This window comes from Venturia canescens, chromosome 9 (assembly GCF_019457755.1).
Source record: "Venturia canescens isolate UGA chromosome 9, ASM1945775v1, whole genome shotgun sequence".
NCBI lineage: Eukaryota > Metazoa > Arthropoda > Insecta > Hymenoptera > Ichneumonidae > Venturia > Venturia canescens.
The window spans coordinates 16,332,321-16,446,956 of record NC_057429.1 but is presented as its reverse complement, the minus strand read 5'-3'; the positions used below and the strand labels follow the sequence as shown (position 1 = coordinate 16,446,956).

The following is a 114,636-nucleotide window of genomic DNA, read 5'->3' as shown; positions in this document are numbered from 1 at the left end:
TACCCATACACTTAATTCCCGCTCCCCTCTTTTCCTTTTTCATGGTTTCGGTATTCATTATTATCATAATTATCCTTGAGTTTATGCATGATTTGCGTGCATTTTCATTTTGTGCTTTTATTATTTGCGCGATTTCATTTCGTCCTTTTGTTCCGCCGCGTCTAATGTCACTTTCTGGTTTTAGGCTATATATTATTTTGAATGTTTATTTTGTATCCTTGTCAATCCGTTTCGAATTCAAACACGTTCATATATCACCGACCTTGCGATCACGATTCTCAGTGTAAAGTTTCCATTCCGTTTGAACGTTTTTTATAATTTTTCATTAGAAATATATCGCTTTTTATTTCGTATTATCACGATTCGTTATATATTTGGAGGTTATCCTGCTTTTCCCATGATTCGATTACTATTCTTGCTCCTGTATATTTTATTTATATTTTATAGTTCGATGAATTATTTTTTTTGTTCGGTAATATTTTGAATTTGGTTATATTCGAGAGTGTTTGTTGAAAATACATTATTTTCCTACATTATTGCTTTGAATTTTAGGGTACTTTGAAAATTCGTGATAAAAAACTGCAGAGTCGATCGAGTAAAAATTATATTCGCCAGCACGGCCGCCAGCACCAAAAAGCGCCGCCACGTTGAAAGTTCTCGTCGCAATTTCCAATCTCCATGAAATCTCACATTTCGTGCTGGCAATGTTATTATTCTCTTCTCAGTGCTACTCACTGTGCGAGTGCGAGGACAAAGTTGTGGCGAAAGAAATGAACAAAGTGTTGTAGGGAAAGAGTAAAAAAAAACGGAGTGCAAAAGAGAAGCGTTCGAAAGTCTCTTTGAAGGATAAAAACTGTTTTGTTTCTCGAGTGTCCTTGAATCGAAGCATGAAACAATCTTTGAATTTTTTCCACCACCTTGTATCTTTGGACCTCTCATGAATCCATTTTATTCGCCTGTTCTTCCAAAAACGATAACGTACGAAATATCAATTCCTCTATAAACTTGTATCATCAAACACTCGTACATTGATTAAATATTCTCGATGAGAGGTTATGTTTTCCATTTTTTCGAGTCCAGTCAATTTTCACCAGGAACCCGATGAAATTTCTAATATGGTAAGTGCAGCACAACTCTTCGGTGTAACACCCGCTATTACGACCACCCGTATCACATCATTACTAAAGTGTGCAAATTTCATAGAAATAACGATAAAATTACGTTTTAGCTTTTTTCATCAGTCTCGTCTAACGTAAGAATCATCAATTTCTATTTTGGTTATATTGAAAATCAATACTATTTTTATCCGTTCTAGAATATTCCGATTATTTTCGTAAAAAATGATTAATGCGAGCAACAATTTTTCAGTGATACAAGAATTTTCATACATAAATTAATAGGAAAACAGCCATAATAATTCTTGTTAACGTTACCAAAGCTTCGGCCCAAATACGAACATGTGGTCTTTCAATAGACGATCTTCGTGCATTCATTTTTTTTATTAATGTATCAATATTTTTCTTTATTTATCAATGGTTTATATAATCTGAGATCAAATGTGTAAAGAAGCAAGGAAAACAAAACAATTTGAGCTTCGTTCTCAATCTTGTGTAACTTATCGTTTTAGGAGAAGAAATACAGCAGACGAAAGATATTAGGGTGAAAAACAAGGGCCAAAACGGATGGATGCTCTATCTTCGAGCAGTCAGGTTATGGTAACGACGCGTTCGAATGAACTAAGTCTCTGCAGTGTTATAGAGGGAACAAATGTTTAACAAGGGATTTTATGAATTTAAAGGATGAAAACATTATCGGGGTGGAGCTTAAGGAAGGAACGGATGAGAGATTCGGTCAGACCTATATCGAGGATATCTGTCCTGGAACTTTCGGCAAGGTTTTCCTACCAATCGACAGCCATGAAGTTGATTTCCCGGATGAAATGGTGATTGAACATTCAAACAATAAACATTAGGCAAAAATACAAGAAAAACAGAAGAAATTTGTCAGAGTAGAAGAGAATTTTTCAAAGATTCATAAGTTTTCTTCTAGGTCAAACTGGAGCTAGAGAGCCAATCGGGAGAACATCATATCTGGGCAGCTCAGTTGGCAACGACGACTCTGTGCGAACAGGACGACTGTGGTATTCATAGAAATTCAGACGAGAACGCAGACGAGTCGGAAGACAAATCCATTGAACTCGAAGACACTGAGAAAGAAGACGAGGACCAAAATACCAGAGAAGAGGAACTCGAGGAAGTGACTAATCGTCGAGGTGAACTAGAAATCAATAAACCAAACGACGAGCCTTGCGTCAACTCCAAATTCTACAAGATTCAATGTACTGTTTGTAAAAAGTGGTTTTTGAATAACGATTCGATGATTACACATTTGCGAAGCCACTGCGGTGAGGGGAATTTCCAAAACGGTGGTGAACAATGCCAAGTTTGCGAGCAAAACTTTAGCGACGGTACGAGTTTGCACGCTCACATGTTAACTCACGTAGGCATGAATCCGGTCGAATGTAACGTTTGTCAGAAGAGATTTGCATACAAGTGGTGTCTGAGGAATCACGTGCAAAGCCACGTCGTAACAAAATCTTTTGAAAATTTTTCTCCGACCGGAAGTAATCTTGTGCTCGTTAATACCGAACCGACAGGTCTCGGTTTACCAATTTCCGGGGCTAGTTATACTTTTGAAAGCGTTACCAATCATAGAAAACTCTTCGAGGAACGCACAAGCTCCGAGGAGGAGAGGCGCAAAGAGTCCAAGTCGGAGAGCGAAACTTCGAAAAACGGGCTTCGTTGCGACGTGTGCAAATTGCGTTTCAAAGACAGAGAAAGCTTTAACCGACACTCTCTGTCGCACATGGGCGAAGAAACAACCTACAAGTACGATATTTTCAGTGGGACTCTTCGAGAAAGCCCGAAGCCGGAAATCGCCGATCCGCGGACAGCTCATACGAGCTCGATCACTAAACAATTCAAGTGTACACTTTGCGAAAGATCATTCGGACAACGTACAGCTCTCAACAATCACATGCTTGCTCACAGCGGTGAAAAACCACACGCGTGCAATATTTGCGAGAAAACGTACAAGCGAAAGTCCGAATTGATAAGACACACGATGGTACACACGGGCGAACGTCCCTACGAGTGTAAAGAGTGCCTCATGACATTTCGAGAAAAAGCTAAATTGAATTCCCACATGCTCGTACACACCGGCGAAAAGCCTCACGAGTGTTACATTTGTCACAAAGCTTGCGCTCGAAAATCCGACCTCAATAGCCACATGCTTTCTCACACCGGTGGACAATACGACTGTAAAGTTTGCGACAAAATATTCACTCGTAAATCCGATCTCAACAGACACACTCTCATCCACACCGGGGAAAAACCCTTCGCTTGCGAACACTGCGACATGGCATTTCGCGAGAGAACTCGCTTGAATTCCCACATGCTCGTTCACACCGGTGACAAAAGACACGCGTGTCACATATGCGGTAAAAACTTCAGGGAAAAATCCTCCCTGAAAAAACACATGCTCGCTCACACCGGTGATCGACCATACGAATGCTTCATCTGTAAAAAAACATTCACTCTAAAAACCACTCTCAACAGCCACGTTCTCATTCACTCCGGCGAACGACCCTACGAATGCGACAATTGTCCAAAATCTTTTCGCGAAAAATCTTCTCTCAGAAAACACTCAGTTTTTCATAATAACGAACGCGATCACGAGGCCAATGTTTGCTTCAAAAAATTCGCTCACAAAACTGACCTCAACTCGCATGCGGCCATCGACCATCCAACATCTTAAACTACATTTTCCCCACATTTATTTAATGCTCCTATACACTTGTTTCCATATGGAAATTCCAAAACACTTTAATTCTGCTATTAACTTCATTTCGCTCTAAACCAATTATTGAACAATTTTTTTATTCATTAACTATATACTTTTCGGATCTCATTATTGCCATTGAATTTTTCAAAACCATCAAACACTCTTGAATTCTTTGACATTCTCATGACATCGCTATTTCAAATAACAAAAATATAACCGTAAACGAAACGGAAATTTTTTCCGTTACGATGTTAAATCATTAAAAGCTTTTGTATCACATCGTTACGGAATTAGCGCAATTTTGAGATAATTACAGTTGGAATATGTGTGAGAGTACAAGGAGGGAGAAATAATTAAACGATATTTAAGAATTATTGTTTTGCGACTGAGCAATGTAAATAATCAGACAAAATATGCATATAGTATAAATAATGAATAATATACTAAAATAATAATACTGTTAAATGATACGCGAAGAGGATTAAAAGATTATTCCGTGAATCGCATTATCGCTGTTTTATTGTAGCCACCGAGTGACAACATCTTCCCTCGTGGATGCCAACGTCCTGAAAGAACTGTTATTCCTCGGGGGCTCGAATGACCAGTTGCTTTACGACTTGCTGACCATTCGAAAAATTGAGGGCTTTCGTTAAAAATCATTAATCTTGGAGAGTTCGGACTCCAACAGATTCCTGCAGAAACAAAAGTATTTTTCTATTTGTATTGACATTTTTATTTGTTTTTTTTTTAAATTCACTTTTATTCTTATTACTCTCACCGGAAATTGGCCTTTTCAACATCACATAATCGACACTGTCTTCGGCAATGTCCCAAATCCACAAAGTAGAGGAATAAACCTGGTGTCTGAAAGCCAAATAACGGCCACAGCAACTAAACTCGAAAATGTCAATCCTTGCAATGAACGGCCCATCGCCACTCCCTTTGAAATTTGTTCCTATTGGGATATTTATCGGTCGTTCCATCACTTCTTCCACTGGAATACAGAGAATCATGAAAAAACAAAGAATCGATCAATCTTTTTGGATCAGAGCGCAAGCTTCCAACGGTCATTAAACAAATTACTTTTGTGCGTTTCTCCCTGGGCGAGATTTACATTTGAATCTCGTTTCTCCAATTCCCGATAAATTCTTCCCAAATAATCACATTCGGTTATCACTGGATTGCAACGTAAATCCAGTATTGGTTTCCATGTCACGTAATTCAGAAGTACAATCTGGTGGACGAAAAAAAATTGTGTTAAAAAATGAGAATATTGAAATATTAAATGCGATAATATATATATTGCAATTTTGTAAAAATGAGAAAAATTCTGACCGTCTCGTTGAAAGCAGCGATTGCCAGAAGCTGTCCACTCGGATTCCACGACACTCTGTCAATGCCTCGAGGCCCTTGATAATTGTCCCTTATTGCACCGTCGATTTTCGTTTTCGAAACTTCGGGACAAAAAACACCCACGTGACTTTCAGTTGTTGTCGAATAAACGAGTAATTTCGTTTGACCGCTGATCGAACACCACATGCATAATAGTTCGCTATTGGGGGACCAGCACAAACCGTCGATCGCACTCAATTTTTCACACAAGAGTTTCTGTAAACAATTATAAATTCAAAGTTAGAAAATAAAATAACAATTCCACTCAATTTACTCGCCTCTGTTCTAAGAACAAGCTGTTTTACTTTATCGACCGAGTTTGAATGTCCTGATTCGTTCAAATTTCGTCGCGAGTGGGGCTATAATCGTATTTTCGTATAAGCAAACGTGGGTTTTTATAATCTTTTTATTTTCCGACCGGTTCACACGTTGTGTCTTCGAGAGGTTAATTTACCAGGAATCGGAACCAAATACATAATATTAAAATAAATTCGATATGAATCATTGATAGTTTGAACAATTGACGAGTTGCAAAGCGTATTTGTTTTTTAAAATGAAGGAAGTGAGTTACATATGCAGCGCTTGTAATCGTGTCCCAAATTCAGCGGACTGGGGTCAAAACGGATTGATTTGTTATGGCTCGTGTAATTCCATATCGATTTACGATCCGGATTATCGTAAAATTGGAAAAGTAACGAATACGCTTCACAAGCATACAGGACGAGTGAATATTGTAAAATGGTTGAGAAAAAATGACTTGACAGCAGAGACAGAATTGTTGTCAGGTTCGACAGATGGTACAGCAGCAGTTTGGAGCAGAAATGGAAATTCTTGGGATTGCATGTCATTTGAAGATGGAAATCCCTTGACTATCGCTGACGGAATTTATTTGCGAGGAATTGTGAAAAATGACGAACTGTTACTCTGCACTGGAAGTACAGAAGGGACCTTTGTCCTCTGGCACAGGGATGCTGAAAGATCGATTAAAAAAGTTCAAAATTTGTCCTTTGGAAGAAGAATTCCGACCGCTGCTCGTTTCTCCTTTGTGCCACGCTCCGATATTCCACTTGTTGCAATTGCCATAGACGATTGCAGTATTCAGATTTTTTGCAGGGACGAGGAGGAAGAAGGAATTTGTTTCATTCACGTACAGACAGTTCAAAATCATGAAGATTGGATTACATGCATGGATTTCATGCGGGACGCCCTCGGAGATTGTCACCTTGTAACAGGTTCCCAGGACACTTCTATACGCCTTTGGAAAATCTTTTTGGACGAAGAAGACACGGAGAGTGAACGAAAAAACGAATGCCAGAGAAGAATCAAAAGATTTCAGTTGGGAAATCTTGAATTTGGTGTCACACTAGAATCCATTCTCAGCGGCCATGAAAATTGGGTTTATGGAGTCCACTGGCATCCCTGTGGCTCCGATGATTTAAAAAGTCCTTCCACACCTCTTGCTCTCCTTTCTTGTGCCATGGACAAATCTATGATAGTTTGGCAAGCGGACTCTAAGGACGGCGGTGTTTGGCGTGAAGCTCTCCGTGTCGGAGAAGTCGGTGGTAATTCTCTCGGGTTTTATGGATGCAAATACGCCCCTGATGGACTTAGCATCATGGCGCATGGTTTCCAAGGATCTTTTCACATTTGGAGTTATAACCAGAAAGAACGGACGTGTGTTCCCAGACCAGGACCAACTGGACACTTTTCAGGAGTTGTTGACCTTTGTTGGGACCCTAAGGGCAGGTGGGGATTCTTACCAATTCAATTTCAACCCTAAACTGTTTATAGACTCAAAACTCTTAAACTTATTACGAAATTCTACAGTTATTTTCAATGTTCTCCATATTGCAGATTTCTTATCAGCGCGAGTACCGACCAAACAACGAGAATCCACGCGCCCTGGAAAACCGAATCCGGCGACGTTTGGCACGAGATAAGTCGACCTCAAGTGCACGGTTACGACCTTAGCTGCCTAGCGATTCTCGACTCTTATACTTTCGCCTCCGGGGCCGAGGAAAAAGTCGTGCGAGTGTTTACAGCTCCAAAAACTTTTGAGAAATATTTATCGACGATCGCCTCAACGGAGGATTGGCAGGGAAAAACAACAGAAGAAGCTTCTGTGCCTGCACTCGGTCTCACAAACAAGGCAGTTTTTGAGGAAAATTCGACGGACGAGGATCTCGATTACGGCCGAGCACCAACGGAAGAAGAGCTAATAAGACATACTCTCTGGCCAGAATTGCAAAAGCTTTACGGTCACGGTTACGAGATATTTTCCATCGCGAGCAGAAGCGATGGAAAACTTTTCGCCACTGCTTGCAAATCAGCGAATGCTGAACATTCCGCAATTATCATTTGGTCCACCGAAACGTGGTCGCAAGTACAAAAATTGTCGTCTCATCGCCTGACCGTAACACAAATGGCATTTTCACCGGACAATAAACATCTCGTCTCTGTTTCTCGTGATCGACGTTTCACTCTCCATCGTTGTGACGAAAGTTACCATTACGAAATAGTCGCCACAAGCTCCAAAAACAATCCCCTTCATGCCAGGATTATTTGGTGCTGCGCATGGACTCACGATTCTAAATTTTTTGCCACAGGCTCTAGAGACGGTAGAATCGGAGTGTGGAACGTTGAACCAAAAAATATAGATAGTGGAAATTTTGTAGCTATGTTAGAGATTGAAGATTCATCGATCACGACTCTCGCTTTTGCACCTTCAGCATTTGCTCGTGATTCGTATATACTCGCTATAGGCTTCGATGACGGTCGCATTGACGTACGAAAAGTCATCCTCAATAACGATGCCACCGAATGGCAAATTTGTGCTTTGTATGATTCTTCTGAGGCCCATCACTCCACGGTCAGAAAAATCGCCTTTCGACCTCATTCAACGAATGCCGATAAGATTTTACAGTTTGCTAGTTGCGGCATGGATCACACTGTAAAAATTCATGATCTTCATGTCGAAGATCTCAATATTCTGTAAATTTGTAACTTTGGATTATATTAATCTTTTTCTTACTTTACAAAGTTGTATTTTGAATTTTTTTCCTCAGATCCAAGATATGAATTTACAAAAAAGAATATTCAACAATATTTTTCAGCAGATTGCTAGAATAATTTCCATGCAGATTATCAATAGACGGATCATGCTTTGAAAGAATGTCAAAAAATGTAACTCACCCGACTTATTTTCCATCCCTTGGTCTTGTAAATTTCTATACTATCAGTTCCATTGTCAGTGGTAATAACAGCTAAATTTTTTCCATTTGGACTAAACAAGACATTTGTATCCGTTAGAGATTTCAAATTTTGAATGTTCGTTATACTTTGATTTTCAAGAGACCAAATAGAAATTTGGATCTGAAAAATTAGTTGCAGAATATAGAAATATTTTTAACTTCAGATTGAGAATAATTCAATAAGAAATTCGAAGACACGAAATTCTCACCTTTAATTCTGCAAATGAAATTATATGGTTGCCATCCGGGGACCACATTACTTTTTCCATTCCTGCGCTACCTTCCACAAATTTGCATTTCCATTCTGGATAAAATATCGAGAAAACTCGAATAACACATTTCTTTATATTCGCACATAAAATATATTGCGAATTTGGTGACCATTCAATGTACTAAAAACATAAATCTTATTATTTTATACAAAAAAAAAAAATCACAAAATATATCACGAGAGCCGAGCTTAACCTCAATTACGTCATCAAGCTCGTAAGAGTTCGTCGTATCGAAAATTCCACTTCTTTTTATTATCAAATTTGACTGATAAGCTATTGCGAAAAAATCACCGCACGGCGAAAATTCACATAAATTATTGTTAACTCGGAATATTGAACTCTCGGACTCGGACCCTTCCATTATGTCCATTTGTTTTGACATTTTGCGCGGTTTTTCGTACATTATTGACAATATTTAAATGCCACACACGAGCGTGGATTGGTCGAACAGCTTTTCCCACTCCACTCGGAGCTTGGAGCACGTAAAGTGGCGGTCTTCGCGGTGTAAAATAAAAACACTGTATGTCAAGTTTGAGTGAGTGATTCTTCGACGTGATCGATCATCAATTCATCAGCGATCAATTTATTTTTTTAGTCATATTGACATTCTTCGATTTGTCAATTTGGAATTTCTCAAACGTACAAAAAATTATACGATAATGGAGAAGGCAAAACCGAGGTATGGTTTTAGGTTAGGAGGTTATCAATTTTATCTGTATTTAATAGTGACGAAGTATTTTTGTTCTTTTTCATATGTTTATCATGTTTTCACTACATGAGACAGTAAGAAAAAAGCGTATTATAAAAAGGCAGATCAAGGAACTGCACAGAGCGGAAAAAATACTTCAAACTTGAAATCAGGCTCAAACAGCGGTGCCAACAATTCACGTCATTTCGATCCACACGTTTTGGACGATAAAACAAGCTTCGTCAAAAGATCTCTTCAACAACCAACATCACGTTTAGCTGATCTCGATGAGATATGGCAGGATACACACGTTGGTCAGGACTTCGAAACTCTCGTCAATGCTCCTCTCTCAGCTGATGGACATTTCATTTTTAAATCCGAAAAAAATTGGACCTTGGATTCCTCTAAATATGATGATTTTTTCACGGTCGACATAAAGGACTTGGCTACCATAATTCAATGTATTCCATACAATCAATATGTTCAAGTTGACAATAAGTATTTCACCGTAAGTAAATAGAATTACGTTGCCACATAACTCCATTTTTGACTGAACTGCGACAAATTTTTTCATTTTGTTCTTTAATGAGTACTCCAAAAATTTCTCTTTTAGTAAAAATGCTCAAATCAAATGTTGTATTTTCTCTCAAAAAATGATGACTGTTAATATTAAAAATACAATAAATTGAACTGAGATTTTAGAAAGATGAGCTCACAGACATAAATAACACAGCAGAAAAAGGGAAAAAAGCCTACTACCTGATGTTGGAGGAGACAAAACAGAAAATTGTTGAGAGAGCCAATGAGGCTTATAATTCACAAAGAAACAGCAGTCGTGAAGATTACAAGAATGTTGTCACAGAGGAAGAATACCCCAGAGAAGAGGCTGCAAATTCTCTCGACATGGAAGAAGATCTTGAATTCTTATTGTCTCTGAAAGAGCCTGTGAGGACTCATCCTGTCAGCCTAGGCTCGACCACCAAAAACACAGAAGGTAAAGATTCAAACACTCGACTCATTCAACTCAAACTAATAAGAGTTCATATTTCAGAAACAAAACCAAAAAATCTCCCTGTTGCAACAAAGTCCATAGATCTTGAAAAATGGCTGGATTTGGTTCTGGACGATTGATGTGTAAAAAAATCGTTGTATTTTACATAGTTAATAAATAGTCTATTTTTATTCTTATATATTTTTAAAATATTTTCTTAGTCTTCATGAGAAAAGACGCTGACAGTATAAAATTTGGTCAAAAATACAACAGTCCTCTATTTTATTATCAAAGAAATTTGTTTTCTAATCCCTAAATTTATTAGTCAAATAGGCATGCATATAATCATAAACGACTAGCATGATTGCTCCTCCTGGGCCAAGACGCAAAACTTTGGGTAAAAGTCCTTTGTAAAGAGCTGTGAATCTGGAGTATAAGAGAATTTGTATTTTTAGTTATTGAATGCAAAAAAACTTACTATAAAATTTTGCATGGATAAAAATGAATTTTGTCCAGTAGAATATTAGAGGAAAAATAATTCTTCGTACCCTTCCCTTTGGTAAACAATGGACAAAGTCGTTATTGTTCCATTATAATGGATTGTTCCTTGGGGCCCTTGGATTCGACTTTTTGCTACGTCAAAAGGAATATTCAAGCATGAGGCAGCTGTTCCTGCTGTAAAACCTATGGCCACCTGGAAATTTTTCATTTTCACAAAACAAAAGTAAAAGTTAGTGCAAAATGTTACCTCCTTTGAATCATACCATTAAAAATGATAAAATTGACATAATTCTGATTTGCATTTTATATAAAATACAAAACGAAACGGATCAGATTTTCATTCAAAACAAATTCGATCATTCGTAAACAAAGTTTTAGTATTTTTTAATTTTAACCTTGGTAAAAAATTCCAGCCAGGGATCCTTGTTGGCAGGTATGAAACCTTTGACAGAATGATAGAAACCAAAGTAAAAACAGTTGAAAACTCCGTTCCTCATAACAGTCGCAGAAAGTCCTTTGTTGAGGCCATTCAAACCTAAACCTTTGTTTCTCACAATTTCTCTTGTAACTGCCAAAGTCGACGGACTCTCTTTAACTTGTTTACGATTCGACTGCAACTGGACTTTTATAACTTCAAAAGGATTCACCAAAATTCCTTCTGTCACACCGGCACAAAATCCAGCCAACGCAAAAGTCTAGACCAAAAACATGCCATTTTTTTATATTCAACGAGTGATGCATTCCCATTTTCACGTGCTGGTTTTTCATTTTATTGCTAGTTTTTCTCACCAGAGGTGTTGGAGAATCGGCACCAAACAAGAAAAATTGTTTGTATTGCTCGAAGGTGAAAAACTAGAAAAAGATTTGCTCAATTATCCATTCGTATTAAAAATCACAATCATTCCATCCCAAGCCTTAAAAAACGTGTTTTTCTCACTTTGACTGCACGCTTGGGTGTTTCAACAATGATAGGTGGCACTATTCCTTTCCAAAATGCTCCTAGACCTTCGCTTCTGTACATTTTCATCATGCAATCGCGAATTCCTTAAAAGTAAAGTGACCAAATGAAGCAAAAAAAAATCAATAACTTCTAAATGAGCAGCTGCATTAGTGTTGAATACAAATCTATAGAAAAACAAAACATATCGAGAATGAACTGGGAAATAATTCAAATTGAACCATCAACGATGTGAAACCGAAATGAATCAACAACAGTTCAATTGACCTTATTTTACAGTTCATCAATAATTACTGAAATTTTGAAAATAAAAAACTTAATGAATTGTCACCTGTATAATAATGAGGATCAAAACCCATGCTAGGTTTGACTTGCAATTGAAATCGTGTTTTGACGAGATCCATTGGATGCATAATGCAAACCTCAACAAAGCCAGCTGAGCCACCGGCACCAATTTGTATGGCCGCTTGCTTCAGCAAGTTATTATTTGTTTGATGAGCCATTTTTTAAATGGAGAATTTTCAATCGTCGGTTATGACCTTCTATAAAAATTTATCATGACACAAAACATTCAAAAAATTGATGAAACAAATAATTGCACATTGTTTTGTTGTGTATTTGTAATCATTTGACATAAACACCACCTAATACAGTTTTTATTCATATTCTTCGATGTCCAACTCCATTTCGAAAAGGCGATTTTATTTCAAAAATCCAATTGTCACGGCGTTCATTTTCAACTAATAATTCTGCCACTTGTCACACTATTTCAAATATATCACGAATATGTATTATACTCATCTTAAATATAAAGAAGTTGAGTATTATCGTTGTGAAAGCATTATCGAATATATTTATGCAGTATAGCATAAATAAGTTTTAAAAACGGGACGAATATCAAATAATGTACGTATGGCCTCCTGACATCGGCCTCCTTTGTTGTGTGTTACTTCGAGCTCTACTTCCAGATGACGAGTCAAAATCTATTTTTGAAACCTTAAAAATTCTAACCTCCAGTGGTCGCATCCCGACTCAACGAGATTCGGCAAAGAGGGCGAAAACTCGGTGTCGCCCGAGAGAGTCATTAAATAACATTTGCCGGACTTCAACTTACTTGAATTTTCGATACACCAGAATGATATTTTGAAACTATTTTTGTAATACACTGACAATTGTGAATAAAATTCTTTACACGATCTCGTCGCTTTTAACCGATCTTTCATGCCCATTAATTTAAATCAAAAAACAGTTATGCGATCTTTGACAGCTCTCCGATTCTCCACAATCGCTTGCCATTTGTGATATGAGTTATTTTTTATCATTTTTTCCACGCTTCGTTTATCTCAACCTCGAATTCTACATCTCTAAGCTTGATACCACACGCTTGCACGATGTGTAAAGCGCGAACGATAAAAACGATCAATTAAACCAAGTCATTAATTTTTTCGACAGTTGCATGTCAAGGACTCTTCATCATACCAATTTTTTTTACTCGCATTTCCGAAATTTTTGCAATATCTTGCCATCCCCCATTTCCTATATTTATAGTGCTTAATAAGTATTTTCCTTCCTTGCTCGCTTCTGTGTATTTACAAAAAACAATATAATTATGTGACATCATCGTTCGGTCGAACAACCAGCAAGGCATCCTCAATCAAGCAAAAAGTTCAAATGCGTCATCATCAAAATATGCTGCAATTATGAAGCGACATTTGTTATCTTAATTAATGGCACAGACCATTACCCGAAATTGATGAATTACGGAAAAAATAATTGACCGTACTGAATTGACCGCACAGTTTGTTTCAATTATATTTTATATCTCAGTCACAAATAGTTTGTGGAATCAAAGAATCTCTTCAACGATTTTTTTAACCGATTTTTTAAAAATCAGTTAAAAAGTTTTACCGCTGATTTTGCGTTCCCATAATATGTAGCGTTCCATTATGCATCAACGTTTGATAATTAAAAAAAAACTTCATGAATTATTATCTATCGCATGAACGATACATCAGAAAGTCCATGACGTCATAATGCCAGAGAACAAGGATGAGCTGATCGAGTAACGTAAGTACTGAGAGAATAAGGAGTAGGTACCAAAGTGTGCTTTCATCGCATAAAGAGTATGCAGTTTTTAGTAATGTTGACCTTGAACCGTTATCTTTATTCAACCGAGTCACGATGACTGAACACAAAAATCGTAACTGATAGTTGAGACTACCGTCTGCTTTGAAAAGAAACGAGAGCGTCCGGTTGGACGCGTGGTTGAAAGGATCGTTTGTTTCGATGATTTTTTCCTCTTCGCATTTGCTGGTTCCCGCGAGTTTAATTGACAGTATTGCTTTAGTCTAAATCAGTCTAAAACAACTTCGTGAGGGTCAAACATGGAAGTCAGACAACGAAAGGTACGTTATTTTTATTGTTATTCACGTAATCAAAATAATTCGGACGTAGAAGAATCCACGTGTTGCGTAGGTGATACATACAAAAAAATTGATGATAAAAGTATCAAAAGTTCTGGTCAATATCTGTAGAAAAACAAAAATTATCCGGTTACAATAGCGAATACAATAATTATCTTTATGTATAAAAATCGTTTGTCGAGCAAACATCCCAACGCATTCGAGTAATTCTCACGATCTAGTAACGAGTTTTCATATTCTTCACAACGTAACTTGTACCAGAGCACCAAAGCTTATACGTGTTCTCTCTCCCTCTCTCTCTCTCTCTCTCTCTCTCTCTCTCTCTCTCTCGCTCTCCCTAGCAATAAGTTGAATTTTGCTCGTCGCGAAATTCTTGCCTCGTATATGCAATTCCGTCAATTGTGTTTTTTTTTCCCCAATAAATATTCGCTTGCAATCATCTACATTTGTTAGATGAAATATACCGTGCTCGTGAGTATTCCATGTTTACGTGCGACACTTTAATTAGCTCTTGTGTGACAGTTTATCTCGAAGAGGTTATTTGACGTATGGAAAAAATAATGAATCGTATTTTATGTGAGATGTCGCAAAATCTCGTTAATAAGATCAACGAAATGAATTTGCTACATCATTCCAATAAATGGAATCATTTGAAAAATGATAATATTAAATACACTCTCGCACCAAGATAGCAATCAAAATTTTTTGCAACATCAACAAGTAGAATAATGAAGGATAACAGAAATAATTCTCATTGTCACGTAATAATAATTTTAAAAATGATAGAAATCAGTAATAATTACGCAAAAATCTTTCAACAGCACATTAAAATGGAAAATACTATCGAATGATCAATAAAATAATTCACAGAATCAATTTGAATTTTTGAGCGATCAAAGCTTTTTGTATTGATAGCCCAAAACAGAAGATGAAGCAAAGCAACAGCGAAAAGTGGCACCCCGTGCGAAAGAAACAAGCAAGAAGTACGTTTTAGTAATAACTCTATTGGGAGCATTATTCCTGGGTTACATAGCCATAGCAAATGATTTGAAGCCAGTGAGGATGGGAACATCGGCACTGGACAGTTTGGTATATTCGTTCAATCTGCACAAACCGTTCTATGTTGTGATCGTTGATGCAGGATCGACAGGGAGTCGATTATTGGCATTCACTTTTCACTCTGGTTTGATAGACGGCAATTTGATACTAGACCACGAATTTTATACCCAGACAAAGCCTGGGCTGAGCGCTTTTGCGGATGAACCCAAAAAAGCTACTGAAAGCTTAGCTGGATTGTTGGAAAAGGCAAAAGCGGTAATTCCAAAATCTGAATGGCAAAATACACCCTTAACAATGAGAGCAACCGCAGGCTTAAGATTATTGCAGAAGGATAAGGCGGATGGAATTTTAGAAGAGTGCAAGAAACTTTTTGACGAGTCAGGATTTTTAATCACTAAGAATTCTGTCTCCATAATGGAAGGAGCCGACGAAGGAATTTTTGCCTGGTTTACTCTGAATTTCTTGTTCAATCGGTTTTCATCTCACTCTGCGGAAAATACTTTTGCCGCCTTGGACCTTGGCGGCGGCTCTACTCAAGTTACTTTTGCTCCAAAAGAATTGGATTTTCCACTTCTTGAAAAACATATGTATGCCATTAATGCTTTTGGTCAGAACATGAGCATTTACACTCACAGCTATCTGGGTATGGGCCTCATGGCAGCTCGCAAAGAAATTCTCACTTATGGCATGGACAGTGAGAAATTGAAGAATGAAAATACAATTGAAATCCATTCAGAATGCATCAACCCTATTATTTCTAAGGAGTGGAATTACGCCGGACAAAATTATCTTGTTAAGGGCTCCCTGAAGCCTTCGCATATCATCGTCAAGACTCAAAATTATGCTGGAGCTGATGAAGACAGACCAATCGTTCGTTTCGCCGAATGTGAAAAAATCATAGGCGATTATGTATCTAAAATTGATGATAAACCGATTGGTCTTCAGGAACACGAAGTTTGCGCGTTTTCATACTATTTCGACAGAGCAACTGAGGTAATATTTGCTGAATCGAACAATTATTTAATCAACATTTCTTATGTCATTTTCAACCCCGAACAGGCAGGATTAATCGACCCGAATAAAGGAGGAGTGACGACAGTCGGTGCATTTCAAGAGGCGGCAAAAACGACCTGTGCATATCCCAACACGGAGCAGCCTTTCATGTGCCTGGACTTGACATTCATATCAGTTTTACTTCAAAAAGGTTTCGGTTTAGAACCGAGCACGAAATTATTCGTAAGTATAATATTCTCTGATCTTAATTTTTCTCAAAAAATCTCCGTTAGCTAACAAATGATTTTATTTTTAGCTCTACAAAAAGCTGAATGGCCACGAACTCAGTTGGGCTCTTGGCGCAGCGTTCGGTCTGTTGTCAAAAGATTATTGATCAACGATTCTTCAATACCTAGGAAAAAATTTAGTTTCAAATTTTGCCATCTGAACTGCTCAGAGGAACTTGAAAAGTTGGTTGATGAAGACACGATTAGAGAATTCAAAGAATACAAGAAAACATATGAATTTTAATCATGATTTTAAGAACGAATTTCAATCGTGAATTTACACAAACTCATTTTTTTCACGATATTCTTTCGAGATATTTTGCAGTTTTATTACAACTTTTTACCAATCAGTTTCTTGACGTAACACATAAGATTTCAGAAAATAAAATAGTCGTTACCGCGTCAATAATTTACAAGCTGTTTTATTATGCAACGAAACGTCAAGTCGAGAATTACAATTGTCAACAAAGTATCACAATAACAGATACCGTACAAAGTCACGCTACTCCTGTGGCGAAAGGCCATTTCCAGAATTTTACGAATTTTGTATCATCCACAAAGTGACATCAACATTCATGTAGTATAAAACAATTATTTATAGTCAATAATATTTTTTATGTAAATAGCAGCTTATTGTAAATTTTACATTTTTTAAGTGATTTTATTAACGATTTTTTTGTAATAGGCCGAAAATTTAAAAACGAATAAATTAACGTCGCGGATTTTAACGGTTTTAAATATGATTAGTACTCAACGAAAAATATTTTTTGACTAGTGAATTTCAGTGCCTTTTGAGAAAACGAGTGCTTTTTATTTATAATAAAAAACGCAGAAAATAACAACGAAAATAACGAAAAATTATTCATTGTGTATATAGGACAAAATAATACTAAAGAAAAAATGATTTTCAATGATCTTTGGGTTAGCTCCTTATTTTCGAGCAATCACAAAAAATGATGCGTTTATTGCAAAGCATACATGTTTCTGAACTATCATTAAACTAGAATGAATGGATCGGTAACTGCATTGCTTATCACCATGCAGAGGTTCGCGAAACAGTCGTTGAGTGGAACCTACTGATCTTATGACCATTTTCTTCAACGTGGTTCAAGCTTAGGCCTAACATTTTTATTTAAAGTCTAGCATGAACTGAGTTTAAATTTAGTAGTTGCTCAGAGTTTTTTTTATAGTGGATCTCGCAGAAAAATCGAATAAATAAGAAAAATAACGATTCATCAATCACTACGCTACTACAAAGCAATAATTTCCTGACAAATATGTTTATTGAAATTCATAGGAAGATAAAGGATTTTCAGTTTTTTCTAGTACTCCCAAAATTCATTCTCATATCTTTAAATTGTTTACCATATAATTTCGTGAAACGCAGTCCAAAGGAATTGAAAGAAGAAAAATCGACGTTGAGATGTGTATCATCATCAGAGAGGTTAAAAGAAGGTTAAAGGGGAGACGAAAGAAAAGAACTGCGGGACCTCATGTAAATCGTCTGTAGTAATAATATTTCGGTACACAAGGGATACAATAACGAGGATAAAAAATAAAAAAAAAAAGAATGGCACTATGTGGCAGGATGTGCCAAAAGCGAGGGGAAAATGTTTTAAGCAAATATCACCATTTTCAACCTTTAACTTCTAGAACGCATTTCATTATTTTTTTTTTTATTATCTGGAAATGGAAGGATGACAAAGGAAATAACGTATTGCGGGCTCGTGGGTTCGTCCCAGTCGTTCCAAACACAGGAATCGCAAAGAAGATGAAACATTCGTTGATTAGTCGTTGGAGACGCAACTCGACACGCCACGAGTTGCGTTCGTCTCTTTGCCTCGTATAGCGGCGGCGCGCGTGACGATTTTACATCGTGTGATGGAAAAAAAATAAGAAAAAAAAAGGCTAAGAAATATAGATGGTCTTCGAAATGCAAGTGTGTGCGTACTCATGAAAGAGAGAGAATGAAATAGTGCGAAAAATCGCGCGGTAAAAATCATACGAGTGGTACATATATAAGTATAAACCGCCGTGTATTACGTGGCGGCGAAAACAGTGTGTTTTTTGCGAACGACCTTTGAGTAGCACGGTCGTAACTCGTAACCTAACTCGGTCCGAGTATGCTGCGGACAAGAAGGCGCAATTTAGCTTCACTGTTTATTACTTAAATTCATATATATATATATGGATGTATATGTATATGTACATATATTTATATATGCATGTATGTAAAATCATCATTTTTTCTTTCTTCATGCTTCCCCGCGCATGAATTTATACCTTTCGAACCAACTTGACACGAAATTCGATCGAATATAAATGAGCGTAACTACCAGACTATTGACAACTTGCTCCGTACTTAGTCCGGTTGTCTCTCGTAATATTTACATCGCCCCTGTCTTTCAACAACAATTCAAGGTAATTCTCATTCTCTCATTTCCCTTTACTTGTCTTGCTTCTATCCTTTTTTTTTTATCACCTTCGCTTGACAATCTGTGCGGGTATGCTCATTACGCTGCAATAATAGACGTTCGAAAATCAAAATGGCTATATTTCTGGACTTTCAATAGGTGAAAAAAATTGAATAGGATACTGTCGAGACGAAAAATACACAGAAAAGCGAATAATCTTGAAGCAAATAAATATTGTTTGAAATTAATAAGTCTATTGAATGAGAGATTCATATTTTTATCGATATTGTTGATTCCTTATCTTATCGTAAGTTACCACAAATAATCACGTTTTGATGGCGTGCAATTTTTTCATTGTACGCTTTATCAAATCAATCTTTTTTTCTTACTTAGCATTCGCAGATCACTAAAACAAAGGATGTGCTGGCGAGACGCTCCACTCTGAGAAAACAGCCAATTTCTTCTTTGACAGATTTGACAAATTACAAAAATTGTCCAATTTTTATGCCAAACCTGGGCACTCCTGACAATTTGAAGACGGTCTTCATGGAGTCGTCCACTGATGTTGCTGAACTGGAAAAAGATTTGGAGTTTGCTCAAATTTCGAAAGTTTTAGCTGAATTTTTGGTGGATGATAGAGACAACGAGTACCAGTTTGAATCCGACCACACCATGGGCAAAAGTCGGCGCATAAGTCGCAAGAGATCTATGAATAAACAAAAATACAAAGCCATGAGGCCATGGAGACCCGTAGGCACTGGTGAGATTCAAGAATATCATTTTTCCAATTTGGTTCATTTATCGTTGGATCCTTTCGATAGAATGAAATTTTTGTAACAAGAAAAAATATTTAGTTTATTAAAAATTAAACATTTGTAAGAAGTTTTTCGTTTTCACGTGACATTCGCATCAATATTATTCAGTGGTTTACACCCTTGTTTAATCGCATCCAAAGCATATGTTCGTTCCACTGAAAAATTATTGTTATCCAAAAATAATATGAACTGAAAAAAATATTTATTGCAGGGACAACAAGCACAAACTTGGAGACACATTTTGTCATTAAAATATTGTCTTACAATATATTAGCCCAAAACTTATTGGAGATGCACAAGTACTTGTACATGGAACATGACAAGACTGCGTTAGTTTGGGAAAAAAGGATGATCCTGGTGCAGGAAGAGATATTGAAAGCGGAGGCGAATGTTGGTTGAAATTGTAACTATGAGAGAGCATAAAGTGTTTACAATTTGCCTATAGGGAATAATATTGGTTCAATTCGCAGGTGATATGTCTTCAAGAGGTCCTATGCGATCATTTGGAAGAATTTTTGGTTGTCTTTAAAAAATCGGGTTACGATTATATTTACAAACAGCGCACAAACGACAAAAGAGACGGTTTGCTGCTGTTGTATCGAGCTAATCAGTTGAAACTCGTTGAGCACGTCCAGGTTGAACTTTATCAGCCGGACATTGACATTTTGAATCGTGACAATGTCGCAATCGTCGCTAAATTCTCGTTGGTCGAAAGCCCTGAAACAAATTTCATTATTTCGACCACTCACTTGCTGTACAACCCGCGAAGAAATGACGTCAGGCTCGCGCAAACCCAACTGCTGTTCGCTGAGCTCGAGAGGCTTGCTTTTGTCAAATGTACCAAGTGAGAAATTTGCTTTTGTAACGACAATTTCGAAATGAAAATTTTGAATTCGTACAAAGAACCTGCCATTCATTTACAGTTCGAATAACGAATAAACATTGATTTTCTATTCTGCGTTTGTTTTATCAATTGAATTATATAGATTCAAAGAACTGCAGGTATCCAAATATTAATTATCGTAACAACAATTCGGACCATTGAGTTTTTTGTTTTTGGATTCAAATCAGGAAAGGATCGTCCTATCTCCCCATCATATTATGCGGCGATTTCAATCTACAACCCCATACCGGAGTCTACAGATTCATAACCGAAGGCACGTTTGAGTTTAAAGGGAGAAATCGTAATTTAGAGCCAGCATTGCTCTGTGGCCTTGGAAATTCCTTGATTCCACCCAGTTTGCTAATCACGGACAACTGTGAACACTATAACGTACTGATGGATCGAATGCGTGGTCGAGCCGAGACATCCGAAGATGTAAGTCAACTCCTATCGAAATTTCTGTTTTGTTTTTTTTTAGTCAATAATCATTTTGATTTTTGTTTTTTTACTTACATTTATTTCGTTGTTGTTATTGCTATTCAGGTCGAATTGATCGATGAAGACAATGATCACTCAAAATCACACGTCAAAAGTACGGAGTCAATGGAAAACAAGGTCAATCCGAAAACGTTCGAATGTCAAAAAGTAAAAGTAGTCGAAGGACGATACGCAAAATTCTCGTCCGGGTCGTTGACGCATCCCTTCAGATTGAACAGCATTTACAAACACGTGAACAACGACAACGAATCGGAAGCGACGACTCATCAGGGAGAATGGGTCACCGTCGATTACATATTTTACAGCGGCGTTGAACCTCTGACCAAATATAATTTGCCAACGATCGCAGAGTGCCTGACTCTCCCGACGATACCGAATCACGTCGTCGGAAGCGATCACCTTTGTCTCGGTGCTAGTTTCCGATTGAAAAAAAGAAAACGATAAAAATATTTCAAATGCCAGTCAGAAACTCTTCGACCTTGTACATAAACGAGCGGAAAATTCATTTATTCAATAAACAAACCTAAATTTTATTTAACTAAATCAAATTTTTATATTTTTTATCTAATATTGGCTCGGTTCATTGAATCAATGAAAAACAAACGGAAATATATTTAAAATGATTGTTTTAAAAAAGCAATACAAAAATTGAAAATGTAAATCAATGGTCAAATTGAAAGTTTACCAAAAGAAGCCTCTTGACGTAAATGTACAGGATTTAGATTAATTCTGGGAACTGGATTTTTATTGAAAAATTGACACATTCAGAAATGAAAAAAAGAAAACAAATTATTTTGGATGAAAAATATTCCTTCACCTTTATTTACAAACATATAAAAACTCGCTTTTGTCAATTATGGACAATACAATTTTTACAAAGGGATTACTGGAATGAAGAGAAAATTAACGATGCTATGTAAATTCAAGTGGGTTAATTTGGGCGCTACCGATTCCAACATTCGATGATTTTTCATATTCAACAACGCACGTTTTGCCGACAGAGTTGCGAGGTTTCCGAAGCTCACAATGATTTTGACAGAAGGCTGCGTAATTTTGAAAATCTACTTGCAATTCGGTTTTCCCACCATTAGGTCCGACAGCGAATTCACATTTGAGATTTTTTTTAACGCCTTCAATGCAACAATGTAAAAATCTATAGTCGGTTGCGTAGAAATGTCGAAAATCTATGAGAGGAATATTCAATTCATGACGAAGGATTCCCGTGATGAAAACATCATCGATCCAAAAATATTTTTTGCACGTGTTGCTATGTTGCACTAAAATGGCGGCAATTCGGCGACTTATGAAATAGAGCCAACCGGACAAAAAATCGGGATACGTATCACCCTCGTATTCATCTTTTTCAACGTACCACTTGTTGGCTGGTTCGCGTACCGCCTTCATACCTCGTAAAACATAACCTCCAAAAACATCTGTTTCATTCGCAAAGCTTTTTAATTTATTCAAGATTTCATACAAATTAACAACGATGTCATCATCCTGTTTAACTATGTATCGCGCATTCGCACAATTATCCGAAGCCCATTTCAGACCCATTAAATGTTTATACGTCAAATTTCGATAAGCCTCGTTAAAATTACCCTGCACTATGTCATCAAAACGTTCCGCCTCGTTTCGTATCGCAGACTCTGTTACACCCGATTTTTTTGACCCCGATTCGTCCAACATACCGAGCAAAAATACTCTGGTTATTCCTAATTCTCGAAGCTCATCGCTTCCATAGGCTCGTCGTAACGCACTACGAGGGCCTACGTCCCCTGCGAACGATGTTACGATCCATGCCAGCAACGTTCCATTACAGTGGGAAGGAACAATCGTGTATTCAAAATTTTCTAGAGTCAACAATTTTTTGCTCGACAATGACTTTGGTTTCAGCGATGAATAGCGGTCTTCACTGACGATTTTACTCTTCTCAACGACCCTCACGAATATTAGAAAAGTCACTATGCACAACACAAGAATTGAAAAAAACTTGATAAATCGGCTCATGCTTATTCATTGTTATCTCTTAATATTTATGGCTATGGAAACACGCTCAGCTTCTCAGAAACCAAGCCCAATGAACTCAATTACTGGAACTATCCCGCTTGACACCTGCGGAAAAAGATATGTATATATATACACATCGAATGTACACTCAAGTTCAAAACTTATAACCTTTTTAATAGGATCGAGGTTGGATCTTCAGCATCTAATATATTATCACAGTTCCCTATTAATTTTTGAGAAATTTTTTCTTCAAGAACTATCAGAAGTGGAAGTTTTCGTAGTATTTTTCCGAAATGATGGATGAAAAATAACGATGTTCGGTAATTCTAAACTCATAAAATGACTAACGTTAATATAAAATAAAAACAACAGAACCCGGGTGATTCGGGAATCATGAGAAAATTTGAAACTCAAATACATTCGTCTGACCATGATTGTACGATGCGCCACTGATATAGAAATCGGTGGGAGGGCGAGTGCACGCAAGAGGACCGTCTTTTGTTGTGGATTTTAAATACGCGTTGACAGTTGACAATGTTTTTTATATTTCATAATCGAGCTTGCAACCGAGAATAGTGTTTCAATAATTTTTGTAAACCTAAAGGTTGCATTGTTCCAACGAGCAAATAAAAAACCTCACCTCTTAATTCCACTATAACCTAGCGTGCTTTTTTGTTGTTATCAATATGAAATTTTGACAGCGTGAGACCGGGCTCCGCCTGTCGATAAACTCGTAGAAACTCAAAATGAAAGTTTGTTAATATCAAAAGTGTGATTAGTGAATAAAAAATTTTTTATAACAGGATATATAAAGTTTTAAAACAGAAGTGAAGCAATGCAAGATATTTGCGAAGATATTCGAACGGCGATAGAGCACGGTCGGACCGATATAATAAGATCGCTTTTAGGAGCATGTACGTATACAAATACACATAACCTCACTTTTTATAATAACAATCGAATCTTACCAGTGTTTTATCGATATCGCGTACAAAATAATTGCACACGTACATTCTGTCGTTCTTAACTTTTAACAGTTGCATCTACGTTAAGTTCAACACACTATCATTCCACAGATTGAAAATTGATTTTTTGCTTTTTGAATACTTTGTTGCATGACATTATTCATGCATTTGGATATCTGGTTTTCTATCGTTTTCGGAATCCCATTGCGCTTCGTCAATAATCAATTTTGTCCTGTAAAGGTGAAAATGGAAACAACGGAGATGGAGTGACCAAGGATGAAATTCTTAATCAACCATTCCTCGAAGAGGGAACTTTTTTATCCTATGCTTCGAAGGTATGTGGCATTTAGATCGTGTAAAAATTATTAGGTTTTAGGACACTTATTGAACTTAGCATCGAAATTTGAGTTATTGAAATATTTTATTTTTTTTCCAATTTATTATGCATTATTGAAAACTGTTTTGTTCTTTTTTAAATTGATAATTAGATTAATCAAGTAGACGTTGTAAGAACATTGCTGAGTTGCGGAGCAGATCCAACAATAAAAAATGCACATGGACATAATGCAGTGGATTTAGCAGCAAGTGAAGTTATTCGTTTGATTTATGTAGAAGAATTATTGCGAGCCACTGCTGCTTCCGAGTAAGTTTTTTTTTTTTAATGCAATCAAACTTCCTAATTGCATGAATTGGAAAATTTATTCTGGTTTATTTGTGATAAATTTTCAGAGTCGAAAGAGTTGAGCAATTATTAGCAGCAGGAATCAACGTTAATTCTTGGGACTCTGAAGGAAGCAAAAATACGCCTTTGCATTGGGCAGCTTGTTATGGCAATAAAGAAATAGTCGGATGTCTTATAGGTAAAAATGTAGAATACAAATTACAATTTTTCAAGATAAATTATGAACCCATCGAACGACAAAAATGTTGCATCATTTTTGTGTACTTGAACTATTGAAAAAAACTTATCCATTTCTTGCAGATAGCGGAGCTGATGTTAATTCGGAAAACGGATGTGGAGCTACGCCATTACACGATGCAGTAAATCGTGGTGATGTTGCTATTTGTCAAGGATTGTTGCAGGCTGGAGCTGATCCTCATATCAGAGCTTTACAAGGGTTTGTAACATTTTAATGTTTTCAGATGTTTAAACAAAATGTCTAACTGCAATTTTATTGTAAAATGTATAGAAAATACGGTTTTTCCAACGTGCGAACATTTTTTACAATAGTAGTGGTTTGTTTGACTTCTTTTTCAAATTTTTTATTACAGAACTTTTGCTGGAAAAAGCCCATACGATTTGGCACGCAATAAACCAGGGCTCCAACCGCTGATGCAACGTTTTATATCGAATTCGACCTCGAAAGAGAACGATACGATACACAGCGCAACTATGGCATTTACAGATACAAATTTTTGCCAAAAAAATATTTCTGCAAATATGAGCCAGTTGTCTATAGACTCGACCAAATCGACCGACCCGTTGTACGACGTATCGATACGTGAATCGAGTGTCGAAAGCCCAGTGAGGTCTGTTCTCGATAAGACAGGAATTTACAATCTCATATGGCCTGAGCCAAAAACGGTCCTCGAATTGGGTCATATTTCACCACCATTTATAGCTGGCAAAGAACTATTTATATCCATTATACAGGTACCAGTTTTTCTATCATATGCACTTAGTTTTGTTTCAATTTATCAACAAGTATTTGTTCAATCCTTTTTTTTTAGGGTAGCGAATCTATACACGGAATTTTGGATGTATGGGAAATAAGCAGAACGCATTTACTGGAGCTTGGTCACAACGTGAAAATCGGTGAAGTACAACCAGGTTCGGGTCGAGCAATAGGAGACAATAGAATCGAGTGCATAGTGAATAAAAAATTATTCAACATATCGGACGGTTACCAGCTTCACATATCGCAAAATTCGATAAAAGTCAGCGCCGGAAGTCTCGCTGGTTTGCACTACGCTGTTTGTACGTTCGTGCAAATATTGCGACTCAGCAAAAATCCAGATGCACCGGAAGTCTGCGAAATCGAAGCTGTGATGATCAAAGATGAACCACGTTTCATGCATCGGGCCGTACTTTTGGATATTTCACCAAGGGGCAGAATCCCCACTTTGGAATATTTATTACATACCATCGACCTTTGGTCTTCGTTCAAAATATCACATTTACATCTTTATTCGCGGTTAACACCGAGTTGTGACTGGCAGCTTTGTTATTCGAGATCGGAAATGGTTACGCTTGATCGATATTGCAGGTACGTGTTTCGTCATTAAATTTAAATCGAATACGTAAGCCTTACTTTATTCTTTTTATTAATTTTCGTGTTTACTATCAATTTCTAATCACAGGGATCGTCATTTAGACCTTGTGCCAGCCTTAGACGTAGATTCGAATGTGAGTCAACGTCACCTCGCCCAAATGTGGCCATTGTTTCAAGAATTACTCGCAACATTTCCCAGCCTGAGTTACGTCCACGTGGGCCCACGATTAGCGAGCTTGCTCGTTCAACCTGACAACCTCGATTTGAGTATGAGCATCAACGAGACTGTAGAGACGGACATGTCCGAAGTTTTTAAATCATACTCGTGCTTGCAAGAATTGTGGCATATTTTGAATTTGAGCTCGGATACAACGCTTTTACTTTGTTCCAATGGTTTACATTCCAAACCGGAATTTCGTAGTGTTCCCAGCAACGTTATACTGGTTGAGTACGGGTTTCAGGTAATTTCGTCTCACCATGATCATCATTTTGCAAAATATGAAAAAATAAGAATTGACGAAAAAGAATTCAAATTTTACTATTTTCCCTTCGAACTGTTTAATTACTCAAATCATCGTTTATAGGCGGATTATGATTTTTCCGAATGGACAGAAGCGTTCAAAGTCGCGGGTGGAAATGTTCTTCCAAGTTCGGGTACAGCGAGTTACAATAGTTTGGCCGGGTGTCCGGCATCAACATTCGCAAATACGAAAAATGCAGTTAAAACAGCATTGGAGCAAGACTCCATTGGAATAGTTGTAGCTCATTGGTCGGGAAGTCACCATTTAACACCACATCCGTTTTCTTGGGTCGGTTATCTTATCGGCGCTGGTTTAGCCTGGAATCCCTCCACTGAAATCGATCTCGATTTGTCTGAGAATTACGACCTGTCGGAAGCTGCGTTAGCGACAAAACAGCAGTAAGTATCGAATACGTTTAGTATTAAGTGTTTTTTCCACCTTCGTCAATTTCCATTCATTTTCGATTTTTTCAACCAGCCAACGATCCATAACGAACATTCTCAACATTCACGTGTTCCAAGATCCTGAATATAAAATTGGAGCCGCAATTCTGGAGCTTGGACGAGTCGATACTCTCGTTTTGACATTGAGTAAAAATCAGGATATTAAGGATTTGCAACAAATACCTGATAATCGGGGATCGACGCTTTACAGATTACTTACCGATTCGGATAACGTTAATCTCGAGTATTTGTCTGCGGATCTGTTTGCGGTACGTAAAATCGGTTTCAGAATAATAATATTGCTATTTATTATAACATGAAAAGGGCACAATGAGCTACTAGTGAATGAACAACGTCTATTATAACGCTAAAACCGGTTTAAAATTCAGTAAGTAAAATGAATTTTTTTATTTTTGTACAGAAAATGACGAAGCAAATAAAACGCGTATCACACTCGTTGTACGAGTGCAACGTGACTTCAAAATTCGGTTCAATGGAAATCCAGGAACTGCAACTGACGGCTGATTTAATGTTGACAGCGTGTAGAATTGGACGAACGTTGATTGGTGTCGGTGTTAATCCAAATAGCAATATGGGACTGGCGGTTATTAATTTAGGGGTTTGCAATTTACCACCAACGTTTAGAACGGACATAGCCAATAAAATGTTAGCTCATATCGAGCAGTACAAAGGCGCGTGGTTACAGAGACATTTGCCTCAAGGTCTACAAAGCTCGCTGCTTGTATTGACCGGTGCTTTGCATCGATTCGTTCCCGAGCAGTGAACTCTTTTCTTATAAGACACAAAAAAAAAGACTAATCTTCGAATTCGCACGTACAGCTCTGACAAGTTCCTTGAGTGTGAAAAGATTCGTTTTTTTCTTGAACATTTTTTTTCCAACGCTAACAATCTCGATATACGAATTTTAATGAATCGAATGAAATTGTTCGATCGTTGATTCGCCATTGTATACAATCCCCAATCTCAAGCCGATTCAATCGGTTTTTGAAACTTCGAGTTAAATCATTCGAATAATGTTCATAATTGCAGGTATTAATTGTCAAAGACTGTTGCATTATATTTAGTAATAAATACAGATTATTGTACCATTAATAATACAAATTTATATACAAATTTCACTTTCCTTATCAATGACAGCTTCATACTGCAGTATTCTTTGTCAGAGTTTGTGAGGTTGATCCTTTGAGCTAGCGTAATTTACATTTTTTAATTACATTTAAATAATTCATAATTACTGTTTTTGTGCAAGGAATTGTCAACAAAGCACATTCGTTGATGGTTAGCGTAGCAATGAATAAATATTCAAAATTTCTTTAACAAAATTGGAAGAACATTCATTATGGAAGAAAATTTAAAATTGCACGAAAACCATACAATTGTGAATATTTTTTGCTTATTCAGGCACTTTGGGCAAAGCTGATTATGCATAACGTTTTTTCAATCGATTATTCCACCGGATTTGTTGCTTTGTCATTTGTTATAACATTGTTCTGGTGATTTTCACTCCAGCCACCCATTTCCACATCCTGCCTGTGTGCTCTCTCTGCTTCGGCTGCGTGCATTCTATGATACTCGTCAATTTCAAATTGGTATTTTGGCGATGTTATACCCAAAAAATCCGCTAAAGCCTCGCCGACGTAATCACATCCGTTCAAAAGTTTTGTTCCAACCCACGTCGTTTGGTACCAAGCCCACGGGCCCCAATTGAGAGATTTCTGAAAAAATAAAAGCTTATTTCAATTGTGAGAATCAGTTGGTTATGACTCAATCAATTGATCATATCGTTCCATAAACGTCTAAACACTATAATTGTAGGTTATATATTTTTACGTACGGGATCTACGGCGGAAATTTGAGGTTGGGTTTTTGGGGCATCGGCTTCATCTTCCGAAGAGTATTCGACCATTTCGCCATCAGAAAATTGCAAAATTCTCTTCGGCTTTCTTTCTCTTTTGCACGAGTTCTAAATGAGAACATTATCCAAGGTCATGCATGGAGTTCTTGTTTACTTAGACTTCGTCGATTGTATTCAATAACTTACCTGTTCTGCAGATAGAAAATCTTCGGATAACGTTGGAGCTGAACTTTCAGGTGCACATTCGATGTTATCTTCCGATGGATTTTGGGATTCCATGTTGTTGATAAAATCCTGAACGGGAGAATAACAAAGCTGCTGCACGTTGTTTTGACAGTTCACTATACTATGGGAGGCGGGAGGGGTATGACATACATGAACATGAAAAGAAAGTGACGTATTTTGATGCGTCAGTAAAAAATTATTCTTGAAGCTACGAAAAATTTCCGTAGGTAGCGCAATTGAAGCGCGCAGACGCGTGGCGTGAAGGACAGGCATCATTCTGGCGTCGAATGCGCATGCGCGACCACGTACACTGCTACGTTAATTTTTCTTCGTGGTTTTCAGTGGGGGTAAAGAGAGTCAGTGAGGTTTTCGATTTTTTCAGGGGACTGTCCCGAGTCTCTACCAAGAACTGTTTCTTCCACTACACCGAGCAATTTCGGGAGTGCCTTTGTCCTATTTTTATTTTTTATTTATTATCATTCTCATTCTATGAACAATACAATTACCTAAGAAAAACAATACTAAAAATTATCGTGTTTTGTAATTTTCTAACGTCGCCTCATTTCATTTTTTCTTATTTAAACGTGAAAAAAAACAATATTGCCGCGTTATGTCGTCCGGTGGTTGGGAAATTGTTGGAAAAAAAAACAAGGATAAAAACAATGGAAAAGCCACGAAACTTACGAAGGCCGAGAAAAAAAATTTCATTATGAATTCACCTAAACTCGAAGATTTTCGTGAGTATTGCTCCATAAATCTTTTTCACAGTTTAATTTCTAACCTCTCTACCATACGTTTTCATTCTTATTGTACACTTACTTATATATGTACATATTGTTGTCACTTTACATACTTCCAAATTCGATACTGACGCCTCAATTATTTTGACACTTTTTTTTCGTATACTTTTCATTTTTTTTTTGTATTTCGAACTTATTTATTGATCCTTACTATTTTTAGCATATCAACATAATTACCATCACTATCATCCATATGTCCATCGGGCTTTTTTTTTCATTTTGAGTCTTCCCATGTTATCATTTTTTTTTTCATTGTTATATTTTAATTTTTCATCCAGGATTTTTTAGCTTTTTACAAAACTTATGTAATTTTTAAATTTCGCTATTTTGACTATTATTAATTGAATCGTTATGGTTTACAGTATTAAGTTTATTGCTGTTGTTATTATAAATGTTATTTATTACTTCCATATTTCAGTTCCTTTGAATGAAGTTAAGTCGCTTTATGATAGTCTTGATGGCAATAAAGAGAACAAGAGACCGTCTAAGGAAAAGGACAATAAATCCAAGGAGAATGAGGAAAAAAAGAAACAACAAAAATTGAAGCAACAGCAGCAACAACAAGCAGAGAAAAATAAAAAACAGCAGCAACAGAAAACTAAAGAAAAATCACCAAAGGAGAAAAGTAGCAACGGGGTAATTTTCATAAATTTTATATTCCTATTCGTTTCTGAGATTACTGTAGAAAAATTTATTTCCAAAAATACTCCAATGTTCTTTGAATGTCAAAAAAGTCAACTTTCTGAATCTCTTAATTAGAGCTAGAGTGTCAAATTAAACAATTTAAATGATACTGTTTGAGTTTTCATCTTTTGCATTATAAAATCCATCAATTCTAAAAACAACTGATCTTTTTCAATTTTGGAGATCTTGGGCAAGAAATTTTGTGAAAGAAAATATGTTAAAAATTTCAGATAAACGTGGACGAATTGAACGAATTATTGGAGAATGACAAATTGAAATTTCCGGATGCTCCGTTGATATGGTTAAAAGATATGGTATCCTATTTGGATGCTAAAATTCCAGCAGAGAAAGACGAGTTAGGATTCCTGAAACAACCAGAAACCTATCCGTTAAGCTTTATCTCAAAAGCGGTGCGCACGAGTTTAGAAAAAACAATAAAAGTAGCAGGTGCTGAAAATGCTCAATTATGCTGGGAAGGAACGCTCGCAACGATGGTGAAAAATATTTCAAATGGAAGTTCCGATCTCGGTTGTAAAATATTTTTACAGTTATTAGCACAGACCAACCCGGAAATGACTGCTGCTAATTTGCCCAAATTGGCGAGTCTACGAAATTCTTATCAAAATAAAAAATCCATTGGAATGTCCCTGCTCTGGGCTTTTGCGCAGAGTGGGAAAAAGCATCTAGCCATCGGTTTAACCGTATGGCACGAAATTATGGCGCCCATGCTTGAATCGCGAACTTACGCCTCTTACGTCCTCAAGATTCTTCGCGATTTCTTGAGCGCATCAAAAAATTCGAACCACCTCACTGCCGATCGATTCTTCGATCTAGTCGACGATCTGTATGCCGGAAAAATTCACCTTCCCGCCCATCTCGATAATGATGTCACCAGCTGCATGGAACTGTTAAGGGTATGTTTTTTAGCTTTTGATGAAAAATCTTGAATTCTGGATCTTTGGAAATTTAATTTGGAATTTAGGATTTATCGTGAAATATTTTTGTACAAAATATTTGCATTTATTTCAGTTACAAATGGTCAAGAGCGAATCGATAAATCTGCCAAAGATTTTTGAAACACTCATGGGAAAAGTAAGTCCAAAAGTAAACTCAAAATATAGAGAAGAAATTATCAAATCTCTCGTGGCTTGTGTAACAGCAGATTCTCGGTGCTTGTCCGTTTGGACAAGCTTGTATCCAAAGAATCTTTATCAATCTGATCTTCTGCTCAAACAACTTCGTAAGTAAACAAATTTACTCTAACAAAATATAGAATGCGCTTTCCTTTTTATTTAATTGTCACTCTTATAACTCATATTGTTATCATTCTGCAAGTTGCTGATTGGAACACGTTACGTGCTGGAGTTGAAACTAAGCCCTTCAAAGAGACCTTGGAAACCTTCCGCACAATGGTCGTTACCTCTAAAAAGGGAAAAGAAGAGAATCTTGTGCTTTCGTGCTCGAGAACATCCGAGGTAAATAATAAATTGTATTATTTCTCCCTATTTTTTATTTTTTCGATTTTAAAGACACTGTTGCATACCAGGCTGATCCTGCATTCATACTAGAATATAAGAACTGTATTATTAAATCATTCCTCGAATTATCTAACCTTTTCGTATATTAGCCAGAGAACCGATAATAAAACAACTGTAAAGATTCGTTTTCACGCAACATAACCTCAATTTACAATGTAATGCGAGTTTTCGAACATGGTCCTTCCGGAATTTCAACGGTCCCGAAACAGTAGCGTTTAGAAGTTAAATCTTCGGTCGATGTCTGAAAACATGACTGACGGGAAAACGTAATGAAACGTCAGTCAAATTTTACAGCAATTTGGAAACAAATAACTTTAGAGAAGATCTAACACTGAGTTTGGAATTCCTGAAAAACCACGTTTTTCTGTGAAATTCTGAAATCTATAGTATCTTAAAATAATCAAGTCCTTTTGTAAAATCTGTAGTAATGCGCTTCGGCGAAATGATTTTTTTGAAGAGATGAAATAATTCATACGTTATGAAAAATTTGCTGCACAATCCGGGCTCAATAAACTCTGAGGTGACGTGAAAACAACGTTCATGTATCTATATAGATATCTTGATATCCTGGCCTTTTGAACTTTGGCACCAGACCTCTTGGCAATGGGCGACACAAACCAATGAGTTTTGCACTCGGCAACCAATCACACGGTATCTCGATCTCTCTGTCGCGGCAAAGAGAAAAAAAAATCATTGCTCACCTCATCGTAAAGCGAGTCTCTGTATTTTTTGCGTGCCTCGCATTTTTGCCGGTGTTATTTTTGACTCGAACATATTTTTGTGCTTCGCTATATAGAAGTTCTCGTGTGTTCATCAATTTCTACTTTTTTATTACACCGGGTTTTGATCTAACGATTCGTAGTAACAGCGAAAAGGGCGTAAGTGTTTTGTGCAGCACAGTTTCCAGTTTTGCCGACGCGTGTATGTTGGAAACCCGAAAAAATTTCGTCTTTGCTGGCTTTTATAGGACTCGATTCAGATCTAACATGGGCGAAAAATCTATTTCATACGAGAGTAGAGTGATCCACGAGTGATAAAATATGTTTTGAGCACCTCTTTGACTCTGAGCTCCACGCTGTGCTGTACCCGCTGCGAGATTTTTTCACGATATACAATCCAGTGAAGAGCCATCGCCCGGATCAATCCGGTTGAGAATTTTAATTAACAGTGCTGTGAGAGACGATTGAAAGTCCAACAGCTTGAGAAAACGCTTCATTTTTGGCGTTATATATATTGTATTTGAATAATTTTTCCGACTTACCGTGAGTCGGTAAAACAGACGTTCCAGTTGGAAAACACGAAGCGCGTAGTTTTTTCTTGCTTGCCCATGTACTCTGAGGTTCGGTCAGGAAATTTAAACAACAGAGATGAAAAGCGAGACGGAGTTAGACCAGAAAGAGGGAGAGGGACCGGAAAAAATCAAGGAAAAAGGAAAGAATCACAGATGGTTAAAGAAAGGGGAAAAGAGAAGCGAAATGGAGGGAAAAAATACAATTATAAAAGCAGAAATAGATAGAAAGAGAAAGAGAAAGTGGGAGAAACTGGAATGAGAGAAACTATCGATCGCGAGTTCCCCTTGCTCTCCTGCCTTCGCGCTATGGTCCCCCTCCTATTTCCCCACCCCATCTCGCGGAAATCTCTCTAAGGTTTCGACATTCAGTAGTTTCGGTATCGAGACGAAAGAGACACATCGTATCGACGTTACCTTTTTTTCGATCTCCTTCGTTGGGACTTTATACACATTTATATTTCAATATTTGTAAGTTCCAATGTAATGGATATAAATACACGTGTACGGGCTCGTATTTCTTTGCACGTAGATGTCAATACATAGACATCCATGTGTTTCATAAGTACCGGAAAGTTGTCTTGTTCTTCTCTGTCACGAACAAATATTTAATGAAAAAAAACCAAGTGACGTATCGAGCACGAAGTTGATGAAAATTCCAACGCATTTTTGCGTCTTGTGACAGCTTTTCCTCTCTCTTTCGGCACATGCCGAAAACTCGATTCCGGACTCGGCACGATATCGCGGCGAAAAAAGAAAATATATACTAATATCAATATTCGTTATTACGTCGTCTCCTGCGGAGGAGGGCAAAAAATTACACGCAGTTTGTCAACGATTTTTTTTTATCCACATTTTTCCTCGTTCTCCAGGCTCTAGTCGAGAAAATGTCCGCGTCGAAGAAGAAACGGAGCTCTTTCCCATTTAAAACGGGGATTATTGTTCTGCTCGTACTCATCGGTGCTGTCGTCACATACGACTGTCAGAAACACGGCTCTTACGAAGGTGAGTTCAATTTTCATCTTTTTTTCCTTCGTCTCATCTCTCGTTTTCCAGTATTTTCATAATCACAAATTTTTTTAACAATACAATTCTTATGTTTATCGTGACTATCATTACCATTATTAGTGCTCATAATTCTTCACTTTTATTATCATTTTTATTATTTCGCTATTATTTTTATCCTCATTGAGTATAGAAAAATTAACAGAAAGTTTCGAGATGCTGAAATACGCGGTGTTCTGAATTCATTCGTTTCTCATTTCCTATAGCAGCCTCATTTATTCTTAAAAAAAATTTCTTGTCCTGGAAAATCCATCCTAAGCTTCTAACAAACACTATTTTTTAGCAAACTTTCCCATTGTTTTTTCCGATGAATCATGATTATTGTTGTTCTTGTTGTCATGATATTAATACTTATAGAATATTTATAAACAGGAAACGGGAATACGAAAAAACTTTAATAAAAAATATAATTTAATTGTACAAATTGAAGGTATGAATTTCATTTGAAATTCAATCTTTTATGTCGTGTCCCGTCCGTATCGCGGATTATTTATTCACAATTTTAGTTTTTATTGTACAAATTTGTCATTTTTTAAACTCTGTCATACCGTTGATATGCGGAATTTTTACCTTTTTCGCATAGTTACGATTCTGTGCCCGTCACCGCCCTTAGCTTTACCTCGCTACACGAAAATTTCGCAGTACTCTCTCAGGCTCGGGGAAACTAAAAAAGTGATTTCTAATTCGACCTCAAACGAATTTTGAAAAAAAATTGGATTCCCCATGATTTCCTCAATTTTCAAACTTTCAACGAGTCTCTCGTTACTTTGCCTCCTGTAAAATTCATTTTGACTTGTAATTTTACTCAAATGCAAGTTTTTTTATTTTCAAACGATCGATTTTGTGGCTTAAGAAATTTCGTGAGATCACACATGATGCGACAGGAAATGAAAAATAATTTTTCTCATCGTTTACGCCTGATGGTAAACGGAGCATACGATCGCGTACATTGTCAATATACCGTAAGCACGCAATCGTACGGAGTGCTCTGATCGTGATAATTTCATACCCGTGATTAGTTTTGACTGTATCGTATTTGCAAGATACAAGGGCCGAGTGAAACTGTGGAAAAGCCGGTCGACACAGGCGACCGTGTTTCAACTGAATTTCTACTGTTTAGCATGTTCAAGGACTCAGAAAAACTGGTCTCAGCGATTGCTGTTGGTTGTTTGATTAAATACTCTATTTCTTTACTAATTATTCATTATTATAATATTATTTAAGTGAGGAAAATTGTTGGAATTGCAAAATTAATCATGATTTTTGACTTTTTAAAGCTTCGAGCACTGGAACGTTTTTGAAGAACAGTGGCTTGGCTAATTATGGACATAATGCAGCGAAAGCGGTAGTCCATTGCAAGGACACGAGTTTGACTTATCTGAAGACGAATTATCCGGACTATTATAAAATTAGCGCGGAATTTGGTGAAAAATATTCCCGACTCTTTGGCGATTTGTACCTCATAACTAAAAATCTTATCGTCAAGGCTTCGCTCAATTTAGCCAAATTCGTAACTGAGAAAAAACCATTGGTCACGGAAAATGTAAGTTTTTTTTTTGTTGGCAAATTTTTTCTCGCCATTTTTTTCCTGGTGAATTTCGTCATTTTTCAATGTGGCAATTCGCATAAAATTTTAATGAATATTCGTTTTTTTTTTTTTTTTTTTTCATTTCTGCTTTTAATTTACTTTCAAAGAGCTTTGAAAATTTCATTGTTTGTTCTTCTCTTCATTTCCAGATCGAATATTATTTCCCAGGATTGCTAGACAATCTGCATAAAAGAAGTCTCATCGAGATCGAACGTGTGAAAACTTATTCAGCAATAATTCAGGAACACGTGACCGTACAAACGATCGGGTTTGTTCGGTGGTTGGAAACCAATGTTTTTGTGTAAGTAATCGTCATTCGCTATTTAATAAACTGTCAGTTTATCAAGATGATTTGAGATCACTCAATAAAAATAGATAAAAAGTTACTTTTTTTATGATTTCGTGAAAAAAAATGAATGTCATTTTTATAGATTGAATATCAATATAAAATCCTTATGCTATTTGCATTGCAACATTTGCAGGGGTAACTTGAGTCCACAAAATATGCGAGGCTATGCGACGCAAGCCGTCGAAAAGACGCAGAATTTAGCAAGTCAGACGTACGATTGGGTTTACGAAAAAGTCCAGACGCTCTCCAAAGTTCATTGATGAAGAAAAAAAAGAACAAAAAAAACAATTAACAATTTTCAAAAACTAATAAAAACGCTAAAAAAACAATACAAAATGGCGGAACGACGTTTGAAACGATCCCGTTAATTTCATCGACGTCGACGAAATAACATCTTGACAAATGAATAAATGAATGAATTTTTTCATAAATATTTATTTCGAAAAATGAATATTTATCAATTTATTTATTCACTTATTTATTTGTTATTGTTATATTTATACTTTGGCATTTATTTTGTTAAACCGGATTCGGGTTTTTTTTTTGTTTTTCTATTGCTGCAACAATAATCGATGGACTATTTATTTTTCACACCAACCATTCACCACGGCCATTTTTGCACCTGTGATACTTCGAAAAAATTCCAGTTTATCGAGAAACGAAAATCCAGCCGCCAGAAATTGATAATCAGTTGTAATCATGTTTCTTCAAGTCCATAGAAATTTCGATGAAGATCTTTTCCATAACAAGCCATAAATGAATATTTTTCAATTCACAGGGAGAAATACTTGCAACATTTTCTTCCCACAATACAAAAAAGAAAATCAATTTATGAATACTCTTACGAAAAGATGTAATGAGGAACATTTGTCCATGAAAATTAATATTCTGGTTTGTTCTTGCAAACAAATTCTCGAATATATTTGTTTCTTTTTATATATATAGATGAAAAGATTATTTCAATATTTTTTCCATACAAGACTCTTTTTTTTTGTAAAAATGATATCAATACGTTTGTTTTCGGTGTCCAAAAAATTTAAGCCACGAGAAAAAGCGTCCGCGAATTTCGTGATGAGCAGCTCCGAAACCCGCCCCGGACATATTATTTTGTACATTCTTCGATGTATTATGTTTCGAGGGTTTTAGTAAATATTGATCGAATTTGAACGACAACCAAAAAATGTATAAATAAAATGACACATTTTTTCATAAATAATTGCAATCATTGAAATTATTTTTCGATAAAATGAATTTCATCAACCTTCCCAATGAACATTAACAAAATATTTACTCAAAAAAACAATAAGCTATTTCAAAATACCAAAAATATATTACAATAAGACAATTATATTAAAATAAAATTGAAATCGATTGTTATTCAGGATTTTAAAGTCAAATGTTCACATTTGATAACGATATAAAATAATCAACGGTACAGTCATTATGTGATGAGAAATTCTTGAATAATTGCTAAAAAGCAAAGTCCTAAATTAGAAAAATGTTGAGAGTTCCATTGTCAGTGTATTTTTGCAAAATTCGTTGCAAAAAGGAATGAAAATCAAGACACTTATTTATCGAAGCAATATGAGAATAATATTATTAATTAAATACAATTGTTATCGCTACAATGATTGTGATGATGATTACACGGCGGGATGAAGGTGAGTAACAAGAATATATTAAGTAATTTGTTCTCATTTTTTTTTCTCATGCGCATTGTATGGGGAAATGTAAAAAAAACCACCCGTAAAAACGAATTGTCCGTTTGCGCAATTCTACCGGTAAAAAAGCAGCTGCGACGAGTTAACCGATCGACTTTTAGCAGTCGTCAACAAGGTCGTTATCGAGTTTTTATCAATGAAACTCAGCGACTCGAATTCCATCGGCATCTGACGAACAACTGGTCTCGCATTTTTCACAAGCAATCGAAAAAACCGATTCAGAGCTCGTACGGGAAAAACACTTTCATCGTATTCTTGTATATTTGGTTACAAAGATATTCTTCCTCCTCGTCCCTCACTCGTGCCAAAACTTCTAGTATTTGACTGCAAGTGTAAAAATTATGGCGTTACTAGAATAGATTTATAGTGAAGCACAAGTAGGTTTTTTATATTGAAAGCAAATGAGATGGACTTTTATCACCATGATCCAACAGTACAAGACAATACTCACACTATGGTGCAAGGCTCGTTGCGTCCTTTCACCATTTTGTCGGGTTGCCATTTTTCCTTTTTCACTGATGGAAAAACAGTGATAACGTCTTTCGCCGATGCGTGAGTTGGTCGTATTTCGCACCATGGGCAATCAGTCTCAATCATCAGTCTGTCCGACGGTATGCTTGTCACAGCAAATAAATTATCCTCAGATCTCAATGAGCTGCAAAAAAAATTGACGCTTTAAACTTTATTTCTATCAGAGTTCAATCTTAGGTGGCACACAATTCAATTCAGATCAAAGACCAACAAAGCTCCTCCAGATCAATCAAACATTAGAGGCTGCAGCTCACTTTTTTCCATTCTCATTCCTGCTTACTGTACTTGCCCAGCATTATCATGAAAAATTATTATTATGAGAAAAAAAAGGTTCAGAAGATTAACTAACCAGCCATTTATGCCTATGTACAATCCAAGTTGTAGGATGTTATTGGCTTCCTCTGGGTTTCCATCAAATGAGTGTACAACACCTTCGGTTAATTTATCCTTGTGCTCGCGCAGAATTGCAACAAAATCGTCAGCGGCGTTGCGACAATGCAGGAACATGGGCAATTTCAAACTTGAGCATAAGGACAGTTGCATTTCAAAATATTTTTTTTGGGTTTCTTTGTTGCAGAAGTTCAAACGATCGTAGTCCAATCCCATTTCACCGATCGCTATTATTTTATCCCTGTTGTTTAATGCCAAGTCTGTCATACTCTTTAAATATTCTTCAGGGTCACCCGAATCCTCAAAAGCGTTGCAACGGGTTGGATGACAACCCACGGTTGTGAATAATCTCACTATTGTTGGGTAGAATCTTAGTTATAATATTGTGACTCCATTTTTGTACACTTTAAAATTATCCTCAATTATAGTTTGTCGTTCAAGCTTAGAATTGAATTATTCTTTATGAAACGTCAATCAAATTCTAATTGACTAACTTCCATACACAAAATAAAACAAAGAAATGACACTTGAAATTTTTGGAGAAAAAAATGTAAATAAATTTTTTTTTGTAAAAAATTTTTTAAGTTATTCACCATCGGTTCTCGCCAATTCTAGAGCTTTTATCGTTTCCTCGACGCTTCCAGCAGTTATAATAATTCGGGACAAGTTGTTGTCCCAGCTTCGTTCCAAAACCATTTCCAAATCACTTTGATGTTTTTGCGTACCATGATAAATACCTTGATACATTGGATCCAATAAATTAGCTCCGATATCTGTCAAAAAATCCATTTTTCTTATTTTTATCCACTTTTTTTTCTTCATTGTTCATGAACATAACCTTTCATTTCCGTAATCATAAAATACTCATTCATCATTACAAATTTTTGGCATGACATTTTAAGCTTTTATAGGCACAGTAATTTTTTATTGTCTTTTTTTACCTATGAATTTTCGTAAATTCGTCATTCTCGTTAAGAGCATGGAGATCCTAAAAGTTGAGCAGGTGTCCGTTGTTAGTGACCGGGCGGCCCTTCTGACACATGGATAACACACTGCTGATATAATTCGAAACGTCGCCATCTTGAATTTCCACTAATTTATAAAATGCTACAATATTTTATGGTTTTTTTTTAAATAAAAAATTTCATCAATTTTCATCATCCTTAAAAATCTACTCAGTTCGTGAAAATAATCGTGAAATTAAATTAATCTTGTAACTCGTTAGTTTAAGCATGGGAATAGGCGCCATTTTGAATGTTCATTAATTGTTTTTGTTTATTCTCAATTGAATTTTTCGATTACCTTTAGTTCAATTGATGAGTAGAATAAAATGTGTTTTTTAATCTAATCGTGGCCAATATATTCACTAAACAATTTGAATTGTTTAAAGATGAGTTATAAAATAATTTTTAAAAACTTATTTTCGCAGTGGAGTAACTTCTTACAAATTGTTTTATTAACACAGCTCAAGACAGTGTTACAATCGTGGTCTTAAGTTCTAATCGTACGTAAAATCTGCAGACTTTGCCAGTTGTCCTGTTAGTTTTCATAGATTTGCAGTTCTTGTTTTCTGTGCTCCCTTGATCTGGGTTTAGAATATTAAAGTCTCAAAAACAAATGCACTGATGTTCGAAAAGTGGCCCATTCTCAGAGGACCGAATGGAATGAGGAAATAGTCCAGTTATGAAAAACGAGTGGTTCATCAGTGAAAGGAACGTTGTCGTTCCAGGAAATTGCGTGCTTCTCCAATATGGCCAACTTCCTGCAGTCATGGAACTTGTTCAAATTATTGTAGCGATTTAACGATAGAATTGATTTTTTCAACACATTCTTCCTTCTTCTTGGCGATGGCGGCTTCGGCGTATACGAATTCCGGTCTACCGATTTTGCCAGGCACGAGCTTTTCGACGTAGAGATTTTGCTGTTGATTGTAAAGTTCCTTAAGATTTCTATCGTACTTTTGAAGCTCCTGAACTTTGTCGTAAACATCGGGCGAATCGGATTTCAATTTAGTAGCGAATTCGTTCACGGAATTAGTAGCGTTTTTGTATTCGGCGTTGATGCTCTTGACAGCAGTGAGGAAAGCATTGGCGTCTTTATTGGCTTTGAGATAAGCAAGTTGATCATCGAGCTCGTTGTAAGAGGTGACTCGGCGATCTTGGGCAGCAAGGATTTTTTCGCAAACTCCAGCGATTCTCAATTTGCTTTCGGAAGCTTCATCCTTGTCGATAGAGAAATCCATGCGCACGTAAACGATGACCGTGAGGAAGAGCAAGTAAAGAGCGATGGCGATAAGTAGTGGTTCTTGAAGCATGAGAATCCTTGAGAAATGATATTTAAGTTGGAAATTGCTTATGTGATTTTCGACAAGATTTTTCTTTGTTATTGAGATTACAGGACGACCAGCAACATCGAGATAAGCGTAGTGATAGGAGTCGGGGAGCCGAGTTGCCGGATAGGGCAGAACAAGCTCTACATCACGTGCACTTTCAGGCAGAATAACTCTGAGAATTAGCTCATCAACAACCATGTCGTCGAACACGTGATCCAGAAGCCTCATTTCCAGAACAAACTCGTCATTGTTATGATACAGATATTCGTAGCTGGGAACATTGTATCCAAGGATATAGTGAGTTTTCCAGCCACCAAATAAGGGAAACCTGGGTCTGAGGTTAACCTCAACAGAATCCTTCTTTACCCTTGTGTGCGATGTGGAAATATTACCAATTTCATCACGATAGTAAATATCGGAAGCAGCTGCTGGTAGGACAGTGTCAAAACTGTGTACGCTGGGTTGGCCAACCTTAGAAGACCTGGAGTACTCATATCTGGAGAATGAGCCTTTCAGAAGAGCTCCTGTATGAACGACATTGAGAGTTTCTTCAACGGCAATATTTCCCCAGTGAGAAACCTCGATAACTCGCTCCAACCTTTTCACCGTCAAGAATTTGTTGTTGTTCTCAAAGTGAACTGTCAACTCTTGTTCTGTTAGCGGTAGTTTCTTGTCGTACGGGCCATACATCAACGTCGCATCATTTTGGCTGACTGGCTTGACTCGAGTATAACTTTCTATGCTTCTCGATGGTAAATTAACAACAGTCGTTTGTTTGTTGACAGTATACGGGGAATACAGATAAAGATTGCCTCTGTAGCGAACCAACTGTTTGTCCTTTTGTGTAATTTGATGGGGGTATGGCTCGAGGTCATGCGTCATTACAGTCTCTACTTCGACAGCAGTTGTGCGTCCTGGTTGCAAAGCATCCCGCAATTCAACTTCATAGAATACTCCGGGCTTGTCGACTTTACGGAGCTTCACCTTTAATTCACCTCGCGAAGCATCCCTCGTATGTGCAGATATCCAGCTCAACACGTCCTTCTTGCTTTCTTCCACGGCAAAGAGAACGCTTCTTATAGGCGTTTTCCCACTATTTTCGATCACCATTTTAGTCGTTATTTTCGCCAATTGGGACTGGAGGTCGATCGTACGATCGACATTTTTCAAAGATATGTCTTCTGACACGAGGGTACCATAACTCACGTGAATTTGAAGCAAAAACGCCATCAACAAACACGAACATCTCACAAAACCCCACATTTTTGAGACCTTTTTGGTACGTTTCGTCTAAACCGCTTTTTTCGCGGATTTATCAATTATTTTTCCAAGCTGGATTTTCCCTGATTTTTTTGAGTATTTTTGAGATTTCCTATTAATATTCTCAGCGCGGCTCGTGTCGACCGGCTTTTTGTTGGGAAAACATGGACGTGGCGCACAGTTATTGTGGGACGTGGCCGATTTCATTTTTAGACGGTACTGTACCGCATTGCTTGCTTCGCGGAACCTTCTGACACTTCTGATTCGTCCTTGCAATTGTAATTTGACTTTTTTTGAATTTCATAGATTTTTATTGGTTAATGTTCGAATTTACCGACTGACAAATTGAAGGCAGCGATTATAAAATTTATAATTTTTGTGGTGAATGTAGCCGCGCGACTGAGTTTGAATTTCTATGTTTTGTGGCACATTTATAATCATCTCTACCAGAAAACATTTCTACACAAAAACAAATGACTACAAATGCATTTTCTATCGTACTACGTCACTACCTCACTTTCGCTGGTAAGATAGGTTTTCTAGGTTAACATTGTATCAAATAATAATGATTATTAAAATAATAATGATTATTATAATAATTATATGTACGCATTGATATAAAATTATAGTGCTCGGTCGGTAAATGTTTTGGAATAGATTTGGGATAATTCTTTCGGTTTGTTTAAATATAAAAAAATTGGACAAAAATACTGTTAGACCTGTCAGTAAAAACATTGGTTTGGAAAATTGAGATCGCCTAACGATGAAAATCATTGGTTGAAAAATAGTTACGTAATAATTTTACGGTGTTGAAATGTTTTTGGGAATTTGGAATACCAACAACGCATGTGGTGGGCATGCGCAAACGAACAGAATAGTTCTTGAATAATTTTTTCGAGCATGATGAAAACTCTGAACGATTGGGAGGTTATGTATCACCTTTGTGCAAGGCCGGTATCGGAGGAACTTTAAATTGTTTAAATACCCTTTAAAGGCAAATATAGATCGAATCTATTGTTTCATAACAATAAGTAATCTATTCGGGCTCCCAATTCTGTCTTTTAAACAAGTTGACAATTAATTATTACTTGAAACGGCTGTTTATCGACCAATCAATTACTTCCGTTGCAAACTTAAAGGACAAACTTGAAAAATTTCACACGAGGTTCAAACCCTTGAATCGATAACAATTTTTATTAAATTTATTTTCTGCTAATTATCGTAACCACTGATATCGTCGATGAAAGAAATGTCAATAGCTTTACAGTAGTTTATAAACAACGTCGATTAAAAATGCTTAGCTGCAGTGCAATTATTAGCCGAACGGGCCATTTCAATACAGGGTAAGTCGCGTGCGATCTTTTAATTCATAATTTATGTAACGAGCACGTGAGAATATATTTTATTTTAGTTTTAAGTTTTTATATTTTCAGAAAACTGTTTTTAATTTTTTCGATTATTATCAGTGTATAGTATTGGACACAATCCTATTATTATCATCAGTTATGATAAAGATCAATCATTGATAATTTTTCACATTGCTAATTATGTTTTAATAATGATAATCATGGTATTTCTAGCAATAGTTTAGTCATCGCCAGCAAAGCAATGAATATCCGCAGACAAATATCGAATATTTCAAGGAACAAATTCCTAGGACCTCGATTATGGGATTTGCCAATAAAACAGATTGGTCAAGTTCATAACATTCATACTACAGTTTTGACATGTCGTGTTATTCTCAAGTCTGTTGACTTTTTCCATTCAAAAACGTTGTGCGTAAGAAATATCAATGCTTATCTCAAAGCACAATGCTCAACTTGTACAACCAATGTTAAAGAACCAGTAACAACTCCTCAAATATCTGAGGTAAATTGATATATTTTATTTTTATAAATTTTGAATAATTTGCAATAAATATTTTACAGATTGTAAAAAAAAAATAAAAAATTGCTAAATATAATATTTAAAAAATTATATAAATGTATGTGCTATTACAGGATGATTTTGGTCCACAAGCGTTCAAAAAGAAAACTGAATTCAAGGCTGAAAAAATTTTTGAGGATGAACCTGATGAACACAGTTTTGGAGGACATCGACATCATTTACGAAAAGAGCATGAAATTAAAATTTCAGGTAAATCAAACAGAAAAAAAGCATTCAAAATTCAACATTGCTCACTTATTTTAACTTATTAATCTAACAGCTAATTATTTTAGTCGCTTCGTGAGCCGAATTAGGATTATGCCTGAACCAAGAATTACCTAAGCATTTTCCTATTTTTATGTCACTTTGGAGATACATAGATTTTTCTTATTTTTTTTTTCATATTCCAGAAATTGAAGGGCTGTATCCGAACCCAAAAGACAAATGTAACAGTATTTTTATGTCCGTGGGAGGTCAATTGAAAACTGATAAACCACTCGATGTGGAGTTTGAAGCAACAAAACGGGGTATGTGGACTTGTCATTATCAGTTGAAATGGCCACAAAAAATGACAATAAGCGCAGTTGCTAAATCGAAAAATGGTGCTGGAAAATTGGCCGCCTTGAAATGTCTCCAATGGCTTCACAACAATGGAAAAATGAAGAATGGACATCCGATCGTTTATGAGAGCAAAGTCGTCCACGAAATGCTACGAAAAGCTACTGCTCTTGAAATTGAACCAGAAATGCTGAAAAACATGCAAAAAGTACTGGCTCGTTACGACAGTGACATTAAGCACCTGATTGATAACAGTAACTCACATAATATTGCAGGTAAGAGACGGGAAATTGAATCTTTTCAACACTTAGATATTTTTAGATGTTAATATACACGTTATGTTCGAAATTTTAGATATCAAAGATATATCTATCGCTGAGGATATACGAGATCCAGTGGGTCGGTCATTCCCAGAATCTTGGCAACCAGCAAATATGTTACATCGTAATGATACACTTAGAAATCGATTGCTTGATCGACCTCAACGTCAGAGCCATGAATTACCAATTTCTGAATATCGCAATCAAATCATAGAGGAGATCCAGAATAGTCGAGTATTACTGATAAAAGGTGACACAGGCTGTGGAAAAACGACTCAGGTTCCTCAATATATTATGGAGTTTTTCGAGTCTCAAAGTAAAGCGACCGATTGTAATATGATCGTTGCTCAACCTCGACGAATTTCGGCTATTTCATTGGCCGAAAGAATCGCTTCGGAGAGAGCAGAACGTGTGGGCGACGTAGTAAGTTATTTTTCTTTTGAACATTATTCTGTCCGATTTTTCATCGCCTTCTCTGTTTTATTTTTTTAATACTTATCAAATTTTAAGGTCGGTTATCAAGTGCGCTTGAAACAAATATTGCCGTCGACGCCTGGTGGAATTCTGTTTTGCACAACGGGAATTTTGCTTCGTAAAATGCAACAGAATCCCAACCTCGAGGGAGTTTCTCACGTTATATTGGACGAGGCTCACGAGCGTACAATAAACACGGATATGTTGTTGGTGCTTTTGAAACGGGCTTTGCAGAACAACCCGAAACTCAAAGTCGTCGTAATGTCGGCAACGATAAACGCCGATCTTTTTCAACAATTTTTTGATTGCAACGTCGTGGAAGTACCTGGAAGAACTTTTCCCGTTAAAATGAATTTTCTCGAGGATGTTGAAAATTTAGGAATTCGTAGTAGTCATCAGTGGATAGGAGAACAAGAATTTCCCGATAGACCACTCGTCGACGCCCAAATGATCGGTCAACTCGTTTGTTGGATCACCAAAAAGAAACCACCTGGCGCTATCCTTGTCTTTCTTCCTGGTTGGGGCGAAATCGTCAAAGTTAAAAAATATCTTGAAGAACACAGCACTAGAAATAGCCAGCGCATTATCATTCCCGTCCACTCACGAATGTCGTATCAAGATCAACAAAAAATCTTTGGACACCCTCCCGAAGGCTGGAGGAAAATTGTTTTGGCAACTGACATTGCTGAAACGGGCATCACCGTCACAGATGTTGTCTATGTCGTCGACTCCGCTACGCAAAAAGCTATGAAATATCACGAAAAGAAAGGCATTTCTAGCGTCGAAACTCAATACGCGTCGCAAGCTAATATTCAACAAAGGTAAATTATTCTACTCTAATCACGGTGTATTTCTAACTCACTAATTTTTAGATTTGTCTCTATTTTTTAATCTTTGATGAAATTCGATGAATTCCGTAGGAAAGGGCGTGCAGGTCGTGTCCAACCTGGAGAAAGCTATCATTTGATCACGCGTTCGCATTTCGACACGTTACCCGTAGATCCATTACCGGAAGTCCTTCGTTCGTCCCTCGAAAAAACGGTCCTCGATTGCAAAACCTACAGTAACGAAAAGGCTGAAACCTTTTTGGGCAGCATGCCACAACCCCCGACTTTGTCAGCGGTGAGACAAGCAATTAAAGATCTCAGAGAATTAGGGGCGCTAGACGATAAAGAAAATTTAACAGCGCTCGGAAAACGAATTGCCCTCTTTACACTTCATCCGAAATTGAGCAAAGCCCTTGTATATTCCTCCATTTTCAAGTAAGTCGGTATTTCTCGTGTATCTTTGTACTTCAAAGGTTCGAGCACTTTTTTCAATGTACGCTTGTTATTTCTACATTCATTTAAATTTACTTTCAGTTGCGTTTCACCTATGGTGACAATAGTCTCTGCAATGTCGGCTGATAGTGAGATATTTGCTGGTACACTTCACGATAAAGTAGCAATCAGACGGACGAAACAAAAGTATCATCCGGCGAGTGATCATCTGAGCTTACGTTGGATATATTCCCAATGGGAGTCGCACAGTCAGCGTGGTAGAGAAGCAGCTACTCACTTCTGTAAAAGGACCAATTTATTCCCTGATAGAATGTTTACGTTATCGAGTACGTTTTTTAAATTTTTAAAATCAATCTTTCGTTATACTCGTAACTGATGAAAAATTTCGATTTTCGCAGAAGTACGTGACCTTCACGCAGATGGCCTTGTACAGTGTCGCATGTTGAATTCCCTCGAGGTATACGATGATACTGGAGAAACTGTCAATGAGTTTGCGGATCTGGATGAACTCGTTCGCGCAGTTCTTCTTGCTGGTCTCGATCAGTTCCTTCATCATCGAGATTTTGATATCAGGAAACAAAAGATTAAAAAAGGAACGTCCAGCTTTACTATGGAGTGAGTAAATGTTAGAAGATACCCGAGAATAGGATGAAACCTTGGAAAACATACATTCGTATTTATTCTATAAAGAGAATAATGAAAATGATGTGAATAATTTTTGGTAATTTCAAGGGACGGAAACCGAGCAACTTTGACTCCAGAAAGTGTGAACTTCAAAAGAGAAACATGGCCAAGCCCATTTCTTACTTACGTTCGACGACAGCACAGCGAGGAACGAAGAACGACGTTAATTCGTGAAACTAGCATCGTTTCGCCCATCACGGTTTTACTCTTCAATCAAGCTCACGTTCAGGGACATCTGGTATATAGTTGATTCGTTCTAAATGGAAGGGACGTCGTTATCAATTAATTATGTGATAATCATCATATAATTGACATGTTTTTTCTTTCTAGCGTTCGGGAGAACGAGATTCCGAAAATTCGATGCTAGATTTGACAATTACTGGACGTAAAAATTTCAGACTCACCTGTTCTCGAGAGTAAGTTGATAGGCGGCCACCATTAATCGAAGTTGAAGATCGATTGACGTTCTAATTGTGTTGTTTGCTTCAAGCTGCAGAAAGAAAACAAAATTTCGTTCCTACGAGCATTCAGTGAACATTTGATTGAATAATTAAACTTTTCAGAGTCGCCGCTACTCTTCTTCAATTTCGTGATGCGATGTGGAGCATTGTTCGCTATCTCATTGAGAGACAAGGTCTTGTGGAAAATGGACCCGGCACAAATCTCCACAGCGTCGAGAATTTCAAAGAATACATGCTTCAAGTGCTTGTCCAAATTCTCAGCGATGCAGCTGAGCCAATCGATAGTCCTGATAAATCGACCAGTCAATCGACTTCAAAGTATTCCCTACGAGACGATGAAGAATCCGATTAGAAGCGATTATTTTTTGCGTTCGTTTTTACTATTATTTTCCCTGCGATCCTAAGGTAATTCCAATTAAATTTTCTCAAAAAATTCCTATGAAGTTTCTGACGATATTTTGAACGGAATATTGAATGAATTCCTCCGGATTATTTTCCACTTCAAAGTTCAATTATTATTTTTATTTCTGGCGAATTTTTATTATCTTTTTACGGATATTTTACGGAATCTTGGACACACATTCCGGTGAATTTCCGAGCTTCGCTACTGGTAAAAATTCAATGGAAATGGAAAGTCCGGAAAAACAGGAAACACCCGAATAATTGTCGGAATGAATTTTCCACTGGATTCCAAATTCATCTTTCTCCTCCAAACATACTTCATTTCAATTTGATATCATATTTGAAATGACGTGTGTTTCGAGTTCGCTCAAAATTATTCGGTATCATCTATGAATAATACGATTTCTGTATGTGGATTGAGCCAACCTTGTAGAAAATCATTAAATATTGTACAGTTTTTCAAATAAATTCATACAAAGTAAAAGTTTGCTGTTCTCATTCTTCTTATTTTTTTTTTTTTTACACAGATCGTTTAAGTCTTATCTTGGTAGGATTTGAGGATTCAGATATTGAACATAATGCACGTTTTTGTGAAATTACAAACATTAGGATTATATATTTTCATCATTAAAAATATTATTCTTATTACTATTGCATAGGTTAATTTAAGAACGTCTTTACAAAAAATGATTCCACATGATATTTTCGTGAGATGTATTCTTCGATGCTTGATGACTTTCTGTTCCTCGTTTCATATAGACAAATTACTGACAACGCGTTCCGGCGTATGTATTGACAAATTTGTCATCTTTACGGCTGATGATTTTATAATAAACACATGCATGAGGGCGAAAAATAAGAATCTAGATACAAAGAGTACGAGAGTTTCAAATTCTACAAATAAGAGGAAATAATGAAAAGTACAAAAATGATGGGTGAAATTATGATGGAGTTGGCAGCGTTGGCGCACAAAAGATTATCGTACGAGATCGTGAACTTCTGCACGTCCGGATACCGGCAGTAACGTTGATCTAAAAAATAATTCAACGATTGGTAATGGTTGATAAAGATTTGTTTTTTTATTCAGTAATATTTGAAATTTCTTTTACTCGAAAGCGTTCAGAGTCAAGAGCGAAAACTGGATCGATGAATCATTTGAAAAAGTTTACTCACCCAGGCACTGAAAAGCAGAGATGTTCGAAGGGTTAGCCATAATGGACAAATACACCGAGTTACATTTGTGAATGAAACCCGCGTCACCGCAACCGAACGTTACGCTTTGAGTGTCGCTGTTGACGGTTTTACAGTCAGAAGATTGTACGTCCATTGCGAGAGGATCACGTGATGTGCAAACTATCAAACTTGTCGAGCTTGATCCTGTGACCTGAGTACAGCGAAAATGTCAACTTATTTCAAATAATTGAATCTGCATGCTTGAGAGTTGAGTCGTTTCGTACTCGTTTGAAATTTCGAAATGTGTGGAATTAGCCAAGATTCAAGGAGCTTTTTTCTGGCTTTCAGGTACTCACTTTTACGGTGGCGTAGACTTCGGGGTCGTTCCTATAGAAATAATTAGGATGAAGTCGGTAGAATTTGATTCCTGACGGATCCAAGTAATCGTCGAATGAGCCCGAAGATCCCGACGGCGAATAAGTCGAGCCGCATTGTGAATTGACGAGCCTCTGAGGAACTGGATATTCGAAAACACTTCAGTAAAATTGAATCCCCGATTGGCTGATCGCATTCCTAAAAAAGTGCATGGATTTTCTACTACCTCGTTTGATGCTGGTCAGAAGAGAATTTATCGGTGCTGAAACGTCTTGCGCAGTCGAGACGGTGCCGACATAAACGATGTCGTTCGGATCCCTGACGAGGTCGGACCAACTGTCCCTACTTCCGGAAGTAAGGAACATCAGCGTCGCGTCTGTCAATGGACCGTTGTCAATAGATCGTATTTTCAAAAAGAACAAAATACTCGTAGCGCATCGAGAGCTCAAAACTTACCGGGAATATCCTCGTACATGATCTTCAATTGTTCCTTGCAGTATTCTTTATTTTCATCGGTGACGGTTGACGTGTAGGGCACGATTAATATCACCTCAGAGCTCCCACCGCCGATACTACGTCTTTGTTCGTCATCGAGCTGCGATGCCTGCATCGATTTAATCACGTCGAATGTTTTCGACAAATCGAATTTTCCCCTATCTGAAAAAGGTATTGAAAAAAAGAGTTGGAGCCTGCGCTGCCTACGGAAGCGCTCTATACTCACAGGCTGAGTACCGAGTCTCATTGAATTCATAGAAATCCAATATGCTGTCGGTATTGTTAATCATCACTGATCCATTAGCTGCACTCATGATTGTGAATTCACTGTCGTACTTGCTTACCTCGAGACCCTCCAACAGAGCTCTGCAAATAACGGAGTTTCTTTTTGCTCCTCTCTAATCGTTCGATTCGATTTTTCATGCATTTTTGTTTTCTTTTACTCACGCAAGAAGGGGTTGGATCGTGGTGAAAGGCCAATTGGGGTCGAGGAAAATCGTAAGATTCGTTGATACTCGGTTGAATTGTTTTACGGTGTCGTTACCTTCACAATTGACGTCTTTCATCCCAGCTGCGTGAAAAAATATTCGTTGTTTATATTTTCAAGTTTTGTGGGACTATGGAAATATCTGAAAATGGAAATACTTGCGTAAAAATGAAAATAATTTTTCGGAGGCTTGAACCGCAAATTTCTCGATCGTTGCCGGATCGATGGTCACTTTAGCTACTCCAGAACTCAGTACTAGCGCCGATCTGAAAGCCTTCAATTTTCGAATTTTGAAATAAACTCAACCAAAAATTTGTTTTGTCATAACGTTGAATCTTAAAGTGTGAAAGATTTTTGAAAATGATTTTTGGATTATTTACTTGTGAGGTGATAGTGGCATTCGGCACAATTGATAAAAACGTGTTTCTTCTATTGCAGGCCTTTATCGAACTGCCGAATACTCCTCGGTCGCTGTAGTACATGTCGATTATCTGGGACAACCTCAAACTCGGTACCAGCGAGTACCACTTGGAAATCTCGTAGGCCAAGATCAATCCGTCAAGGTCGCCTCGAATCTCAGCCGCCGTGTAGAACAAATCTTCGTTCGAATTCAAAAAGTACCAACGTGGCAGATACGTCGAGTTCCAATGACCGTCGACTCCCAAAGTCAGTTTCCCATCGGCCAAAGGACCTTGCCGAAGCGCCACTTCCGCGAGGTCACCTAAATTTTTGTGTTTTCACACACTCATTTTATAGTTTTTGCCAACCAAAATCCCATTTTTCACCAAAAACATTGATTTTTCAGGAAAACACAAAAAATAAAATTCATTCGAAATACCAGCGACGGTGGCGATCCATTTGTTCTCGAGGATGGTGTTCGAGACTAAATTATGCGATTGCCATTCTTCCCGGAGGAGCATGGCCAGTGTAACGTTTTGAGGCTCGAGACCAGCGGCGATACCAGCGAGAACGGAGCCACCGGCGATGGCCCCCCAGTTGCTTTTCAGCACGCCGTTTTCAACGGGACATTTGCTTTTGGGCGGAAGCGTCGAAAGCCTCGCACTGTTCGGATGATTCGGTGGCAACGGCGGATACCACGAATTCGGGTCGACGCCCGAGTCCTTCGTTTCGTCTTTGTTGCTCATAGTTTCTCTGTCAACAAAAGACGAACAAAAACCTTTCAATGCGAACGAAGACCCTCGCAGTTCAGGCGGAGAGTCATCCTCGGAGACTATTTTATGCGAAATCGTGACACATCGAAAGGAAGTATGGGCGCGGAGAAAAAAAAATTCATTTTTAAAAAAATTACGTTTTAAAAATGAAAGACAAAGAGTAAGAAATTAAATGAATGGAATGATTTTTTCAAATTACATTTCCTCGGCAGTGAGCGTTTCAACATCCTCGTCCAACCCTCTTGATTGCGACGGTGATCTTCTTCTCACGTTTCTCAAACGTCTGTAGGGTAAACTCTCAGTGCGACACGTAACGGGTTCGTCCCCGCGTTCCATGATATCGATGCTCGACGAGAGCATCGAATGCAAGGAGCACTAGTAAAACAAATATTTTTCATCCATTTCTGCGTGTCGAGAGGAATGAATTCTCAAGATTTTTCGTAACTGTTTTTTTTTTTTTAATTTTTTATAAATTTCTGATTGAATTATCAAGTCTTAATTCGTTACTGTTAATTCACAGATTGGCCAACTTTTATAACCGATCATCGAATAAATCGTGATAAAGACTTACACGCTCGACGCTAGTGATACTCTCGTTTGGGAAACTCATAGCATTTCCTGGTATCAGTTTTAACGTTTCGGCTTGCCGATAAAACTGATATCCATTTGGAGCGTAAGGCGTAACCCCTTCTTGCTGAGGTACCCATGGATTTTCTATTATCCCGTCCTGTCGAAATCTGAAAACGTGTACATTCGAACACTTATTTCAAACTCGGTTTTTTTCCTCATTCGTATATTCAATGGAAATGAGGTTTTTCTTAGCAAACGAATAATGACAACTGAATTTATTTTCCTTATTCAATCGAGTGGAAAATTCTTTTTGCTATCAAATTAAACGAGCAACCGTGCTGCTTTACACAAAAATAATTTTCTAATTCTCACAATTTCTGACGATCTTTTGAATTTACAGTACTTTCAATATTACACGATTTCTTGTATTATCGTGCTCATTATCATACTTTTTTTCTTACCTGTGTAACAGTGCAACTGACAAAGCTCTCAAATCCATATTAAGCCCAGGAGTGTCTTCAATTTTCCGCAGAATCGCGAGGAGCGCTGGCACATTTTGTGGCAATTTGTTGTTCCGATTAAGCAAGTATGTGTTGTTATAACATTCGAGGAGTGATTTTGGCACGTTGGCCAACGAGTTTTCTTGAGCTCTAGCGGCTGGAAATAGGAAGCTCGTGTAGAAACTTTAATTATATTCAATTTTTGTAAAATGAAACATTCATCTTCGGTTTATCGTTGATCAAAACGCTCGATCAAAATGATTTTTAATTATTTGATTTTTTTTTTTTCACGGACGATAGATTATTTTGAATTCAGTTTCCTTCTTACCCCACAGACCGAAGATTACCAAAAAAATAGAAATATTCATTCTTAACGATTGATGTTTTGTCAGTGTATTTATGAAACTTTCACCATACGACGATCGGTTTTAGTCACTATTCTTTCCACTTTTCTGTCGATTCACATCCTTCGAAATTCTCGACTAACCGCGACGTTTTACACCGTCTCCTCTCCACCAAGTACTTTTTATTTGTGTCGTACCGAAACCACACCTTTCGACCTGCTCGAAAAAAGAAAAAACGATTCTCTACTATCACTATCAACGATAAGATACCTTATCCCATGAACGTGTGCTATACACGAATGTACACATGTGTATCCATCCGTATATGAGTAATCTCGATCCCCACTACTGTTGTTCAATTTTTTCGAGAATTACGTACAAAATCAATTATGTTATACTATAGACTCGGAAAATATCATCTTTCTTTCAATCATTTTGTTCTGCTATACCGGCTAGAAACTTTCCCAATATTTCGTATGAAAATTCGAAGATGAGATGGAAAATTTTTGTCATCGAATGTGCACTGTTGTCGCTGTTGTGTTGTTCGAGAAATTCATTTATTTACATGAAGCTGATGACTTATCGAAAGAGTCATTGGTGAAATGAATCAGAGCGTTTGATTATTATTATAAATAATTGTCCGAGGCTGTAAAAAAAACTTTCTTTTTACCTTTGTTTTATGTCCAGCTAAAGGGATACCATGAGAATCTCATTTGACATGATTTTCGTTATCTTATCTTAGCCGGAATGGGACACGTTATCGTAACGAATCTTTGACAATTTTTTTTATGACTCATCGAGAAATTTCACGCTTCGCGCGTAGACCGTTTGTAAATTGATACGTGTTGAATGAATGAGCTGTACGACATTATTCATAAATGTATATTTACACAGGATACTCGTGTTGCTGCCTCGTGTTCCGGCCAAGAAAACTCGCGATTGCAGAAGCAGGTGTGGGTGATACTTTTTTTTGAATTCGCGATTGCAAATCTGCTGGCGCGTTTCAATGAGACTTTTCGAATTCGTTGCTACGATGGTCGAAGAAATATGGAAGTAATCGAATCGTTGACATTTTTAAAGAATTGTAAAAATCGTTTATTATCATCATTATTTATTAAAAAAAAAAAAAAATTAAGTACAGAAAATGTTCGTACGTATAAATAATCACTTTAAATATTATTCATGGGCAAGATTCAAGGCACTTCGGCTCTTGTTACAAAAATTATTCTAATATTTACAAGTGTTATGTTCCTCTCACTCTCTTTCTCTCTTTTTTTCGTCGTCTTTATTTCTATCATTTTTTCTTCATACTTAATTGCATTTTTCTCAGTACGATTGCTGTACGAATGTTCATTTTTGCACGTAACCGAAACAAATATTTTTTCAAATTAAAGATATCACTGGTGATTGCACTCGCGAGACTCCGTTATAATTATGCTAAGGAAAAGAATTTTACAGTCTCGTATTTACAATTTAGAAGGAAGTGCCCGCGGGTGGTTCCGATGAAGGGAAGTGAGAATCAACTGTGGCAAGGTATTTGTCGGAATGCCAAAGAATTTTGAAACTTCTGCTAGTGCAGTTGAGCAGCAACTTTGAATTCAAACGAGATAATATTTAAAAATACGTTCAATTATGTACCTGCTTCCTAAATTTGTACAAATCTAACACAATTTTGCCAGTGAAAATATTTTGATCGCAATGCAAATTTCGCAACGAGCAATTTCTCAAATTTAAATTACGATTGTTGTTTCCCGAACGAACAATCATAAATTCTCACTTTTATCTTTTCACAAATTCTTTCATACATATACATTTTTTATTTCTTGATCGCGTTCGAATCGTTTTTTCTTTTCGATTTTTAAGGCACACAAGTTCGCCGACTAGTCGGAATATTTTCATAGGAGTTGATAGCAGTAACACGCTGCTTTATCGAATTTAAAAATAACGATGATTGGACAATAATTTAAAAAATTGTCATTGTGTGTACAATGAGAAAAAAATCTGCTGTTTGGGCGGGCAAGCGGGCAGTTGAATTGAACCCTCTGGTGCAAGGTTTGACAAGCCTTTTTTACCAATTAAATGAATATAAAGAAAAAAGGATGTACAGTAAAAAATTGCGAGCAATATTCGTTCGCACTCCAAACTTGCTCGACTGCTCGGAAGATACATTTTCATTCAAATTTGTCGACTGTAAAAAACTAAAAGATGTCTCACTGATATAATTATTTTGAACGAATAAGAAAAAAATGCTCGTGTGCTCGAGAGTTAATACTTGAACGAAAAAAATTACATTCATCGTACAGCTAAATTGTGTTTCCTCGTTACGATTAATATTGATTATGTACAAGCGAAGAGCGAAGCCGAGGATTTTTTTCGTAGCTGCCTGCCTATCGACTTAAAGTCGACATAGAAATAAACAATTGAATTGATAATTAATCATTACTAATACACTAATAATTACGCTTTAAATTATGATACCATAATTTCTTTAGGAAGCTTTGAGTTCTTGGAGCGAGTATCCAAAAAAAATACTTGTTTTTAAACTAAACCTAATATTGTTCCACTCGCGAGTCTTATGGTGACTGTTACAGCAAATCTTGATTTTTGAGCGCGTTTTTCAAGATATTACTCATATATCGATCGAGCACGAAAGAACGTTTGCCGATAATGCAGGGAAGCGTCAGCGACAAGTTCCATTGAATTGCTGATAAAAAAGTTACATGATTAGACAATATTTTTTGAGACTTCGATGAAATGGCAATTAAAAATTTTGTCGCTATGTCGTTTGGTTAAAGAATAAAAATTTTCTAATTCCCTCGACTGGGTCGAATCGCATTTGCTTCACAAACTCGATGGAACAATGAATCTCAAGGTGGTCATCAAAAGATCATGGAAGGAGCTCATTGGACAAACGGATCGCCAAGCCGCGATGCTACAATGGCCGACATCGTGGAAATTTAAAATTCGAGATTGAGCAATTGTTTTGAAAACCAAAGTTTTGAAATGCGTGCAAATATGAATTTTTATTGGCGAACTTGCAACTCGCAAATGTTTTTATGAATTTCCGACGCACCGTCCTTTTTCTCATTTCATGAAATGATCGCCGACGATTTGGATCCGTTGGTCCAATTCCGCAGACATGATAGAAGGCACGTAGTGAAATCACACATTGAGCAGTTACGTAATTGGCAGATGAATGATAAAATCGTTTAGCTGCGATGCGGAAATAGAATCCGTTGTTTAATAATAAAAATGCGATATTTTTACTGTCTGTTGACGAGGCTAGGAAAATTCACAGCGGTTGCTCGATCGGTGGAATCGATCCTTGGAGCAGCGTTGGTTCGTTCCGGGATCCCTCAACGAGGCCACTTCCGGTTGATTCGCCATTAGGGTTGTTGCTATTGTTGTTTTGACCATTTAGAAACGAGGTCATTTCCATCGATGTATGTTGTCCGCTCTGTTCAGAAACATGCGTGTTCGTTCGCTTCTTTTCAGATCTAGACCGCATGAGCGTAACGGTACGTGTGTTTCGTGTGTGTTTTCGGATAAAACAGACAAAAGAAAAAAGCGGCTCCAGAGAGAGTGCAAGAAAATATAGAAGCGAGATAATAGATATGCGACTGTACAGAAAAGTATAAATACACGAGAGGAGGAGGATCATAAATGTATGTAATGAAAAAAAAAGAGAAGCTGAGAATTTGTGCCCAGCGAAGCGAAAAAGATTTCTCTTTGTCAACACAATTATTAAGAAATATGAGAAAATAAATCTTTTAATAAATATGATAGAGCATTAATATCTAGAATGGTTTGAAAAATATTTGAAATCTAAACGCTATTGAATTTGATGTTTTTTTTTTTTTTTTTTCAATCTAATGAAAGACCCCAATAATACAATATCTGTACAAATGTTCTACAAGAAAAACGATTATTTAATAGCGTTAATTGCTTGAATAATATAATCGCGATTCAAACTCGATCCTCGATTCCAATCGTTTTTCCAAAGTATTTACATCTCAGAGATTCGAGGATACTAACCTTCGGCTGCATCGTGTCCTCCGTTGTGTCTAATACCGCGAGTGGGTTCGACGTTATGTTAATCTTCGAGTCGTTTATACCACCATTCATAACGCGACCGTTCGACATCGATTTGCCTGTGGTGTCAAAAACAAAAGAATGTTGAGCTTCAAGTGAATTTGAATTGATTGATTTTTGAAAAACCTCTTTTAACCCTAGAACGCATGACTGGGGTGTGAGCACACCCCACGCGAACTTCAAACTACGCTCCCGTCCTAACAAGCGACATTATCGAATGATTATCGACGGATTTTTTTATATATAAATTCAATTGAAATTAGTTTTATCGTACATCATTCTTTTCGTTATAAAAAAACGAAGAAAATGGTGTAGGATAAAGTCAGTTTAGCATCGTAGGACCGGATTTATAAGCAGAAAAAGAGTGGGGTGCGTTCAAACCCCGGTCATGAGGTTGAGGGTATGAAAAAAGGCACATGAGGTGTAGGGTTAATTTCGACTCGGCTCACCTTCCTGTGAGGATTCGCGACTGTGCTTGATTTTGCTCTTTTTATAAACGACCGCGATAACCCCGAGAGCGCTGAGTAACGTAGCGCCTCCTAGTGCACCTCCAACGATCGCATAAACATTGCCACTGCGTCCGTTATCGGCATTCTTCGGTTTATTCTCCTGTATAATTTCTTGTACCGGAGGAGCTTCGGTGACGGCTCTGAGGGTTTTTTCTCTGATGATTTTCGAGAATTCGGAAGCGGCATCGACGGAAAAGCTTTGCACCTTGAATTCGTAAGTCGTGTCGGGCAACAAGTGCGAGATCGTTATGTTGGTCGAGTTTTTTCCCTCGACAGTCGTTTTCATGTAATCACCGGCGGATGTCGAGGCTCGATGATAGACGTAGAAGCCATCGATGCTTGCTGTTCGGTCCGGATTTTGCCATATCAAAAGAACGCGGTCCGGCCCTAGAGCTTCGGTATTCGTGAGCAACGGTATCGGCATTTTATTGCTGTCGAAACCGACCACTCTGTTCAAATGGAACCTCACGGAATTCGGGCTCAGCTCGTTGTCGTTGTTCGAATAAACAGCTGCTATTCTAAATCTGTAAGTATGATCCGGCTGCAGATCGGGCACTTCGAACGACCTCACGTGATTCGGTATTTCCGTGTTCGCTGTCATCCACTTGGACTGCTTCCCATTCATTTTTTGTCCCAATTCGCGGTACTGCACTTTGAAAAATTGAATTGGCAGACCTGTGTTCTCCGGCACGGACCAACGTACCATTACCGATACGTCCGACAGCCTCGTTACGTTCGGCTGATTCGGCGGCACCAACACTGCTGTTGAAAAGAAATAAAAATTCATTACATTAGCTTTTTATTAAGTTCAAGAATGATTTTTTTTAGAAGAAACATTAATGAAAAATTCGTGTTGGCGAGCAGGAACAGTGGAGTGCTAATTTGAAATTACGAATTCGAGAATTTATTCAAGAGCCCGATCTCGAGGAAAGATAAGCATCGCGACTCGGCTACCGCGTCTGCGGATTCGATTCATCGATCTATTTCGTGATGCGCTACATTATTTTAAGACCTGCGCTTTCAAACTTTGCATATCGGATTAATGACAAATTAATTACTTGCTCAATCAAAGGTAATGAATCTCGCAAATTGAATTCTGGATTCTCCTCTCGTAAGGTGTGACCTTTTTAGATCAGACTCGAGCAAAAAATTCATTGGATCGTCTTAAATCCGTTTTATCGTGATGGAGCGAGGCGTTCTCAAGTATTAAGATGATGGATCAGTCGGTAATCACAACCGTGAGTGCGAGAGAGATAGCTGCAAATTTTGAAAAGGAAATTTTTCCACATCGTTCGTCTGATCGAAAAAATAAAAATGTCATCGGATTTTTGCGATCGTGCTGCGTACGATGACATTTTTATTATTTTAATCAGACCAACGATGTCAAAGAGTTTCAATTACAAAAATTCGAGGTGTGATTACCGACTGATCCATCATCTTAATAGTAATTTTACGCTCATTTGTAAGGTACTTCAGATCAGGATCTATCTTGGCCACAAAAAACCGGTTTTGCGCGGAGAAGCTCGTTTCTATATTTATGAAAATCCGATATGTCCCAGTGGCCAGGAATTATCCATATTAACAAAATTCGTTAACGTCTACGGAGCTTAAGCACGAAAGATTGGAAGAATGAAAATGAGTAGAATCGCCCACGAGAGAGATGGCTCGGAGGATCCAGTTGGGAGCAATGATTCTCTTCATAATTACCAGTCCCCTTGCGGTGTCCCTCTTTGTTTCTTCTCCGTCCAGCTCCAACCCTCGAGTGTTTGTGGCCATTGCCGTTAGGGAGGACACGGCTCCGGAGTTTTCCACCGCCCACGCCACCGTCGGTGACGCCGCCTCCTCCGCCAACGTGCTGCTTAGGATTGACTCTAAGGAGATTGTAGCCGGAGTGTGAACCGTAATCGTTGCTCGCAACGCATTGCACGATACCAGCGTGCCTCTTCTCGACCGGTGATATGAACAATGTGTTTCCCTTTATCTTGACGTTCCCGCTGCGTACGAGTGGCTCGCCGTTGATCAGCCATTCGATACTGGGCGGTGGATCGCCGCTCGAGCTGCACGATAATTCGAGCTCACCGCCTTCCGAGAAAGTGGCCGCTTTGGGTGGCCTGAGTACCTTCGGTACTTCGACGACTTTGAGTATTATAGCGGACGATATGGTTCGCGCGGCCGAGCTCCACACGCAGTCGTATTCACCGCGATCGGACGACTTGACGTCGACTATTTTCAATCCTGTCGACGTATAACGCGAACTCGCTGGCAACGCGCGTCCCAGCTTCGTCCAGGTAACATTCGGCACGGGATACCCGGCACCGTAACATTCGAGCGTCACGTTTTTCCCGCGCAAAACGGTGTACACGGCTCTCGGCTGTTTCACGAAATATGGATCGACCCTCGTCCCGTCGTTGTAAACTTCCAATACTGTCTTATAGTTACTGCGATAAGTCTGGGCTGTTAAGTAATTGCTCGCTTTGCAATCGTAGTCACCGGAATCTGAGACTTTGGCATTCTCGATTACCATCGTCTGGCTACCGGTCATGCTTGGGTTGCGAACTGAATGACCGTTTTTGAAGAACTGCACTTCCGGCTCGGGCAAGGAATATGGCACTGGGCAGGTTATCGGCACTGTGTTGCCAGCCGGCACCCGAATAACCACGGTACTCTTGTCCGTGAACCTTTCGATCGTAGCCAAACTCAATCTCGCCGGATCTGAAGCCAGGCCACTCGTACCTGTGAACAAAAGTTTTTTAAAGCGAGCCCGTCAGCGTTCGAAAGAATATTAAATTACTTTGGTATCAAATAATAATGCACAAAGTGGCTCTACGAGGAGTAAAAATAGTTACTGCCGGCCGTTCGCTCGCGCGTTTATATGCCTGGTTTTGTAAGAGATGTGAGAATCGACGCGCGTTTCGTGGATAAATACGAAAACAGCGAATCGAGAGGCCGGCTATAAAACCGACCTCGCTGCAATTCTCACCGTAAAACCCAATGCATCTGTAATCCCCGGCTTTCGAAGGATCGTCGAAGGTGACCACGTGCTTGGAGGTTTTGCCACCGCTGTTAGGGGCGTTTATTAAAGGGCCCCAGTGCTCGGAGCCTAACGGCCTGTGACGCCAGGCAAACTTTTCAGCCGCAAGATTCAGACTGCACTCGAATTCAACTTCGTCTTTAAGGGGTGCTGCGAGTGGCTGAGGATGACGCGTGAACGCCATACTCAGCTCTTGTTTCTGAGCTGTTAATATTAAAAATGAAAAGATATGTTATCGCCATGGCAAGCTTGGACGTGCGGCATCAAGAGAAACGAGAATTATTGTTTACTCCCGGTGAATTACGATTTGAGAGAGCTGGAGGAAGCAATCGAACTCACCCGAAGCGCAGAATCCGACGGCGTGTAGAAGGACCACAAGGGCGCCTGACAGCAGGGAGGACATCGGCCGCATCTTGACACATTCTGCAAGCACAAAAGAGACCGCGCCAAGAGCTATGTTTACTCGGGCATTTACGAAGCGTTACGTTCTACGACTCGGACTCGGTTGAGCCACGGCGTTCTACCACCCCATCTTCCCTCTCCTCATCTTCCCTCCTCATCGGTGCTCTTCGAGATTCCCCCTCCCGCGCTCGTGCCCGCCCACCCTTTGCTGCCGAGTCAGATTCCCGCGTGCTGGACTGCGCTCTCAATCCTGGCGACTCTTATAATAAGCAGTTTCTCCTTAATGCGGATACTTTCAGACACGGCGAGTTTCCGATACGAATCTTTACGCACCGATGATGAAATCGGGTTTATCGAAATTGCGAAAACTGGGGTGGCTCGGTGCTCCTAAAAGGAAACCAGAAAGCTCCGCGCTTCGAAATTCCTTGATTTTTCTACACAAAACATTCGGCTCCAGCTCCAATCGTATATATATTGCAGGATTTGTTGGAGGAATGCGAGATCCCTGTGGCAGAGTCGCAAGTTGACTCGAGGCCGCGCAACCGAAATTTTGATGGCAACAAGACGACGGCTTCTTGTCGTCGTCGTCGTCGTCGTGCTGGTTTAACTTTAGAATCTTAAGAGTTCACGTCGAAATAGAACGCTTGCGTGCGTTCCTGGCATAGAATCGTCTGCTCTCCTCTCACTCGCGTCCCGTCTGTTTCTCCGCTCGGGATACACATTTTTAGTTGATCGAACACGGTCCTTTGTGGAACGAACGGATCGGCTCGGGGATAGCCGCATCTCAAGGGGCTGCCAGATTCAGTGGCGAACTCAACGACTTTGTATACACGAAAGAATTACCGAGATCACCGCTACGTGTCCGATCGCAATTGGCGGCTTGTAATATACATTGAGTCATTAAACTGAGTGCTGAAATCGAGATAACTCGACTGAAAAATACACTCTGCCTATCTCGTGACGTACGACCGCGGGCCAACGACCCGAGGACCGGCTTGGCTCTGCCTCAACATTGACGAAACCTTTTCTCCCAACGTCATCGAAATCCGCTCGATCGAGTGTAAAAAGCAAGAGACAAAAACGTTAGAGAAACGTCAGAATACGCGTGGGCGTTTTGCACCTTCGATTCTATATAAACGTACCGGCCGTGTGAAACACAAACTCGCGACTGCGTGCACGAGGCGTTCGACGTCACCCTGCGACATTGAAAAATCCTGACCCCTCCGATTTGAGTGAATTTTTTAGATTCCCTTTGGCAAGGGTCTGTCGAATTGTCAGATTTTTCGATTCAGCCAAATGGCTGTCAACTTATTTATTCTGTTTGTCAGACGATCTCTGAAAAAAGGAGCGACTTGCCCTGACCGCGTGTGCGTTACAATCCGATGAATTCGTCAAATTTTTCTAAAATAAGACAAATCTTTGCAATTGGATCGCGTAAATACGTATTTGCTCGTTCTGAATATCGAAAAAAAAAAAAACAAAAATAATGCAAAGAGGTTTGCGGTGATAAAAATGGGGTCAGGGTTTTGGAAGGGAAAAGTGAGGTGAAATGGCTTGTATTCGTGCAAAGGAAATCTACATATAGCGAGAAGGCAAGCTAGACTTGTAGTATAAAAACGATCTATGAATGAGTCTGCCTACGCTCCTCTTGGGGTTGCTTAACACATCTATTTCGCTCTTTCTAAAGATTTTGTCTTCTTCCAAAGAGGCTTCGCATATCGACACGGGATGCGTTGCGCGTGTGGCCCTCGCGCGTTTGACGGATCTTTGTCCGGGTTATTTACCTGTGCGATTCGTCGATTCGACGAGAACTGCCGGCAATTGGAGCGCCTAAAAATAAGTCGAAAGCGACGATGGGCCCAGGTCTTTTGTGATGCTGGGCTAACTCCATTATCGGGCTTCCCTTATTTTTAGATGTTCCGGTTATTCTCCTTCTGGTGTTCAGTTACATTTGAACCCTCGAAGAATGTTCACTCGACGATTAATCGCTGAACAATACGACGCAGGCTCGGCTCTCCGCTTCCTCTCTGCAAGCCTGCAATTTGCTGGGCCTGAATCTTTCGCTCAAGCGGCCAATAACTACGCGATCTTCTCGCAGTCGAGTCTCCTGGCAAAGAGCACAAGACGTGGGTGTTTTAAACGGTTCGACGCCGAGGCGAAACTCACGCGGGGCGCTACTCCATACCCTATAAGGCCACTCATTCGTAGAACCGTGAAAACGACATCGAACTAACACACGTACGAGAGCTCTGCGTGAAAAATATTCACTCAAGAATAAGAAAGTGAAACGTGTGCCACTCCGATTAATAATTATCCTCTCTATTCCTCGCGCTATTATCTTCCATGCACATGTACCGCTGGCACTAGAGACTTTTGTGACGCGACCAATAAAATAAACACTCGGTTCGACGAGTACTCGCGACGCTGAAGTTCACAACGTTGGAGTCCAACGAAATGAAGGAAAAAAACATTTGACATTGAGAGATTTTTTATTTTCACAAAGTATCGATGCTAGTTGAAAAACTACGAATTGCCAATTCGACAGGGAACGAAATTGAAGAATTACTGGAATTATTGGAGGGGTTTTTAAAATCATTTCGTTGGACTCCAACGTTGCAAACTTCAGTGTCATCGAGTACTCAATAGTACGAGAAAAGCCAAGAGGAATGTTAGCCTGCGAACGAAATGACAACGAATGAACACTCTTGGAACACAACGCGAGTGGGTGTCCCCTCACTGCTCTCTCTCTTACGTTCTACTCGAAAGCCAACTTGTCCCAACGAATGTTTGCCTAATGTGTCTTACTCGTGTACGCGCATGTCACTTTTTTCTTCCTTCTTTTCGCCTCTGTATGACCGTCCACCGTCTTCCAACTCCAGGAAGAAAAAGAAGAAAAGAACGCACTGTGTCCTTGCAGATTCTCACAGATTATCGTGAGTCATCATTCCCCAGAGCTCTTGCCCATAATTTCCATAATTTCGAAAGACCTGCTCAGACCGTTATCCACCGTATTCGACAGCTCGTCCGGTGCTTTATCGACTTTGTATCGACTGCACTTTCATTAGAGACATCAGAAACTCAGGAAAGTTGCATCTCGCTTGGTTATTGACGCGCGAGCTGGTATAAAAAGTATCAGGAACTGTAGAACCACGTCGGATGCCACACGAACTCCGAAGTGCGAAATGCCGAGAATTGAGATGCCAACTTGACACACGTAGCGACGAGAGTGCGTGCAACAACTACCGAGGCATCGGATCAAATTCGGAATATTCGTACCAGTTTTTCGGAGAGCTGCTTCGATTATCGTGTCTCAAGATTTCGTAGATTTGGAGAAGTCTGGTTCGAAAGACACACAACTTCTTCGTTGCATTATTCCGATATCGCGGAGGTGGTTTTGACTGAAAAATTTCAAACACCTCAACGTGCTTTTTGGAATTCCAATATCCTTGAAAATTTCCTTGACCTCGACGGTTAGTCGGCCCAAGGCAAGAGGAAGGAATTCAATGATAATACGAATTTGCATTTTGGTTAAGATCTCATGAATGGAGCAACGGATCGCGTCCCTCGTACCTCGGACACTCGAGAAAGGAATCTGGAAACTTTCGAGCTTCGCGTGTTTGTGACACATTACATATGTCATCTGATAAAAAGAAAACATCAAAGCGACGCACCGAACAGTTGGAGGAATAACGTCGCGATAAGTCGAGTTTTAAAAGGATCCGAAGTAGAAATTAAATAATTCGCTTATGAGAAAAAAAGGAAGCCGAGAGGCCATCCGAGAAGCAATACCAAAGTGGTGGATCGCCTCAGTTCTAGCAAACGCGAAAAATCAAGTGAAATTGCGAGTTCGAGGAAAGAATTTGAGGACTCGCACGAGACCGATCGCCGAAATACTTTCGGTCCGTTCGAGCACACGTGTATACATATGAGTTTGGAAACGTCCGTATATATATACGGCTTCCGAGGATTGTCATGTGTGCAAACTGGTTCGGTAATCGTCGACTGGTGTCTTTCTCTCCTTCCAAGATTTTCGGCGCCTGACACGGGTTATCGGGGGCCCATAAAAATCATGTCCAACTTGATTTAAATATTTTTTAATGGCGTTGACCGCATTCTCTCGGTTCTGGCGTTGGGTTTGATGATATCATTTCGATGATCGAATGCGAACCGCTCATTGTATTTTAGTCATTTACTTTACGTTAAGAGCCAACTAGTCTTAAGTATGCTGGATTCAACGAGAATATTCTGTAAATTCCAAACTACGCACTCGGCGAACCCCGATCGACTCGGTCCTGAACAAAAATTTGATGTATCAGTGGGGGGTAAATGGAAGAATTTCTGAGCATCCTTCCGAGCGAATTCGACGTTCCGCTCCTCCTGCTGCGTTTTCTGGCGCTTTGCTTCTCGCAGGTCGTACGTAACAGGTGAGAAGGAGCCAAAGTCCCGAAGACACGCGCTCGCCGCCTCGCTTTCCGACCTTCCCTTCGTGTATAAAAATGAACAAGTCGAATTCCATAGCAGGGATCGTCAACCTCAGCAAATATCGTGTTCCCTCCGTACTCTACATTAAACGAGAATATCGCTGAGAAAAGATGCGGCCTGCGCGATTTTACGGTACACTACGATCGACACAGTCACATAAATTGCTCAACCTTAAATCGAATGAGGAGAGTTTCATGATTTCAGACGTTTTTTTTTTTACTTTTTTTTTTTTTTTTCAATAACTAACCCCACCAAATTGTATTTTCAACTAAATCTGTCGCGAATACCATATAAACGTTGCTTTGCAATAAGTTAGCCCTCGTGGGAAACCCCGCTTGACGATAAATTTGTCTATCCTATGTCGAAATCGTTGACCCTCGACGAAAGGCTCATCATTGGCGCGAGGGCGAGGAGAAAGAGATAAAAACAGACGGAGAGAGAACGGAAGCCGGTAAGTGAGAATAAAGTGACGAAGAGTGCAAAGCTCTAATGAAGTAACTGATGGGGATGGAAAAAAGGCAGAGGTGGTTTTTATTCGACCGGTAATGTCAAACGCGATTGTCTAGGCCGCCTTGTTGTATGAAGCTGTCTTCGAGGGTGATTGAAGTTAACAAAATGCTCTTTCATTTAAGGGGGGTTCACTCTAATCAGACGCGGAGAAGAAAAATACTATTTTCACGATTTTTTTTGACCGGTATAAATTATGAATACGGGTACGAAAAGTGTTGGGACTAAAAAATATACTCGTAAAAAACAGACATTTATTTTCATTCGTATTTTACGACGCTGAAGTTTCCAACGTTGGAGTCCAACGAAATGAACGAAAAAAACGTTTTTAATTCACCAATTATTTATTTCACGAATCGTTGGTGCAGCTTGAAAAACTACGAATCGCAAATTTGGCAGGGAACAAAATAGGAGAATTACTGGAATTATTGGAGAGTTTTTTTCCATCATTTCGTTGGACTCCAACGTTGGAAACTTCAGCGTCATCGTATTTTGCTCAGTTTTCGTAAAGAAAAATGGCGGAGAAGACAGGTCCAAAGAAAAAAGATGGGTGTGAGCTTTTGATGAAGTCTCTGGACATCGATGATCGGAGAAAAATAACAAAAATGGTTTTAGATTCAATCATAAGATTATTCATTTTTTCAAAATTAACAAAATGCCGGGCATTCTTTCAAAAACTACGAGAAAGCACGTTTATTCATCGTTTTTTGCAAAATAAATGTGGTAAAATTTTGGTAAGGATCGATTGTATGGTTTCAGAGACTTTATCAACGAGAGCCGTCGAAGACGTAATTTTGAGAAAAACGCGGTGCGTGTTAGCGCGCTCAGACAGCCGCGTAAAAAACGTCGCTCGAAAGTGCACTCGGACTGCTCAGATCTTTATAAAATTTTGATATAATAAAAAAATCGATTTTTCGCCTCTCTGCCTCAATAATACGTAATAAATAGTTCTACGATGATGAAAATCATTGCAAAGAAATGAGAGCCCATTTTTGGGCTGGAGAACGATTCGACCAATAGCTGGGAGTCGAAAAACTCTTGAAAACAACTCGAGAAGCCCGAAATCCGCAAATATTTAACGACGCTTCAACGTTCTTCATTTTGAGCTGCCCCATGTCGGCCAACTTGCGACTACGTTTTTTCACACCTGATATATAGTATCGAGAGATATTTTTAAAATGAAATATACAGCAGAAGCGAAAATCCTTAGCTCGAAAGATAAGACGTTTAGCTGTGATGCTCATCGCGCGGGCGACAGCTTGTCTCGTTTGATTTATCGGTATGGTGTGTACAATATTTTTAATCTGCTCGTGGTCCGAGAAAGAAGAAAATATGAGTGAGTGTCGACCTCGAGGAGTCGAATGACGCCTCACGAATATCTTATCGTAACGACGGACACGTATCGTGTATGGTGTGAATTTTTCAATCACAAACAAACTTGAGTGCTCGTCTCCGTTGGAATGAAAAAATCTCTGTTACTCATCAGCAATATCGTTAATTGTTGACAATAATCCGGTATGGTTTAGTGGCTAGGATATCTGGCCAGTGCAAAAAATTATTTGCTCAGAGAAACGATGACTTCTCGATTACAGTGCTGTAACATCGTCTCGATTTTTTTTTTTTCAACTGAATAAATAGCAATCACAAATGCGCGCAATAGAGTAAGAAAATATGCGTATTTTGGCCGACCACTGGGAAGCTCGGGCTTAATTTTCATTTTAGGTACCATGCTGAATCCACCTGGGTGGTCATATAAAGGGCAGAAACGCTAGAGCGTGTGCCCAAGCACTGCCCCTTCCTCCAATTCACTTGGGATACGAACTTTGGATACAATGAACTACATTGTTTCCCCCCCTCCACGTTTCTACGTGCCCTAACGATTCGTATGCAGGAAGCACTTCAAGATTCGTACAGGTCGATAAAGATCGATGAACGGATACACCATTAGATTCTATCGTGGCGTGAGCTGCATTGTTTTTGTTCCCTATTTCCTCTTCCTCGTTGAGACTTTATCGTGATACTTACTGCTGTATTCGCTGTGCGATAAAAAGCTGTTTGAAAAACGAAATTGTTAGATTTTACGTGGACACTCGTCGCGCTGGAAAGGGCCGATTCATAACGACCCTGCTATCGAAACCCCATACAAAATCTGCTCTTAAAAATAGGAAGCTTGCAACGTTGGAATCCAACGAAATGATTTTAAAAAACTCAACAACAATTTCATTTGTGTGCTTCGGCGTTGTTTAAAAATTTCACTCTAAAATACACGGCGTCGTTTACAAACGAAGCTACAGCGATTGATATGCAAGTAAATAATTTAGTTGAGATTCTGTCAAGGTAGAGCCTCGATAAATTTATTGCTGCTTCATACATTTTTCGTTTCGTATCACGCTCGATGCCCCAATCGACTGATCTCGTATTCTCATTTCCCTACTGCTAACGTGCCGACCACAGTAATGGAGGTGACAACAACAATATGATTTGTCGCTGACAACTAAAAATTTAAGTAGCGAGATCATAAATTCAAGAAAATTGACTTTAAGAGCGGGGGGAAGTCGACGCAAATCTGATTTAGAAATAAAAGTGGTTCTAATCTTCGTTGATCGAGGCCCAAATGACTCTTGACGTAAATACAAAACTCGCATTAAAAAGTACGAGTACGTGTGTAAAAAGGTGTATAGTCGTCAGATATTTCAATGACACCAGTGCTGAGATCGCGATGGGATTTTTCGTTTCACGATTTTAATCTCCCACGAGTCCTCACTTCAATTCTTTTTGTTTCCCGCTCTCGCAGGTGGTTTCGGGTTAATGATTTTCAATTTCAGCTCTCAGGGGGCTCTCTCGGTAAGAACCCGAGCTCGGCTCCCATGGTGCCCGCTGTAAAAGTGCAGAAAATCTCTCAGACCCAATTGTCCGAGGAGGCTGGCTGGGAGCCCGAAAACTCACGACCAGGTTTGGCAACGTCGCACCTTCGGTGCCCCGGCTATGCACGCTGTTTACGAGGAACGCGCCCTTTCCTTACCTCGACGAAACATCCCTCGATTTTTTTCACCGGTTGCATAATTCCGAAAAAAATGAACTAAAGCTTTACCGAGTTTTCCAAATGCATTTTTATCGAGAGAGCTCACGAATGATTTTTCTCGTCCTTCCAATGTAATCCAAGTTCTTTCAAATTTAGCGTTTGTACTATATATAAAGCTTTTGACATTTCGAACGAAACTATTAGCAACGGCGATAAATCGATTGACTGTTAAACCATCATGAAGTACTCGTCATTTAAAAAGTTGGAAAAAAATGATAAGTTAGATTATCGAAGATGCGTGGGACGATTTTCCGGAACCACCCTCTGCACCGTGAAATAAGCCGTAACACCGGTGAGGGTTGTCCGTGCTGGATCTTTATTGTGTTTCTCCCTTTGAAAGTGATTTTTCGCTGGTCAGGTGAACGTTACGTAGCAATTTTGGGAAAAAGTGGACCTCACGTAGGATTTGGGTACTAAAATTCGTTACAGCCTCTCACCTCGCCCGAGACCCACAAAACTCTCAATGATTTTCACCTCAAGAATATAAATGCTGCTTGAATAGATGAACAATGAATTTCTTTTGATTCGCTTGACTGCAAACTTGTTTTATCGCTGAATCCTCGGACTCGTTTACATTTTATTTTTATCGAATAAATTTATATCAATTGAGGTGTCAATTTGGAGAAAAATCGAGAAAAAAAAAACAAATAATGTTGGCTAAATTAACGTTTTTAGATAATGGAGAAAAAATAATCGAGCCGGGTATCGCGCAACGCACCCGGCAAAATCTCCGAAAACGAAAGTCAGGGACATGCTACGTGTGCCCCCTTGAGCGAGAGCGGCAGGTGTCGGAACTTATTAGGAAGGTGCTGGAAGATCGAGAATACATGTATACACGCATATGGGTTTGGAGCCCACGTGAATATCGCTCAAACGAAGAAACAAAAAAACGCGGGCAACGAGTCGGAAAAATGGTACAAATCTTTCTCCGCTTCCAGAGCTCACGGCGCGGAGATGAATGTGTTTCTACAAAATATATTACAGAAACTATGTGCCAAGGACTTACGAAATTGGAACCAGAAAAAAAAAACACAAGTTGATTGAGATTTGTGGGACAACGCAACTAAATTTTATCAATTATATAAACTTTTCGGAAAGAGTGGTTTGAAACCTGCGGTTTGGATTACTGTTCGTATCAAGATCTTTGGATTACTCACAACTCGAATTTCGTCGATAAACTGAGGAAAAGAAAATGATTTTCTTTTCGCAGTAGTAACGATCCTTTGACCCCGATACTCAATCTCTAATAAGTGTAGTTCAATGTTACCGAGTAGAAAAATAATTTTCCAAATTATTCGAATAAAAAGCTGTGATGTACAAAAAACTATTCGTCCGCCGCGTCGCCTTGTTCGATTCGAAGGTAAGACAGAGCTGTCGATGTTTCCGTAAAAACAAAAACAATAACGAAACTTACCCTTTCGCGTCGAGGCGATGGGTTTTCCAGGAGTTCTTTAAGAGTCGGCCAATATAATTCAAAAGCCTCGAAAAATGAATGCAAATCGTCGCGCGAGAGCGGCGATTTGCTGAATTGAAAAACAAAAGGAAAACAACACACACAAGCACACCGAAGACGCTTCGGGCACACGCGACCAATCAAATCACACTGAACGCACACACACGACAGGTACACACACGCCGCACATGTGCACGTTTACATGTCTGGATTATCGGAGGTTTTACGAATTTTGGAGGTTCTTCTCGTTCTTTAGATTTTCCAACTTTTTTTTACATATTCGCAAATATATATTTATACTTTTGTTAACATCATACGTATTTTTAAATATTCGTAAACATATTTTTAATGAATATGTAACAACGTACGCTTATTTAGTGTACGGACTCGAGTCTCTGATACATATAAAATTTATGTACGTAGCCGGTCGAAAAGAACAAACGCTACGACGTGCCGAGAGCTCTCGGCGTCTCCGTTGGCGTCCACGAGAACACTGGAATGCAGACCGACGGGTTTGCGTCGTTTGCGACCCATGATGGGGAAGAAGGAACGTACACCAAAGAGGGCCCCCTTGCGGTAGATGCGCCCCGGAATCTTTTCTCGCGCAGTTTCTCTGCCTCCCCCGCCCCACTACCCCGTGCACTATATCTTATGGTGTTCATCCGACGACGACGTCACACAAACTCCCCCTCCCTTTTCTTCTTCCCGCCGCTACGGGTAACGTGATTTGAGGGTGTATTTGTTTGTATTACTTTTTATTATTGGTTATCGTTTGTTCTTCTAATTTCTCAAGAAGTAAATTTCGATTGGAAATTTTAAGAAAATCCTCACGTTTTTTTTGTCGTTTCGAAATCTCGATAATCCGGGGCTCTCGGTTCATAAAATACGGCGGTGTGGTCAAAGCGTGTCTCGCAGTTCCACTAACCGTGGGCGATCTTGCTTCCCGTATGTATCTCTTGACCTCCGATTCATTGAAAATTCCTCGAATTTCTTAATCAGCAGTGCGATCCAATTGCCAAGTTTTGGAAAAATAATCGTTACGTTTGGGAGCAAACTGGGATTTACAGCGATTCAAAACAAGACCGCGTTATGAGCACTGTCGAAATATTTTCCCCCGATTCGTCGAGCTCAGCCAATCGGCATCGAAGAATCTGACTGGACCCCTCCGCTGTGCGAGCCTCGTGTTTCCGAGTCCCGAGAAGCAACGCCGGTGGTATCGTGCCCGTGGCAGTTGGTTCAAAGATCCTTCCCGGGTTATCATATACTTTAATAACATGATCAAAAAATATTTTTTACATCATCGATGATCGCTCACTCGATCATTAGGTTAAAAAATTCGATTTTTTTCACAACTATAAAACAGTCTCGACTCTCTCCCGAGCACCAGTGAAAATTTCTTTGGTCGCTCAAGCATTCCCGATGGCAATCCTCGTCGCTGATTCGGATCCCATTTTCATAAGTCCATGGTCGAAAAGATTTTCGCAGCGATTTTCAGTACCAGTAAATTTTATGCAGTTTTCCTTCGCCTCCGGCGAGTGCGAAACAATTAATTCTGCTACAGTGGCACATAAAAAAAGTGAGCAGGGCGAAATGGGAGCGGGGGGGGGGGGGGGGAAGGCAGCAGGGAGAAAGTCCCGGGACATGGCGGTAACAATAATTCATCGTTGTACAATAAAAATTTAAATATTTTCTTTAATTGTTTGTTTCCTTGTTTTCTGTCAGGCTGTCTATTATTATTAATATATTCAATAATTATTGTTATTACTATGATCATTATTTTTTATCGCTCTAACTGCATAATTTTTCGCCCAATCACCCCCACTAAGATACACCTCGGTATTCAAATGCTCAACACTATTCTTTTTTTTTGTAATTTTTCCCGCGAAATTCTAAGGGGTTGAAAAATAAATACACATAATAGCTTGTTTTTTTATATCATTTTAGATAAAGTTCTGCCATAGTTACAGCCTAAGATATTACACTCAAGTTGTATAAGCAAGGCCAAAAACTTAACAAACATTTTACATTGTGTGATTTTGTTTTTCTTCATTCGATTGAAATTTCATAATAATTAATATTAATCAATAATCAATAATCAATAATAATCAATATTACACATTACGCCAACAAAATTCTTAAAATGTACAATATACATAAAAATTTATATACGTATATTAATACATATATACGAAGACGTAAATTCATAAATATATGTATATAATATACACGTATATATATAAATATGTACTATAATTATTATAAATAAAGATAAAATTTATCGAAACCTAAATAAAATATTTGTCGATTTGGCACAACGTCATGCAACAGAATCAAATGAAACACCATCATTGTGGCATTTTTTGTTTTGATTGTCCGTGGCTGGGTGTGTTTCGCAATAATTCTTTTCTCTTTCTCAATCATCGACGATTTTTCGCTCCACTCACCTCCCCGTACGCGGTGCCTCGTTAAAGCTCGCGTACTCTCTAAGATCATTTTCTTTCGTTTTTCTCTCTTTTTTTCTTTTGTTTTGTACGAGGTACAAAAATTACTACGTCCGTCAGCCGGTGGTTAGCGGGGAAAGTCGATTGAAAATCGACTCCAGGGTCGTAGTGGAATTCTATTTTATTTATCTCTCGAAAAATTTGGAGTCTTGAGAGTGGCCACTTTTTCGTGTGCACGTATATACGTTAAGGGACTTCTTATTCCGAGTGCTTCTAACTTTTTCGCCCCCCCCCCCCCCTACCCGACCCTCCTCCTCACACTTTCTGAGCTCAACGGGTGTGCAAAGTTACTGCGACCTGTACCTCGAGTTTTTTAACTGCCGATCCCAAAATCATGAATTTTTTCATTCAATTGAAATTGAAGCTTGGAAACGTTTCTTTGCCTCAAAGCATGGGTCCCAAAAATGCAACATAATCGAACTTCCATGTTGATTCGTCAGGATTAAAAGAATCCACCACTTTGGGAGCACGGTTCAAGTCGACTACAGGCTGCTGGGTTCAGGCACATTCGCAAAAAGCTTGCCAACTCTTTGGCTCTGAAAAATAAATAAAAAAAAATGAAAGCGCTCCCAATAAGAAACACCGTAAGCTATATACGCGTGTACAAAAATGAATGGCGCTCGTCGTGTTAACAAAGATTTTTGGAAAAACACATTTCAACATCCAATTGAACACAGTCCAAATGCTTTCTTCTCTGATTTTGACGATTTAACGAGATTGTAAAAAAAACGACCAGCTGACTAGAGTATTCGATGCAATATCAGGTCTTACTAGTTTTTATTGCTTTTATTTCCCTCTTGCGCTCCCCTCCCCCGCCCCATAGATTCGCTCTTCTCACTCGCCGATTGAGAATTTCATTAATTACAATTGTACGAGTTTTTTGTTCGCTAATTGTACAACTCTAAAGTCAAATCAACGTTCCGTTAAAGTGCTAAAAATGTTCGTCTTCTTCAGTATGAGTGAGATTTTGTGTGTTTTTAGTACTTCAATTCTGGAATTTTATTTCAATTTTAATTTTATTTTTAAAAATTTTTTAAATTTCAGTTTATTTCCTTAGCGTTCGATCGTTTTAATTGTTTTTTTTTTTTATGATGAGAATGATTGTGATGATGAAGGTGATAAATATACGGACCTTTTTTGAAATTTTCGGTCCACCTAGTCAATTAGTTTAGAATAAGCTACATGGAAGAACAGACGTTCAGTCGCAACGAACGTAAGCTATAGCTGTGAAAACATTTTCCGCCTCTCTCTCTCTCTCTCGCTCTGTCACTCTCTCATGATCTTCCTCGTTCTCTTATTTGCTGCTCTCTTCCTACTTTCTAACTCTTTTGTTACTTGTTTTTATGGCAGCGCGCCCTTTCAACGATCCTCTTGTTCCGTAACGGCGAAACGAATCGCTGGTAAACGCCGAACTCGGTTTCACTGAGAATTTTCCTCGCTAGAGGATCATTGAAAAAATATCGAATCCAATGGTTAACGTGGAAGCGTGGGATAAGCAGCATAGGAGGGAGGAGGGAAAGTTAATGGCTGGAGATCGAAGAGGTGGAAAAAAAGACTCGAGCACTCGTTCCCTCATTCCTGATGAGACGCAACTGGCCCGAGCTCGATTTCTTTGTTTCCAACTGTCTCGGGGGTGCTCCAACTGGCCACAGATTCGAAAATGTACCTGCGATCGACGTTTTTCGCTCGGGCATTTGCAATTTTGGAAATTCGATTCGCACAAGGCTTCTCTGCGCCAAAATTTTCACTAGGAACAATCCGTGTTGGCTTTCCAGTTTGAATTTTCTCAAAATTATCAACAAATTTGCGTAGGACACAGAGAACGAAGGAACGAAAATGCATAGAGTCGTGATTCGCGTGTAACGGACCTTGTCCGGGTTGCGCCGCCAGCGAGGGACACCGTTCCCTATCATTTCAATTCTTCCCGTCCCATCGCCATTCGCTCCAATTCTTAATATCTCATTTCCGCATTTCCGTGCTTTTTTCCCCACATGATCCTTCCCCTTTGTCCCCGTTATTTCTATCCATCGACATTCTCTCCGTAAGCTAATGAACGTGGATATCAGCGAATCGTTAGGAAGAGCTTTTTATCACGCGGGCAGAGCCCTGTAAAAATATATCGTCACTCTTTCTTCTTCTTCTCTCTCTCTCTCTCTCTCTCTCTCTCTCTCTCTCTTTGTATATAGACAATAACGATGTGATGTACATTTGTGACCGTCGGTCACTGACTCGCTTCCGAAATTCGAGCGGGATTCTAAATATTTTTTGATCACAGCATCACGATTTTGTTTTTTAAAATTTAGTCGTCATTTTAAGTACCAAGGATTGCATCTCCCGAGTACCGGACACTCGGAGTATCGAAAGCTAGAATTTTCGATCTCTAAATTCGCATATAGCACACCAAAAGTACCAGATTTTACCGAGTGTACTCAAGAAATTGTGTATCGGCTTCCGTAGGTGTGTCGATCGATTCAGAGGCTTGTAAACGCGACGGCCCGGCATCCGTTTCATTGAGAACTGCGAATACTCCGTAGGCATTTGAAACTCCAGTGCAGTGGAACGAGGCTTTCCACGGCCTCGACGCCAAGTATTAAAAGAAAAAGCTTGCACGAGCTTGCAGGAGCTCTGAAAAATTAATTGAAGAAATTTAGATACTTGACAATCATTTGTGGTGCATTTGAATTCGACGATTCAAGTTGGAGAAACGAACGTTTGAAAATTACTGGTGCAAACAGGTGAATGCGGGCGAGGGTCGAAGCGAGCGCAATTCCGAGGATCTAGAAAGCCAAATACAGATTTTTCGAGCAATGAGTATTCGCAGTTTATCATATTCGAAATTCCCCAAACGATTTTCCAGAAGCGAGTATCAGGCAACCGAAACCGTTCTCACGTTACGTACCAGATTTTCTTATTCTTTCATACGCTATTCTCAATGACATACAACAGTATTGAAAATCATTTCAAAAGCCCACCACGAATAGAGTAGAAAAAGGCGACAAATTATAGTACTCACTAATTGTAACATCTTTCTCTCTCACTCTCACTCCTCATTCATTTATTATTACTTTTTCTTATTCTTCTCGCCCCCTTTCTCTCTCTCTTTTTATTCCGTTTACGTTTTGCGAAACTCGCCATTTTCGGACTCTACTTTCGCGATACGTTTATCACTATTTACCGGGTGTCCGGACTGTAAATTTGGAAATTTTCACATAAGACTTTGGCCCTCACCCCATTTGAAAAAGGAAGTACAAAATTCCTTGAATTTTTATATATTTTTTTCTTCTCTCAAATATTTTCGTTTCCAAGCCCCTCTCACTTCAATAATTTAATGAACTACTTGATATACCAATAATTTGCATCGTCGAATGATTTTATCAAAACGAATAAATTTACAAACGTTTCGAGCTTGTTACAATAATTTTTTTCATAATCTAGAATTCAATTGGATAACGTTTATCGAAAATTTTGCAAAACCGTTAAAAAATCTTTATCATTAAAACTTTCATAATTATTCATTTGAAAGAAAAAACAAGCACCGAATTCGGTAGTGTCACAATATTAGTAGGTTTACACTACGGACATCCGGCAAATGAAACCGCTGGCTGCATGAATTGCAATTTTACAAATTACGTCTGTGCATTTTTCGTACATACATATATCGTTGTATATATGTATATATATATGGCATATTCATATATACAAACGCGCACGTTTCACTCTCTCTCTCTCTCTCTCTTACGCCTTCTCAAATATATTATTCAATTTTACTATTCGAATAGTTATTTCAATTACATATTTATGTATATACATACATATAAATAAATATTTATACATAAATTCATATATGTACACAGAATGTACGAGGTTCCGTGGTCAACAGTGCGAGTAAGATTCAAGTTCGCAACCGTCATTAACGTCATTAACGAGGAAGGAGAAGTCGAATTGAGTAAGTGTATGGAATTTTGAGACTGACGACTCAATTCTAATGTTGAGTTTGCACTGTTGACTATGCACTCAACGTGTATTTGTATCAATATATGTGTATGCGTACTCGTGTTCGTGTGAGTGTGTGTTGTCGGTCTGTAAATTCAGTATAAATATTCATTTATGTGGTTATTTATATATATATACACAATTATGTAAATCTATACATATCTACAGGGGAGAAAAAAACTAATATAGAACTCTCTATTATCATTAATTAAACTCTCTATGAATTAATATGTATAATTCCTCGCAACAGTTCCTAAAAATCATTTTACCGTAATGTTTTTTGTTGTTTTTCATGTATCTTTTGCCTCTCATATTGTGTTGTTATTGATTTATCTCATTTGTATATCTCGTCGCAAATAGAAAATTGAGAGGTAAAACCGTGCCATTCTTTCTATCTAAAAAACTATACAACTGTTTTGAGTTGTATATGTTTTTTTTGCATCTCGCCTCGTCAATAGTACGCTCATTACTTGTCTATTATTGCTTGTATAGTTCGGTGCTTTCGAATGGAGTTTTTTTCTTCTGCTATTTTATAGTTTTGGCGTTTAGCGATTTTTTTGTTCACTCTCTCTCGCTCTCTCTCTCTCTCTCTCGCATTCGATTCGTTAATATTTTCATTCTTTGTTTTCCAAGCACCCTTCGGCGTGTTCTCAAAAGTGGCGCTAATCCAGGGAATAAATTGTATCTTTTTCGCTTACTTCCCTCTCGTATTCTCCTTGCTTCAGCAACCTCGTAGAAAATATTGCTTTGGATGCTAGATTGTTTTTGCGTTGCTTTCTTTCGCCCTTTTTCTCGACCACGGTCCTTGATTTTTTTTTCCTTTTTTCTGTGGTTTTTCTTTCCTTATCGACGGAACGGAAAAAAAAACGCACTTTAACCTCTAACTTGCTTGAGATACCTGTTACCCTCACCCCACTCCCGCCAACGCCGGCGTCTCTTGTCACCCAAACTCGAGAAATCACTTGAGCTCGAGCGTCTCTTAGTTTTTACCGGAAGCGCTGATTTCGAGGTCAATGGGGACGACGAGCTCGCCGTTATTGTTGGACTCGTTGGGCTCGTTGGACCCGGTGTCGTTGAATTCTCTACCTCGTTGTGCACCCCGCTGTGACTCAAATTTGTACTCACTCCTGCCAAATTCAACAACGCGTCCGCACCTTCCGCTATTTTTCTCTGCTCGTCCACGTCCGGTAACGCCATTCCCGCGCTCGGTCTTTTACTGCAAAGAATTTTTTTCATTTTTTCATTCCCTCTCAATCCTAATTTTATTCGTTGAGATTATCCGTTTCAATTATTCACACGAAACGCAAATAAAATGGTGAAAATGCCCGATCCATACTTCACAGCCGCTCTCCTCACCTGTCCAATTTGACGGACGTGATGCAACTGTACGTGTGATCCTCGCTCGAGCTCCTCGTGATAACGGGTACCAACTTTTCCGGTTCCGCAACTTTCTTTTTACGATCTATAAAAGTAGTTTTTTCTTATACTTCAATGCATACGAAATTCTAGTAAAATAATGAATTTCGAAAAATGTACGATTTGCAACGATACCTTTATTGTGATTCAAAATAATAGGTCCGTGTTTGAAAGAAAGCATCGCGACCGCAGCGGCATCTACGTCACTGTCGAACTCAAGCTCGGAGTTGTCCCCAATATTGCTGGATGCCAGTCTCTTGGAGAGATAGGGGAAAAGCACCGGATCCGGTAACCTCGTGCTCGTACTTTTTCTCGGAGTTTTTTCCGGGGACGAGAGATTTTGGGCAGAGGGTGGTGGAAACGGTGCACGTGAAAGTGCTTGAATGAGATTCGGACGATATTGAGCGTCCACCATCCACAGCGAACCTTTTCCGAGGTTCTGTGAAAATCGACGAATCGAAAATCAATGAACGAATTACATATTCGAATAGAATCACCGATGCCAATTATCTCCATAATTTCTATCCAATTATAAATGAACTCACGGGAGCTTTTTCAACTTTGCGAAAACACTTGTTGAGACTGAGATTGTGCCTGACTGAATTTTTCCATCCGGTCGGTGCGTTCCGAAAGTACGGAAAGTGATCGAGGATCCAGGCGTAGACCTCCTTGACCGGGAGAGCTTTTACGGGACTGTCCTCAATCGCCATGAAGATAAGACAGGAAAACGAGTACGGCGGTTTGCTATTTCTATGCAAATGAGGATCGTAAGGTATGTGGGTTGGATGTTTGTTGCGATTCGAGACCGGCAGAATATTGTTGTTCAATGATATCTTCGCTTGATTACTTTGGGCTGTTGAGTAATGGCCGTGTCCCTGTTTCGCAGCTTCCTGAACGAACTGCGAACCCGACTTTTCGAAGCTCTTACCGGGACTCTGGTAAATATGGCTCGTTTGCGTTTGACCACGTGACGTGCTGGAAGCGTTGCTGCTCTTGCCGTTGCTATCTGTGAGTACAATCGCATCGATCTTAATACCGTTTTACTATCCAAATACTATTTATCAAATTGGTCAATAAAATCAATAAATTATGCATCCAAAATTGAAATAAATCATGAAAATACTTTAATCGAATCAAAACTCCACGATACAGTGATCAGTTAACCAAAAGAAAGCATGATTTCTCAGGTTTATAGAACGAGTTGATTTTTTTTTTTTTTTTATTATTGAAAATTACGATTTCTACATCAATTTTTGTGAAAAGAGTCATTTTTCCTGCATTCTTTTTCTTTGACATTTTTTTAAATATTAAAAATAACACGAATAGAATAAAATCGTTATGGTCGTTTCTTAAAGGTTCGAAATACATTGCAGTATTTTTATTTTATTTTTTTTTTTCACAGTTTTTCAATTATTTATCGTCCCCCAAAGTGAGCGGGGTACTTTGGACCCCGTGTGACTATTACGCCAGAAACTTGAGGTGTGACTAGTAAGGGTTTTAATCTTTTGGAATTGAATCTTCTGAACACCGGCGAATAACCTCATCGATTAAGTTTACAATGTCGCAAATTACGATTCCGTAGTAAAAATTCTAAAATACACGATGAATAACATCCCGAGAGCGTTGCGAGTCTGAGCTCCGAGATATAAAAAATTCCTAGTTTAATCGAATATAAAGTCTGGGAGACGTTTTGGTCTTGGACACGAAATGCGTAATTACCTGGAAAATAACTGTCGTCGAGGCTCGAAATGGAGTTTGTGTTTTCAGAAAATTCGGCACTGTCCTCGCATACGTTATTGTTATTGGTGTTACTGTTGTTATTGTTGTTGCTCGTATTATTGTTATTATTGTTGTTGATGTGGTTATCATTTTTGGCGCTTTTGGCGGGGCTGGAAATCTCAAGGCCCTTGAGTAAGTTTTGTTGATGCAACCAACTCAGCGAAGTAAGATCGTCATCGGGCTGGCTCGATTTGATGCTGTCATTGGTCGAGCCGTTTGCCGAGCTGTTCGCCATGCCGACCACTTGTTCCTCGTTCATTTGCTCGTCGGCTGAACCCGAGTCCGTGAAAGTACTCGCGTTGTCACCCTCCTTAACGGTGAAAACGGTCTCGCCGAAACTCAACACGCGCGTTACCGTGAGACCGCAAGCCGCCTCGATCCCCGTCGCGTCCGGCCTGTCCGGCGCCATTCTATTTTTCCGTCGCGTTCTTCGCAGCGCTCGGAGTCACCCTTCGACCTCTTCCTTTTGCTCTCTCGCCCCCTTTTTCGGGTCACTGTAACATTCGAATTCAAATTTGAGAAAACGACTTATCGCTGCTGTCACTTCGGATCGATTTTTTAATTATAAAACATTCGGGGACAACGGAAATCACGACACTTTGCGAGCTTCGATTTTACACGCAGGACATTTTTCGTAATTTTCTCCACCGCCCCCCCCCCCCCCCCCCCCCCCCCAAGAACTCCACCAATCGTAAGTATAAATATTCAGTTGAAATTATCAGTAGAATGTGAATGAGGAAAATGCGAGTTTTACGGGCTCACAGGCCCATGCTTCGAATGATGGCTCGATAGGGAATTCAATTATTGAGAAATTTCAACCACCGAATTATTTTTAGACCGCAGTTTGTCACTCTCATATCGAGCCGGGACACCCTCTATGTAATGAGTCTATAAATACGTTTCACAGGTACCCCAAAGATCGACTTTGTATTCTACTTTGTTTTCGAGCTTTTCCAACGATGGAAAATTCTTGAGGTTCCTCTGATCCATTGAAACGATTCTCGATTAGCTAACTTACGCGAATTCAAACCAATTTCGATTATGCAATTGTCGCAGTGAAGGCTCCGTCATTGAATTCCGTGTAAAATTAAATTTAAGCATTATTTCTAAAGGGTTACAACATACTTTTAGAGAAAAAAACCTGTAAGGAGATTTATGAAGAATGGAAATAAACGACGCCATTTTCGATTCTCGCCCTAAGATCATCTTCGTTGAACATTAGAACGGCGCTAATGTCTAATTTCAGTCGAGTCCCGCGTATCTAATTTTAAGATTTGTACCGATGTCGCCGGCGTGCGCGCGTGCCGATGAGAAAAAGCTCACTTGTTTGTAGTCAGAAAATAGCCCAAAGCGACAACTCGAATCAGGGGAGGTATTGGGAATTTCTGTCACACGAGAAACGAAATTCGAATCCGAGTTTCTTTTATAAGATCCATGCGCGTCTTTTGATCCTCGGATATAACCAAAAATCGAGGATGCATCGCATCGATATTCTAAACGCTTAACGAACCGAGGTTTCTTTCGCGAATAAACATCGCTCGTTGAGAAAAATGATTTTTGACAATCGAAGCCACTTCACGAACGATGCAAAAAGAGGGAAAAATAACACGTGATTCATCGTTCTCTCCATAAATCGACGTATTTTCAATGATATTCTCAACGAATCGAAAAAAAAAACCGTTGATACCCATGAGGTACACGATAACATTTAAAAATTCGGACAGCGCCATCTATTGGAAGGAGGATCTTGAATTTGTTTAGATAATAATACCGGTAGATGTCACCATCGGGGCTAAAAAACATTTACGCAAAATCCGTTGAGTTCATATCAAATATCACTATTCAATCGTTCGTGACCTTTGAATGTCTATTTCCTGCATCTCTCGTACTGTGTCGAGGAGGGCGGAACAAAATTTCTTATAAATAACGGTGAGCGATAATTATTCCAAAGGAATAAATTTCTCGAATATGATGGACAAAAAATATTGGAAAATGCACGTCACGAAGGTCTTTACACAGTGTTTTTGCCATTGAAAAAATGAATTTTACTAAAAGAATATCAATTTAGGCTCAATATTAAAAAAAAAATACAACTGACAAATGAAGGTCCATAAAAAAAAGAACGAGTCCTGAAAAAATTTGAAACCGTAGTGGACGTAATTTTTTAGTGTTGCGATATATTTCATCCGACAAGTGAGAAGCGATGGTAAGGAAAATAACAATTATTATAATTATTATGAGGGATCATCCTTGACACGAGTTTTTATAGGTTGCCCATTTACGATCACGGTTAAATGCGCTTTAGTAGCCGCATCGATAGGCATTGCTTGCTTCGTGGCCGTAAAGCATGAAGAAGTATGTGCACAGAAGAGAGAGAGAGAGAGAGAGGATGCTGTTGCCAAGCAACCATCAACCGGCTCTCTACATCGCCCTAGCAACACAAACCAACTCCCACTAAGCACATTATCCACACAAACACCCATTTTCTCTTTTGCCTCGAAAATATAACCTCAAAAAATTAAACAAGTACGCGAAACGAGAAACACACTCTTCGGAAGTGCTCGATCGAACTCTGCTTAAACGACGGTCGCGGTGCATTGTTTCAAATGTTCGCGGTCTTGTGTCGTTGAGCGAAGAACGATTTAATCTCGAACCCAAACACGCGTGCCAATAGCGTCATTTGTTTATCATCGTAATTGAGATACAAAATGGCCGACTTTTCTGTATACGGCGATACGATGGAGTTGCGTCGTCAACATTGATATACATGTTATCGTTTATACATATGTGTGTACATGTGTGTACATGTGTGTGTGTGTGTGTGTGTGTGTGTGTGTGTGTGTGTGTGTGTGTGTGTGTGTGTGTGTGTGTGTACACGCATATCCACACATTCATATACGTGGAATAACCATGCATTTTACACGTATGCACATAAAAATATGAGTATGCGGCTGTTACCAGAAAAACATTGAAGTAAAATCTTCGTATGGAGTAAAAATCGGTGACGTTTATTATTTGTGTTCTTACAAAATAATAAGTTTAAACAAAAACCAAAAAAATGGCGTCGTTTTTGTTGCACGATATTATTTCACTCGCGGAACACCTTCGTTTCGTGGCAACATCCAAAACAAAAGTATTTCCTTGTACACCAATACTTTTATTCAATTAATTATCTTTTCTTGATCACTGAATGTAATTTTTTTTTTTTCAAGCTCCGGTCACGTGATACGGAATACACGATTCATCACGTGTCAACAAACGGTGCAGAAAAACGAACTTTTGGCTGCCATTTTTGTAAGATCGATGAAAAAAAATTGAGAACTTGAGAGGGGCAATTCAATAATGGCAAACGTTTCTCGAGCGCACGGGGAAGTGCGTTATACTTGTTGAATTCAAATATGGAGTTTGATAATGATTACGAAACTCGAGCAAGCATGAAAATGGCCACCGCATCAACACACATGCACAGACACACTAACCACACACAACCAGAAACGCACTTGCACACGGCATCAAAATGGTGCGTTGTGAATTCCGATGCACCCGAAAGCCCGAAAAAACATCGACGCACTTTCGGAAAACCTTTGAATTGCGACAAAAAATGGAACAGATGAAAAAACAAGTGAAATCACTGAGACAGCGTTGAGATAAACATCGCTGGCGAAGCAGACGATTTTTTTCCACTCCCAATTCGTAGACCAACCTCAAATCTCGTTTTTCCCCCATTTTACTGTGCCGAAACATGGAGAATATATTTTTTTTTTTCATTTTAAAACTGTTATTGATGTGAGTTTTATTTCATTTTGTTAGTTATCATTGCTAGATTTTGGATTGCGAGTCCTCGTTAGCAAATGTGAACGAAAAATACCCAACTGGGCCAAACCCGAACACATGAAACCAAGTATGCGTTTTCACAATCGTGTCCTCAACTTCAAAATTTCTTCCTTTTTTCCCCATTGTTGATCAAAATTTACTCTCGAAAATCTTTTGCAAATACGTTATTTCAACTTTTTTTTTCAAATATTAACTAACACGATTTTTTCCTCTCTGGAGTTCCCGGAAGGGCGACTGAAGGTCATTCTACTGATTTAACACTCTTTCCCATGTTTTTTTCGATTTTTTTCCGACGATTTTTCGAAAACTTACGTGCTCGAGGAGACAGACGGTGTCCTTAGAAAATTTTACCAAGACGGACAGCATCGCAAGCACACTCTACACAACACCCAGCTGATCGGAACGCCATGTTGTGACGTCACGCCTCACCGTCGATCTGAAGTACGTCACTAATCAACTCGAATGTCGATATATCGAATGTTCCAAGTTTACGCGGCGGGATATTCAAACCCAATTTAAAACAAAAAAATCGCACTTTTATCCCACTTCGGTTTGCTTCAAATGATTTTTTTTGCATATGCACGTTAATACTACTAGGAGGAATTGGGACAAATGATGCTGGAAAAAAATCTGAAATAACTGTCAATAATAAGTATTTATTTCACATCTTCTTCTCTCTCTTCGTTTAGTTTTTTTTTTCGTCGTTCGAACAATGTGGCATATTAAAAATATACTAATTCGTATCTGGAACTTGATAAATAATTTGAAACCCAATCAATTCATTGCAGCTTAAAAGAACGAATCATTAGCAATCTTTTCAATTCCATTATTTCTCGCCATTCCTTTTGTTTTTCTCCAAATTACATTTTTTCGATTAAATTTCAAAAAGTCTGTTAAATTTGAAAGTCAAGGAAAAGGAGAAGTTCGAACTAAAATTCATAAAGAAAAATCTCTTATCCGGGATTATTACGAAAAACGATCAAATACTGAAACCTCAATTTCTCAAAATCAAACTAAAAACATGGCAACTTGAAATTTCACTACTTTGGAATTTCGTTGAAAAGACCAATCAGTTTTCAAATTAATCTGGATAATTATTACCACAAAATTCCGCGGAATGCACGGCGCTTTAGGAACGTTGAGAAAATGCTTTTTTTGGTATTGTTTTTTTTTCGCAAAACACGGTCTCCCTCACAGCCAAGTTTATGAAATACTAACAGTTTTTTCTTACCATCAGATTCATCAATACTCACGAAACGTTTATCCGTAAAATTAGGAAAATCATTGAAATGAAAAATAATTTTGTGCTGGAAAATGTTGGTTTTGCGATTTTTTTCCTTTTGAGTAGTTCTATCTCTCGAGCATTCATAAAAAAGTTATTATCGATACTGAACATAAAAATAAAATTAAAACAATGATTGTTATAAAGAACTTAAAATTAGAATCGCTTGTGGCATATTTTTTGTTATAACGTCGTACGTGAAATTCAAATACGTAATATTTATGGCACAGCCCGTAATGAATTTCAACGAAAATCTGTCTTTTCATTCACTATCATTCGATTCACGTTTTAATGAATATCAAAATAGAAAACTGGAATAATTCATGTCACAGTTTTGGATCACGTGGAAAAAAAATTACTACGAAGATCAGATTAAAAAAAAAAATTGTTTCAATTATTATAAAAACAAAAAATATAGTCCCTTCATCTAGGGGTAATAGAAATATTTTTTGAATTCGAAATTCAGTATCGAAATAATCGAACAATTATGCAATTGGAATTTTTGAATTCCAATATCGACCCGCTATCGTCTTTCGCAGTGTGAATTTGAATATTTCTGGAACGTTTGAATTTTAATAAAATAGTACTAAAACGTTTTTTGGGCAGAGCTTTTTCCTTGCTGTCAACGAGCTTTCGTCTTATTTTTTTTTTAATCAATTTTCATGCACAAGTCGCAAACTCGCACGGGCTTGTCCCAACCACGTCGCGGTACGGGTTTCCGATGCTGGGAACAATTTTGGCAAACTCCTCGGCCGCAGTCCCGACAGTGATGGAGCGGAAGTTGAACGTTGAAATATTTGTTACATACGCAACAGTTGGTAAGTTCCGAATCCGGAACCCAATACGTAGGCCGAACGGTGTCTTTGATCAAGGCTGAGGATAAAAAAAAAAGAAATAAAAAAAATAACGAATGCACCAGATTTTATGCTCATTTTTCAGTCAGGAAAGATCGAACCGCCACTTTGTTTCATGCCATTAAAATTTCAATGAAAATGAATATTATCGGAAGTATAAAAGTTGAAACGTACACTTGGAATAAGTAAAAACGGTTCCCACCGCGTTGAGAGTCGAGACAACGTGTTCAGTGACCTTCCTGGCGCTGACGTCCTCGGTGTTATCGAGAATTGGTTCGTTGTTGGAATTATTGTCTTTGGTGAAACAAGAATCGCAAACGCGAACAGGCGTGAACCAATTTCTTGCTGGTACCGTTTTCACATTCGAGGAACATTTAGCGCAAAACCCTTCGCCGCAAGACCGGCAATGATGTTTCGAGTCTGAAGCCCCAAAAAGGATTTTGCAATTGTGACAGTGCTTAATCTCGTTGTTCGGGCGCCAATAAGTCGGCGCCACTTGATCAGCGACCCATGCTGACAACGCTTTCGTCGGCTGAAGAGAAACGCTCGCCACCGTCTCTGTTATGTACGACACCCCGTCAATCACACGCTGCGCCGTATTTTGGTTCGTTATCGACATATTTGCCTGCGGTCAGAACAAATTTTATTTCAGCCGAAGTAACTCAAATAATTGGTTACATTTTATGGTTACTCAGATTGTTTTAAAAACTAGTAAGACCCTAAACTGGCAAATTGAAGCATCAAACGTTATGAAGCAACAATCCGTGACCATTTCTGAAAACAAGTATTTTCTATAAGAAAAAACGTCTGTCGAGTTTCACGAATATGATGAATATTTTGGCAACTCCTTCCAATAGAAAGTGCCGGCAGAAAAATGGAAGATAACCTTGTGACTGCAGCGCTACGCACTGAAAATATACTAAAAATATATGAGAATACGAATGATCGACTTACCACGTTCCAAACGTGGTTAATTTCGGTTCTCACTGCATCGTCTTCAGGATTCTTGTTGCCGTACCAATATTGGCGACTACGATAAATTTCGCCACAGTGTGGACACTCTATTACGTAACCGGACCAGGCGTATTTCGCCAAACCGTACCAGCCGTTGTCACTTTGGATTTGCGTGCGACAGCTCACTATTACTTCGTTACCGTTGCTGTGACATTTTTTGCAAATATATATCACGTTCTCGTACTGATGTTGATATCTGCAACTATGAAAATCCCCAAATTTCATTTATTCAATGAAAAATCTTTCTTATTAATCGCTCAACTTTTTGACATTTTTCGTTGAACGAATAATCAATAATACTATTTATTGAAAACCCTGCAAATGAATAGTTGTGACGAATCGAGAGAAATTCTTACAGCGTATCGCTGACATGTGGTTTCCCTTCGCGTACGTGACCCATGCTATTGGTGCACCGACAGTCACAGCTGAGACATTTGACGGGACAAGTAAAATACTGGTCGGGAAACAAAACACTGGAAACATTGGAGATTTCCCCGGAGAATTTGTCGTTCAATATTTTGAGAGTGCCGTAAACGAGATTCGGTTTTCTCGCCGATCTCACCGTCGTGTTTTCCAGCTCGTTTATAACGGCGTTCCTTAATGGCCCATAATCTGTGGGGGGATTTAGTGTTTGCACCCCCACGTATTTTATGGAACTGAAGGCCTCTATTTCCAACTGCATCTGTGCGAAACGACTTCTCAGTATGTCCTCCGCACTTTCCGAAGTACCTGAAAATTCAATATTTCAAATATTACCAACGAAATATCATTTTTCGAACTAATTTTCATTTTTTCGTGGTTACTCGACAGCGATAGATTGATTTGAAAAAAAAAATTGATTATTCTCGCGAAGGATTCGCAAATTCTACCTACTATTGGCGAGAGGTCGAGTGTGTCGAGTTTCGTGAAAAACGATAACACTCGGGCCGAGAGCACACGAGGAGTTTGGTACGCCTTCGCGTTTTCCCAGCGCTTGTAGGGCAGCTTGAAAATGATGAGTATAAGCGCGGGACGCTGCTCCAAGGAATGTGAACAAATCTCTGTGTAATCTTTCCGAGCGCGTCCGATATACGACGATATCGGAGATGGCTAAAACTTTCAACAACAATCTCGTACGCTCGTTCTCATGAACCGTTACACCTATAGAAAAAGGACATTTCGATTATCAATCCCACATCGTGCACGATCATTATCGAGAATCAAAATTTCACAGGATATTCTAATTATATTTCACCTAAAAGCCCTTCGGTATCGAGACAAATGACACGTAGACTCGGGTCAAAGGCAGCCCAAACGCCAAGCGTACAAGAGCTCTGTTCATTGGAAGTGGGGAAAACTTCTCTGCCTTGGAAGAAAGTTCTATTGAGAGTATGGCTTTTTCCATCTCCAGTGTTGCCAAATATCGATACAACTTTCACCTTGGCCTCTTTGGCACAATTCAATTTTGCATAAAACTGTTCGACACTGGAAACTCGCAGATGCTCTCTCGCATCAATGAGCAGAAAACTTGATGTCTCGTCGTAAGGATGCAACGATTTTCCCTCCTGTCCGTACACAAGGGAATCTTCGAGCGTTCGGATAATATGATTTTGCTCATGCACCTTGCGAGTCTCTTCCTCCGGGAAGTCATCCAGGCTCTTCATAATTGCGGGACTAATTGCATTCGCCCCTTGCCATAATGTCTCCAGAGGATCTAATGCACTCATTTTTGTACCCGTTCTTTATCCTACAACAATCATTGTATTCTGCAAAGCCATTTTCTTCGATTGTCCGAATCACTAAAAAATTCAAGAAACCAGTACGTTTGAGATGTTCAGAAATTCCAGTTTCCGTTATTTCATTTTGTCGTTATACCAATTTCGCTAACGAGCGATAAACTCAAAAAATCATTTATTGCGGATAGATAATAATATTTTATATGCTCACGGTTCTCAAAAATCGACGAGGGAAATCATTTAAACGAAGAAGCATTTGTTATGAATAGAACATTGAAACGTGTATCAAATTAAACAAAAGCAACACAACAATAGTTTGGAATATTTGCAGTATAAACAAACACTATGCATATATCATCTCAATGTTATTATTGTGACATTTGTAGATGGAAAATGAGGTTAGAAATAATCCAAGATGGCGACTACTGAATGCCGAGAAAAACAAAAGCACGATCATAACACTAATGATAATGACTCACAGCCCTCACAGCTGACGAGCGAGCGATAACGAGACGACATTTTTCGAATATTCACTTATGCTTATTCATTATCACTGCATGTTTATATCAAGAGAAATGACGATCCTCCTTGAACTTCTACGGGAAATTTCAATCCAAAACTTTTCAACTGAATTTTTCCTAGGTCATTTTAAACTATTTTATTTTATTTATTACACGCCCAACATTTAATTGCTCTATCATTATACGCGTGCATATATAAGTGATATTATATCTTCGAAACTATATACGTTTATTATATTTAGATATATTGATATCGTATAAATATACGAATGAAATAATTATTGAAAACTTATGTAGATAGAATAGAATTTTTATTCACTATTCACCACACGACAAGATGCGGCAACGAAGCCGCGAAAAGAACTGCGCAAATTCATGAAAACAAACCAAGCGCCCGGCGGGCCCCCCGGCGTGTACCCGCAACGAAGTCATGTCATGTGTACATTCACACATCACACAGGGAATTTTTAGAGAAATTATGATCTTTCGCCCGCACGTCACCTTTATCAACTTGAACACCCTAGTACAAAAAGAATGATGAATTCATACAATTCTGAATATAATTCCAATAAATAACTTCGGATTATAAAATGGAATAGCAAATATATCATGCAACTGAATGCCTTATTTCGACGATATGATTTCGTTTTTCCCGGCAGTTGAAAAATGTTGTTTATACGAATTGAAAGTTTCAAAAAATTGATCCCGTCCTTTGAACGGTTTTCATATCGCGATTGTTAATTTTGTTTCCTCCAAGACTAATCAATTTACAATATCAAAAAATCCACTTGACAGCATTACTTTTTTTAAAACGCTACAAAAATGTTCGTGTAACACGATATCTTGAGACTTTCGAGCAGCCACTGATGCAGTTTGTTTAATGATTCCTCGCGCTCGCGTGTGTCATATCGGCGAGTAGGAGAAAGAGGGGAAGAGATATCAATGACGTGATTGGCTTAAGAAGAATCTTTCCTATTCGGTAACTACACATATACAATATGTATATGGAACATCTATAAGGTGAAAAACTCGTATAACCTCGACATTATTTTTATTGCAACCTACAAGTAAACACTACCAAGGCGTTTTTTTCTCTTATGCGATTTAACTTTTAAATTTATTGATCAACCAACAATGTGAAACTTCGAGTGCTTTCATTCGATTGTAATACTAATAAAGGTGCGCCGTGCATTTTTATGGTTCAACTGATATTCGTAACACTCATCTTATCAACTTTATATATTACGGATTCATCACCTGAATAGAACGAGCCTAAAATGTATCAGATTAAATTGGTTTTCAACCTCCCTCTGCTATCTAAACTCCTTCAAGATTCAATTACATTCTCGATTAAAATCAGGATACGGTCTCGCCTGAAATTAGTTAAATCTTGATCGATCAATAAATTGCCTAGATTATTCAAAACACAAAATGTAAGAAAATTGACGCGGAGAATCCACACTTTCGAATCATGTACGACGAAAATCATCAAAAGCTAGAAATACGGGCTACAGCATTAGAAATGAGTACGGTTTCAATTTTTTTCCAACTTCTTCGCATTTTTATTATTTTTTTTACAATTTTTCTCGTTTTACAGCACAGTATACAGTATTACGTTGTTCTCTCGATATTCTTTTTTTTTAACTCTTTCTCTCTCTCTCTCCCTCGGGTTTATTTCGATAGTGTAGTACAGGAAGAATAAAATAGGCGGGGGAAAAAAGAAAAAAACCAGGATATAGAATCCTTATGACCAAAAAAAAAACAAATGCGGGACATTTTTCCTTTTTCTCCCTCTCGCGTTAATTACAATTATTCCACTTCAATCAATATTAATTGAACTGTAACAACGCATGTTCATTTTTTTCGTATTTTATATTCTCCTCTCATATACGTTTATTACGTATTTATGGTTGAACGTTTCATTTTCTACGTATTCCCAATTTTATTTCGTTCTCACGTTCGTTCAATACTTGTTTTTCTCTCTTTCTCTCTTTTTTTAAAACTCCAGAAAAAGCATTTTAAGCCTCAAGCCAAACAAAACTTGTATTTTCTCGTGCTCTTTAAATTTTTTCCTCACAATGATTCTCGAGCGTATGACTGTCTATAGTTAATAATAGTAATAATAATAGTAATAATAATAATAATAATAATAATAATAATAATAATAATATAGGTAAAGTGGCGAAAATTGATTGAAATCGCGCGCATTAAATTCGTAAAATCGACACAGCAATACGTAAACCACCGTAAAACTCAGGTGCCATCATTTTTCTTTTTCTCGTGATTAGATAAAAAATTTGGATGCTAACATTTTTCTCTTTATGAGAAAATATAAAATTAGCGGCTTTCTTTCTTTATTAATCGATGACAACAGTTGGACGTGTGAATTACAAGGTGGCCCCCGTATATAGTTTCGAAAATATTTATATAAAAATAAATACTTTGATGAAACGAAAAAAGTTGATAGAATACGTAATGTTACCTTGTCTCGATGATTCGTTATGTTTTCTTTTCGTTCTTTTTTTCATTTCTTTCTGTTCTTTTCGTCTCTCGTTTCTCTTCTCTTTAATTATTGTTATGATAATGTTACGACAATAAATAAATCAAATAAATAAATAATTTGCTTCGTTTAGGCATTTTTCGCTCTTCTTCAATCGTTTTTTCGATCTTGTTTGCGATTTTTTTTTTTTTTTTTTTTTTTCATTTAGTTTTTTTCATTATATTTTTATTATTTTGCCGACTCCAATTGAATTCGATTTACAAAATACGGAGTGGCTCGTTCGCTCTCTTTTTCTCTCGCTCGCTTGTTTTGTTCGTGACGCGATGGCCGCGATTCGTAAAAAAATAGGCATTTTTGTGATTTTCATTATTTTTTTTGTTTTATCGAGTTTGTCGTTTCGATATGTTTCGATCTTCGCGATTCTTTGGATTTGGGTGGCTATCTAATTCGACTTTTTTTTTCTAACGAATAGAAATGAAAATGGTGTTACAAAATTTCACTGGCAAAATCGTATCGACATTGCCTCCAAATGATTTTCATATGATAAAATACGACCTCCATTTTCATCTTCTACTCTATTTCGAGATTTTGCATATGTTTTTTCATTATTATAGTTGTTTTTTTTTTTTTTTTTCATTCAACCGATCGATCCATTTTTGGCACAAAATCAGCCGGAGGCCTTCACGAATTTCTGCGTTACGCAGTTGACTTTGACCCTTTTATTGTTGGAATTTTCGACAGTGACACGGTGATCAGTTCGTTAGGAAATTTTTCCAGTTAATTCGAGCAATATTTTTCTCGTTATCATTGTTTCGCGTTTGCGTTGAGCGAGACGTTTATTCGGGGTCTGCGCGCAGAGAGAGTCGAAAAGGAAAAAAGCCTTGGCAATTTATGGAACGACGAAACCGAGAAACAAATTTCTTAGAGTTTTTCCTTCCGAGATTTCCGTTTTTCGACCTCTCGAATTATTGCGTTATTCTCTTATTATTGTGCGTGTGAAAAAAGCTCGGTGTCTCAATAGTTTTATCGTCGTCACCGATATTTTACCCTTTTTTAATAGTGATTTTGTCGATTGTTTGTTTGTTTGTTTAGAGATCCGATTCGCCATAAAGGGCAGTCGAGAAAGAACGATAATCGAGCGCACCAGGCTGTGCGTTCTGACCCTTGTACGGTGGCATTCGCTGGATACAATACTCGGCCTGGTCTGGTGGCAATTCTCTCCTGAGCTCATCCGCCAGTATGTAAGGCTACAAGGAGAAAAAAAAACAAAAATCAACATGAAACAGAATTCACAAAATAATTTCACAGGACCATTTCGGAAGGTTATCGATAATAAAATAAGAAACAAAAAACTCATGAATAAAACGCGGTGGAAAACAATAGACAAAAAAGTTTACCTTGTCGCCGGCAAGAATGCGGAAACTGTCGATAACCTGTTCGGCGGTGTCGGTGTCGGTAGATTCGCGGGTCATGAAATCGAGGAAGGCGTCAAAGTGTACGTAGCCAGAACTATTAGGATCTACGATGGCGAGTATACGCTGGAAGTCAATATCACCTTGTCGATCCTTACCGATCGAGTAGCCCAACGAGACGAGGCATGATTTGAACTCGTCGGGCGCTAATCTGCCAGTTCGATTCTTGTCGAAGTGGTTGAAACTGCTGCGGAACTCGTTCAATTGTTCTTGCGTTATTCCCTGTGGAAGGAATAAAAAATTTAGATAAAATTTGTCTACATTATATAAAAACGAAAATTACAAAATTTGGCCGTTAACAAAGAGTAATCAAATGAAAGAATTACCTTGGAGTCTCGAGTGAGAATTTGATTCTCGACTTCGTTGATATTGCGATTGATCGAGGTCAATAACTGTTCCCAACCAACTCGCAATGTCTCCATTGTGTATTGGGTGTAACGGTTCTCGAAGATCATTCCCTCTTGGACGGCCTGATGAATCTTTTCCAGTTCCTCGAGATGAGCCTTGTATTGATAAACTGCTTGCTCGTATTCCTTCAATCGGTGCAATTGATCCTCAAGCGTGCCTTGCAATCCGAGACCGATCGCGGTTACGGCGTCCAATTGTCGCTCGATCCAGGGTCCAACAGCGTTCGCTTTCTCCGCGAATTGCCGTCTCAGCAATTCATTATCTTAAAGCAAGCGTGTTCAGGAAAAAAAATTGCCACGATACGGAACATCAAATTGACCCAATGAACAACAGGTGACGCGCTTGTTGAAATATTTTTTGTTTTCACAAACAAACGTGACGAGATTTAAAAACCACGAAAAACGTATGATTTGCATAGCAAAAGAAAGGATACTTTGTTGTTTGCGAAGTTCAGCAGCGAGAGTTCCATCACGTTGGGGTACTAATTGCCTGACGTCGCTCCATTTCTTCGTTAAATCCTACAGAGCAACATTGATTAATTTTTCTCCCGAAGTTTCTGTATTTTTGAGTTTTCATTCCACCTTTTAGAAAATTTTACGAGTACGATTTTCAATAGTAGGAATAAAAAATAGTGGAAAAAAAATTACGAGAGCCGTAAGAGTAGTGTAGGGATTCTCGAGTCCTCCGGGGATCTGGAATTGCTTGACGATGGACTCGACCTCGCGTACGAGACCAACGATTGAGTTGTACTCTTTATCGGCCTCGCCGAGGGTCGCCTTGAATGCGGCATGGGCGTCCATGAGACCCTGAATTTCTTCCATAGTGTGGACGATGAACATGTCGACTAGATCCTCCCGTGTACCATCGAGCCAATTGTTGAATGGCTGCCGGAGAAGAACGAAATTTAATGAGTCCGAGTGAAGAATGAAAAAAAATTTCGACTGATTTTCCTAATTACATAAAATAGCCTTGGATTTTTCTAAACAACTGTTGTTTTGTAAAATTGCGAAAAATCTTGAAGACTCATTCGATCTTGGGGAATTTTACTCACAGCGGCACGCTTGGCAAACTCAAGGTGAAGCACGTCGATCTTTTCAAGTATGCGCTCGGCTTCGTCGAGAGCCTGACGTCTGCGTTGAGTCAGAGTTCCCAAACGATCCCATTGATCGCAGATACGTTGGCATCGGGCGTTGACCGACGCGCTATCGTGATACTCCAGTGTGCTGATAAGAAAATTCGATCAAACTTATTGAACGGATTATTATCAAGTTATTGAATTTGGCAAATACAAATGACTGTTGGAAAAACATTGAGAAAAATGATGAAAAACAGAAAGCAAAGGTATACTTGAGTTCTTGAGCAATAGCGGCAATTTGTTCGACGCGATCCTGGTGGGCGGCAAGATCGGACTCGAAAGCCTCGTGCTTTTTCTTAAGAGCTTTGAGCTCGTTGAGCTTGCACTGGCGGAAATGCTGGGACGTGAGCATCTCTTCTTTACCGGCGGTCCAGTCCTCGTGGGCGTCTGCCTTGTGCTTGAATTTCTGAGCCAAATGTTCCAGACGCTCCAACCGCATCATTTCCGAGAGCAACCATTCTTCGAACGATTTTTCACCCAATTCGAGACCTTTTTCCAAAGCGGAGAACGTTTAAATTTGCGAGATAAATAATACCAAAATAAAAGATAAAAAAAAAATTCACAATGATTTTGAAAATGAAACCGAGGCTCACCTTTCCAAGCTTTGTTAATATCGGAGACCATTTTGCCTTCGGTGGGCATGTAAGCAGGTCGGTTGCTGAGCCTGAGCTTGGTTTGCAGCGTATTGAAGTTCGTCTCAAGCTTGGCTTTTTGTTCGACGCGTGGTGGCTTGTGCTTGCGACGATAAGTTCTGTACTCCTCGAGTTTTTTCTGACAACCCGCGAGTGAGTTGTCAGTTTGACGACTCGCGAGCCACGGCATCGTGCGTCTGATCCATTCAAGAAGATCGGAAGCCAATCGCTCGTACTCCTCCATCAGCCTCTCGTTTTCCTGATTTACCTTAAGAACCTTGCAGATTCTGTTGGCCGCGGTCTCAGCCTGTTTGTTGAGAATAGAAATTAATGAATCATTTAAAAAAAAAAAAAAATCTTATTGGCTTGGAGCAAAACATTAATCATTATTTATTCAAACCGGGAACAAAACAAATTGGAGAACGTTAGAATTGTGTTTAAATGTTGTTTTCAGTTAAATTATCTGGTGAACAAACGTTTTTATTGCTTGACAAGGCAACCGTTATTTTGTTAATGAAGATTAATGACAAACCTTTTGAGCGCCACTGAAACAATGGTAGTAGGAGGAGACGTAAGTCATCACCGCTCTCTCGTCCGGCATAGCGGTATTTCTCATGTCTAAAAAACAAATACGCACGCACTGTCGGAAACTCAAACCATGCTTTGTTAGAAGGAAAAATTAGATTAAAAAGTTAACGGATAAAAAATATTTTCGATATTCGCGTTTCCTTGGAAAAACATTTTTTATCCGTCAAATTTTTTGGTTGTTCACAAGAATGAGTTGAAATTATTAATATTGAATTGCCTCATTTCATATAGCAATGTCGGGGAGATCTGAGAGGGTGCGGTTAATTTCAGGCTCAGGTCTTATTCACGTTTTCATAATCGATCGTCGATCCAAGCACAAAACACGAAACGAAAAGGGAAAATTAGGTCACAAAATAGTGATGTGAGGAAGAATGCTGCAATCGCAAAAAACGACGAACTGAGGAATGCGATCTTTTTTTATTTTTCTTTTTGCGCTGACCTGTTGAGCACCCTGGAAAGCGTGGTAGTAGCAGGACACATAGGTCATGATCGCTCTTTCGTCCGGCTTGGGAGTGTTGATCAAATCTATATCGAATCATCGAGATTTTTTGGTGTTTCTTTTTCTTCAAATTACGTTAATTCGCGTATCGAATTTTCGACAATGTCTCGTTCTGACCTCAAATTGTCAGGAACTTTCACGTTGTCTTAAGAACCACATTTTGGGGAGTTGCATAATTGATTGATTTTTTTTAAATGAAAAATTAGGAAGAAAACGAGGTCCTTACCGTCGGGATCCAACATGCGAGGAATATCGAGATACTTTTCGGCGACGTCGAAAGCAGTGTTGAGATTCTCGAGCGGATTGTCTTTGCTGAGCTTGTTGTAATCGATAAGATCGGGACGATGACGATGAATGAGGGCGCAAAAGGCGAGTCCATCCTTGAACGAGAGATGGAAATTTTGTACGTTTACGTTCTTGTAAGGTGCGGTTTTCCTCTGACACCACAAAAGGAGACCCTCTTTCGCGGTCATTTCCTCCACCGATATGTCCTGAATCGCGAAACGTAGAATTATCGTCCATATCATTCCGAGGGTCATCTTCAAATTTCCATCCACGATTTCTGTACGAATTTCAAGAAAAATATAATAAAACTCAAACAATCACTGTGTATTTTCTTTGAATTCCGATGCATTATCAATATTTTGTATTTTTTTGAGTATTTGAAATAAAATGACTATTTAAAAATTTGATCTTTCCAGTCGATGAATTTTCAATTTACGATCATCATTTATTTTTCATCGTTGCTCGTATAGTTTGACATCAATGCGTGGTTCCTGATACATTTCTCAATCGTTTCTATAGTTATTTTCACGATAATCATCGTCATTGTTACAGCAAAATAAAACGAACCTTCGGCGCCAATGGAGACGAGTTTGACGCCCTTGCTCGCGATATAATCGAGGGCTTTGTTTACATTGGCGATTTTGTGGAAGCGCATTTTGCCACGATCTGGTCTTGGCAGGGTCTCGCCGGATATGACCTCCAGCAAGAGCATGAGTTTCAGTCCATTCCGAAAATCGTCTTCGATCGAATCGATCGCAGTTCCGGCTTTCCGAAGATGCGAATTGCACCATGCTGTGAAAGTCTGAAAAAATAAAAAACGATGTTAAAACAGAGTCAATCATTGTTCGAGGATTTATAGAATGAGAACAACAAAAAGTAGTTCGTTCATTGGCAATCACCGTGTCTCAATTTTTTAAGGCATTTTCCTACAGCGCAGACATTTCAATTGAAGGATTTTTAATGAGTATAAAATCAAATTCAAATTCTGTAAACGTTTGCAAAAATTTTAAGTTGTCCTCCAGGAGATGATTTGTTTTACTGTCAACACTGCTACCGAGATTTTTCTACTCCGACACGTCTGTTGAAGCGATATTTTGGAGCGACAAAATTTGAAGCATTCTCGTAGAAGTCAATAAATTATTCAACTCGTGCGAGTCCCTTTGATAAAAATATTTCACGATTGTTTCTCGTTAAATTAATTATTATTCGTCGTATACATTTATGTTTTACTTTTTCCAAAGATCCTGTTCCATTTATTTCGAGGCTTCGTAAAACTTGAATAAAGTGAGGAAGGAGAACGGGTGGCACTAAATCTGCTGATCCAACAAACGAAAGTTGATCCATTATTCGAGCTCTATTTCCAGTTGTGTTTAAAATGTATCCATTTATACGTGCACGCAGAAAAATGAAGTGAAAAAATTGTTTCTCCAAAGTTCATTGTTCAATCGTTCCTAATCGGTCTCACCATCTCGTGGTCATAAATATACGTAAAATTTAAATGATTCTAATGACAAAACACAGCTTTTAAATTGTATAATTTTATCTACTCTTTAGAACGAAAAACGTGCCTGAATTTCTCTCTTATTTGCTTTTTTTTTCTAACAGAGCAGTTTGGATCGAAGACAACTTTTCCCCCGTGATTTTTCGATTATAAAAAAATCATATTGACGTTTGTTTTTTCGTGTCAAAAGCAAATTATGAAAAAATCTCGGAGATTTTCACTCGCAACACGTTTTTTCTTCTTACTTCAACAGCAATAATAAGCTCGCGAGAAAGTATTCTTCACGATTCGTCGCAATGTTTCGCATTTTCAATTGGTCAGATAAATAAGAATGGAATAAATATCGTGGAATCGAGTTTTTGAGATACGATCCGAGTATCTTGGGGTATATTTTCGTAACGACCCCGATCCCATCTTCTCGCTATATATATCTAAGTGTCCTGATTCTTTCTCTCGTACAGTCTCGGGGTCTCTCGGACCAAATGGCTTTATATCTTCTCGCCTTCTTCTTCTTCGTAACTATTAGCTTTTAATTCTTCGGATGCTCTTACTTCTTTTCTTCTTTTTATTTATTCATATGCCATTCCCGAATTAAATTCGTCAATTCCAGTAATCGATCGAGCATTTTTTTAACTGGCCGACATCGTCGTGACGAGAATGAAAATGATTACTTTTCAAATGAAGCATGAAAATTGAATCGAAAAACATTTATGCGAAGCATCTGCGAACTTAATCCGGAGCCAGAGTTCCTGGAGTTCAAGGTCACGGTTTCGTCCAACTTTGTGGATAAATCCCTGCTGTTGGGCCACCCAAAAGTTTCGTTTCAATGAGTAGAAACGAATCGTGGCCGGCTGACCGGGATGATGAAAAAATTTCTGTCGAAATTGTTTCGGGCCACAAAACGACAATGAAAAATTTGACATAATGGCAATGAGAAGAAGAACGAAATTTGAGTTATTTTTCTACTTTTTTTTTTCTCGTAGAAAGCAAATACCAAGTTTTTCGAGTTAATGTAGGAAAATTCGAGTTCGAAATTGTTTTGAGACGGCGGTGATGAATCAGCGAAGGGGAAACCGGGGAGAGGGTTTGAGCGGTGGCTAAAAATGTTGGATTTTTTGTCAGCTTTTTGGATTTTTGTTTTTTTCTTTTCGGAGAGCGCAATCGCGGGATAAAGGGGAGGGGGGGGGGGAGAGCGGCGGAGGGGAAGATTGCCTGAAACTTAATACGGGCAGCGTCAAAGCGAGGCGGGCCAAAATTGGACATGAGCCACCCTAACCTCAACTCAGCGTGGTCGCGGACTCGGTCTCTCAATTCTATTTGTAAAACATCGAGTCCTCCCGCGCCCCAAACGCCGTCGATGCTGAGCCTATGAAAACTTTCGAGATTCAAAGACGTTCATTTCCCTCCGCCCGCTCCGACTTCCGCTTGTCATCATTCCTAAACGAGGCGCCGATTGACCATTTTTTTTTTCAATCTTTCCATTCATTTTCTTTCCTATTCCGCACTTCCGCAATTCACACAATGCCTTCTAATCAACCAAATTTTTTGATTGCCAATTTTCTTCCAATCTTCCTTCAATAAAAAATCCATTTTTCGGCCATCATTGGAACGAAAACTGATCAATTTTCTCAAAGTATTTCAAGGTTCTAGTCGAATTGTTAAATCTGACAAATTTGATTTCATTTGTGCGGAACATTCAAGGTCAAATCTCGTCGCAACAAAATCTGATTCCGTTTGTAAAAATAAAGAAAGTGCAATTTTCTTTTTGATGATTATTTGAACGTTGAAATTTCAGTGAAATTGTATTTTAATAAATAATTGATTTTTTTTTTTATCGCGCCGTTGATTCTGCTCAAAATTAATGTAAAAACTGATTCCTCAAAAAGTGGAGCAAACACGAAAAAATCTGTTTATGGTTCGAAAGAGAAGAATTTGAGCGTCTTCGTGATCGTTATTATTTAGCAACGCGATGAGATCCTCGACATTGATGTTTTGTTGAATTTTAATAAACGCAAGCGTGTAAAGCGCCCGCGACTGGTTGGCCTGAATACCGAGATTCCATTCGAGACGAGATTTTTCCAAATCTGTAAGAAACTCCCGTTTCTCGATCGACGAGAAATTTAACGAGAATCCAACAGCGAGTTTCCTACTTTGCATAACGTCAGTGTTTCATTTTATTATCGAGTTGGTCCTTTCCTCGTGAGGCCGTTGGGTCGGAGAGGGGGAGCGCAGAGAGATTGAGAAAGATCTAACTGTGCATTTTGACACGAGGTATGGAGGTCTTTCGAAAACGTTCCAAGCTGCTTCCCAAGCACTTTCTTTGGGGACGATCTTCGTCGAGAGAAAAACAAATCTTCGTCAGATTGGTTTTGTGAACTTGGGTACTGGAAAAAAAATGAAGAAAAACTGAAATTATTATCACTTTCGCGGAGCACCGATTGCCAGATTTTTCGATTTTCACAAGTTTTTTTGCCAATCGACAAAACGCTCATTCGTGAAAATTAAATAAAAATATGAAATTTTTGAGAAAAATCGCAGGGAAGGACGCGAATGAGGCACTTTTCTGGAGGAACGTTAAAAGGGAAAATTCGTGTGATAAAAAATGCACGATGAATGTGAAGAATTGAAGAAAAAGAAACGTATGCGAACGGAACAAATTGTACGCGAGCATATCCGGACAAACATTCGATTATCGGAGCACAGGGTAGATACGTTCGTGGGCTAGAAACGAGCCAGCGAAGGCGTCACCTGCTCACTCGTTTCCTTTCGCCCAAAGTAAAAAAAAAACGAGAATTTCTAACACCTGCCGCCTTATTCACTTACAAAACGATTTTCACGCGATGATATAATTTCGCAATTTGCCAATATTTCATACGTCACGTTCTATATTTAGGAAGGAACGCTCGCTCCGTACTTTCATTCACTAAATTCCCGGCTGAAATTACTTTTATTACATAAGATTATTCACTTTTTGGCAACGAATTTATTGTTTTTGACATTCCCAAGAATTCCACGAGTGCTTTTTTCCTTTGTTTACGTTTGTTCCGGTCCAATTCACTTTGATTGCCCTGCATTCGCGAAAATTTCATTTTCTTACTAGACAGCGAGAACGATGCGCGCTGTTTCACGTGAAAAAATGCGATTCAAAAAACTTTTTGTTCACCTTCAGACTACGTTTCGGTTCAACTTTCAATGCGATTCGAATTCGCTGTCTGTTTTTTATTTCAAATTCAATTGTCTGTGGCTAAAGAAATAAATGAAATTCGAATAACGAAAAAAAATAAATCGAAATGATAAAAAATTGGCCAAAAATCGACGAAGAAAGTGATCGAGTAGAAATTTTGCAAAAATATAACAAAATCATGCGCGACTCGTTCTCGTCTGAGCGACCGCGACAGTTTTGGCGAATCAACCAAGACCGTTTGCCATCGCTTATCGCGCGTTTTTGTCGTGGAACTTCTCCGAACGAGATACGTCAGTCCTGTGTAAGCTCTGTCAGAGGCGAAATTATTTTGACGCTCAAACCGTAATAACTTTGAGAAAGGATGGAATTTCGTCAAGGACGTGAACGGACAAAATAACTGCTGGAAAATGGCTGAGATATCGTAAATCTGATGAAAGTGAATTCTCCGGCGAGAAAATGTACGACGAACATTCGCTCGGAATGGACTTTTTTGACGGAATCTACGAAATATAAATCAGAAGAGATTTTTCGTTGCGCACACAAATGATGAGGGACGAAAGCGTTATCAGGAGTTTGCGTGACAATGTCAAATAAGAGAACGACTGATTTGGAGCGTTCTTACTTAAATGGGGGCTCGAAAATTTACAAGCAGCAAATACGACGGTGGATCGGAGTTTAAAGCGATGCTGAATTCGAAGCGATGGAACGAGCCCGATTTCATGAAAGTGTGGAACGAGCGATCCGGAGATTTTTAATCTGATTTATGAGTAGTCGGGTTAGGAAAGCGATTTCGGAGTATTCCGATGATGCTTGATGCTGGAAGCATCGAGTCGGAAAAAGCTAGCTGAGCTCGCAGAGGTTCGAGTCACTAATATTTCGGGGGGTTTCTGCTTTTAGAAGCAAAAATGACGCACCGAGTAGGCGCGCGTCTCGGGAGCGTTATTTTCATTTTTCCGACCTCTCCAGATCGGTAACATCGGATGCGAGTTACTTCGAGGTCGTTGCGGTTCCAAAATATCGGGTTTGACCTTGTTCGACCTCGACGACAATAGCAGCGACCACGAGTCCGAATGGAATTTTGCACCCTTCGGGCAAGTTTCAAATTTCTCGGAGACCAAGTGACCTTGAGATCCCGTCGCGGACGGGATCCGGGACAAAAGACGGAGAGTGACATTGAACGGTATTTTGGCTGATAAGAAAAAAGCAGCCGAGAGAATACTTTGGAATGGAAAAGAATTGGGGGCTCGGGGAGGGAGGGGAGATTAGCTGCGATGAAGAATTACGACATTGGGACAGTCCGCGTAAGAGAATACGCGAGAGAGTGAGAAGGAAAGAAAAAAGCTGCATTCTCGTTGGCAGCCGAGTCGGTGGCGTAAATTTCGTAATTTTTGGCACCGATCCCAACATCCTTAAGGTCATACGGGTGTAATCCCGGTAATAAGAGATCTTTAACGGACCTCACGAGTGCGAGCCGAGAGAGAGAGAGAGATGTTTGAGTGAACGAAGAGCTCGCAAGAGAGTTGTGAATTGAGCCGTAAATGGGACCGTTATCACGGCTCGACTATCGGGGTTTTTGGGAGGTGGGTTGACCTATAGCGTGCCCGCTTACCGACGAGTGGGTCACCCGATTCCAATCGGAGAGTTGGCTCGGGGCCTAAGCATCCTCGCAAAGGTTAACGATCCTCGGCGTCATCGAATATCCGTAAATACGAGTATGCAGCGAAACGGACGACTCGCTCGGCTCGAGCAGAAGGATCCTCGTGAATTTCGGCCGATTTACAAACTGAGAACGTCGAGCGGGGGGTCGCGCAGCGAAGAAACGCGAGCTCGTTTCTTCGACGTCCCATTGAAATTCAGCGCTATTCGGACGGTTTTCATCTCCGTATTTAAAGGTGACTTGTCAAGCGTCTCGGCGCCCCGGAGCCATTAAAATCTGGGCCAAGAGCTCGCAAACGAAAACGAAGATTGTTCGAAATGAGACCGTTTCGAAGAGCCGCTCTTTGGTGACATTGAATCTCCGAGTTCCCGATGCGATTCGTCCCAAGGTTGCCTCCCCAAGATTCCACGGCCTCGTGCCTTCGCAAACTCCACGAAGCTGATCGACGGAGCCGCGAAACAGCGTCACTCCGGCCGAGTCCTGGCCTTGAGCAGTCTCCCAACTGTCGCTAAAACGCCGTCGAACCGGACTGCCATCCCGAGACTTCCCGCTCTTCTCCTCCACGCTTCTTCGGGGACCTAAACAAGGAGGATGATTAGTACAGGAAAGTGGCTCTCGTTAGACGGACAAGGAAGATGAAATTGGGGGCCGAAGAGCCGATGAAAAACGACTTCCTGTAAACAGCGCGCCACCGAAGGTCCTCGACCTCGGTTCGAATCGCCCGAACTATTTTTACCCGAGCGATACATCGCTCCGTATCGTCAATTTATTTATAAATCGATCTCCCTATCGTACCAACGATCTCTGCAAACGTTCCTCGCTTTGCGCGAGTCGTTATTATTGCGCGAGGCTTACCGACACGATAATACTAAACATCGGGCATGCTCCGGCGATTATTCATCTCGCTCGTTTCGCTCTGATCCGTCTGACGCTCGTCGCGAAGATAAGACAACCGGGAGCGATGATTTATACCTGCCGGTCGGGGAGTGCAGAGACTCGGAAAGCATTACGCTGGCGCGCCAAGAATTCTCGTCTTACGTAACCCCGATTTTCGACGATGCTATTTTTTTTCTCCCCGGCAAAGGTGGTCTTCGCGGCTCCCAGATTCGTTAGCAATTCGAACTGGAAAAATTTGGAATTTACAAACGCCAAGAAGCTGGGCAGAAACTCGAGTGGGAAGGAAAAATTGACGAAGAAACTTGATTCTTAATTTCGAGGTTCGTATGAACGCATCGAAACGGACTCCGAAGCGAACGTAGGAATCTAAAATTATATCTGAAATGTTCGAATGGAAGCGGCGAAAATCTTAACAAACCAAGTCGAATGTAAATAAATGAAAGCCTCGAAAATGTTGAAGTTGTTGTTCAGGAGTTTTTGGCTCCTCGAAAGCACGCCGCACAGTGACTTTTCTTTCGTCTTGGGATTTTTAAAATCAGAGTCGAAGATCGATTAGATTGGTGCGGAGATCAAAGTCGAAGAAACGGGGTGGGCCGCGGACGTGTCGACGCTGAACTTTTGCCACGATCCAGCGTTGCATTAGAACGCGGAGACTCGCACACCTTTCTTCCGGCGGCGTAATACGAGAAATATGTATTCAGAGATGCGGCAAGCCGCGAGAAAATGAGTCATCCCTCGAGAGCAGGGCGATTATTTTCGTCATAAAGTAACCCGAAAATAACGCGCTTCGCGAGAAGGGCTGCTATAAAGCTCAATCTTTCCTCCGGGGGCTCCTCCTCCCTCTCTTTTTCTCTCTCGCTCTAACCGTGCTCAGAGAAGCCTTGAGCCAGCTGGGTGAGCTGCCAAAATTTGGGGAAAACGTCACTTGTGTGCTCGATCAGAGTGCAATTGTGGGGCTTGAGAGGCGGCCGATCAACAAACATTACGGAGAGAGTAGGCCAACCGTCGAAGGGTTTATTTCTTCAGCGTTGAGCTCGCTCGAGCTCATTTTCTTCTCAGAGCCTTTTGAAAGTTTCACCGGGAGCGTTCTCAGACACGTGTGCTCAGAAAAACTTTTGGCTCGGAGCAACTTGACTTTTCATCCCCAAGGCGCTCTTGTCCTCGCAGACGATGTTCCTGCCGACAAAATCCTCGACTCGTAGTTCCAACAGCCAGTGAAACGAGTTTCACGGGATTATTAAGTTCTTGGAGCAACTTGTGTCTTCAAGGTCCGCTGCCAGGAAGACCAATCGCTCTGAGAGGCCCAATTTCGCCTCGATTCTCGTTCGAAATAATCGATCGAGGCTGCGGGAGCTTTTTTCATCGCGCATTCGAGCATCGCGGCGCACAACCTCGATCCTCCTCCTCCTCCTCCTCGCTGTATCCGTAACTCTCTTGTATTAATGTACGAGCCGTGAAGTCGAACACGGTCCTGGCCCGGGTAAAATATAACCACGTATCTGTCCATCCAAGTGGCTAGCCGTTGAACCAACTTGGCTCGACCTTTGCCGCCAGCTCGAGTCCACAAAGAGTGAGAGAGAAAGAGCGAGCGGAAAAAACGAGGGAGAAACTTAGCGCGATGCTGTGCGTTTACCCGGTGCCTGAACCCGAGGGCGAGAAAACGAGAGCGGCGCGCATTCTCCGCCACACGCGCGCGTTCCTCTCTAATCGAGCAAACTCCAATCGTGCGTCAACATTCACTTCGATTTGTCCATTATGTAATGCGAAATCCATCGAAACTCCGAATCCCTCGCTTTCGTCGGAGAGAGCTTTCCTTTTTTTCCAAACAAACCAACGGTTTTTACGCTTCGTCGAGTCCCAACACGAAGCTCCGTTCGATTCCTCTCCGAAGGTCTTGGCTCGTGCTAAAGCCTCGAGAAAGTGACATTTCGGCGGTGCGGAAAACTGCGAGGAAAAGGGTGTCGCGACTGGATGGGTCGTCGGGCATCGGAGGCTGAAATAATCGAAGAAAATATTATAAAATGTGCATTTTGTATTGGGCTTGTCAGTGACGTTGTTCGACGGTCCGATCGGGCTCGGATTGAACGATAGTTTCGACGGGGCACTCCTCAATCCAGGATCACTCGTCGAATGAGACAAAATCACGAAAATTAATCACTTTGAACAAACCCGAATGCGAGAGAGTAGAAATAATAAGGTTCGAGACGAACATTTTAGGACTGATGAAAAACATAAATATTTTCAAAAAGGTTTAATAAAATCGATGAAAATTGGCTGTCGTTGTGGGGGAGCGCGATTCGAAAATAATTTTATCGATATTCCGATAAAATTCGAGGCTAATTAACGTTTTCAAGTGAACCGCTTATCGAGAGTGTCGATTGTTTTTATGTTTTCGTTACGAAAGACGTTAATAATTGCTCGACGATCCAAATGAATTTCAAAGGTCACCGTTTCAGGGTTAAAAATCTAAAGAAACTGGTAAATCGATTGGAGATTGATGATCCTGGGAACGAGGAGTCGTTCAAGGTCACCGATCGCGAATTCAGGCCGCTTTGGATTATTTTCTAGTTGATCTCAGTCAGAAAAAGTATGATAAATGGCAGTGAGAGTGGAAGGTCGACCTTGAAAGCGTTTTGTTCTCTTACGATTCTCGAAGGAGGACGCATTAGCGTTGAAAAGTGAATGAAAAGAATTTTTATTGTAAAGACATTTTTCTCACTCGTCAGCAGCCGAATCCAACGTTCGTTTATTACTTACGAAGAATCATTGACCTCATTCTTCCGAATTCAATCCCTCTCGTTTCACATTTTTCTTTCATCGTCCCTGTTTTTTTCCGTTCAAACTGATTTGACGAACGGACGAGCTGGAAACGACGAAAAAATGCGCGTTTCGATCTAGCTTCAGGGTTAGCTCACGACGCACGAAATTTTCGGTTCTTACTTTCTCCTCAGCTGTCACATTTTCTAAGATTTTATTAAATTAACGAATCGAAGTTAAATAATGCTCATGGGAAATTATTTCGATCGAATCTCATTACAGGGAAGATTCTCTTGAAACGTTTCCTTCTCATTTGATTTGTTTCCATATTATTCGTTTATCTGTCAATGCTCGAAGTGCGCACACGAACTTGCTTCACATTCGGTAGTTCCATTCGAGTAATTAGGAGACATTTCAAAAGCAGCTGGTTTTAGACTTGACTGAAATTCCACGAAAAAAGAAAAACGAATTTCTTCGGTTTCCTGTTTGTCGAAGGAAATATCAGGCTTACGAAGCGAAAAGTAAGCAGAGAACTATCACTCACTTTTTTTTGTTGTTTCTCCCACGCCGGATCCAGTAATCCCTCGCGTTCCCACTCCTCCTCGGGCTCCATGTATCCGTCACCGTATGCCTCCATGTCGTTCATTCTTAGGCAGGTTTGTATCTCGTTGTTTTTTTTCTTATTGTTTGTTTCAATAATCGGTCAATATTTTCAACTGCACGCTCCTTATCGAAACAGAGGAGAGTTTCAGAATAATGAAGTTAAATAAACCAAAACTTGTCACGTTAGCACCACCGAAATTGCGTCAACAATGAACGAAACAACGGCATTAACAACAAAAGCGGCGATATTAAGAAAATTCGCGGTAATCGCATCGGATAAATGAAACGAAAGGGGACAATAAATGTAAGAAAGAATTTCACGCTTTACGGCACTCGACGACGGAAAAAATGATGATAAGACATGAAGAAACGTAAAAAAAGAAGAAAAAAAAAAAACAATGAAATACGAGCCCGAACTCGAGGTGCGTGAAGACCAAAAGAAAAAAAGCACTAACTTTTGGATATTGAGGAGACTGCGAAACTGAGAGAGATGCTAGACCACGAACGAAAGGTTTCTAGCGAGAAAGAGACAAAAATCGGGGGGATTGTAGAGGGCACGCGTATCGCGAGGGGGTGGGGGCCGAGCGTATGAGCCGTATTGTGTAGAAAAGCAGATGTGCGAATTGCGTTACACTGTAAATCCCTGCGCGTTTATCAAAACTCGTGGTTCAATCCCAAAAAATATTAAAGAACGACGAAACGTAAAGTGAAAAAAAAAAAAAAAACGAAAAAAAAACCGTACGGAACGTACCCGCCAAGCCCAGAAAACACGAGTGTCTCTCGTTCGTACAATCCCTCACGCTGTGACCCCTCTGCCACGAGTCTGACACACGATTTACCTCGCCGGCGCACGAGCGCCGTTCTCCTCCCCAAATCTATCCGCGTTTCCCCTGCTCCGCTCACCCCACTTGCGCTCGAAAGGCTCACCGCCGCTAGCCCGGGCCATGCACGCCACCCGACTGTACGGAACGCGCGCCCCCCACTCTCTCACCCGCGCTCCGTTGGTTGGCTGGACGGTATCCCTACTCCTCGAGTCTCGCTCCCTCCACTACTCGTGGCCGCATGAACCGCTACAGTCGCGCTCCGCGTAACAATACCCCGACCAACAACTCCGTCAATTTGCTATTTTTTTTTTTCTGATTGGAGATTGAAATTGAAAAGCCATTCCTTATCTGTCTAGTGAATATTGGTATTAGAATTTTTATTGTAAATTCATATTCGGTCTCTCAAAAGTGTCACGTTAATGCCATTTTTGGCGTTATGTTCTTTGTTAAAATCACGGTTTTGGAGATTAATGCCGCTTTTTTACACAATTACACTATATGATTGTACGTATTTTACGATACACGTATTATTCGGAATACGAAGTAGAAGCGGCTGCAACTAACCTCCTGCCTCTCTCAACGTCGCTTCACTAAACTCAATAGCTGGACCGAAGCACTGCTCTGCGGGAACAACGTTTGTTTTCCCGTCTCACGCGCCTTCTCTCGTATATAGATCCTCGACGAAACGAGCTTCGAAAATAGGCTTGCACGAACCTCGGTGGTACGCGCCTCATTCACCCACGCCCTACCGAAATAGCGCAGCCACGATACGTACAAAATTCCCAAATGTACATATACACGCATAAGACTCCATAACCCCGCGCGCGCGACACTCTTCGGGCCTCCGGCACGGACTGTGCGTGACCGAAGATGTAGATGGGGCCACAACTCTCCCTTTTATCATATAAATATATACACACATGTTTAAACATGCGCGAATTCAGTGGCGAGAATTTCCACCTTGAAATCATTTCAAAACTGTAAACCTCTAACCCCTTAACCTTATTTCTGCAAAAGTCATTTTACTTGTAAACTTGTCAGCATGCGGATCATGGATTCCTTGAACTGTCCCTTCCTCTAATTATTACTCGTATTCGCTTGCCAACAAATATGTAGAACTTTTGCATGATTTATATCGAAACGAAAAGAAACCCAAAATGGCCGTTGCTTTTTTATCGACAGAATCCATCAACTGCTTATGAAAGAATTTATATTTTTTTAAACTATCAAATTTAATACGATTATTTTTCGCCATTACTGCCCAACAATCGACACAGTGCGAAAAATTCCAACGGTAAAAATTCGAATTTGAATTTTTACGTGAGTCCATTCGATTCCGAACAATTGCCAAGGATCTTTTCAGTCACCCTCAAACCAATGGCTGCTCGTTTGTCCTTTTATCATATTATAAATAAATATCTCTAATATTTGCTAAGAGTACATGCGATATGCGACAAGGTTTGTCTTTTTCGGATTCGAATGCTGCGGTGTTTAATGCTTACCAGTTGTTGGCATATCTGATAAATTTTATCGTGATTTTACCGTCTACCGGTGGAAGATTATTTTTCGTGAAGAAAATGTACTTACACTTTTTGGTGGATGAAATATTAATTTTGATTGCTTACTAGCAGTTTTTGGCAATTATTAGCACGCATTTGATCATTATCCATGATTCGAGCACCAAAATGCCAACGATATAGTTCTTTGTTGACATTTGCGTTAGAGAAAACGGACATTGCTCAATAATTAAAAACATCGCCAGGAGGTGGCTCCGCGGGCACCAGTGGCGTCACAGAGAACTTCGTTCCACGTTAACGCAACAACACAGAACAGGTCAGAGCCTCGTTAGCTTTCACCCGTTCAAAGTCCGAGTGGACATTTTCTGTTTTTTTTGTTCATTTTTGGCATTCACGACTTTTTCCCTTACTTCGCGTCATTGCTGCACGAGAACGTGAAGCGTCAAAATGATTTCGAGCGTGTCAAAGAGTCTTCGTGGATTACCGAAAAATTTAAACAAATTTGTCAATCTGCATTCGAGGTAATTTCGATTGAAGGTTTTCTACGCTTGATAAACATGCATTTCATATTAGTTATATACAGTTTTATGTAAGGTTTTGACGTTACAGTTTTGTTTTCTTACTCCACTGCACATTCGCTGTTTTTCCATCCTTTCGAACCAGTTCTCAAGTGTTTAAAATCTTCCAAGATATTTTGGACGAATCGTGAGTCAAAAATGTCTGAAATATTTAAATTTCGAATTCGCTGTCATCGACAATTGTACGTTATTGATCTTGATCATTAGTTCGTCGGTAAAGATTCTTTTGCCTGAGCGATACAGAAATGCCTAGCCACCGAGAACACCATTGATGAACGACGAAATTAAATTTATCAAAACTTAAAAGAAACTGAAATTATTAAATTTGTATGTTCAATGGACAACTCATCACGCGAACAGTGTAATAAAATAGTGTAGAATATATGACATCCGAAAAAAATATTATAAACATTCAAACGTAATTGTGATTAACAAAAAAACCGTGATTAAAATACATACGTGGTAATAATTAATGAGAAAAACAACGTCGAACCAAACGGAAATTGAATTTACGCCAAATAATAATGCGATTGAGATTCCGAACGGCCTCCATTAAAAATATAATTCTAAATCGTCGATCGGTGGACTTTGATCAACCGGTGGTCAGAGATTATCGTGTTTCAGCACAGTTCGAAATTTTTGTCGCATAGAATCTAAAACACATGTAACAACGATTACTTGATTCGTATAGAATCATTCGAGAAATGAAATGTCCGTGTGGTGCACTGGCATCAGTTGAAGCAGAATGAGCATCATGGAAATATGCATCTAAAAACGAATAATTTCGACCGTTGATCCTCGTCGATGTTCTTTTTGTACAGATCAATCTTCGCAGTGAAAAATGTCAGAAAGATCGCTTTTCGACAAGCGAATAAGAAATTCGAACGTTACTGTCCAAATTAGTTGAACTGGTTTCGAAACGGCAGCGAGAAAGAGAGAAAGCGGTTGCATCAAATTTTTGTTTTTATTTTGTTTCGTAGATGCCTCGCCACACAAGCCGCGCCGAAAGCTCGTACCGAGAAAAAGTCGGCAACAAAGGAGTCTCACTCGTTCGTTACGAATATGTACCTCGGAGAGATGGAAACGAGCCAAGTTTTTCCATTCCCAGAACCTTTGACCGTCGAACAAAACGAAACCCTCCGCATGCTCATCGACCCGATAGAAAAGTTCTTCGAGGTAAGAATTTCTCAAAAGTCTGGTCTTATTGCGACCCAATGACACGAGTGCATTGAAAATCTGTCAACAAAAGATTAAAACTTTTATAATATCATTGGTCGAATGAGAAATCGTAGGATTTGAGGAGCAAAGCGTAGGGCAGCAGTGAATTTTGAAAAATAAGCAATTTGATGACGTTACAGGAAGTAAATGATCCGGTTAAAAATGACGACACATCGTTGGTCGACGATAAAACGCAGGCAGCGATGTGGGAACTCGGGGCGTTTTCTCTCCAAGTGCCCGAGGAATATGGCGGCATGGGATTGAACAATACTCAATACGGGCGATGCGTAGAAATCGTTGGCAGTCACGACTTGGGAATCGGCATCGTTCTCGGCGCTCATCAAAGTATCGGCTTTAAGGTAGGTTAAATGAAGATTTTGAAAATTTCTCAACATTTTTTTTTCCACTCATTTGACTTGACGGTCGTTTGATTCTCCGGTTTGGTCGATTTCAGGGGATACTATTGTACGGCACACCGGAGCAGAAGGCGAAGTATTTGCCAAAGGTTTCGAACGGGAGTTACGCGGCGTTCGCTCTGACCGAGCCGGGTTACGGTTCGGACGCGATGTCGATTAAAACCCGAGCGGTTAAATCCGCGGACGGTTCGCACTACGTTCTAAATGGCAACAAAATTTGGATCTCCAACGGTGGTTTGGCCGAGGTTTTTACCGTTTTTGCCAAAGTCCCAACGAAAGATCCGGCCACCGGGGAGGTCACGGAAAAATCGACGGCTTTCATAGTCGAGAGAGCCTTCGGGGGCGTCACGAGCGGACCCCCTGAACGAAAAATGGGCATCAAGTGCAGCAACACCGCTGAGGTTTATTTCGAGGATGTTAAAGTCCCTGCGGAAAATCGTTTGGGCGAGGAAGGACAAGGATTCAAAGTAGGCTGATTTTATTTGTCCGACATAGAAGAAAATTTCTTTAATTATTATTATTTTTATCGTTCCGCCCCAAATGTTTCCTATTCACCCAAATAATCGTAAACGTCTCTGACTATTTTTATGACTAGAACGATTTTTTCAGGTCGCTATGAATATTCTGAACAATGGAAGATTCGGAATGGCCGCTGCACTCTCCGGGACCCAAAGATATTGCATCAAACGTGCAATCGAGCACGCAACGACTCGTGTACAGTTCGGCCATACTCTCAATAACTATGGAAGCATTCAAGAGAAAATAGCGCGCATGTCGATGCTCCATTACATAACGGAATCTCTGGCTTATATGATCTCTGGAAACATGGACAAAGGCAGCACCGATTACGAGCTCGAAGCAGCTATTTCGAAAGTGAGTCGTTCATCTCACCAACGAACATTTATTCCGTATGCTTTTTTCTCTTCACAAAGCATTTGTTTTTCAGTGTTTTGCATCGGAATCAGCGTGGTGGGTGTGCGACGAAACGATACAAATATTTGGAGGAATGGGATTCATGAAAGACACGGGCTTGGAAAGGAGGTTGCGAGATCTTCGTATTTTTCGAATATTCGAAGGGGCCAATGACATTTTGCGCCTCTTCATCGCTCTCACCGGAATCAAGCACGCCGGTGGACATCTCAACGAGCTG

At 39.1% G+C, this 114,636-nt stretch overlaps 20 protein-coding genes and 2 long non-coding RNA genes across 47 annotated transcripts in view; 10 read left to right on the top strand and 12 right to left on the bottom strand.

Annotated features, from left to right (window-relative positions):
* The first annotated feature begins 558 nt into the window (after positions 1-558).
* On the top strand, positions 559-4,349 carry LOC122416321 (gastrula zinc finger protein XlCGF57.1-like). 2 transcript variants are annotated; one of them, XM_043429139.1, is made up of 4 exons: positions 559-1,118; positions 1,628-1,709; positions 1,799-1,942; positions 2,050-4,349. In XM_043429139.1, exons 2-4 carry the CDS (start codon positions 1,683-1,685, stop codon positions 3,814-3,816), a joined length of 1,938 nt encoding a protein of 645 aa, XP_043285074.1. In that variant the 5' UTR covers positions 559-1,118; positions 1,628-1,682; the 3' UTR covers positions 3,817-4,349. The 2 variants fall into 2 exon arrangements, with proteins under 2 accessions (XP_043285074.1, XP_043285073.1); XM_043429138.1 differs by having other exon boundaries at positions 560-1,118; positions 1,628-1,715.
* LOC122416325 (WD repeat-containing protein WRAP73-like) lies at positions 3,819-9,173 on the bottom strand. The gene is made up of 7 exons (XM_043429146.1): positions 8,952-9,173; positions 8,696-8,878; positions 8,428-8,607; positions 5,179-5,451; positions 4,927-5,077; positions 4,622-4,837; positions 3,819-4,535 (listed from the first exon to the last, which is right to left on the bottom strand). Exons 1-7 carry the CDS (start codon positions 9,159-9,161, stop codon positions 4,333-4,335), a joined length of 1,416 nt encoding a protein of 471 aa, XP_043285081.1. The 5' UTR covers positions 9,162-9,173; the 3' UTR covers positions 3,819-4,332.
* On the top strand, positions 5,633-9,437 carry Elp2 (elongator complex protein 2). Its single transcript, XM_043429135.1, has 2 exons — positions 5,633-6,981; positions 7,090-9,437. Exons 1-2 carry the CDS (start codon positions 5,789-5,791, stop codon positions 8,228-8,230), a joined length of 2,334 nt encoding a protein of 777 aa, XP_043285070.1. The 5' UTR covers positions 5,633-5,788; the 3' UTR covers positions 8,231-9,437.
* Aven (Apoptosis and caspase activation inhibitor) lies at positions 9,267-10,634 on the top strand. The gene is made up of 4 exons (XM_043429159.1): positions 9,267-9,437; positions 9,543-9,954; positions 10,149-10,440; positions 10,498-10,634. Exons 1-4 carry the CDS (start codon positions 9,418-9,420, stop codon positions 10,575-10,577), a joined length of 804 nt encoding a protein of 267 aa, XP_043285094.1. The 5' UTR covers positions 9,267-9,417; the 3' UTR covers positions 10,578-10,634.
* On the bottom strand, positions 10,608-13,277 carry LOC122416330 (mitochondrial 2-oxodicarboxylate carrier). 3 transcript variants are annotated; one of them, XM_043429157.1, is made up of 7 exons: positions 12,541-13,277; positions 12,228-12,438; positions 11,876-11,982; positions 11,728-11,790; positions 11,334-11,633; positions 10,986-11,131; positions 10,608-10,863 (listed from the first exon to the last, which is right to left on the bottom strand). In XM_043429157.1, exons 2-7 carry the CDS (start codon positions 12,397-12,399, stop codon positions 10,743-10,745), a joined length of 909 nt encoding a protein of 302 aa, XP_043285092.1. In that variant the 5' UTR covers positions 12,400-12,438; positions 12,541-13,277; the 3' UTR covers positions 10,608-10,742. The 3 variants fall into 3 exon arrangements, with proteins under 3 accessions (XP_043285092.1, XP_043285093.1, XP_043285091.1); XM_043429158.1 differs by having other exon boundaries at positions 12,908-13,277; XM_043429156.1 differs by having other exon boundaries at positions 13,011-13,276.
* A 727-nt stretch (positions 13,278-14,004) lies between these two features.
* On the top strand, positions 14,005-17,497 carry NTPase (ectonucleoside triphosphate diphosphohydrolase NTPase). Of its 2 annotated transcripts, none has more exons than XM_043429147.1 (4): positions 14,005-14,301; positions 15,235-16,371; positions 16,438-16,614; positions 16,688-17,497. In XM_043429147.1, exons 1-4 carry the CDS (start codon positions 14,281-14,283, stop codon positions 16,763-16,765), a joined length of 1,413 nt encoding a protein of 470 aa, XP_043285082.1. In that variant the 5' UTR covers positions 14,005-14,280; the 3' UTR covers positions 16,766-17,497. The 2 variants fall into 2 exon arrangements, with proteins under 2 accessions (XP_043285082.1, XP_043285083.1); XM_043429148.1 differs by lacking the exon at positions 14,005-14,301 and adding an exon at positions 14,423-14,790.
* A 144-nt stretch (positions 17,498-17,641) lies between these two features.
* LOC122416323 (protein angel-like) lies at positions 17,642-21,811 on the top strand. Of its 2 annotated transcripts, none has more exons than XM_043429141.1 (6): positions 17,642-19,079; positions 19,466-19,832; positions 20,099-20,277; positions 20,358-20,731; positions 20,959-21,205; positions 21,314-21,811. In XM_043429141.1, the coding sequence occupies exons 1-6, from the start codon at positions 18,981-18,983 to the stop codon at positions 21,710-21,712; spliced, it is 1,665 nt and encodes a 554-aa protein (XP_043285076.1). In that variant the 5' UTR covers positions 17,642-18,980; the 3' UTR covers positions 21,713-21,811. The 2 variants fall into 2 exon arrangements, with proteins under 2 accessions (XP_043285076.1, XP_043285077.1); XM_043429142.1 differs by lacking the exon at positions 17,642-19,079 and adding an exon at positions 19,124-19,379.
* Positions 21,812-22,060: 249 nt separating this feature from the next.
* Positions 22,061-24,004, bottom strand: LOC122416327 (beta-1,3-galactosyltransferase 5). Of its 2 annotated transcripts, none has more exons than XM_043429150.1 (2): positions 23,919-24,004; positions 22,061-23,383 (listed from the first exon to the last, which is right to left on the bottom strand). In XM_043429150.1, the coding sequence occupies exon 2, from the start codon at positions 23,276-23,278 to the stop codon at positions 22,181-22,183; it is 1,098 nt and encodes a 365-aa protein (XP_043285085.1). In that variant the 5' UTR covers positions 23,279-23,383; positions 23,919-24,004; the 3' UTR covers positions 22,061-22,180. The 2 variants fall into 2 exon arrangements, with proteins under 2 accessions (XP_043285085.1, XP_043285084.1); XM_043429149.1 differs by lacking the exon at positions 23,919-24,004 and adding an exon at positions 23,447-23,604.
* A 46-nt stretch (positions 24,005-24,050) lies between these two features.
* On the top strand, positions 24,051-28,598 carry LOC122416318 (uncharacterized). Its single transcript, XM_043429134.1, has 11 exons — positions 24,051-24,192; positions 24,484-24,578; positions 24,732-24,886; positions 24,973-25,103; positions 25,226-25,361; positions 25,516-25,897; positions 25,975-26,510; positions 26,605-26,977; positions 27,101-27,435; positions 27,515-27,749; positions 27,902-28,598. The coding sequence occupies exons 1-11, from the start codon at positions 24,114-24,116 to the stop codon at positions 28,262-28,264; spliced, it is 2,820 nt and encodes a 939-aa protein (XP_043285069.1). The 5' UTR covers positions 24,051-24,113; the 3' UTR covers positions 28,265-28,598.
* LOC122416332 (protein FAM177A1) lies at positions 28,534-29,752 on the bottom strand. The gene is made up of 3 exons (XM_043429160.1): positions 29,543-29,752; positions 29,336-29,464; positions 28,534-29,216 (listed from the first exon to the last, which is right to left on the bottom strand). The coding sequence occupies exons 1-3, from the start codon at positions 29,633-29,635 to the stop codon at positions 28,947-28,949; spliced, it is 492 nt and encodes a 163-aa protein (XP_043285095.1). The 5' UTR covers positions 29,636-29,752; the 3' UTR covers positions 28,534-28,946.
* A 192-nt stretch (positions 29,753-29,944) lies between these two features.
* On the top strand, positions 29,945-38,109 carry Tmem214 (Transmembrane protein 214). Its single transcript, XM_043429137.1, has 9 exons — positions 29,945-30,318; positions 30,800-31,017; positions 31,296-31,979; positions 32,095-32,305; positions 32,401-32,540; positions 34,764-34,896; positions 36,234-36,499; positions 36,694-36,845; positions 37,027-38,109. Exons 1-9 carry the CDS (start codon positions 30,192-30,194, stop codon positions 37,151-37,153), a joined length of 2,058 nt encoding a protein of 685 aa, XP_043285072.1. The 5' UTR covers positions 29,945-30,191; the 3' UTR covers positions 37,154-38,109.
* Positions 32,065-34,178, bottom strand: LOC122416335 (uncharacterized). Its single transcript, XR_006262092.1, has 2 exons — positions 33,865-34,178; positions 32,065-33,773 (listed from the first exon to the last, which is right to left on the bottom strand). It is a non-coding gene; the product is annotated as an uncharacterized lncRNA (long non-coding RNA).
* Positions 38,110-38,463: 354 nt separating the features above from the next.
* Positions 38,464-40,778, bottom strand: LOC122416328 (putative deoxyribonuclease TATDN1). The gene is made up of 5 exons (XM_043429151.1): positions 40,477-40,778; positions 40,129-40,308; positions 39,495-39,888; positions 39,066-39,269; positions 38,464-38,938 (listed from the first exon to the last, which is right to left on the bottom strand). The coding sequence occupies exons 1-5, from the start codon at positions 40,613-40,615 to the stop codon at positions 38,833-38,835; spliced, it is 1,023 nt and encodes a 340-aa protein (XP_043285086.1). The 5' UTR covers positions 40,616-40,778; the 3' UTR covers positions 38,464-38,832.
* A 191-nt stretch (positions 40,779-40,969) lies between these two features.
* LOC122416322 (dolichyl-diphosphooligosaccharide--protein glycosyltransferase subunit 1) lies at positions 40,970-43,310 on the bottom strand. Its single transcript, XM_043429140.1, has one exon. The coding sequence runs from the start codon at positions 43,128-43,130 to the stop codon at positions 41,322-41,324; it is 1,809 nt and encodes a 602-aa protein (XP_043285075.1). The 5' UTR covers positions 43,131-43,310; the 3' UTR covers positions 40,970-41,321.
* A 675-nt stretch (positions 43,311-43,985) lies between these two features.
* LOC122416316 (ATP-dependent RNA helicase DHX30-like) lies at positions 43,986-49,716 on the top strand. Its single transcript, XM_043429125.1, has 12 exons — positions 43,986-44,470; positions 44,708-44,996; positions 45,128-45,263; positions 45,464-45,886; positions 45,966-46,354; positions 46,442-47,226; positions 47,326-47,667; positions 47,767-48,011; positions 48,084-48,300; positions 48,418-48,607; positions 48,700-48,785; positions 48,933-49,716. Exons 1-12 carry the CDS (start codon positions 44,421-44,423, stop codon positions 49,180-49,182), a joined length of 3,402 nt encoding a protein of 1,133 aa, XP_043285060.1. The 5' UTR covers positions 43,986-44,420; the 3' UTR covers positions 49,183-49,716.
* A 1-nt stretch (position 49,717) lies between these two features.
* LOC122416315 (uncharacterized) lies at positions 49,718-54,602 on the bottom strand. Its single transcript, XM_043429124.1, has 14 exons — positions 54,333-54,602; positions 53,966-54,161; positions 53,506-53,671; positions 53,134-53,309; positions 52,601-52,914; positions 52,143-52,483; positions 51,925-52,036; positions 51,723-51,846; positions 51,502-51,641; positions 51,237-51,437; positions 51,007-51,156; positions 50,762-50,922; positions 50,406-50,616; positions 49,718-50,263 (listed from the first exon to the last, which is right to left on the bottom strand). The coding sequence occupies exons 1-14, from the start codon at positions 54,370-54,372 to the stop codon at positions 50,127-50,129; spliced, it is 2,469 nt and encodes an 822-aa protein (XP_043285059.1). The 5' UTR covers positions 54,373-54,602; the 3' UTR covers positions 49,718-50,126.
* Positions 54,603-55,437: 835 nt separating this feature from the next.
* On the bottom strand, positions 55,438-73,680 carry LOC122416351 (interference hedgehog-like). 3 transcript variants are annotated; one of them, XM_043429200.1, is made up of 8 exons: positions 72,738-73,680; positions 71,868-72,617; positions 62,320-62,403; positions 61,930-62,184; positions 60,657-61,682; positions 58,890-59,711; positions 58,384-58,499; positions 55,438-57,805 (listed from the first exon to the last, which is right to left on the bottom strand). In XM_043429200.1, the coding sequence occupies exons 3-8, from the start codon at positions 62,390-62,392 to the stop codon at positions 57,641-57,643; spliced, it is 2,457 nt and encodes an 818-aa protein (XP_043285135.1). In that variant the 5' UTR covers positions 62,393-62,403; positions 71,868-72,617; positions 72,738-73,680; the 3' UTR covers positions 55,438-57,640. The 3 variants fall into 3 exon arrangements, with proteins under 3 accessions (XP_043285135.1, XP_043285134.1, XP_043285136.1); XM_043429199.1 differs by having other exon boundaries at positions 71,868-73,680; XM_043429201.1 differs by having other exon boundaries at positions 57,679-57,845; positions 71,868-73,680.
* A 148-nt stretch (positions 73,681-73,828) lies between these two features.
* On the bottom strand, positions 73,829-85,846 carry LOC122416353 (protein kinase 4-like). 2 transcript variants are annotated; one of them, XM_043429217.1, is made up of 6 exons: positions 85,742-85,846; positions 81,536-82,089; positions 80,362-80,822; positions 79,952-80,255; positions 79,757-79,862; positions 73,829-79,616 (listed from the first exon to the last, which is right to left on the bottom strand). In XM_043429217.1, exons 2-6 carry the CDS (start codon positions 82,002-82,004, stop codon positions 79,274-79,276), a joined length of 1,683 nt encoding a protein of 560 aa, XP_043285152.1. In that variant the 5' UTR covers positions 82,005-82,089; positions 85,742-85,846; the 3' UTR covers positions 73,829-79,273. The 2 variants fall into 2 exon arrangements, with proteins under 2 accessions (XP_043285152.1, XP_043285150.1); XM_043429215.1 differs by lacking the exon at positions 85,742-85,846 and adding an exon at positions 84,554-84,685.
* On the top strand, positions 84,587-86,093 carry LOC122416354 (uncharacterized). The gene is made up of 2 exons (XR_006262094.1): positions 84,587-84,728; positions 84,808-86,093. It is a non-coding gene; the product is annotated as an uncharacterized lncRNA (long non-coding RNA).
* LOC122416352 (zinc finger FYVE domain-containing protein 1-like) lies at positions 86,066-91,716 on the bottom strand. 12 transcript variants are annotated; one of them, XM_043429208.1, is made up of 7 exons: positions 91,617-91,716; positions 89,814-90,305; positions 89,453-89,719; positions 88,936-89,308; positions 88,520-88,781; positions 87,740-88,190; positions 86,066-87,584 (listed from the first exon to the last, which is right to left on the bottom strand). In XM_043429208.1, the coding sequence occupies exons 2-7, from the start codon at positions 90,283-90,285 to the stop codon at positions 87,361-87,363; spliced, it is 2,049 nt and encodes a 682-aa protein (XP_043285143.1). In that variant the 5' UTR covers positions 90,286-90,305; positions 91,617-91,716; the 3' UTR covers positions 86,066-87,360. The 12 variants fall into 12 exon arrangements, with proteins under 12 accessions (XP_043285143.1, XP_043285144.1, XP_043285147.1 ...); XM_043429209.1 differs by having other exon boundaries at positions 89,814-90,357; positions 91,617-91,634; XM_043429212.1 differs by lacking the exon at positions 91,617-91,716 and adding an exon at positions 91,365-91,601.
* A 637-nt stretch (positions 91,717-92,353) lies between these two features.
* Positions 92,354-110,604, bottom strand: Actn (alpha actinin). Of its 6 annotated transcripts, none has more exons than XM_043429197.1 (13): positions 110,322-110,604; positions 108,875-109,056; positions 98,902-99,136; positions 98,276-98,611; positions 97,495-97,580; positions 96,924-97,269; positions 96,543-96,819; positions 96,247-96,418; positions 95,843-96,079; positions 95,629-95,713; positions 95,114-95,457; positions 94,713-95,009; positions 92,354-94,562 (listed from the first exon to the last, which is right to left on the bottom strand). In XM_043429197.1, exons 2-13 carry the CDS (start codon positions 108,974-108,976, stop codon positions 94,404-94,406), a joined length of 2,676 nt encoding a protein of 891 aa, XP_043285132.1. In that variant the 5' UTR covers positions 108,977-109,056; positions 110,322-110,604; the 3' UTR covers positions 92,354-94,403. The 6 variants fall into 6 exon arrangements, with proteins under 6 accessions (XP_043285132.1, XP_043285130.1, XP_043285133.1 ...); XM_043429195.1 differs by lacking the exons at positions 97,495-97,580; positions 110,322-110,604 and adding exons at positions 97,990-98,075; positions 109,685-110,213; XM_043429198.1 differs by lacking the exon at positions 110,322-110,604 and adding an exon at positions 109,685-110,211 and having other exon boundaries at positions 108,875-109,046.
* A 978-nt stretch (positions 110,605-111,582) lies between these two features.
* Acadvl (Acyl-CoA dehydrogenase very long chain) overlaps positions 111,583-114,636 on the top strand; it is a 4,408-nt gene continuing 1,354 nt past the window's right edge. The window contains exons 1-6 of the mRNA XM_043428242.1: positions 111,583-111,795; positions 112,833-113,028; positions 113,211-113,429; positions 113,525-113,953; positions 114,096-114,359; positions 114,433-114,636. The exon at positions 114,433-114,636 is cut by the window's right edge and continues 153 nt beyond it. Of these exons, the coding sequence (XP_043284177.1) occupies positions 111,722-111,795; positions 112,833-113,028; positions 113,211-113,429; positions 113,525-113,953; positions 114,096-114,359; positions 114,433-114,636 (1,386 nt within the window). The 5' untranslated portion in view covers positions 111,583-111,721. The remainder of the gene's footprint in view (positions 111,796-112,832; positions 113,029-113,210; positions 113,430-113,524; positions 113,954-114,095; positions 114,360-114,432) is intronic.

What these genes read in the sequence shown, in the direction of transcription:
- LOC122416321 (XM_043429138.1), top strand. Translation starts at nt 1,683, where the DNA reads ATGGATGCTCTATCTTCGAGCAGTCAGGTTATG. An exon ending in CTTCGAGCAGTCAGGTTATG is followed by an intron (nt 1,716 to 1,798) that starts GTAACGACGCGT and finishes ATGAATTTAAAG; the next exon opens with GATGAAAACATTATCGGGGT. An exon ending in TTGATTTCCCGGATGAAATG is followed by an intron (nt 1,943 to 2,049) that starts GTGATTGAACAT and finishes GTTTTCTTCTAG; the next exon opens with GTCAAACTGGAGCTAGAGAG.
- Elp2 (XM_043429135.1), top strand. Translation starts at nt 5,789, where the DNA reads ATGAAGGAAGTGAGTTACATATGCAGCGCTTGTAATCGTGTCCCAAAT. An exon ending in TGTTGGGACCCTAAGGGCAG is followed by an intron (nt 6,982 to 7,089) that starts GTGGGGATTCTT and finishes TCCATATTGCAG; the next exon opens with ATTTCTTATCAGCGCGAGTA.
- LOC122416325 (XM_043429146.1), bottom strand. Translation starts at nt 9,161, where the DNA reads ATGTACGAAAAACCGCGCAAAATGTCAAAACAAATGGACATAATGGAA. An exon ending in AGCTTGATGACGTAATTGAG is followed by an intron (nt 8,879 to 8,951) that starts GTTAAGCTCGGC and finishes TTATGTTTTTAG; the next exon opens with TACATTGAATGGTCACCAAA. An exon ending in AGGGATGGAAAATAAGTCGG is followed by an intron (nt 5,452 to 8,427) that starts GTGAGTTACATT and finishes AATTGTTTACAG; the next exon opens with AAACTCTTGTGTGAAAAATT.
- Aven (XM_043429159.1), top strand. Translation starts at nt 9,418, where the DNA reads ATGGAGAAGGCAAAACCGAG. An exon ending in ATGGAGAAGGCAAAACCGAG is followed by an intron (nt 9,438 to 9,542) that starts GTATGGTTTTAG and finishes TACATGAGACAG; the next exon opens with TAAGAAAAAAGCGTATTATA. An exon ending in TTGACAATAAGTATTTCACC is followed by an intron (nt 9,955 to 10,148) that starts GTAAGTAAATAG and finishes CTGAGATTTTAG; the next exon opens with AAAGATGAGCTCACAGACAT.
- LOC122416330 (XM_043429157.1), bottom strand. Translation starts at nt 12,399, where the DNA reads ATGGCTCATCAAACAAATAATAACTTGCTGAAGCAAGCGGCCATACAA. An exon ending in GGCTGGAATTTTTTACCAAG is followed by an intron (nt 11,132 to 11,333) that starts GTTAAAATTAAA and finishes AAAAATTTCCAG; the next exon opens with GTGGCCATAGGTTTTACAGC. An exon ending in ATTGTTTACCAAAGGGAAGG is followed by an intron (nt 10,864 to 10,985) that starts GTACGAAGAATT and finishes CTTATACTCCAG; the next exon opens with ATTCACAGCTCTTTACAAAG.
- NTPase (XM_043429147.1), top strand. Translation starts at nt 14,281, where the DNA reads ATGGAAGTCAGACAACGAAAG. An exon ending in ATTTCGACAGAGCAACTGAG is followed by an intron (nt 16,372 to 16,437) that starts GTAATATTTGCT and finishes AACCCCGAACAG; the next exon opens with GCAGGATTAATCGACCCGAA. An exon ending in AACCGAGCACGAAATTATTC is followed by an intron (nt 16,615 to 16,687) that starts GTAAGTATAATA and finishes TTTTATTTTTAG; the next exon opens with CTCTACAAAAAGCTGAATGG.
- LOC122416323 (XM_043429141.1), top strand. Translation starts at nt 18,981, where the DNA reads ATGAGCGTAACTACCAGACTATTGACAACTTGCTCCGTACTTAGTCCG. An exon ending in TCTTTCAACAACAATTCAAG is followed by an intron (nt 19,080 to 19,465) that starts GTAATTCTCATT and finishes TTTCTTACTTAG; the next exon opens with CATTCGCAGATCACTAAAAC. An exon ending in GAGCCGAGACATCCGAAGAT is followed by an intron (nt 21,206 to 21,313) that starts GTAAGTCAACTC and finishes ATTGCTATTCAG; the next exon opens with GTCGAATTGATCGATGAAGA.
- LOC122416327 (XM_043429150.1), bottom strand. Translation starts at nt 23,278, where the DNA reads ATGAGCCGATTTATCAAGTTTTTTTCAATTCTTGTGTTGTGCATAGTG.
- LOC122416318 (XM_043429134.1), top strand. Translation starts at nt 24,114, where the DNA reads ATGCAAGATATTTGCGAAGATATTCGAACGGCGATAGAGCACGGTCGG. An exon ending in CATATCAGAGCTTTACAAGG is followed by an intron (nt 25,362 to 25,515) that starts GTTTGTAACATT and finishes TTTTTATTACAG; the next exon opens with AACTTTTGCTGGAAAAAGCC. An exon ending in GCGTTAGCGACAAAACAGCA is followed by an intron (nt 27,436 to 27,514) that starts GTAAGTATCGAA and finishes TTTTTCAACCAG; the next exon opens with CCAACGATCCATAACGAACA.
- LOC122416332 (XM_043429160.1), bottom strand. Translation starts at nt 29,635, where the DNA reads ATGGAATCCCAAAATCCATCGGAAGATAACATCGAATGTGCACCTGAA. An exon ending in ATTTTCTATCTGCAGAACAG is followed by an intron (nt 29,465 to 29,542) that starts GTAAGTTATTGA and finishes GTTCTCATTTAG; the next exon opens with AACTCGTGCAAAAGAGAAAG. An exon ending in AAATTTCCGCCGTAGATCCC is followed by an intron (nt 29,217 to 29,335) that starts GTACGTAAAAAT and finishes TTATTTTTTCAG; the next exon opens with AAATCTCTCAATTGGGGCCC.
- Tmem214 (XM_043429137.1), top strand. Translation starts at nt 30,192, where the DNA reads ATGTCGTCCGGTGGTTGGGAAATTGTTGGAAAAAAAAACAAGGATAAA. An exon ending in CGTGCTCGAGAACATCCGAG is followed by an intron (nt 32,541 to 34,763) that starts GTAAATAATAAA and finishes CTCGTTCTCCAG; the next exon opens with GCTCTAGTCGAGAAAATGTC. An exon ending in TTGGAAACCAATGTTTTTGT is followed by an intron (nt 36,846 to 37,026) that starts GTAAGTAATCGT and finishes CAACATTTGCAG; the next exon opens with GGGTAACTTGAGTCCACAAA.
- LOC122416328 (XM_043429151.1), bottom strand. Translation starts at nt 40,615, where the DNA reads ATGGCGACGTTTCGAATTATATCAGCAGTGTGTTATCCATGTGTCAGA. An exon ending in AGAATTGGCGAGAACCGATG is followed by an intron (nt 39,889 to 40,128) that starts GTGAATAACTTA and finishes ACCCAACAATAG; the next exon opens with TGAGATTATTCACAACCGTG. An exon ending in AACGAGCCTTGCACCATAGT is followed by an intron (nt 38,939 to 39,065) that starts GTGAGTATTGTC and finishes TTACACTTGCAG; the next exon opens with TCAAATACTAGAAGTTTTGG.
- LOC122416322 (XM_043429140.1), bottom strand. Translation starts at nt 43,130, where the DNA reads ATGTGGGGTTTTGTGAGATGTTCGTGTTTGTTGATGGCGTTTTTGCTT.
- LOC122416316 (XM_043429125.1), top strand. Translation starts at nt 44,421, where the DNA reads ATGCTTAGCTGCAGTGCAATTATTAGCCGAACGGGCCATTTCAATACA. An exon ending in GCATGAAATTAAAATTTCAG is followed by an intron (nt 45,264 to 45,463) that starts GTAAATCAAACA and finishes TTCATATTCCAG; the next exon opens with AAATTGAAGGGCTGTATCCG. An exon ending in TAACTCACATAATATTGCAG is followed by an intron (nt 45,887 to 45,965) that starts GTAAGAGACGGG and finishes TCGAAATTTTAG; the next exon opens with ATATCAAAGATATATCTATC.
- LOC122416315 (XM_043429124.1), bottom strand. Translation starts at nt 54,372, where the DNA reads ATGAATATTTCTATTTTTTTGGTAATCTTCGGTCTGTGGG. An exon ending in AAAATTATTTTCATTTTTAC is followed by an intron (nt 51,847 to 51,924) that starts GCAAGTATTTCC and finishes TTTTTCACGCAG; the next exon opens with CTGGGATGAAAGACGTCAAT. An exon ending in ACGATCCAACCCCTTCTTGC is followed by an intron (nt 51,642 to 51,722) that starts GTGAGTAAAAGA and finishes CGTTATTTGCAG; the next exon opens with AGCTCTGTTGGAGGGTCTCG.
- LOC122416351 (XM_043429199.1), bottom strand. Translation starts at nt 62,392, where the DNA reads ATGCGGCCGATGTCCTCCCTGCTGTCAGGCGCCCTTGTGGTCCTTCTA. An exon ending in TCGCGAATCCTCACAGGAAG is followed by an intron (nt 58,500 to 58,889) that starts GTGAGCCGAGTC and finishes TTGACACCACAG; the next exon opens with GCAAATCGATGTCGAACGGT. An exon ending in AGGACACGATGCAGCCGAAG is followed by an intron (nt 57,806 to 58,383) that starts GTTAGTATCCTC and finishes GTTTCTGAACAG; the next exon opens with AGCGGACAACATACATCGAT.
- LOC122416353 (XM_043429217.1), bottom strand. Translation starts at nt 82,004, where the DNA reads ATGGCGCCGGACAGGCCGGACGCGACGGGGATCGAGGCGGCTTGCGGT. An exon ending in GCAAAGTTGAAAAAGCTCCC is followed by an intron (nt 80,256 to 80,361) that starts GTGAGTTCATTT and finishes CGATTTTCACAG; the next exon opens with AACCTCGGAAAAGGTTCGCT. An exon ending in TATTTTGAATCACAATAAAG is followed by an intron (nt 79,863 to 79,951) that starts GTATCGTTGCAA and finishes CTACTTTTATAG; the next exon opens with ATCGTAAAAAGAAAGTTGCG.
- LOC122416352 (XM_043429208.1), bottom strand. Translation starts at nt 90,285, where the DNA reads ATGAGTGCATTAGATCCTCTGGAGACATTATGGCAAGGGGCGAATGCA. An exon ending in CCACATGTCAGCGATACGCT is followed by an intron (nt 88,782 to 88,935) that starts GTAAGAATTTCT and finishes GGATTTTCATAG; the next exon opens with TTGCAGATATCAACATCAGT. An exon ending in TTAACCACGTTTGGAACGTG is followed by an intron (nt 88,191 to 88,519) that starts GTAAGTCGATCA and finishes TTCTGACCGCAG; the next exon opens with GCAAATATGTCGATAACGAA.
- Actn (XM_043429193.1), bottom strand. Translation starts at nt 99,678, where the DNA reads ATGGATCAACTTTCGTTTGTTGGATCAGCAGATTTAGTGCCACCCGTT. An exon ending in CTTTCCAGGGTGCTCAACAG is followed by an intron (nt 97,270 to 97,989) that starts GTCAGCGCAAAA and finishes CTCAACAAACAG; the next exon opens with GCTGAGACCGCGGCCAACAG. An exon ending in AGTTTGCCAAGCGTGCCGCT is followed by an intron (nt 96,080 to 96,246) that starts GTGAGTAAAATT and finishes CTTCTCCGGCAG; the next exon opens with CCATTCAACAATTGGCTCGA.